Source organism: Megalopta genalis, chromosome 19, assembly GCF_051020955.1.
Source record: "Megalopta genalis isolate 19385.01 chromosome 19, iyMegGena1_principal, whole genome shotgun sequence".
Taxonomy (NCBI): domain Eukaryota; kingdom Metazoa; phylum Arthropoda; class Insecta; order Hymenoptera; family Halictidae; genus Megalopta; species Megalopta genalis.
In genome coordinates, this window is record NC_135031.1 from 2,837,685 (window position 1) to 2,981,863 (window position 144,179).

The 144,179-nt window shown below is 39.3% G+C and overlaps 2 protein-coding genes across 3 annotated transcripts; one reads left to right on the forward strand and one right to left on the reverse strand.

Annotated features, from left to right (window-relative positions):
- Positions 1-635: 635 nt before the first annotated feature.
- LOC143260748 (retina and anterior neural fold homeobox protein 2) lies at positions 636-77,854 on the reverse strand. 2 transcript variants are annotated; one of them, XM_076527304.1, is made up of 5 exons: positions 77,008-77,854; positions 45,380-45,612; positions 1,857-1,954; positions 1,579-1,757; positions 636-930 (listed from the first exon to the last, which is right to left on the reverse strand). In XM_076527304.1, the coding sequence occupies exons 1-5, from the start codon at positions 77,180-77,182 to the stop codon at positions 767-769; spliced, it is 849 nt and encodes a 282-aa protein (XP_076383419.1). In that variant the 5' UTR covers positions 77,183-77,854; the 3' UTR covers positions 636-766. The 2 variants fall into 2 exon arrangements, with proteins under 2 accessions (XP_076383419.1, XP_076383420.1); XM_076527305.1 differs by having other exon boundaries at positions 890-1,028.
- Positions 77,855-114,445: 36,591 nt separating this feature from the next.
- On the forward strand, positions 114,446-122,984 carry LOC143260746 (kynurenine/alpha-aminoadipate aminotransferase, mitochondrial). The gene is made up of 8 exons (XM_076527303.1): positions 114,446-114,756; positions 114,842-115,029; positions 116,761-116,931; positions 118,300-118,560; positions 119,231-119,410; positions 121,258-121,384; positions 121,697-121,905; positions 122,398-122,984. The coding sequence occupies exons 1-8, from the start codon at positions 114,660-114,662 to the stop codon at positions 122,476-122,478; spliced, it is 1,314 nt and encodes a 437-aa protein (XP_076383418.1). The 5' UTR covers positions 114,446-114,659; the 3' UTR covers positions 122,479-122,984.
- The last annotated feature ends 21,195 nt before the right edge of the window (positions 122,985-144,179 follow it).

Sequence of the window (144,179 nt, forward strand, 5' to 3'; positions counted from 1 at the left end):
AATTCTCGAATTCGCCGGAAACTATACTCTAACGCTTCTCTTAACTCAAGAAACGTCAGTGTGATCAGTATCGATAGACTAGTATGAGCGTTCGAAGATAAATCGCGTCCCAAATCCTACTCGGGAAAATCCAATACGTGAGATCATCGATTTCAAACTGTTCTCCAATTAGTCTCTATCTAAACGAAAACACCTGCAGAATATTACACGTACAAATATCTCGCGAACCAATTGTAACAGCTTCGGTATGTTACGCGAATCGTTCTATCGACTTTTAGCAAGCACTCCAGGGTTTTTCGCCAGCGCGCGACGTCGTGGCCCCGGGAGCACGATCGGGAAGTTCGAATCCCCGTCTCCGCGACGGAACCGGCCGGGAACGACGTAACGAATTTGATTTACCAATCGGTCGTGTAATAACCGGGCAGGAGAGCCTGTTTCGATTACCGTTTGGAAACGGTCGCTCGCGATAATAGTCCCTTCCTCGTCGAGGTCCTTGTACTTTTTTTTCTTTCTCCATCGGGCTGGATATCCGATAAACGTCCCACTGGAATAGAAACGATCAGTTCGAGCGGTCCCACCGTCGGATAGGGAGGGGGCCACGGGGGAACTCGTTCGCCGATCCGGTCTGTGACTGGACAGTTTCTTCGGTGCCGAAGGGTCGAAGGTAGAGTGGTTACGCTTCTCGTCACGCCCGCGGCGTCGTCGGGACGCCGGCTACCGTGCGGCCGCACGCTGCGTCTTGCCTTCCTCGGTTGTACGTTAAACTTCAGACCATCTGCAACCCTTTGGTGATACTCTCGACGTGCTCCTTGGCTCGCATTCTCAACGCTTGGATGCTGGTCGTGCGTGGATCGTGGCCAGGAGGACTCGGTGGTGCTGTTGACACGTGGCCGCCGTTCCCTATGCTGGTCATCCCTGCCGTTAGGGTGCCTGTTGGTCAAACGCAGGATCTCCAATCAACGTGTTTTGCGAATACCCATACGGAAGTCGGATTCGTCAGATTGTTGTCGTTATGATCGGACTCGATTCTATTGTGCAAATCACAAAAATGCATTTTATTTCGATTTCTGTTGGAGCGTCAATATATCTACTTAACGTATCGCTATGGGTTGCTTCGATAATCGTATTATTTGAACAGACCGTTTCGAACCAGGCTAAGACATTGCTTGAATAATTTGAACGTGATTGTTTGAGCAATTGTATCGTTTTATTCGGTAAGATTGTGTCAATCCTTCGGTCAACGCTTTCGACGATTCTTGAGACGGACGAAATATTAAATGGATGATTTCGTAAAAAATAAAATCCAGAATCTAATGGTCAAGATATCGATTTTGACTTTGGCCGTCCTCATCGATCAGCGAACCTACGATAAAGTCAATAGAAACTTCGCTACCGAAATGTTCACTTCGCATCCGAGGAATTCTCCGACGGAATAGCGACCGCACGGTTGACTCGCTTCGCCAACGCATTATACGAAACAAAGCTAATCAGGTAGCTGGCTTGTCGAACCAACAGCGGTTCATCGATTCACCGTATCGTTTTTCTCGCGAGGAGATGCCATTAGGAGGTTCGTCTTACCCGGCACGGCGTTTCCAACGGCAGCGACGTTCGGCGGCGACGGCAGTCGTCTCGGAGACGTCAGATAACTGGGATATCCGGAGTGGGGTGCGGCCAGGAAGCCAGGAAGCGCACTCAACAGGCCCGGAGGAGTGAGCCAAGGGTCCCCTGGCAGACCCAGAGCCGGTCCAGCCACGTTTCTACCGAAGAACAGACAGCTTATCATTCATACAATCATCAGATAGGTTTTCGTCGAGAAAGCATCCTCCCGAACGCCTCGTTCCTTTCCCAAGAATTACCTCATGTTGGCAGCGTGATGGTACTCGCTGAGGCCGAGTCTCGCGGCCTCCATCTTCTCCTGTCTGCGCCATTTTGCCCGTCTGTTCTGGAACCACACCTGCAACGAAAACACGGGGCTGCATTATTAAATCATCATCCGCTGCCGGCTGCAGTGTCACCGCGAGATTGCATCCAATATTCCGGACAAAAGAAGTCCCGCGGTAAATAAGAGCAAGCGGAAGCGTCAACACAATCTGGAAATCGCGGTTGAACTCGGGTAAAATTGCCTTCGAGGCGGGGAGAGCAGGCGCGAGGAAAGTCAACGCGAAAATTTTTACGCGCGCGCGGCGAGGAGCGGCGTGGAGGGCTCGAGGGGGAGAGACATCCCCTAACGCCGGGGTAGCTAGAAAATGGAGTTCCTTTGGCCCGGCGCGGAGCGAGGCGGCGCGGCGCGGCGGTGTACAGGGCGAGAAAAGTCGCTGCCAAACCTCCCTCGTCTTCTGTTTCGCCGTCCTTTTCGAGTCTCTCTCCTACGGACTGTCTCTCTCCCTTCTGTCGAGCCTCTCTCCCTTTCTCTCTCTCTCTCTCTCTTTCTCTATCTCTCCTTTTCCCTCTTCCAGCCGGTCGCGCTGGTTTCTTCGGCTCGCTCCCTTTGCCGCGCTCTCGGAGGGTCGCAGAGAAATGTCTCTGGGCGGGGCGGTCCACCCCTGGAGGCAGCGCGGGGCAAGAAAAGGAGGTAAGAAGGGAGCTCGTAGGGTGAGTCCGCGCGGGGACCACCCTTCGACATCAAGAGGGTAACGAGGCTGCGGGGCGAAATCGAAAGTGAGCGACGGAGAGAGGCAAGGAGCTTCAAGGTGGACCCAAGAAAGCCGGGAGCGGCAGCCGCTGACGAGGAGGGATGAAAGGCTCGGTCGGCCATGTTGATTTCTTTATTGTAACATGGCTGCTGTTGGCAGCCGGTTAAAGTCTGTCGCGATAACCATCGGCTGCTGGCTTCTCGCCTTATGAATTATTCAGCGCCGAGGAGACACGCCGATAGGCCCTATCGAGCGTGTCCGCGACGAATCTGCGTGCCCCAAACTGGCGGCGTGGGTCGGAGATGGACCGACGCACCCGTCGATACCAGCGAGGACCATCGCTGCCCATCGCCTACCATCGCCGCTGCCTTTTTTGGCCGTCGAAGAAACGAGGAGTCACGGTCCTGCCGATTGGGTGTCTTTGTGCACTGCTTTGGCATAAGGGAATTCACTTGAATTTTCGATGATTTGCTTTTTCTTTAAGATCGTAGGGGCGTGCGAGCTTCGAATTAGGCTACTTTGCCTCCTGAGACGATAATTGATGGTAATGCCGGATCGATTGTATAGCTAATTTGATCGTGAATAGTTTGTTGAGATCGTTGATCGAATTTTACATAAACAATCTTACGGTTTTGGTTTATTGTTTGCGGAAAGTTACGAGTTCGTATTGCTGTTTCAGATTACAATACTTTTATAGCTTTCGTATGTTTTTTGGAAATAGTGGCATGAATAATTTTGTTAAGATACACTTTTATTTTGTATGTTAGTTTGATCAATTCTGTTTTGATAGCACGGTCACACCTTAAATAAACATATTCAAGTGGAACAGGATCATACAGAAAACACTTCAGTATACTTAGAAATGCAAGATTGGTTAAATTTTTACCGGATGAGTATACGAATACGAATAATTATCTCACGCATTTTATACATGAATAATCAAATTGAGCAGGTGAAATTTAAAACAAACGAAAAACTAAAACAATTTAAGATGATATAGATTATTTTTTACTTATTTGCACGATTTAAGAATACATTAAATATTTGCTTTTTCCCTGTTTGTTGCAATTCATGAAGAAAATATTTGTCCAACTCTCCTTATTTCTCCCTTTAAGAAACTAAATATTTTTGTTGAAGTTTATAATAATTCATCGCACTGTAGTATGAAATTAAAATTTTAACTATTAAATTATTATTATTTTTCAATAATATATGATATCAAAATCAAAGCGAGACGATTATCAATAACGAATGTTCCTCCAGTAAAACTGTTAGAATCTAGTGGTTCTCAATATTTTCTAACTTGCCTGTTCCTCAATAACCCGTTTGTCTAAATTGCACTCCTCATATTTTTTAATTTATATATTAGGTTGGTACAAACGTAATTACAATCTTGAACAACCAATCTTAAATCAGAACATTTAAATATCTTTCAATACATTCCATGAACCCGAATTAAAGTTGTTAATATCTATGCAAGATTTCTAACAAAAAATATGTTCCTTCGCTTATGAAAAATAGTTTATATTCAATTACTTTGTCTTCTTATAGACTGGGATATTGAATACGTTTACGACATTTGAAACGGGATTTATTTAAGTTATAGCATAATATTCATTTAGTTTCCGTGGTTTTCCCATTTGAAAAACATTTCATAAAGTCATTCAACAAAATAGTGCACCATAAGAATTTTATTTCTTTTTTTATTAAGTTTTGGAAACCTCGATTTAGGTTTATTTTTTTACAGAAGCGCCCCACAAGATGGCATTCTTGCCATAACGATTTATTCTGATATCCTCGTGGAGGATCAAATGCACAAAAGTCCTAAAAATTTGTACATCAATTTAACAATTACAATTTGGTTCGTTTTCGGGCATAACTAACTTCATATTTATCGAAAAAATAAACAAAATAAAGGAATGTTTCTCTATGTTCTTTCATTTTGTATATTTTCTAATACAAAAATTTCATGTCTTATTCGATAAATATAAAGTTAATTATTGTCGAAAGCAAACCAAATTCACAGAAATTGGTAACCCCACAGTAACAAGCTCCACTATCCTAATCGTTGACCAAATCCATCAAGCAGATAATTCGTGCCCACAATCCTGGATACAGGATGCATCATATAAACCTAAACCAATCTGATGTCCCGACATGCCGATCTCGAAGCCGGATTCCTCTTCCGTCATTATCACCCGCCGCGGCTCACAACGAAGCATAGAAGCTGTTCCGTCGCGTTCCTTTCCTTCACAGTCTCTCCGTAGCTCTGCGCCTCGTTTTATTATGTAATCTACTCCATAATTTCCCGTTTAACTCCCTGAATTCCCTCGGCTCATCCGTCTATCCGAAACCACCCCCGACCGTGCTGCATAAAACGGTCGGGCAGGGGTGTCGCGTTCGAATAATAAATATAGAGCAAATTGAATGTCCCGGGAAACGAAAGAGGAACGGCCGAAAACCTTGGCAGGAACGAACCGTTCAAACTGGATGACACCGGTGCGACGGATGGTGGAGGCGGGGTAGGACAGCGGGGGGGATTGATATCGAGGCATTCCCGGGCTCATCAGGACGATATTCCGCTCTCGAGGACGAGAAGCAATTTTCTTTCCTGGCTGCGTGGATGAGGCAAGGCCGTGGACAAGATGCCACGTAGAAATGATGGGAAAATAAGCGAATTTCCCTTCGTATCTCTTATATATTCGCTTCTTCTCGTCGCTCACTTCGTCTTCCTCTTTCACCGGGGCCGCGCAACCCTGCCTCCCTCCGAAGAGGAAAGTCGCTGCTGGCCGAGGCGGACGCCCCTCCCCCCTGCTCTCGCGGAAATATAAAGAACAGGGCTAACACGGCTTAACCGTTTTACGTCGTAAATTTATTAGAGTAGGTACTTCCACCTTCTCCATCTTCGAGCCGTCTCCCCGCGTTTCTTCCCTGCCTTCGAGCTTTCTTCCACCTCGACCCACCCTCTCCTCGCCCTTGTCTACCCGCGTCACGCTACTCGGCAATGATATTGCGAAGGTAAACTCGCTTAGACGGTTTAAATGCAAGAAAATTGGAATAAAATGGAAGTAATTCCGGGATTAAAATTGGACGTTCCGCTCGCCTAGCCTGCGTGGAGAAGCGTCGCGCGCATGATCGCCGAGGTCCGAGGGTGAGCTTCGGGAGCTTTGCTGGTCTATAGGTTGCGAAATGTCTTCTGAGATAATGATAATACAGATGACGGGTCTATGTCGCGATTAATTTACTGCGCTGATTGTTTTTCTAGCCGAGGGATGAAACGGACAAAGGCTCATTCGTAAGGTGCCACTAATAGTTATTACGATATTTTTCTTTTGATGTTTTAATTAACAGCTAAAATGGACTGTTGCGTACTTCGTCACAGAAATACTTTAGTATTTTTTACGAGGCCTGCTATTTAAATTTAATACTTCGAACGTTCGCTAGTTTTATTTTTAGATTTTATTAAATATAACACACCATCCTTGTGAAATATCAAAGCAATGGCATTCAACCGAAAATCAAATGCTGGTAATTTTTCAAATGAAATTTTGAAAATATATATTTCTGTAGTATTTTTTACCAGGTGGTATTGAAGAAAATTCTGTATGGATTTTGCAATCCGATAATTTTTTCACACAAAACTTTTTTTGTTACTTAAAAATGAAAGCCGAAAATTAATTTATACATAATTCGATTCTGCGTAAAAAGTACTACAGAAATATATTTTTTCAAAATTTTATTTGGAAAATTACTAGTATATTTGATTTTCAGTCGAATGCCCTCCCTTATAATACAAAAAATGCTATGATTTTATATATGAGCCGTTTATTTTGAAAGTGGCATAAGTCACTTTACCGTAATGAAAAGTGGTGATTTTTTAATGTTTATACGAAATTATTTATACTGAGAAAAATATCAGTATCCTGAGATAACAAAGACAAGTAAATCTTCTCGAAAGTTAGCATCCATATTTTTAAACGTGTTAAAACCCAAACCCTTAAATATATCAACTTAAAAACAAAGTGACTTATGCCACTTTCAAAATAAACGGCTCATATATGAATTCGTACGTGATGTTTATTTTTATATACGTTTCGTCAAATCTTTTTACGAGTTAGCTAGACATCGTAAATGTCACGGGTATGTCGCCGTGGTAGCGAAACTTGTTAAAATATTACGCGATAATTTACATCAATTAGTAACGTACACAAATTACCGGGAAAAAAAACATGAAGAATTATGCGCCTTTCGATTCACGCCGTACGAGCCAGAGAAGCGTAGCATTCGGGAAGCGATGTTGAATCGGGCAAGCATTGTACGGAGCAGCCTGTGCAAATGACAAAGTCAACAAGAGGCCAGTCAAAAATTCCGCGGAAAAATGGGGGAGCAACGATGAATTTTGATTCGCGGCGACGCGACGCGACGGGGGCCGGAGCGATGGCAGCGGCGCCGAATTTTCGATGCGCCGTGTGTCGCGACACGCGGGGAACACATGCTCGGAAACGGTGGCCGCCGAAAACGCGTTCACGCCAAGCCCCGTTACTTTCGACAGAAAACCACTTTGCCGTTGGCGCGCGGCCAGTCGGACCTGGAAAATGTCGGTCCGCGTACGGACGACGGAGCGGGAAACAGAGTGGTCGTTTACAGGGAAATATCGACGTTAATGTCGTACCCGGCGGCTGCGTAACAGCTTTCCGAGATCGGTCCTCCCGTACGGTGACACGCGTTGACGAGTTCTTTCTCTCTCTCTCTCTCTCTCTCTCTCTCTCTCTCTCTCTCTCTTCTTCTCCCTATTTCTCGTTCTCTGTTTGACAGAGGCAACGTATCGCGGGCGAAAATCAGTTTTCCCGTCGTGTCCCGCCATTTCTTTCATCGCCGGCTGCCGCCGCCGCCGCCGCGGCGTCTTCTCACTGCTACGCGCATCGTTCCGGGACGATGATCGCTTTATCCTCGCTCCGACGACGGCTCTTCGGCTCTCAAACTCGGATTAGCGCCGGTAAAAAGGTATTCGGGCCGCTCACGCCACGGCGCGCGCATTGTCGCTTCGCCGCGGTATTAACAGATTTCGGCTATTGTTCGCCGATCAAGGTGGTCCTACGGCCCTTTGAAAGAGTTGCGGACCGGCAGAGGTGTCACTGCGCGTCTCACGCTCCTATGCTCCCGCTTTTTTCTATGAGATCTCCACCGTGATCCACTTGATTCGCGGTGGCGCAACGTGTGCATTGCTAATAGTCGCTCCACGATGCGTGAAGCCAGGAACACACCCCCGGCTCGGTGGTCAAACTTCAGCTTCCCGGTGTTCGAAAAAATGCTTCTCGGATCTTACGAGGTTCTTGTCAGGATTGACCTCGATATGGTGGAAATTATTATCACATAACTTGTGGCAAATTCCACCGCGTGATCTATCGATATGTACAATTGTTATCATTTAATTTGTGGGAAGTTTTACCAGGTTCTCCTTATTTCTTCAACTTGAGGATGATTTCTGGTTCTTTGAAAAAAATTTTTGGTTCTACGTATTGAGCAATGCTGGGCATCAATCGATTAACATTAGTAATTTGATTAAATGATTTATGAAAACGATTAAAGGCATTCATCATCGAAAAGTCACCGATTGAGTTATCGATTCGTGAATGTAATCGTCCAGTCGTTGATTAAAGGCATTAATTGTCGAGAAATCGACGATTGAATAAAACGATTGATGAAATTATCATGTTTATTATTTTATTATATTTTATATATCTACAATTTTATATCGATGGATTATTTAAATCAGAACGAAATTTATCAGACAAGGCATCAATCTCTTAGGGAGATGATAAAGTTATGATAACAGAAAAAGATTACGTTGATAACAAAAATTTCGTATGTTTTTCTTTGTAATACAAAATAAGCAGACTTTGGAAATAAGCGCAAGCCATCTTTCCAAATGCTGTTTCAATGCAGCCATATTTAATAGGATTTTTGTAAAATCCTTACAAAATCCAGCAAAGATATACAGACTTGTTTAAATGTCACTAGACTATATACTTTACGTTCTCAGATTACGACATTATAAATCGGAAGACGGAAACGCGCAATAATCGAAAGATCCAACAAATCGCAACAAAATCAAAATATCAAAATAGGAATTCTCGAGTGCACCTCTGAGTAAACAGACATTTTCATTAATTCACAAAGACCAGAATAAAACGTATTTCAAGCTGAAGTAAAAATGTTATCGAACTTCCGGGATGATTCGACAATAAAATCCGTCGTCCAAGAACAAGCTAATATCCGTGGACTATATAGGAGATAAATAGCCTTTTTTTCCTATTTATAAATAAATAAATGGGATCGAACGATCTTGTCTTCGTTAGTGTCGAGTCCGGGAAAGGTACTGCCAGTTCTTGACGTATAGGAAAGGAGCTAATGGTTATTTTTCCGTCGGGTGTATTACAAGTTTATCAAAGCGCTATATACAGGAAGGAGCGGGGAAAGAAGAGAAGGGAAGAGGGGCGGACACGTTTCGAATATAAGCCTAGATTCCGGTCCAGAGCACCGTGGTATGCATAGAGAAGGGAGATGTTTGGAGAGGGTTGGAGTCTATTATTCACCGTGCTTTTTATACCCCCTCCCCTCCGGCGAGCCCTGGTTCTCCACCCTAGCCCATAGTATTTCCCCTTCCCTCGGGCCCGGGCCTGTCAAACTGTCGTGCAAATTCAATCCTATACAGTCGTTCTCATTTCAATTCGGGTTTCGGAGCGTGCCGAAAGGACAGCGTCTGTGCATCCGCAGTGCGGATACGTTCCGAGGATAATTGACGATGCGGCGTGACTCGTGCAGCGTTCGAGTTAAATCAATTCCGCAGGGCGGAGGCGGGGGTGTGGGTAGTCGGTCGGTATCTAGTTAAACGGACCGAGCTGGTTCGCCGATCGCGTCGACTTTGGTTACGATTTTGATCCTCGACGCGATTTTACAGCCGCGGCCGTCGTTGACAATTATTTTAGCCGAGTTTGTAACTCGGTTTCGATTAAACGCGATTTATTCGAGGTACCCGATTCAATTCGCTGGCGAACTGAAATTTTCGTGCGGAGATTGGAGCCAGTTTATGACGGCGTCGCGATTCCAAGAAAACGAATAATTATTTTAGACGAACTTTTAACTCGTTCACGGTTCAACGCAATTTATTTGCGCGTCTTGGATTCGACTCCTCGACGACGACAGTCTTAAACGGTGAAATTTTGGGATTTACAAAATTGTCGAGAAGGGATGTGCTCGATCTCTTACACGATTTTAGAGTCCTTAGTTATCGTTTGGAATTATGTTAGCCTTTGTAACTTGTTCGATAATAAATCGAAGATAATGAACTCGAACGGTGAGAATGAATGTACTCCATAAGTAACTCTATATATTGTGATTGTAAGTTATGTGAATTCCATAGCGTTTCAAGTCGGACAGACGGATGATTTGAAGATGCAAGTATGTTCGCCGATAGCGTCGTATTTCGTTACCGTTTCGATCCCCGTAGCGATTTTATATTCTCGGTCATTGTTGACAATCGTTTTCGCCAAATTTGTAATTCGTTTTCAATTGACCACAATTTATTTACGGACCCAATCGCTCGGTTGGTGATAATAACCTTGAACGATAAAATGGAACATAATTTCTGATATCGTGTCGTTGCTACTGCAAAAAGATGAGTAGTTTTGATAATACGTACGTAAATTGAACATAGCAATGATTTGAAGATGCGAATTAGTTCGCCAATCGTGCCAGTGTTTTTTTATATAGCTAACGATAATTATTTCAGCTCAGTTTGTAAGTTGTCTCCGATGAGATACAATTTACTTCAGAATCTCGCATTCAATCTACAGTAAAGAGGGGTAATTTCTAACGACCGTAAGGTAATTTTGACAGCGTTCAGAATTCGACAGAGGATGTACAGGGAGGCTGAGCACCACTGGCAGGCTCCTCCAATAAAGCCACCCCTGTCGTTGCGTGTAATCACCCTTAAACACTCCAACGCCCCGTCCTAACCCCGGCGTACAGCGATACAATACTAATGTGCTACAAATAACATCCCAAACACGAGGCGATTTCACTTTTACAATGAGACTAAACGGCTCCGTGCACGCCGAGGATACGCCACGGATCGTTCCGCTGGTACTCGAGAGGATCCTTGCCCGCCGTTCCCGAACAATGAGTTGTTGTGCGTTCTTTTCACGCTGGATCACGATCTTTCTCTGTCACGAAGTCATCGAACGAACCACCTCGATCTTTTCAACGGAGCGCGATCTCGAAACTGCCAGTTGTTTTATTCTTACAATAACTAATCTAAACCAAACATTTCTTACATATGGTTAAGCGTAACTTGATTATATAATGTGTAATATAATATTATATTATATTGATTATATATTATATTAATTATGCAGGGTGCCCCTAAATTATGGTACTTCCGGGAAATGAGGGATTCCTGAGGTGACTTGAAGTAACTTTTTCCGTAGCGAAAATGCAATCAGTGACTTCGTTTACGAGTTATTAACAAAAAACAATGACCAGTGAATGGCGACCTCGCCTGGCGCAAGACGAATCAGTGAAACTGGGCTTCGCGCGCTCGTTGGCTGAGCCGCCTCGCGCCAGTTGAGCTCGCCACTCATTGGTCAGCATTTTTCGCAAATAATTCGTTAACGATGCCTCGGAGAAAATTTTTGTACAGGAAAAAGTTGCTTCGAATGACCTCAGAAATCTCTGATTTCCCGGAAGTACCATAATTTTGGGACACCCTGTATATAAGCGTAACTTGATATAAAGTAATTAGAGTAAATTCTCTCCAATTGTCGCTCAGCTTGTAAACAAAAATGGACAATTTGAGAAGACTATTCGAGCCTTGCGGCTTGTTTTTATCGTCGACAATCGGCGACTACAAAAACAAGCCGCGAAGCTCGAATAGTCGTATCTCTTCTTCCCAAATCGTCCATTTTTGTTTACAAGCTGAAGAACAATTGGAGATAATTTACTGTACTTCGCAATTTTGCGGCCAGAATTTTATTTTTACAATAACGAAATTAAATGAAAAATTATTTGGCAATGTCTTGCTCGAATCTGACGCGAGATGTAGTCGTTTTCGCATTATTATCATCCAGAATAAAATTATTGCCATAAAAGAAACAAATTACTTGAACTGACGAAAAATTTAAAGCTGTTAAACGATAGAGGAAAAATAATATTTACACGAGTTTCAGTGGAACGAGCCATCCGAAAATATTTTAATAAATATAGAAAGAACACTCCATTGAACTCGATATCGTATCTGCTATCACCGTTGATCGTGACATCTGATTTCACGCAAACGAACGACAGAAAAACAGGGAAGATCAGAGGATTTATTTCAGACATCGAATAAGGGAGTTCGAATATACGCTAATTATCGGGAGATTTTAAAAATACCGTTCCAGAATAGTAGGAAGATATTTCCGCAGCCGCCGGATCGCACAATGCTCGGAGCGAAACGTATTTATTTGCGCAGTCTGTCAGTATCCATCGTGCCGCGGGAATAAATACACGATAAATATACGGAATATTCAGGTTATTTAATGATCGAGGATTTATTCGAAGTATCCAAGGTATCGCGCGACGGATATTAATCGCGGGATAAAGAGCCGCGTAATCGTTCGAACTTGGAATTGGCCTAATTCGTGTGGATATTCTATTTCGCGAGTTCTCGCATCATTAATCGAGGTACCTATTTAACGGCGGCATAATGCACAGTGAGTGGGGATGAATGTTATTAATACAGCTCGGCGAAGCCATCCAGAAGACAAAGGATTATTAAATTGCGGGTAATCTAAAGACAGACAGATGGAAGGTGAAGGTAAGCTCTCGTAATTCTTTGAAAAAAGGATCCGTGCGCCAGCGAGAATAATATACTGGCAATTACGTAGAGGATTGAACATGCTCCTTTTTTTCTTCTCCATTCTTTCGTTTCCTCTCTCTCTTTCTCTCTTTCTCTTTCTTTCTCTTTCCTTCTTGCGAGAAGGATTATGAACGATCGACTTTCTCAATGATCGGAGAAACACGGAAGTGTCAAGAACACGAATCGTGCCCTGAAATTCGATCCTTCTTATTAAGACCCTGTCGACGTCGAAGGAAAAGGGGAGTTTAAATCGAACGGAGGATGCAGGGCTCGCTTTTACGAAAGAAATATAATTCCACGGAATTATGAACACGTGCTCGCGATATTGTTTAACGAAAGGCTTACTGTTTGGTTCCGTTAGTCGTATCATGAAATATTATTAGTTTAGACCAGTGGTCGGCAAACTCATTAGTCAACAAAATTTTTTCAATTTGAACTATATAGGTGGGTATATTGTTATTAACTTAATTAGGGTACTCCTAAGAGCTGGCCTTTGCTAAAAATGTTCTGAATCTGATCGAGGTAGGAAGAGCCACAAATCAAGAGGCCAAAGAGCCGCAACTCAAGAGGCCAAAGAGCCGCATGTAGCTCGCGAACCGCGCTTTGTTGACCACTGGCTTAGACAAATTTTTTCATTGCCAAGGTACTACAAATATTATATATTATAATATATTATTTTATAATATATTACTAATATGTTATTATATTTATAATATTATTTATTTGTTATATTAATAATATATTATTAATATATTATTTTATATTATATTATTATTATATACTCGCAGTCGCTTGATTCTCGTGACACATACAGGGTGCCCCAAAAATGTCTCGCAATCCGGAAATGGGGAATTCCTGAGGTCGAAGCAACTTTCTCCTTAGAGAAAATACAATCCGCGGCTTTGTCTGCGAGTTATCAACGAAAAACAGTGATCAATGAGAGGCGAGATCAACAATTACAAAATTCCTTATGGTGAAAACAAGATAGCAATGTCATTTAGTTTCTTAATATGCACATTTTCCAGGAATTAAAAAGTATGCAAATGCCATAGATGCATAAAGATCCGCAGTCTAGATATAACACACGGCATAAAATTCTGGGAATTCACGGGATCCCTTTGCTAAATTGTTTTAATATTCCGTGAAAACGTACGTTGCATTTAATAAAACAGTTTAATCCTCTGTGGCTCGGTGTAATTTTAAAGTCGTATACCTATTTACTATGTTTTTGAGACTAATTACATTTTCAGCCACAATATTGCAAAAATATCTTGTACTGTTGTTCCTTCCTCATATTTGGGATCATGCATCATAGTTTTAAACTGTTACTTCACATATCAAAGAAAATTTATTTTCAAAGTGACGTGCATATAAGAGGACATTGTTCAATTTCCAATAGAACAAATTAATAGGATAATGCCAATATTAAATAAAAATTGAAAGTTACGACGAAATTATGAAAAAATTCTTAACATCGTTGAAATTATTGTGAACGTTTAAATTAAGTTTACGAACAATTTAAATTCCTTTTTAATATCGTTTATTTTCTAATAATTCATTGCATCTTTAATGACATAATTTTACATAGGAAAAGGGTAAGAGAATCTGTAAATATCATAATAATTTGTTTGTTAAACAGTTGGACATCGCCCATAAAATTCGAGTTTAGTACAGTTAATATCTGCGGGCGAGATGATAACGTCTTACTTAAATCTTGACTTTATACCCAACAAGAAACAACTTATGCAAACGAGCTTATTAACAACCTAAACAGACAAAAATCTACAAAATCGGATGCAACGATCGATATTTCCGAACCGACCGGTCAGAGAGTCCATTCCGGAGAGCCGTAATCTTTCAGCGGCCGCTCGTCGGCGGGGTGTTTACGCGAAAATATCGGCAAGCGATCGCAGAGGCGGATTCCGGGGCCAAAGGCCGCGCGGCGGATTAACAATTCCGAGGTCCCGTTCAATTAATCCGGCTCGGGCGGCGCAAGAGGCTCGTTTGATCGAGATATCGCGCTGCCCTTTAACGAGTAACCGATGTCAAACGCAGCCAGAGACGAGCGGCGAAAGGAAAGGGAAGCCTGAAGTCGGTCTCGCCGGGGAATACACCGAATTCGAGATATATCCAGCAGAACTAACTATTAATTTGGTTCCCAGGGTGGTAGTAGACACGAGGCCGGTGGTTGTGGGAGGGGTGGCGGGGGGAGCCGCGCGGGAAGGAGAAGAGGGGCGTCGGAGGCAGGACCAGAAAGCCTTCGGGGCAACAGATTACTGTGCACAGCCTATGGATCCTCTCCCCTTCGCGTTCTACCCCCTGTCCTCGGCCCCCACCGTTGCCCATCTCCTGGTCGAACGTGGCCGACCCGTGAAGTTAATAATCATCAAAAGTCACGGTGTTTGTCGAGGGCGGCCGCCCTTTGTGCGCCCACGCGTGCTCCTGACGCTAATATGACTCCGCCCGGGCTTTATTACGAGTTATTAGAGTTATTACATCGGCGACGGATTTTCACGTGCAGCCACGCTGCTGCAACCGGCTGCAACCGCGTTTCCCTAACATCCCGCTCCGTCGTCCCTCTTTCGTCTTTTTCCGACCGGACCTTTTAATCATCGTTATCGTGCCCGGTATCACCCTGCCGCGTCTCTTCAACGGGCAGTTATTCCTCCCTCGGGGACTACGCCACGGCGGACGATATTTCTGTGACTAGAACGAAAAACGTCGGGAATCACGATTTCGAAAAAGTTAAGTTAACGCGTTAATTAAACTGCGGCACGTAGGAGAAAATTCACGGAAACAAAATCAAGAAGCTCGCAAAAATTATGCGATTTGAAGCACTACTAATGCGAACCATTAGTGATCGGAACTTTAAGCATCAATATCTCGGAAGTGGAAATATGCGTCGCGCGGCGTTCTTCTTTGTGCAACCACGGATTTCTCCGCGCGTTTTGCTCGTTTGGGTTCGTTTAGGTTCGTTTGTATCGCGTTTATATGTTTATTTCACTGTTTTTGAAGGTCGTGCACTCTCGTGCGGAGGCGAAACTTGTTAATTTAGTAAATGTTGGAAATATCATGGCATTTGCCATTGTATCAATGTGTCGTTTGTATCTACACGGTGTCCCAAAATTATAGTATTATACTTCCGGGATTTAAGTAGTTCCTGAAGTCATTTGAAGCAACTTTTTCCTTGGTGCAAATGCAATCAACGGCTTCGTTTACGAGTTATTAAAGAAAAATGCTGACCAATGAGAGGCGAGCTCGGCTGGCTTGCTTACCTCGCGCCAGCTGATCTCATTGGTCAGCGTTTTTCGTTAATAACTCGTAGAAAAAGCTGCAGATTGCATATGCGCTAAGGAAAAAGTTACTCCAAATGATTTCAGAAACCACTTATTTCCCGGAAGTACCATAACTTTGGGACATTTTGTATACAATTATCGACTACATGTATCTCGTTTTTGTTGTTGTCCATGAACAATCGATGAACGTTTGGTGTATATTATAGCATCATCACTTTTTTTTAACTCCTATATTAATGCTCTTATTTGGTACTACTATTGATTATAGTTGCATGATTACATTGTATTGAAACATGAACAGTTACATGAGCAGTTTTCTGAGAATATCTGCGTAACAGATTTTGGCAACGGGATTTATGTGATCATATATTCTTCTCTGGCATTATTTGGTCTACCTTGTGATTTATTTTTCGATTGAAGGAATTTTTAGGATTTTCTTAATATCAATGTTTCTAACGAACCGTGACGCTTTTAAAATTTATTGTAATATTTGCAATTATTGATTTTTGATGTTTTAAATATCTGATTTCGTAGCCATATTCTGGATTTGAGGTTATGTTTGTATGTACTCTACTAATAATTGTAAAATAAAGAGTAAAGTTATCTGTTTATTTCTCACAGTTTTACGTTTTCGATATGTGCTGAAGTCTGCGATCGGTCGATCGTAATTGAATGAGTTATGACGCACACCTCGGCACAGGCTCGAAATAGAAAAAACGGAATTGGCCCAGAAAAACGTTTATTGATCGTATCACTGTGAATGCGCTGGTTGTGGCCACTAAATCATCTCTGAGCGCCTTTGAGATTATCGTTTTTCTAGACTCTGGAATCTAAAGAGCATGAGCTAACTTCGATACGTAATAAATTCAGAGATTTTCACTCAGTGAATCCACTTTCATCTACGAAAAGTGCTGTTGCACTGACTTGTATCATTTATATTCATCTGTACCTGTAATCTATACATTTTAAGAATCTGTACACTATTTTCATTTATCAACTTCGATTTCCCAAAAGTGAGGTAATAGCAAAAATCGTCTTGCAGATTTGTGTTGGACGGTTAAAGAGTGTGCCTCCACTATTTTTTAATCTAAAAATAAAATTATAAATATTGTGTAATCTTTAAAAATTTGAAATCATTTTCAAGTCAGCAAAAGTCATAATCTTAGGTTAAATTCTTCCGTCAATGAAACGAAACAATTTAATAGAAGACAATCGATTTAGTAGTATAGATCATTTTCAAATTATGCAACGAATATGCCAGAGTAATTGCCCCTTGAAATGTGGTCACAAATACTGTATCCATTCTACTCGAATGATGCACGATGCGTCACTTATGCGGGACAAAGATGCAAAAACCTAGATTCTTGTGAGCACAGATTAAGCTCGTAAGTCTGTAGACAGTAAAATTCAAAGAAATATCCCTAAAAGCGTTAGTTGATCATAGGGGTTGTTTTCACCCTTTCGATCTAAACGATTTGTCGATACTGAAACACCTAAAACTCGGCTACAATTGTTCGTTTATAACCAACGATTCGTGGATCCGTAACGAATATCGGTCGAACTAGCGAAGATTTGTCGTCGAGCCGGTCTCTTGAGCGGGTCGCGCGGACATATTGCCCGGTAAATGGCTCCGCGGTGACAAAGGGTGCATTCATCCAAGGCCGATTCCGCGGCTGGCGTCGAAAAAGGGAGTCCGCGGCACAATGAACGCGCGGTGTCAAAATACGAGGGCCATAAGGCTAATTTGCCGAATTTCTGCGTGCCTTATTCACGCGAAACACCCTCGCGATTATGTCGAAAGCGACGCCGGGGTCGCGGGGCCCCGTTGTTTCGACCGCATTCAGACCGAGTCTTTAAAACGAGACCCGGGCTAATGACAGCGGCGGATGAAAGCTCCCGCGGCTTTGATTTCACCGCGATTGGACGTCTAGATTCAGATCCGGGAAGTGGGTCGGATAATTAACTGTGTTCTTAGGGGCGTTTTTTTTTTCTTCTCTTGGAGCTAGTTTCTTATGTGCCGATCAAAGGCGCGTAACGCTGGACGGAACGATGAAGTTTTTACGGTTCTACTTTGCGTGTCCACACCCACAAGTGCAAATTAGTTCTTCTTTCGTTGGTGAGGAATCTATATTTTTCTTAAGCACTCGCATTGCGATTTCTTTCGCAATGTAGATTAGCACTTCTTTGATTTCAATCATTTCCCTGATAGAACGAGGCAATTTTTGGTTTTTGTATAACTTCGATTACTTTCATTCCCAAAATATGATAACAGAAGAATCTGTAGAAGCAATAAATAACGTTTATATTTAGCGTATTATGTAAATCAGTATCACGAGTCCGACTTGGTATAGTGCGAGGGACTAGTATATGCGGATGTGTTCGTCATGTTTTGTGAAGTTACGGAAATACGTAACTTATCCTTTTGCACTTGCATGTGCCGTCTTAAGGGACATAACAAAATATCTGATAATAGAACACTTTCTATGTTAAAAATGATCATTATATGATCTTACGCAAAATTCTATTTACATTAATTATTTGGAATTATTTCCATTATAATGCCAAAGATTAGTTTGTGGTATATGCCGCAGTAACTCGGTGCATGCGTTTACTACTCATTTTCACCGAATAAATAAATGAAAATCGATTTTTAAATCTTTAAGTAATTAAAGACATATCACATGAGGGTTGAAAAGTCTACCCACCCTTGTTTTTATAATTTAACTTTTACGGATGTTATTTGACGACAATAGAAGTGCGTATATATTGCCTACGATTAAAACCAAGTGAAAACACATACTTGTCAATTTTGTCTAATATGCAAGACTTTGTAGTATCGAAAAAAATCCTCAGCCGCGAAAAATGAACAACACGTGAATTATTTGCAAATGAAGAACTGTGGTTAAGTGAGACAAGCTCAAAATATGTATATTTACAACAGAAATGAGAATGGAGTAACGGAGGCGAAATAAGAATACTTTCAGCGTCATTAGCTATCAATCAATACGCTGCAAACAATGAGTTGCAAATTAAATCCGACGCAGGCACTGGTTCAAGTTATTCGCCAGTCTCTTAAATCAAACGTTCAAGTTCAGCTGTTCCAGCATCGGCGAAAAATACATCAAGCTGAGGATTATCTCTTCGAAACTTGGAGTCTGCAATGGGATGTAAACAGAAGATGCGATCTGCGAGTGTCTCGATCGTCAGAATTTGCTCCGAAGAAGCGGAGATTCGTTATCTTTGGAGGGTGGAGGGATCTCCGGAGATGGCAGACGGGGTTGCGATGGATGGATCACGGTATGGGGCGGCGGCAGTTTAGTGTTACTAATCCCTGGCGCGATTTCGAGTGCGCATTCAGAGATCAAGAGGCCGAAGGCGCGCGCGCGCGGTACCTGCTTGGATCCACACCCGGACAGAGCAGAAATCTCGAACTCCTGAAACGGATATATTTTCACGAAGTGACATTCATCCCCCGGTCGGAGAGAGTGGCTCGGCTCTCCCGCCTTTGTAAGGGATCCCCTTCACGGTTGCATTTTGCATCTATGCGCCGGGGACTCTGGGGCCCAGAGCCCGAGGCCCGAGGCCCGAGGCCCGAGACCCGAGGCCCGAGCCTCGCCGAGCTATGCAGCGGCAAGAAATTCGATCTTAAACCACTCCGGAAAAAAGAGACGAGCCAATGGGGGCGAGGAAAGGGGCCCGAGGGGGGCCACGACGACGACGACGACGACGACCAAGGGGCGGAGAGGGAGGGCCCAGCAACCAGTGGAACTGAATACGTTTGTACCTGAGCCCGACAATGGGCTCCGTAATTCGATTACAAGGACCGCGAGCTAATTGTTAATTGCTGGCCTCAGGACCATATGCCGACAAAGGTTTCATAACATTATATGGAATATTAAAACGAGCAGGCACATATGCGTGGATTCCTTGTGCGTGTGCCCTACATGAACGTCCTTCGACGGGATCCTAACGCGACTAACCACCGTCTCGTACCCGTGGAACGTCCTGCGCGTTCGTTGCTTCGTGGGAAAACCTTCCATTTCTACCGTCCCCGAACTGCTAAAGGCTCTTATGGCTCTGAACGCACGTTGCTTTTCGGTGATACATCTTAGCATCCAAGAGGACTCGTCATCGACTTGCAACCGCAAGAGGTCTCACTTCTATAATTCGACTATAATTAGTCGACATTTTTGGTTGACTGAATTATAGTCATACGTGACATTAATAGATTTAACATTACAGTTCTGTGTCATTGATTTAGGCTCACTCAAAATCTTCAATTTTTTCAACATTTTTAGAATTGACGAATCTTTGCATGCAGTGAAGCAATAAAAATCACTGCAATAGAAATCCAGGAATGTATGACTTTTTATCAACTGGTACGTTTATTTGCTGTCCCACATCAATATTTTACGTCAAATCTCAACTTCAACTTTGCTCACCAATGATCCAAATACGATTGAGTTATTTCATATTTCTATTGCACTTTGGTAGATATTTTGCACACATTTCTGATACGTGAAAACGCATTCATATATCCCCTTCACCACTCACCACGCACTTTCAGTACTGAAATACATATAAACATACTCTCAGTCCGCTATCTTTCGTATCCAAGAGTAACAGGAATATATAGCTATTTTAGTTTGAGCAGTCAAAAATAATGAGCAATTTATAACACAGGAGTATAGTTAGAAAACCGAATTTTTACGGGTGGTGCAAATTCGATGGCACGAGACTGTCGAACTACCAAGCTCTAAGTGCATATAACAATGACAAGATTGAATTTCTTTAAACTCCGTATAATTTCTATTATAATATACAGGGTATCCCAAAAACGCCTCGTAATCCGGAAATGGGGGGTTCCTGAGGCCATTCGAAGTAATCTTTTCCTTAGCGAAAATGCAATTCACGGCTTTGTTTACGAGTTATTAGCGAAAAGCCGTGACCAATGAGAAACGAGATCAGCTGAGACGACCGAATCAATGCGCGGAACTGGGCTTCGTGCGCTCATTGGCTGGGCCGCCTTGAGCCAGTCGAGCTCGCCTCTTATTGGTCAGTGTTTTTTTGTTTATAACTCGTAAACAAAGCCACGGATAGCATATTCGCTAAGGGAAAAGTTATTTCAAATGATCTCAGGAACCCCTCCATTTCCAAATTGTGACATTTTTGGGACACCATGTATACTCGAATAAAGAAGCCCACTTATGAGTTCAATATTACCATAACTCTATTTTTTTCGTTTGTTCATCAATAAATACTAAATCCTTTAGAACATGATACTCATTTAAGCTCTTAAACTATGGTTTCTTTTACAGCTTCGTTAATCAACAATCTCTGTCCTTAATGATTTCCCTAATAAAATTAGACAATTTTTGTTTCTTGTGTGTCCTCATTTACCTTCATTTCGATGATAAAGAATCAAATTTTTGAAACGTTTGACAACTTGATGCTTTATATACAGTCTAAAGTCTAAAGCGTACGCTTCAGCTCCTCGAGCATATCGGTGCTGATCTAAGGGCAGCGACTGCGAACTTTTTAGGATTTCCAGACAATCGAAGACATAAGTTTGAATCTAGCCGGCGGGTGGTTCGACAGACGATAAGTTTCAATTGGAAGAAGGGGCACTTCGTGTCCGCAATTAGCAAGATTTAATCATGCTTGCGTGTCAAGAATCGTTCGAGGCTCGGGTTCCACGCATGCGAGTGTTCTTATCGTCTCCGTTCGATCGGCTAAGTAGAAACGAGTCCTCTTCCTGAACTCGTTACCTCCTTCGACTTCGTCGCGATTAATTATCCTTGTAATTGCGCCCGTGCTCCCGGGGACCAGTCTTTTTTCAGCCTGTGGCTCATCCCTACGCTCTGACCCCTGTTCTCGGACGCGGCGTGCACACGGTACCCTCGGTGTTTAACGGCTAATCTGCCAAATGAAGTGTTTTTGTGTTTGAGCACAACACTTCGACTCAATAGAGGAGCAAAACCGCCCTCGGGAAAAGGGTTGCTCTGACATGATTGATGCTCGAGGGGGCTGAGCAAGGGTCTCCGGCAACCCTTTTTAGTCAAGCGCTAAACGGAGTGCTTAATTGAGCCACAGACCTCAGAACCTCGGACAGCTAATCTCCCGGACGTATTTACAGAAAACTGATGGACCTTCGTCTTTCTTGTTACAGGACTTCTTTGCTGCGGTGGAGCGTGTGGGCTGCTGATTTCTGCTATCCCATCACAACCGTTTTCGGCCACCGCGCCGTCTAATGGCTGGTCTCCGTGCCACCAGCACGTGACTTACATTTTAAACATTTCTGTCGTCGTAATTGGTGCCTCATCAACGTCCGCTTGAACCGAGCTTGTTGCCACAGAACCCACAAGTCTTTCATACTTTAGTATCCGAGTAGGTCCTCGGCCTAATAGATTAGCAGCCTAGCTTAATCTCGGATCAAGATTTTTAACACGTTGTAACACTTTATTCGATGTTAACCCTTTTTTCACCCGAGTGGTGATTCTGAGGCACCCACTCAAGATTGTTATATGACATTCTAAAATAATGTTTGCATTATCAAATTTGTTTATTTTTAAAGAACTGTTGAAAATATAGCTGTCACATAGACTCAATCTCATATGCGTAAATTGCACTAATAAGTCATATAAAATGGAAATACTGTAGATCATCCAAAACCATTTTGTATTTGGAGTTAAAATGGCGTCGAGCGCAAAGGGTTAATATTTCTTGTACCCAAAGCTGGGATCATATGCAGTGCGAAACGTGGCAAAACGCTTGTGATGTTTTACGAGATCTATAATTCTTCTCGGTATTTTTGAGTACACAACGAACAGTCTCTATTTCCAAATTCGTCATTATTTGAGGGCGTAAAAATTATTGTTGTGACAACCGCGTTTTCTCATTGTTAGGGGCAAGGGATATTATTTTTTACTAACAAGTACATTGTTTATTAACCAAATATATAATTAAGTTAATGTATAATTAAGTAAATTTATAGTTAAGTTATAACTTTTAATTAAATCAATTTGTAGTTGTTATAATCTATTTGTCTTTTTAACATTTCAGCAAGTGTAGATTACATTTTAATCTTTCAAATCATTGAAAATATAATTTACATCGCTATGACCTGTTTACAAGAACAAAAATTATTTCAATTAGTGTCCATAAAAATTTTACACGATTCAGATCTAAGTCACCTAAGATCGCCTAAGTATGCAGTGTATGCTGATTTATTTTAATTGCAGGTTATTTAATTAATTATAATTAGTTTTAGACTATAAATAACTACCTGACTAAAATACAAACAAAGAAGACAAGATTCGTTAAAAATTTTGTAATTTGATGAAATAAATAATTCAGAAGTGGAAACTGCCTTATGTATTCATTAAATTTTATACGGAAACTGGTAACTCCAGTCGCTCTTCATTTAGGGAATAAAGTCGGCCTTCATGTTCAGCAGTATAAAATTGTACATTTACGTTTTCAGTCGAAATGAGAAACTACAATCTTTAAACACATAGGTATGGGTTGGATGGAGCAAAAACTGTTTGCAATTCGCACAAGCGAATTAGTAAAATTTTCAGAAACGTATGCCATCCTGCTTTCTTTAGACTTTTTAATAAGAAAACATTACCGAGAAAAAACTGTGGAGAGTCTAGTTAAGAAAGTAAAAATCTCACACATTAAGCTTTCGAAGGCGAATAAACATATTCATTTATCAATCTTTTATTAGAAATTATACTCAAATTATCACAAATAACATATATTTTCTATTTAAGTAGTATTTGGGCAGCCTTAGACTCAACCATTATATGATGAAAATGAAATCTAAGTTCTCGACCAAGCGAAATAACAAGGTATTTAGTATAAATAATCGTTGCCACAATTAATGCACGCATTACCATTTCGAGTTTCCTATAGCACATAGCATTCGTTTCTTCGTAAAATTCTGATAACTACGTTCGTCGACTGGAAATTTCCACTGTTACATTTTACCTCTGTAACTTTCTAGTCCCGGTCTCCCGTATGAGAAAACTATTCTAAGTACTTCAGAAAATCTTTGTTAGAATAGGGTTAAGACGAGACTAATAGCCGATGATCTGTAAGGACGGCTGAAAATGAAATAATTCTTCTGTCCAGTAAATCGAAGAAAGACAGTAGGGGAAACATAGAAACGGGAACCCGTGCACCCGGTGTCCCAAAGGAGGGTTAAAGCAACGCCGGGGAAAGGGGTTGGACGGGTGGTAGACGTCGTCAGTTTCTCGGTAACAGACTGTCAAGGCCCTTAAGTCGGCGCAGGGACACGTCCTTCGATCCTGCGGGGTTGCGAGAGCATGCGAAGTGGGTAAAGTCTTGCAGCGCCGTCTAACGAGTATTATAATTACTGTCGCGTAACTCAATATTGCCCCCTCTCCCCCGCCCCTCTTTCATACACACACTCATACATACACACCTCGTGCCCCTCCCCCGCCATGCCGCCCGATATGCTAAACTCCCGCGGAATATAGTGTTAATAGGCGTGGAATGGTGCGGGACAACACCCCGCTTCTATTAATTGCACTTCACCCTAAATGCAAATTGTTCGAAATTGAGCGAGGGCTCCCCGAATATTTGGAAACTCCATTACGTGCCAGTGTTCGTCCTTTCGTTCGCGCCCACACAGACGTTCGCGCACACGCGTCCGCTCGCTTACTCGCTCGAGGACGACGACGACGACGACGACGACGACGACGGGCCACCGAGCCGAAAGGAAACCGAGGAAACTCGCCGGAACGATACAACGGGGGAACGGAAAAAAGGAGCATTCGCCATCGGGAATCGTTTATCCCCGATACCGCCGTTACGGGGGCTGATCGAGGAAAGGAATCGAATCCGAGAGTGATTTCATTATTTTCCGGTGCCTCGAACCTCTTTGATAGCCCGTAGATATTTGCGTTGGGAAATATCGTCGTTAATCAATTTGACGGCTTCCTCCGTCGGGCCTCTGCGTTCTTGCCGTGAAAAGCACAAGTTTGTCCCGAGCCTTTCCTGAGATCGGTTCCATGCTAGAGACAATGAATAACTTCTATAATCATGGAATAATAACACTGTTTGAAGGATGGCAAACAGTCATCGACAAAGACGGTTAATACCTAATTTAATAAAGTTATATTTTCAAGTAAAAATTTGGAACTATCCTTCTTATTTAAAATCCGCTATTACTTAGTTGCCAACCCAATATATTCGAATAAAATGAATTTTGCTAGTACGTGGCGTCTACTATTATATAATGCATTTTAACTTTATAGTTTTGGTTTCATTAATTAAATTACTATGATTTTGTAACAATTTTTTGTTTGTTAAGGTCGACATTATGTACTTAATGTGTTTCAAACTTTCGTAGAATGAAATTATTTTGAAAACTATTAAGCATCGAGATCTAACACAATTATTTTTCCGATATATTCCTAAGAATTTGATAAAAACATTTATATTACATAAATTACAATTTGATATCCAGAAGCAAGTAATAATTTTAGAATGAAGACGATTGTAATCAACAGACTGCAGATTCAAAGCATCTGTAACAAGAATAATGAGAAAGAGAACATATAACAGTGAAAAGATAAATAGACATTTAAGAATGTCGATGCGCTGTCCTCAACTTATTACAATTATAAAAAGAAGAAAGAAGACAATTTTTGTCTCGCATAAAAATTGGCAGCCTTGTAATCAAGTGCAATCAAGAAAAACATTTACCCAAAGGAACTTGACTAATCAAGTTACCGCACCAAACCCTGGAAACTACTGGAGAAGTAAATAACGAGCGTGTAAATTCAAAGTTACCTAACACTATACGTAAACGATACCCGCGCGCAGTAAAACTTGACGCGAGCGACGAATAACAGCGAAACCGTACGACTCTAACCGAAAATAGTGAAATAAACGCCGTCCGTCTGGAACGAGACAGCGAAAGTAGCTAAAACCGTCAGTGACAGCTATAAATATCGTCGACCGTGACGTTGTCCCCGAATTTAGCGGCACCGGCGATCAATCGGGGCTCATCGACTCGCCACATCGCATCTCGACCAAATCCACGATTCCGCGTTCTGATCGGTCCGCGATAAAAGTAGTCTGACTTATTTCATCTTTCGCATTGACACTCGATCTGCTCGAGGCGGGGGCAGCCGCACGCGAGACGCGGGTCGTTTTTCCGGCGGCTTGTCACGTCCCAGGACTGGAAGCGTGTCTGTCCTCGGAAGCGATCCGTCGCGTTATATTTTTTCTCCTTGCCTTGCTCCTCCGTGACGCCCTTCGCGAGCAGCAGGTGTCCCGCTCCCACGATCTTTGCTATTTCCCGCCGCCCCATTTTCTGCCCGCCACCCCCGCCAAACCCCCGTCGACGGGGATCTCGCGCCTAGCGCGAGGCCATTATCTTATTTTCCGCCTGGAAACATCGCACCCACAAGAAAAACGATCCGACGCGGGGGAGGAGGTCCGACGAGAAAGACCATTGGCTGCTCGCGCGGAAGATCAGAGGCGCCAGCGTGTAATAACATTTGTATCCGCGGGAACGTCTTCTTCGAGGCGATATCGAGCTTCGAACGACCTTCATCCCGCTCGAAGAACTTCTGCTTACAGGGTGTCGGCTCGCAGGAATCTGATGTGTCCGGATGGCAGCCGCCATTATTAGGCCGCGGTGCTTTTCAACACGCTCCTCGGGTGGAGATAGGAGCAGCGAGATAGACACCGAGATCAGGGCTTTTATCTTCGACGACAGAATGATTGTTTTGAACGTGGTAGTCTCGTTTCTGTTCTTGGCTACCTTGGAATTCTAGTTTCTTTCTACCATACTTAAGTTCTAAGTTCTAAGTTAAGTTCTAAGAATTTTGCATGGTAAACAAATCTTGTACTTATTTATTTACAAATGGGAAAAAATCCATTGTAACATATTGGTAACAATGTACAGTTAATTGCTCTTAACATTTACTAAATGTATCAGTTGTATCGTAACAGTGGTTAAGTGTGGAGTTTAATCATTTCAGTGTTAACTGAAGTAAAGAAGTATGGTAGAAAGAACATCTACTTTTTATATTATTTTTATTGTTTTTCTTACTATATATGTATGATATGGATGGCGTCCAAATTTATACTTGCATTGTATACGTACTATAGATCGTGCAAAAATTATTATTATATGTGAAATTAAATAATGTGGCTGTTACTCGTATGACGTAAGGATTAAACATCGAAAATATATAAAAATCAATGCATCTTTTTAAACACGCGCCATTAGCACAATAACGGTTTCTATAGTTTGCTTTTCATAAATTGAGTATAATTCTGTGGTACCAATTTTGATACAATAGTGAGAAATACTGTTATTCTTTTCATAAATGTTTGTAAATTTTAGAATGATTTAAAAATTTTGAAATGTAACTAGGGTAAAATTACATTCCATTTTCCAGTATATTTTGAGATGATATCGAATGTTTGACTTCTTTCTATTTATGATACAAAATGTATTTCCGTAAAATCTAATATTACAAATAAAACTGAATTTGTCACTTTAACGAATGGCTTAAAAATACGTGAGATATTACTTTAAAATCTTTCATACAATTAATATGGAAGGATCGAATTTAGGTCACAAAAAGTACCAAAAAGTTTCAGAAAATGCGTAGACCGGGGTTAGAAATTCCGATTTTGAGAAAACATACAAATTGACTAAGAAATAATGCAGTTACTTTTTTAGTTTTCAACTAATTTATTGTTAAATTTATTCTACTTTAAGATTGTCAACTCAAATTTAATATATTGCAATAAGTTTTTCATAGAAATTCTTTTTTTTCTTACTAAGAAATAAATGTTACTTTCTAATAAGATATTTCATTCTCTGATGAAATGAAACACAATTCTATTAATAAAATTTGTTTATTAACTTCGGATTAACAGAAACACACATATACTTTTGAAAGAAAAAAATCTTTGGTATAAACATTGATGTAGTAAAATGAAAATAATAATCTAATATTATGATAATTTAGAATCAATTTTATTTAAGCTTAATAGAAATAACCTCTTAAACGAAAAGAATTAGATATCGTCAAACGACCCGCGTTAGAATCACAGTTCGGACAAATATATGATACAGCATTTACTTTCTTTATACATTTGGTATGAGTCCAGTTCTTGCGCAATATACGCTAAATCCATTCTTCCCTGGGCTGTGATTTACAATATGCATCGCAACACGACAGGAACTATTTGTACATTTGAGGTGGGGTAAGTTGTTACGGTAACAATATGCTCCGAGTCACGAGATCAACTATCTCCAATTGACATGTACGGCATACAAATATTTTGTTTATACATTCAAATATTCTAATAAATGTTATTGCAACATATTCTTAAATGTTATTTGATTTATATGAACAGAACAATGGACGATATTGACGTTAAAAATTGAATTAGACCAAAAAATAGTGACTGCGAAATATTTACTTACCTGGCGAGTGACTATTATTTTGTCTAAATCTACTTCGCTATCGCGGACGCTGCTAAAATGGCTGACGACGTGGCGTGATCGATCCACAATATACTTTCAAAACGATTGAAAGCATAGCGCAATTCTTTTTCATTTGAAATATATTATCATCGGAACAACTTACCCCCGAAACTTTTAGCACCGATCTTACCTACTTCATTCTATACTAATTTCAAAAGCAACGAATATTAAGGTCAACGTTCTTTTTTTTTGTCCAGTGAACAAAAGAGAAAGAGAGCTGAAACAGCTGTTAAAGCGTTCAATTTTGTACGAAACAAAGTTACGATTTTTTACCAAAACTGCCGCTTATGCGAAATACTGTGCGGTGGTTAGATGAAACGAGGATAACGGTCGTTCAGTGGGATATTATCTTGATTTATATATCCGAGATCGATCTAGTCATTTGAACATACCATTAGCCGACCTGGTGCGAGAATTCTCACTGCGTGCCCTTTGCTAAACAGTTTTATTGTGTCACATATGGGTATTAATATTGCGAGCTTATGGTTCTCGGTCTGCTGACCACGAGGGGTGCGGCTAAGGGGACTCTGTCAGCCTGAACCATCGTCGGGGCCTCTGATATATAATTCACTGTGGAACCCATGAAGGAGAAACGATTACTCAAAAGAACAACTGTACTTCTATCTGTATCACGAATCTGCAAATTCTTTCTTGCATTTTGATCCGTCGATACGACAATATTTAACGCTAAACCTACCGAGCCATAATACTAACTAACTTGTGTTGCTTCATAAATATGAAGAAACTGTTTCTTTTTTGCATATATTTATTTTACTTATTTTTTACTTATTTACTTATTTATTTATTTACATATATATTTTATTTACATTTTTATTACAATGTATGCTTCGATTAAGAAATGTATTTAATCGTTTTCTGTGAAAGAGAACCTTATTGTTAAGCAATGATCATTTTACTAGGGATGATACATTGCGAATGGTAAAAATCTTCTTTTAGTTTCCAAAAGGTTGTGGAATATTTCGAAAACATTTCATCGATCTACTCACGAGCAAAAATCTGCAGCATTATACTTGCAATATTTTAATTAGCTGAAACGTTAGCCGGAAATATTTTCCCACATCTGGACTTGTAATTCGTTATTTATAGTTCTTTTCAAGATTTCATAGCATGAGCGCCTCCGTATCGTTTTCGAAACGTTTTCGAAATCGTTACTTCCAAATTGGAACGACTTTTGAACTCAAGTTTTGCGTAGTTAAATGTAAAGAGTGTAAGTGAAAAATAATAATTATGCATATTTACTGTGAAAGCGTAATGGAATAATAAACGTATTTTTTGTTGGCTATGATTTCTGAACTCGAACAGACTTTGTAACGGAGCGCTGTTAGAGAACTGTAAGTATAAGGGCAACGTGTGACGAATTAATTTGTACACCGAACGAGAAGGAGATAAGGAACGAATCGTTCGCAGAGGACAGCTGTTCGTCGAATCGCGCATGATCCACCGGACGCTAATTTCCGCACGTTTTTCCGCATTGCGTGCGCAATTGCGTCGGGAAGCGAGGCGGCGTCGCCGTGCAGAGAAATTCGCGGCAGTAGTCATGGTTACGTGGGTTGATCGGCGGGGGTTGGATAGAGGCAGCGTGCGTGACTAATTTGACACCCCGTAGATATAGGTGCGCTTAACCCAGACAGTCACCTGCGATTCGTGCCGGCCTCGTGTCGGCGCTAACGATCACGATTTCGCTCGCCACCCTACGTACCCCTAATAAAACCAAACTAAACGGCCGGTAAGCGCCGCTGCCACTGAAAAAACCGCTGAAAAACTAACTTCGCTAGTTCTCGATCACTATCCTGCAGTATATTGTCCTTATTATTTAATATACAATCATAGGAAGGCTTGATCTTATCGTAAGTAAGCGATGAAAAATTATGGATGTCCGGGCTGTGATAATTTCGAGGAAAGAAATCGTACAACAATCTAATCGCGAAACTATCACAAGTTTCAAGATTAAAGTTTCTCCTTTACAACGACCTCTTAAAAACTGTTGTGCGATTAATTTTCACAAAATTGTAAAAGTTTAAAGATACGTTAGCACGTGAGTTAAATAGGTAAAAATGTCGATCTTCTGTGTTGATAATTCTCCAGATGTGTAATTATCCGATTAACCGGATAATTCGGAGTGTCGAGGCTCTCTTAACCCTCTATAGCTCACTATAATTTCGAAGTCAGATCCATCAAACGTTTCTCATTTCATTTTTAGTCACAACGTGGTGTTTTGTTCTGTTGTTTTTTCACGAACAGAGAGATTATGCATTTTGCAAATTGTAAATTCATTGTTAATTTACATTCACTGGTTTCGAGTGGCAACAATTATTTTGAACTTGTATAAAAGTGTCGGACTATAGAGGGACAATTAATACTGACAATTATTTCGTGCGTTGATAGCAGAGTTTTAAGATATAAATAAATCGTTATTATCTTCGACGTAGCAAAGCAAGATTAATTTCCACTTGGCAAATCGGTAGAGCTGACTATTAAATATATCGATCGATCATTTACACTTTTGCAGATCGTTTCGGAAGCCCACTTAAGGGTTAACGGATTATTATCGCGCCGAGGGATTTTTCGAGCAACGGCAGCGCAACAAATGCCCGACGCTATGAATCAATGTTGTTTCCGAGTTAATCGTTTTGCGAAATATGATAATAAACTCGGCTCCACGAGTACGGCAAGCTCGGCTGGGTTTCCCTCGGATCCGCGGCGGTTGATTTAGGCGAGAGCTACGAGTAGATTGAATCATTCTATGAAATTCATTATACGATGCGCCAGCGAGCGTGTGATTCAATGTTCTAGAAGTTAGACGTTATGTTGTCGATTCTGATAACTGATGGCTGGCGATGCGAATGAAATATTATCGATATGTAATTATCTCTAGTAGATTGAATATCGCTTAATCAATTGAAACTGAAAAAAATAGCACTGTACCTCGTCGTTGTTAAATAACGCGATTTTAACGAGTGACAGCATAATTTAATAATGGATTAAATATATATATATATAATAATGGATTATATCCCGTGGTCCAGGACGCCTAAGTTATTCATTTCTGATTTCTTTTTTTATTTATTTCGGTACTATTATTAACTACGTTTTTATTCTATGAAGAAGTGATGTTCAGTGTGGATGTATATTATATTAAATGTACCAATATTTATGGTCTAATTAAATTTAACTGTTTAACTATTTCATTAAGTACTGAATACAATTGCAATCAATTATTGTATATACAGTGTATAATTTTTCACAAAAAAAAGCTACAATTATACATAAACCTACTGGAATTTGTTCGTTCCTGCTTCCTTTACACAAACGTATCTTGCGTTGTAACGAAAGCGATCAAATTAAATAAAACTCCTGATCAACCGAGTCGAGAATTTCCAAAATAAAGTTTAGAACACCCTAAACGCATAAAATCTGCTCTATTTATTCGTTATCGTGTCTTTTACGCAAGAGTCTCTTTCCTTACAAAAAAGGTGACGTTGAAATTCCTGTTTGTTTGCCGTGAATTTCCAAAGTAAAATTGAGTACACTTACGAAGAGTGCATGCTAACATGCGGGACGTAACTGTGAGTACAAGGTGTAAGACATAAAGCGCTGTCAGTCCCAAAAACAACGTGATTAAAGTTTCAAGCGAGGTCTGACGGTTCGAGGGGACATATTCGGTAGAACTTCATTAGCGTAGTATGTGTACAAGAGAATAGTCCCAGGTAGAACACTCGTTTCTCTTGCCTTTGTGTTGTGACTTCTACGCCCCAACGTGACATTAACGTAAATAACTTCAAGCATCGCGAGGAAGCTCTTCCCCGGTCCTTTATTTCTTGCAAGATGATTTTCCTGCTCGACGTGACGAACATTCGTCATGCAGCACACGCGTTCGCGTTCAGAGATCAAGCTTCGCTCGAGGATCTATATCGAACACGACTCGAGGCGTGCGAAATATCGAAGAACTGGTGTTTGTCGAAAAAATTCAGATTATTTGAAAAATTCGAATGGCGAGTACTCAAGTGCTCTTAAGATTTCGAGGTACAGTGAATTCTTCCTAATTGACTCTCAGCTTGGAAACAAAAATGGACAATTTAGAAAGTGGACGATTATTCAAGCCTTGCGGCTTGTTTTTATAGTTGTCGATTGTCAACAATTATAAAAGCGAGTATCTCTTCTTTCCAAATTGTCCATTTTTGTTTACTTCGACGTACAAATATATGAAATTATATATTAGATATATTATATATTATTATATCATATTATATAACATAATAATATAATTATAATATGAATAATATATATATATATATAATATATAATAGTATTATATATATTATTATAGCTAATATATATAATTTGCAAGTAACTCGATACTGATTTAATTAACATACCTTATTAAATAAAGCGGTTTCCGATTTAGTTCGCTTCAAAAATTGATTTCTCAGATTTTCGGGTTTTTCAAGTAGCTCGAATTTTTCGCGAACAGTTCGTCGATTTCAAGAGATTGAGGAGCTCGATTCGCCTCAAAAGATCGATCATTACTCGACTCGAATAAATCGCACACCTCTAGTTCGATGGCTGAACGAAACCTTCGTCAAAGAATCGTCTAAACCAATGAAATCGCGTTCAAGACCGCGGTCAACGCTAACAATTCGACGCTGTCGAAAGTATTATACCGGGAGCGCGACACCCGGATTTTCTTTGTAAATGGAACGAAAACAGGGAAGATCGCTTTTAAATTGCGCTCTCAAAAGCTTTCAGAAACGATTGCAGGTTCGATATTAGTTTCACATCCGTTCCACCCTCCGGCCACCGCCGACCCGGCACCGACGAATGTATTTCTCGTCGTAGGCAACTGGTTTGAAATTCCTTCCCCGGGCAGTGGTGTGCGAAAGCCTCGAAAAAAAATTGTAATCGAATTGGAGTATTTTTCCAATTGGCAATCGTCGAACGGCCGAGCGCGCGGAACGATTGTCCATCCGGTTCGCTCTTCCCTCTCTGACCCCTCACTTTCTCTCTCTCTCTCTCTCTCTCTCTCTCTCTCTCTCTCGATTCCAAATTAGTTGGCCTACCGCGAAAAATCAATCTGCCCGCTTTTTTCCGCTGGCTTCGCCGTGCTTCCCGCTGTTGTCGATTCCATTCGCGGTGGTCGCCGGGAAAATGCAGTTCCAACAGGTCCTGCGAGCAGAATGCCGCCGACTTCCTCTTCGTTTCGCTAAATTATACTATTATGCTGTTCCGTTGTGTTTCTGATTCTTTATCATGCTGAGGTGCGTGCTTTTGTTAAATAACGCCTCGAGAAGTTACGTCAAGATCGATTTTCATTAAAAAGTTTAATGATAAAAACAGAGAAATATAAATATTTGGCTAGCCAAAAAATCTGTGACTGTCCGTTTTCTAGTTTAAAGACAGCAGCTTGATTAAATTGCATAGTTTGAATATGCAGTGTGGTGTATTTAAAACATAACCTGAATAACTCATCTGTCTTTAACAATAGAAAAATAGATGCAGCCAATACAAATGTGGTATTTTCTATTATTTCTAATATAGAAATACACATAAGTATGATATTTTGTTAAATTTTTGTTCAAATACTTTAAATAAAACTCTCTTTAGAACAGAAAAGTTAAAAGTCAAGAAATAACAGTTACATCGAAACCAACCGAACGTTTTAACAGTTTCATTCAAGCCCTGGCCATAAACTTGTTGATTAATGAATTCTGATTGCGACTGGTTTTCAGCAATTTCCCGCAGAAAATTCAGGCGCCGCGATCAGCAGGTGTTTCCCGGCGCAGTTAATTCGTTAAGTGTTTCCAACGAAACTCACCCCTGTATCGATTCCCTTCGGGGGCCTAGTCACTCGGCGCAAATCGTCGAATTAGTCGGTTATGCCTTATTCCCCGTTCTTCGGTGAAACTTGGATCGCGTGACGGGAACGTTAAACGCGCAACAATCGTGTGTCCCGACGGTGCATCGAGGGATGGAGGAGTACGCTCGGTTGTCGACCGATAAAAGATTGGAAAGCGGCGAGCTATAGATTAAAGATTTAACGTCCTTTTGAAGCCGTCGTATCGGGCAGAAATATGTACGTTTCATTAAGCTCGTTCCTGTCAATTTCAATATAACTTTTCATGTTCGCGCGGCAGACAAAACGGAAAGGAAATAAATGTTACCGGGCATGAAAAAGGAGTACCATGCCCAAGCCCCGGCCATCGAGGAATTGAAGCGAACATTTAATAATTGACGATTCAGCTTGCTCGCCAGCCCGCAGGATCGAGTTCCCATTACCGGGTTCCATTCACCTTTTCGGCGTCCTTTTACAATACTTAATACCGATTTGAATCCTTCCGCTTCCAATAACGAATCACGAAAATTGCCTTTTAAACCTCATACGCGCCTCGAAAACCGTTGCATAAAATGTCCTGCGATGCTGCTTCACCCGTTTGCGTATCACACGGTGATTCGACAAATTATGTTTTATTTATATTGTCATATTTTGATGCGAATACGACTTGCGAAGCAAACAGAAACAAGTCAAACGGTTTACTGTATCGAAAGAAAGAAAGAAAACATTCACGTATCACATTTTAAATCGTTTTCCGATCTACGTGACAATGTTCTATAGAACGTCTGGAAAATGTATGTTGACAAATTTTTTAAATATTTGGATAATTGTAGAACTTATGGATGTTCGAAGTAAAATGTACATTTTGAAATATCACTTTCGAGTGCAATCGTTTGAATCATTCACAAGCGTTCCAATACTTTGTTATTTCCAAATAATTTTTAATAATTGGAGCGTTTATCACTTTATTAATGCTTTTTTTATATACTGTTAATTCTAATAGCATATTTGTCATCAATTTTTATCTAAACAGAACATTTTTATCGTTTTAATAATGTCTCCTTAAAAACGATAAAAAACTATTAAATTTTTATACTAACCATTTTTTTATACCTACTGTAGTTTTAAAGATAAATAGACAAATAGGGAACCACTTATCTACATGCATGATGGGTGTTTTCATCCTGAAGAAACGAATTTTGGCCGATAATAAAAATAGCTCAAAACTTCTTTTAAGATCCGCAACAAACTTTCATATATTTTATATGAATATTTCTTCATCTGATCGTGAAGGTTTTAATAACAGAACTTATGTGTTTCTTACAAGCTATAGTGTGATGATTTAAGAAAGCGCGCGCGTCCAATTATTTCCAAACATATTAGAAAACATTTGGACAACCTCCATTGTCATTTTTATCACTTAAAATATTATCAAGTATTCCGATGCATATAGTTTCCATACAACGACCGACAACGAATAAAACAATTATAAAAACATACATTGTTTTGCATTTGACAAAAGTGTAAAAATATCCGTTGTTATATTAATAGTTTTTGAAAATGTCATTAACTTTACCATCCTACTTACCTACTATATACACAATCCTAATTTGCGTTTTAATTTATCGCTGAAACAATTATGTTTATCAATCATATTCATGATTCCGATGGAATATTTCCTATCGAGAGTAGATATAATGGTACACAAAAGTGTTTGTACACCATTTAAATCGTAATAACTTTTTTCAAACTCAACTGAACGACTTGAATTTCGTTTAAATGATAGAGGGACTAGTCTACTAGACCTTTTTTTTAATTTGCTATCTCTTGGAATGATAAAAAAATACCGAGATCTATCATTTTTTAAACTTCCGTTATAGACTCAGATAAAAAAGTTAAAAACCGAGAACTCCTTATTTTGTTTTGTCATTCTAAGCAATAGCAAAATTTAAAAAAAAGCGTTTCGATCATCTCCAGTAGATCAGTCCCGCTATCATCTGAACAGAATTCAAGTCACTTAGTCCAGTTTTAAAAAAGTTATTGCGTTTTAAAAGGTGTTCAAACACTTTTATGGGCCACTGTAATTGTAAAGATCGTCAGAACCGCGTCGTATCGTTGGGCATTGTTGATCGTCGCAGCAGGCTTTTTCCTAGAATGGCGGCGCGACGTTACGATAAGCTTAACGAGCTTAATGAGCAATTCGGCGTTTCCATATCGGCGGATGCGTGCAGGACGCGGCCAATAAAACCTCCGCGGGCCGGACGATGATTATCGCGAGAAAACAGCGGCAATCTCCGCAATCAATCCGGGGGTCGCATATGCGGCGTAGGCTTGCTGAAAACCTGGAAAACGCGCTTTCCCGGTCGCAATCGGGCTACGGTGACCGCCGAGCGGAGCCCCTGCCACCGGAACAGCCCGGCTCGTCCAATAAAAGCTCCGTTTTCCCTTCGCTATCAGCCCCTTCCACCCTCCCGCAAAACCATCTCGTCGACCGGCCTAATAAATCCGACAGATAGGATTGGCGTGCGCTATCAATTAAAAATGATGAAACCGAACGTGCGTCCGCCTCCACGTTTCGCAACCGTTCCACCCAGCCGCGTTCTCTCTCTTCGTCTCGTCGCTTCCCGTCTCTCCACCTTCGTCTCTCTCCATTCACTTTTCGCGAGGAACGCCGCTGATTCCTTCGCCTAGTCTGCTCGAGTAATAAGCTTAAGCGATTAGGTATACCTTAAGGGCGCAGCGTTCCCGTCCTCTACCGTTCAACTACACGATACGAAGTCGATGCCGAGGAACGGGAAGAGAGGCTAACGGAGAATCAACCCTCTGCAGAAGATTGAAAAAAGCACAACGGAGGCGGGAACGGGCGCCGGCAGCTTTTAAACGCAATTTAAATTTTTAATTGAGACCCCTCTACAGGGAAAACACTTCCGATTCTGGCCTTCGTCCCTTTCACGCCGTCGCGCCCTCAAACACAGTCTCCCACGCCAGTTCCTATTGCAGCCACCCTTAGAGAGACGCTTCGACGGAGTTTTCGCAATTGGGTGCATCGAGTCAGTTGGTATAATGCTGTATAGGTATTCTGGGACATTGGCTGCTTTACGTTGACAATGGTGCATCTCGAAACATTTTGTTTACATCAGCACTTGCCAATCTTCTTTTTCCGCGTACCAACTGATCGATACGTGATAACCAATAAACGGTTGAAAAATGTGGACAAATAAAAGGAATTCGGATTAATCGAATTCATTTTTTAGAGAAATGAAAAGTATAATGAAGATTATAAGATTTGATGAGATAGTTGAATTTGAATATGGGAAATCAGTGTGTTCGTGTTAGGTTCAATCTGTGTTAATTTTAAACGCGAACCAGGCTCAATATTTAATTTTATTTTATGTCTATTCTTCGTTGCTGTCATCACAGAAAATCCTATTTCGCATAAATATGTAGACGTGAATAGAAGCAAAACCTTTGTCACATGCTGTAGGCATAGAACGACAGTGGAAAATTCAGAATATAGAAAGAAATATTTTAGAATTTATCATAGGTTGAGAATCGCTGATCTACATTGTGTCCAATTTCATCGCTGAAATGGAAAACAGGGGAAACACGGTTATCCAAATTAATTAGAATAATGTTGCAATGTGAAATTGCCTTGAATTGAGCTGTGTTTGGATAATGCAGGAGTCAGGCTACAGTGCTGCGAACAATCGAAGTTCTACTCTATTGATAATTGCACCAATTTTGCGCTAAAAGACAATTATGCTACTATCAGTTAACCCATGTATTTAGTACTTTCAACTATGTAAATATTGAGGAACCTGTTTTCCATTAGATTTTCGAAGTAATATTACCATCAAATGGAAGCAACGAGGTGATTTGCATTTAATTTATAGCTTATTTACAACGCAAGGAAACGCCCGCGAGCATCAGCAAAAATAAATTGTGTTCTTCTCTTATTTTTACTGGCAAGAACGTTCTTAATTAATGGAAGAAATGTGTCCCTGATTTTAAATTGTACGGAATAATTGCTTCGAGTGGAAATAAAACTTTCCAGTTCAGGCTTTAGACTACAGTTTCAGTGAACAGACAATGAGACAACTCGTTGGTTTGTAAAATTCCGATCGGAGACACTGAAATGTCGCTGAAATGTTTCCGTGGTCTACTACAAGTACTTTTTCATGCGAGAATCGGATGGATTTACTCGAAATCTTGCAAAGCTTTTCAAATTTCATTGTTATTCAATTTCAATTGTTCGAACTGACAGATATAAAATATTGGAAACTACATGTCTACAATTTTGTTAATGTCCCAATAGTTTGATTTTCGTAAATGCTTGAAGTTGCTTCGTTTTCGACAAAAAGGGTTTCTCAATTCAAAATACTTTCATTCCAGTAATGAATAAAATTTTCAAAAATCCGTATGCACCGCTTTATAAAATACATTTCTGTTTGCAAATTGATAGAAATTTTTTATTTTGGTTTTTCTGATTCTTCGCAGCAATGACGGCGAGCAATCGACGTTCTAGCAAAGGCGATTTTTTGCAATATATTGACTTAAAAGATAGAAATAGAAAACTAAAAGCCCGTTTCTTGACCCATGGGAAAGCTGGAATTTTTCATTTCACAAGTACGTATGTAAAAAGTATGCAAATCGCAGCTATTTTTTGTCTAACCATATAAAGACTATTCTGCTTGAAAAACATCTACCTTAAACTATTTACAGAATAAAAATCGTCCATTGCTACAGATCATGAATTCTAAAATTTAGTTTACAGTTCTGGTAATGTTTGGAGGTGCTTAGTGTAATTTTTCTGAAATTGTGTGGTATTAACCCTTACCTAAACCGAAGCTAGATTGAAAACGGTCGTAAAAATACGAAACGTGGAGTTTCTGAAAGCGTGGCGTGCTGATGTGACAACAGCTGACGACATGGAATCTTGATATTTGAAATATTATTTACAACTTCCCCTATTGTTAGAATCACTTCCAACTGTCACAGGTGTCCATTATGAGTCAGAATACCGAGAGAAAGTTATTTCTAAAATGATTTCTTTTACAGAGTATACATAATTTTATTCTTAAAAGATATTTATAAGGCCCCTTGAACGAAGAACTTTCGGATGATGTTAATTTTAAATAAAATGTCGATGATTCGATTCATTCACTCTCTCTCTCTCTTTCTCTCACTCTCTCTCTCTCTCTCTCTCTCTCTCTCTCTCTCTCATTCTTACTCTATCTTACCCTACTACTGCTCTGTTTTATTTTTTTCTGTTCTATTCTTTTTTATTGTTTTATTGCACCATTCCTCATTCTTCCAGACTTCTAAAGTTTGATTCGATTTTCTTTTCTGTCTCTAAAGCAATACTTATATCTTTCAATTTTTTTCTCGCGTCTTTTTCTAACCACTGATACCAATTTTCAAAATTATCCACATCTCGCCTAAGCTAAGATCTTTTGACTATCCCGTCTTCCTTCCTTATCATTCTCATAAAACAGCACATCTCAGTGCTAACCCTTAGTGGCCCTATCTTACGACAAACTCGATATTAGCTTCTGCATTAGTGGTTACATATTAGGTAGTTCTAAAAGTAATTTTATATTTCCTCTTTTTAATATCAAGAGTAAATTTTACTTAAGGATGTATTAACCATTTTCATTATTTTTAGTTGCTTTGAAACTCAATTTTCGCACAAGTCTTGTTTTCCATTTAGGAAACAGTCTGATCAATTTTAAAAGAACGAAATTACTTTTCGAACAAACTAATACTTTACTGATTTACTAGGAGATTTACCGAAGATTAAGCGTAGTATTTATGAAGTGTTCTAAATAGGTTGCAAAGGACATAATTGAATAATATAGCATTAGAATATGTGAAAAAAGGCGAAAAACATAAATTTCCATTTTACAAATCTCTGAATTTGCTTACTTCTAGTTTTTTCTGTATTACGTAAAAGCGGATTTTTTCCTCATATTTTCCAGTAGATTATAAAAGGACACAAATTTTAGTCTTTATGCGTGCATACATTTTTAATTAGCGCGTGTTTTAATCGAAAATTATGATTTCAAAACAAGTGGCTCTCGTATTAGACACCTTTACGCTATGTCAAATTCTGAAGTAAATGGGAGGAAATACATCGAACCGCAAAAAAAGAGTTCAGAGCGAACAGTAATCTTTGCAAATGAAGATATTTATCGAAGACCTCTCTCGAGTAGCAGCGTTTTGTCGAGCCGGGAGCCTAGCGATTTATAGAATTTCGCGAGCCGTGGATGGCACGTTAACGTGTCGATAACACCGCCCCTCGATGCCGATCGATTCGCCGATCGTTCCCCGGTTCCCGAGCAATCGAACGGGCGAAGTAAAAACCCGGTGAAAAATCAATTCCGCGCTTCGACAGGCAAAAAAGCAGGTGCTCGTAAAGGCTGCGAGAGCGGGCAGGTTATTATCCGGGCCGCGGTGAACTACGGCGCGACGCGGCGCGGCGGGCCGTGCACCGTACACGCTCGTGGCCCCGGGAGTCTAATCGATGCGTCGTCGCATGCGACTGCGTGCTTTTATCGCTGTCACGCACATAATTAATTTAATTTAGTTGAATACGTCGGGCCAGCGTCAGGCGGCGATTGCTGTTCCGATTGTTTGCACGGAAACGCTACCATTAACCCCCGGACCGCTCGTTGTGCGCGCGCGCTCACGCCCTCGACACTCGCGTCGCGCAGAGAAAAATGGAGGGGGTCGGGGGAGGATAATAAATCGGTCGAACGATCGCGTCACGAATCGCTGAAAATCCCGCTGATTATCCTCCAGAACGATAATTCGTCGTTGATCGAAGATTTCCGCTTCGAGTAAGTTTACGTTTTTCGTCTTTACGTTCTCGGCCCCTTGCACTTATCTTTCTCCGCCGAGGCGATACCGTGCATTTAAGGTAGAAAATTTAATATACCTTTCTAGAGGAGAAATTGCTGATAATTAGAGACGAAATAATTTCAGTCGAGTTTATTATAACACAGTTGATTTTTCTATTGATTCTAATTAGAGTAACTGGATCGTATGTTTTTTTTATTAGAATAGTCCAAGATTAGTAAATCGTGTTATTTGGAAACCGTGTTATCATGATGGATTTGTCGTGTTAGAATGAGACGGTACAGGAGCACTCGGAATTTTTGTAACGTGTTAGAGTAAATTCTCCAGTAAATTCGAATTTGCCTTCAGCTTGTAAACGAAAATGAACAATTTGGGAAGAGAAGATACGATTATTTGAGCCTTGCACCTCGTTTTTATAATTGTTAACAATCAGAAAGTATATAAAAGAGCTGCGAGGCTTGAATAATCGTATCTACTCTTCCCAAGTTGTCCATTTTTATTTAGAAACTGAAGGAAAATTCGGAAGAATTTACTGAAACCGTGTTTTATTGTAAAATACGTTTTTTATTGTAAATATATGTTTTATTGTAAAATACGTTTACTTAATGTAGTCACTCTGCATTGTAAGCGGAATCAAAGAAAGAAGTGGAAATTATGTCCAGATGTATGAAAACGTATCATATATTGCACAGTTCTAATAATAACGACGTATATTTACGCAAATTACCAATTCTATGCACTGCATTTCAAAAATTAAATTGAGGAACGAATCTCTTTTGCTGACGAGTACTAAACTAAAGAGCTAAACTAAATGTGTAAATGCTTTCTGCATTGTGCATTAAGTGCACGAAAATCAGTAATCTGCAGATTATAAACTAGATCTATTGTAACTTTAAATAAACCTCAATGAGTTCTAAATTATGCTATAAATATGAACGATGTGCATTCTGCATAGGCTCCAACATATTGCTCAATATTAGCTCGTGCATAGTAAAATGCATGTAATTAGCTTGCGTACACTCTGTAGAGTATCGAAAGAACAAAAAAGAACGACCCCACTTCTACTTAAGATTTCTAAAGCTCTAGATTGATGAGTTGAGAGCTGATTTCAGCATTTTTAAGGACTTCAAAATTTTTTCCCGGCAATAGACTGCACGGAAAATTACATATTATTCACACGAGAGCTGATAAACGAGATTTTATTGTCTGCTCAGATAGAGGAAATTACAAGTACTAACAAATTTGTAGTGTACACAGTCAATTGTTTCGAATAATACCGTTCGTTAAAAATATATAAAGCCTATAATTTGAATCTCCTCTCACGCAATATGTGTCTCCTTTGTTGTTAATAAATTTCTGCACGAAAATTCATATTTATTCTATATCGCATTAATTGTGATCGCCAAATATAGACAATAGAAATATTGAATTTTACTTCGATTTGAAATAAAGGACTAACCGATATTTTAGAAGATAATGTTCGAAATCTTCATTAAATTTTATCACACTTGAGATGGTAAAATAGAGTAACTATTTTCAACTAGTTACCCAATTTGATTTGAATCCGAATTGTAATTAACCTTCTGCACTACGATTTTTGCACAACTGCGTTTATTAGCACTTTTTCGTTTTTAATAACTCCAGTGATAGAACGAGACAATTATTGTTTCTTGTATGCCTTCATTTATTTTCATTCCTAGATTCTAATAACTAGACTGCAGATTTTATTCATTTATGACAAAAATGAGTCGCTCAGATACAAAACACTAGAAACATTTAAAAATACTGTTGCGTTACTTTCGACTCATTAAAATTACTAAGAAACGAAATCGATGACTATGTAGCTCTTGTATCTTGTAATTATTCCAAACAATTTTTATTTTGCGTATAAATCCACGGTTAAAACGTTCGTCACCTGACTGACTGATTATTATAGTGCAAGAGATTAATGAATTGGAATGAATTGTTATATGTTATTCATTACCAGACTGCGGATTTCATGCATTTATGATAGAAATATGTAGGTGGAATTGGAAACAATGGAGACATTAAAGGTATAATATTTAAGGACATTCCTACATTCTCCTCCATTTATTAAAATCATCAAAGGAAGAAACAGATTTTCAATCAAATCCTGTTCCCTGGAATTTTATTCTATATAAAGACCCGCTGTTTGTTCATTACTTCGCGAAGAAATGCTTACAAGTTAGTGGCAGAAAATGTGAAAAAGATCTCTTAACCCCTTTACATACAATGACGAGACAGGGTTGTCATTCATTTCATGTGCCACTGTAGACTTTGACGAGTCTAACTCGTCAAAAGCTGTTTTCAGCGGACGTTGTGCAGTATATTATTACATTACTTAGTTGCTTCACTCGTGCATCGATTCTGATTTGTTTAAAATGTTCAAGATACCCTACCTTCCCATCTTTTTGACGGTACTAGTAACAAAGTTGCATCCACAAATCAGTAATCCAAATTTCAAAATAAAACATTCTCTTTCCCAGCTTGCACATAACTCTTCGGTTGAGTCAAATGAAATAGTATTTTTCGGACGCATTAAATTCCATTTTATTTGTACGTCAAGAGGTTAATCGAAAGAGTCGAAACCAAAACGTGATTCGCCTCGTGAAAACTGGCTCGCGCCAGCCCCGCGTCAAAGAGTGTAATTCGTGAGTGAAGTTTAAAGAGCTTCGTGGCTCGCCAAGCTTTTTAATAAAGCTTGTCGGTGGTTGGTCGAGCACACGGCTCGATACAAGCCACTGTGCCGGGTTCGTCCTTTTTTTCCTTGTTTTCTTCTGTTTTCTCGTTTCTTCCCGCTCCACATTGTTGCCGGTAATGCGATCGCGGTGTCGTGAGGGTTAACGAGTTAATTCCTCGTTTGTCGCGTGACTCCGTCGCCGGCCGATTATTTAAAAATGTATGAATTTTCGTTGACGCCGCTTTGAACCGGCTTGAAATGTCACGTAGATTAACCGCGCTGCGTTATATAATTATTCTCGGTCTAATCTGTCGTCCGATCTTTGATCACGCGGAGAATTTATATCGGGCCGCTGCAGATCTTCGTGCAATTATTGCGATTACAGATTTTTAGATCATTCACTGTAACGTTCAATTGTACTATTATTGCACTATGATCTTAATTCTTTTGGTAGTTTGTTTCTGGATTGTTTTTTTTATTATCTGTACTATTTTGTTATCATTTACTTCGTGATTCTTACACATGTGTTATCCTATATTAATTTCATAATTAATAAATCGCTTTCATGTATTAAATAACGATAGCAGTTACTATTCATTCTCACACAGATGAAGTATGATAGTCGCAATTGTTTGCGACTGTTCACTCTGTTTCTGTTCGTTGTGATATAACATTATTTTATCCGGTTGTAACATTGCAGATGTGGGTGACAATGCAGTTGGCATATTGAAAGACTTCTTTCTTACACCATTCCGTAAGTCTTGTCGTTCTAAAGCTAATAACAGGCACGAAGGACGACTGCCATTTCGTCAAAATAATTCTGTCCTTCTTTAGTCTCGTTCACAAGATTATTGCAACATTATTAAAGTTAATAATGTTTAAAATTATTCAATAAAATTATTGATTACTTCGAATGTTTTTTAAAGTGTACGTTGATATCGAAATCCTGGCAGTCATTAAAAATGATATATTACAGAAAACGTACAATAACTTGGATAATAGTAAGCATAATGACACAAAAATTATATTATTTGGAAACGTTGCAGCTCTGCCTAAAATCAAATTTTGATTGTAATACAGTTTTTGCTATATGTATGTATGTATATAAAACTGTCTATTCAACTACTTCAACCCAACATCCAGTAACATTCTGAATGACTTTTTAATCAATAGACTATTACAGTACGTTCACACCTTTCTGCACTATACCTACATACATTACAAACACAATGATCGTATAAAAAAAATTCAAAAATACTTCCTAATTAAAGCGAAATTACTGAAAGAGCTCACGAAGAGTTTAACGAAGGTATAAACACGAAGGATTTGAAAAGCTTATCGACGAGATCAAAGAATTAATTTTAGCTCGGTTATATCGTAAAATACAACCCAGCTATTAATAAAACAATGTTTAAGATTGCTTGGAAGAAAAAGTACATAGAGAATGAATTCTAAATCAGCGTCTTTGTCTACAAGTTTGTACAAGCATATCGACTAAACGGACGTGTGTATGAATATTATGACGATAAGAAACGACAAGACTTACGGCATGATCTAACATTTACATCGGAGCCTTGAAATCGTAGCGAGCGACTTACCTGGACTCGCACTTCCGGAAGATTGACTTTCATGGCGAGCTCTTCCCTGGAGTACACGTCCGGATAATGAGACTTCTCGAAGGCCCTCTCGAGCTCGTGCAGCTGGTAGGTGGTGAAGGTCGTCCTGTTTCGGCGATGCTTCTTCTTGCCGCCGTTCCCGTTTAAATCGTCCCCGCAGCCTGTCCCGAGTTCCTCGTCGCTGCCGCCGCCGGTAGAGTTGCAGCTGTTCTCACCTGGAACCCACGGGAGTGGTCAGGTCTCCTCGGAAACGGTCGTTACGGTTAATAGCTACGGTAATGGTGATCGATTTATCCAGTCCAAGCTATTACCTCTATTATGCGCGTATAATGCTACCTATTACAAGTGTTGTAACGCTCGTCAGCCGCGCAAGCGGGCTGGATTTCGCGAGCGCGTCAATTTATCCTGTTCCGTCGCTTCCGACATTCTCCTGACCGGTTCCCCTTGTCTGTTCTTTGTACCAAATAAAATGGGATTAAAACGGCAACATCATCGTTCGTAAGATATACAAAAACTAACGGAATCTGTCCGGGCTGTATACCGTGTAATTTACAGCGTTCGTCATATTTTTCGAATTCTTTCTTATTTATTTCCTACTCCGGCTAACGTACACTCGGTCGAAAAAATCGACGTACACTTTTTAACCTTTGCGTGTACATTCAATATGTCCACAATATTAGTTAACATAATATTATATTCTATTATGCAATATAAGCTTAGTTGTTTAAAATATTGCACATTCTTCTTCACGAAATGTTAATCGACATAAAAGTGTAAAAAGAAGATTTTGCCAAGAATTACTAAACAAAAATTGCTAACAGGAAGATACCCGGTTCTACACGCAAGAATAAAATGAAACAACTATTTTCAAATTGGAGGAATCTAGTTGAATTTTTCTTTTGAGATTTTAGAATGACAAGTTTACTAGACAACTGGTAAAAGAATTTCTGCAGTAATTGCAGTTTGATGAAATAACAAGAAAAACAAGCAAATGGTGATCTTTAACTTTATGTGAGCTTGTAACGAAAATTTAAATATTCCATTTTGTAGTTCACAGTAACTTAGACTACGGAGTTTCCGCATTTGTAATAAAAATTAATAGAACGAATGCAAAATAGACTGAATTTCAAAATACTGTTGTATTACTGTCAACTCTCGTTGAAATGATTCAGACAAGAAATAAATATCTTGAAATAAACGTAAACAATTTTTATTTTCTTTTTTTATGAGCTACAATCAATTAAAAATCGTGGAAATGTTTAAATTTTCGTTACAAGCTCGGATAAGATTAAAAAACCAACCAGTTGTGATGTTTGCAAAACTATGTTCACTCATTTTGTAATAAAATAGTTCTTCTGATTTAAAAAAGTTCAAGTAGTTTAGTACAATTTTAAAAAACTTATTCGTTTTCGAAGGGTGCAGGTAAACTTTTTCTACCGACACGAATCTCTGTCTCTATTTAGAAAGCTAGTTTCAGGATAATTAGAAAGTAAATCTCAGCGAGCGCATGCAGAAGTTAATTATTTGCACACGGTTCTACCAGCATTCAACGGCAGAGAAATTTTCCAATTTTATCCGAGCGAAATTACAGCAGTCTGAAATATTTGCGACTTCGTCCTTTTATTGAAAATCATTATTTATTAACGTTACATGACCGTGAGCGCTCGTTTTAAATAGCCTGGCTAATTTGTAAGAATGCACGGAAGCATTTCAGTAATTCCGGAATTAAAATTCAGCCGGAATTAAACGGAAACGTTTTTATTAGCGATCCATTCGCGCAGGTCATTCAATTTTTAAAGCAACACCGTGGGCCTTTGACGATTATTGATTTACACCGGGTTTGTAATTATTTCCGCCGTTATACGATGCATAATGCAGTGACTGTTGCATGGGCTGTAATTGATCCACGCATCAAATTGCAGTTAACAGAACATTAACAAGTCTTATGCGAATAATTAATTATCGATTCCGTCATGAAATGGAGGTGCGTGTCGCTAAATATATAGCCCTCATTTTTCTCGTTGTTCCATCGTTTCGACGTGTGGCAACGGAAGAAGGTTTGAGTTCGGAAGAATTGGCAGATAAAAATAGACATTACACAAGATCACGTGTCGTTTCGGAAACGGACGACATCAATTATCGTTTTAAAAATGGTGACACCTATCTAACATTCTATTAACGATGGAACATCTTCGCACTTCAATGTCCAAGCGAAGAATCACAATTTCGTGGTGTCTATCTCTACCATTTAAAAATAGCAACGATCTATTTAGAAACTACATTGTTCTTTTTTAAATGAACACGAAATTAGACACGTTTCTTAATTATTCAGTCAGTTTGTACCGCCATATTTGATCAACATTTTCTCTTGACATTTTTCGCTACAATATTCCAAAATAACTGCAATTGTGAGAAATTATAAACTCTGTTCAAACTAATTGCAATTGCGAAAATTTTCGAACTGTGTTCAAATTAATTGAAATTGTGACAATTCTTAAGCCGTGTTCAAAAGAATTGCAATTGTGAGAATCCTAAAATCGTGTTCAAAATATATGTGAAATTAGAATATTTCTTCAAATTCGTTGAAACATTTAAACATTGTAAATACAAGCTACACATCGATATCTGTGATCGCGCAGTTGCGGAGGTAACTTTATTGCTTCTGAGTCAAGGTTCAAAAAATTTTTAAGCGATTTCCAAAGGCTGCAAATTCGCTTGTTTCACTTCTACCAGCCACTCTGAATGTCTCTGGATTTTTCGTTACGCGGGATTCGGCAATTTATCGCTGGAATCAACGTTCCAACAGCATTTGATCGATGTTCAATGTCGCGCCACGGAAATTGAGCGGTGGCCTGCAAAAAGGGAACGCTCTGGTTTTGGTTGTTTTGCGTGGTGTGTCGCGAATCCGCCGATATACAGCCAATTAAACGACTCGGTTTCGTCCGACGAAAATGGAGCAATTTCCAGCTTCGTTTCTTATACGATCGATCGATGTCGGAGAACTTTTCCCGGGAAACAATTCACACCAAGTGGAAAGAACCCTCGCGTTACAACGAGTCAGATTTCGTGTATCATCTGCTAAAATATGATCGTTATGCATTTCTTCTAAATCGATACAAAATTTGATTCTACTGTTATGAAAACATAGAAATAAAAGTAAATGAAGACATACAAGAAACAAAAATTGTTTCGTTCTATAATAATATGAGGGAAATTATTAACCATTCATAACACTTCGTATAATTTTGAAGTCACAAGTACTGATTTATCATTGCGTTTTAATATCATTTCACGTTTAGCTGCAATATGGTAAAAATACTGTGTTCTGTTATTTTTCTTTCATCACCTGTTTCATTAAAAATTATAAAGCTGTTGTTTTATATTTAGAGGTTAATATTTGAGTTATATACATTATTTTGAACTCATACAGTGGCCTAAAAAACTGAATTAGATGATTTGAATTTTTTTTAGATGATAAAGAAACTAATCTACTAGACGATGGCTAAAAAGCTTCTTTATTAATTTTGCTATTATTTGAAAAAAATAGAAACCCTCGTTTTGTATTACAGTTTTTGATTAAAATCGTGATAAAACTACAATTTTTGCGATCTTTAATTTGTTGTAACTCATAACAACGTGAACCGATTTCGATAAAATTTTCAACATGCACATACTATAAGTTATCGAGTTCTACGAAAAATTTTGTTTTTAAATTTTCGTTATAGGCTCAGATAAAAAAGTTAAAAAACGAGTTTTTTTTAATTTTTTTGCCATTCCAAATAATAGTAAAATTAAAAAAGAAACTAGTCCCTCTATCATCTAAAAAAATTCAAATCATTTAGTTCAGTTTTAAAATAGTTATTGCGCTTTAAAAGGTGTACGAACATTTTTTTGGTCCACTGTATTAACAATTCGGGCTACAGAGGAATAAGGACGAAAAAGTGTTAAGCATAGCCGTGAAAGAAATCGAAGTACAAGAAGCTAAGTAAAAAGATCGAAGATATAGTGGTTGTTACTGTTAATTATTTAAGGTTCTTGCGGATTTATTGGGTATCGATAAACAGCTCGCCGCAACATTTCATCGTCGTTATTATACGTAAGTTCTGCCAGGTGACCGCGTAACTTGTACTCCCGATCAACTATTACATGGTCATTTTCCATGTAAATTACGCCACCTTCCCATTATCCGTTCTTATTACAGTGTCCATGATCGTGAACACTGTAATCGGGGAAGAAATTGATTTTGCAGGGACGCGCGAGCAATTGGCGATCGTTCACCCCACTATCGCAGCTAATAAACACTTTCTTCGACCGCCTCACAGATAGTATTATATTTTATTAATACTCTTATAAAATGTAGCTAGTGTGGAGTGAGTCGACGATTTTGTCGGTTGTACGAACCGTCTACTTGAACTAAAAAAGCGCGATCGTCTGAAAGCGTTACTTGGTCTCGGTAACAGTTTCTATTCACCACTTGTCTGCATAGTATCGGCGCGTGACAATTTAATCAACCGAACAATCAACTTTCACCATATTTTAATAAGCGTCTATTCAGTTTCAATTATTCGATCTTTTATTTGAAGACAAATGTTATTGTGGAGAAGCACACGAGAGATAATGAATTTAAGCTCAAGGTGCAGAAAACGATTAACAGATACTAATTGCATTCGTTGATACAGATAAACATAATTTTGTTCGAATAATCATTCGAATACTATTTGGAATATTTTCTACGAATAAAATGGAATTTGTTATTTCAATCAAATATGCCCGACTGTGAATACAAACATTTTATTGGAAAGATCTGATTGTAGTTCGTATGTATGTCTAATAACTAGACCGCATTTATGCATTTATGGCAAACATATATTCGCAAAATAGAAAATCATAAATGAAGAACGCAATGTTACGTCTTTTCTGGCTTATTAAAATTATGAACAAAGAAGATACATATTTATTTTATATTTGTTTCTTACGAGCGACTTGGATCATTTATGGTTCACGTGAAGATTCGCAATCTACTGATAACCGATTCCACGGTTTCCATTATAGCCAGAAGATGGTATTCGAAGCACTGTAAATACGAGGAGAGACAACATTGTTACATCCATCAGAGCGAATTCCTTTCGAGTGGAAGCACGGTATGTTTTCAGTGAGTAAACTATACGCAGCACGGAACGAAGCATGTAAAAGGGCGCGAGTCTAACGCGATTAATTCAAAGCGGAAGGATAATGGAAGACCGTTTTCCGGTGCTGCCGATCCATAACCAAATCCAACAATCGAATCCGGACGAGCACCGAATGATTCTCTTTTCACCGATGGGCCCCGACACCCCGTGGGGTATATATATTCAGGCTCTCATTAACTGCATAATTAACCTTCTCTCGCGTCGCAGCGTAGCGCATTAGATCGAATTGTGGGGGGTAATCGGGTGGCTCAATGGCGGCGGCGTTCCCGTGCACACACGGACAGCTGCGCGCAACGAGCACGTATCCTGGCTGTGCTTGTGTGCGGTATCGGCCCGGTGCTAACCAACAGCCTAATAACCTCGCCTTGCCTCGTGATTGACGCGCCTGTACCGGCTAATTATCAACAACAATCAATAATGGCCCCCGAGAGTGCCAACACCGACGTCCTCCTTCGCTCCGGGGTACGCTCCTTCGCCTCCTCCGGTTTAGCGCACCCACGCTACCAGACACGGTTCCGCACCCTTATTCCTCCGGGTGTTCCCAGCCCCTTCGACGATCCCAGCATGCACAGAGGAACTTCTGTTTCGGGTTCGAACGATCGTCTCGGATTCAAAGGGACGGGGCGGCGTCACCCTCGATCTCAGTGGATCCGGACCCCGCAAGATTGGACCAGTGGTCTTCAATGTCTAGTCACGAGCGACCTTAACCCTTTGCGGTCCAAAGTGTTTCATCCCTTTTTGTTTCAGAATTTACCATGGCATTGGATGTATTATTCGATCTTATTCCCATTTGTGATTTTAGGACCTGTTTATGGCACTCGAGAAATGTTACAGTTGTCCTTACATGCCATGTAATTGTGATATCACGACTTAACTATAATGTGAATCTGCAAAATGTTAGGTTGTTCGGAAAATAATTTCGTTAATAAATAATACATAGAAACCTAATTGCGTCCAAAACAATATACAGTAAATTCTTCCTAATTGAACCTCAACTTGTACACAAAAATGGACAATTTGGACAATTCCTCTCCCAAATTGTCCATTTTTATGTTATGTAATAACTTTATTTTTGTATGGTCAATTAGGGAGAATTTACTATATTGCAATTATACCATATAATAATAAATAGTATCTTGTAATTTTTTATTAATGTTTTTATGCGATGACGAGGTTATATTAATGTTATAAAATTAATATCATGATGTTAGTGTTATTAAGGATATGAAGTTATTTTCGTATCAATGTAAGAAAAATATAGAGGAATTAAGGAGCAGGGCGGCATCTACTAGCACTGGATTGTAGGAGGATATAAAACAAAATGGTCAATACATCATTGAATAAAATTTACTCTAGTCATTAAAAAGCGCTTACATTTTTCCTTCAGAAGACGATATTGCTTTTAGAACAACCTAACACATTAGTGCAGCGTAACTATTAGTACGCAAATGATTAACGCTCTGTAGTTTTCTAATGAAGATTGTTCAAAATTAACGGCAATTTCATTCATGATCCAAGAAATTATTTTATCATATAACCTTTACGTAACGGCTTCATCTCAAATTATTGCTTATTAGAAAATTATCGAACTTCTTTTTGATACAACTCAGTCTTTGAAGAACCCATAGTGTTAAGATGTTAAAATTCATAACCTTTTGTGAAATCTGAAACAAAAGAAATTAATGCGACTCTATTTTTTTTTTAATTGTTGACTTTTTGGAGTTTTCTTGTTAGTTATCGAACCCATGTATTGAAGACCATTAAATTATTAATAGTATGCAAATATTTGTTGCATGTGAAAAGATTTGACTGAAAAAAGCTTAGACATAGTGCAGTTAAAAAGATTTCAAACCGGCGCTATGTACCTAAAGATGTGTTTAGTGAGAACCCCACGATGCAATTAAGTACAGGTTTGTTTTCTACAAAACTGTATTACAAAAATTTCTAAATAAGGAATAATCTGAAACTCTCTCTCTCTCTCTCTCTCTCTCTCTCTCTCTCTCTCTCTTTCTGCGACCCACACTATACGTTGTGTCCCAAAAATGTCTAGTAATACGGAAATGGAGGGTTCCTAAGGTCATTTGGAGTAACTTTTTCCTTAGCGAAAATGCAATCCGCGGCTTTGTTTACGAGGTATTAACTAAAAAAACTGTCCAATAAGAGACGAGCTCGACTGACGCGAAGCGATCCAGCCAACGAGTGCACGAAGCCCAGGTTCAGCTCATTGGCTCGACCGTCTCGCGCCAGCTGATCTCGCCTCTCATTGGTCACGGCTTTTCGCTAATAACTCATAAACAAAGCCGTGGATTGCATTTTCGCTAAGGAAAAAGTTACTTGAAATGATCTCACGACCCCGCCCCTCATTTCCGGATTACGAGACATTTTTGGGATATCCTGTATAATGAATTTAATTTACTATTTCATTTAACATTCACCGTTCCCAGAAAAGTTTCGCAAACTGCGTTATGCAAGACAGATGATATTTGATTTGTTAAACGATTGATCAAGCCTGTACGGAGGGATAGTAGGAAAGATGTGGAAACGAGTTCCAGTTTCGAATCGTTGATCGTTTATTCGAGCCTCGGAACTTTTTGATCAATTACGCGAGATCTAGTTCCTGACACGAACTCCGCCATTTCCGGGTAAAGGTTCCACGTAGTAATTCAATTTCTGACGCGCGTCTATCATCGCGCGCGATGCCAATTGAGGCGGAAGTCTGGATTCGAAACGGCCACGGAATTGTTATCGTTCATGAATGCTACCGATATTCCGGGCAACATATTATCCGAAACTGCTCGTACGTCTCCTATTTTCTCGTGCGAGCGGTTCATTCACTTACAGCCATCGTTGTCATGCCTGAAATATAAACATATTGAAACACGTTGGACCAAAAATAGTATACCATTCTGATCTCTAGGAATTCATTTAATCAACTTCCGTATTCTGATTTGCATACGTCACTGACAACTGTTCGATTTATCCCGTTTTAACAGATGTTCTTTCAGAAATCAGATGTCTTCATTGCGAATACTATTTTTACATTTGTCACATCTCAAGAACTTTATTCCACAGTTCACACATTTTATCGATCGAAATTTTTCGAAGTCAATGGAACTGTTTGCGTCTCGGCTCGGATATTAACCTTTTAGGTACGGCTGAATTCTGCGCATGGCTATTTCTCTGAACGGCAGAGTCCGATGTGTACTGTACAGAGTCTGATACTGTATATACAGGGTGTCCCAAAAATGTCTCGCAATCCGAAAGTGGCGGGTTGCTCAGGCCATTTGAAGCAACTTTTTCCTTTACAAAAGTTTTCTCCAAGGCACGGTTAAAGAGTTATTAACGAAAAACAGTGATCAGAACTGGGCTTCGTGCGCTGGTTGGCTGGGCGGCCTCGCGTTAGCCGTACTCGATTCTTATTGGTCACTGTTTTTCGTTAATAACTCGTTAACGGTCCCTCGGGGAAAATTTTTGTAAAGGAAGAAGTTGCTTCAAATGATCCGAGGAACCCGCCATTTCCAGATTGCGAGACATTTTTGGGACACCCTGTAGACTGTTGTAAATCGATGTGAAGACAAAAGGAGTGTGAAACAATGCATATGAAGACGATTATTTGATTCAAACGATGAGCGAGTGAGCTACTAGAGCAAGCCACTATAGTGGCGCGTCGTGCCTAAAAGGTTAAATATCGTTTGCGGAGCGCAGGTCTACTTTTCCAAAGTAATGTCGCTAAATCAATGATAGAAGTCTCGCTAAACATTCGGGAGCATAGTTCTAGCGCAGTTAGCTTAATTACAATCTGTTAGTAACGAAATCGTCTCGTTGTATAAAACGGAACCTAACCACTGAATCTTAACTTCGATATAAAATTTGAACTACGACATACAACTGTGACAAATAATTGCTACATTTTTTTGTGATCGAACGTACAAAATGACGGTAAGAAAGTGCCGACAGTTAGAGAGCATTTCGGCGACGATAAACACGGAGAATTGGATGCGTTAGGAGTAAAATTAATGTGGGTATATTATATTCGTAGCGGGTTACGTCGATTTGTGTAGGTGCATGTAGAACGTCCGCATAACTGGGCGGTGTAAGCGGGCTCCGGGTGTGTGAGTACGTCTGCGCAATAATTGGTTTCGGTCGGACAGAGTAACCATCGTGATTAAATTCTACGGGGCAGGTGCAGAGTGGTGGTGCGCCGTCGCTGTTGCGTTATATCGAGATCACCGAGTGTATCGCTCCAAGTGGCTCGAGTTTTCGTGGATTAAAGGCGACACCGCGTCGCAAAGTGAAAGTTTTCACGGTGTAATTGGAAATCGGCGTTAATGGCGGAGAACACAGCCGCCTCTCGACTTGACAATGTTAGCCTCGCAAGCAAAACTCGCTAGTGACACCCAGTATACCCTGTTCTCGCTCGCAGACAGCAGAAACTCCAATTCTTAATGTACTACAGTAAATTCTCCCCAATTTTCCTTCAGCTTGTAAACAAAAATGAACAATTTGGGATGTGGAGATACGATCATTCGAGCCTCGCGGCTCATGTTTATAGTTGCCGATTGTCAACAACTATAAAAACGAACTACAAGGCTCGAATAACCGTACCATCTCTTCTCAAATTTGTTTACAAGCTGAAAGAGAAAATTAGGGAGAATTTGCTGTACTCGAATGAGTGACATTTTCTCAAAATTACTGTTCCAATGAAATTCTCCATTCGAATATTCACGATTCGAGTGAAAAATTTCTTCGCCATTTAGTTTGTAAAATATCTTAAGAAATGGGGTTACAGTCCCTAATTTTGGGACTGTTACCACTGCTTTCTCTCTCATACAGGCGAAAATGAATCTCTTACATTAAACAAAATTTGATTATTCTGTTGTCATTAGACTGCGGATGTTTGTGCATATCAAAAATTATCCGGACTAATTACGAAATACAGGAGCTACATAGCCATTAATTTCTTTCCTCAATAGCTTTACATGAGTAACAATATTTGCAATTTCTTCTAACATTTTTATTGTTTTGTATTTGATCTACTCATTTTTATGGTAAATACATAAAATCCAGTCCATCCACAAAAGCAGTCTAGTTATCACAATCTACGAATGAGAGCAACTAATGACAAACGAGAAAGGAAAAGTTTCTCATTTTGTTAGGGAAATTATTAACCTCTTGTTCTTTCACGAGTAAGACTCATAATGTTCATGTTTAGCAATAACCTGTAAGCATGAAGTTCATTCGTTATGGAAATAAAATGAAAATAAAATGACATACTCCAGTCGTCGGCAATAAAGCGTTTAATACATGATAAATATAAATTTTATGTTTCATTTATACTCATTCTAACAAAAATAGGACAATTAACCAGTTACACGTTAATGTTAAGTGAATAAGTAAATATTAGTAATAAAATTGTTCATTATGTAAAATAAAACCTTCTTTTTGATCCAATATTTTAGCAGCGACATTTACTCTGTGTTTGACGAGTATACTCGTCATTGCTTGATTCTCGCAACACAACTAACTAGTTAAATGTCATTGAATAGAAAGTCATTTTATCCTCGGTTCTGGATTCTTGGCACAATAATTATATTTCCTCTATACAAACGTCCTTGCGGAAGTTGACAAAGAAATTAGGTAGTGATTCGAGTGTTTATTTTTAGAGATCTCGGCGGACGAGATTCGATGACGAATGGTAGAATCCTCCGCGGCGGACATTAACACGATTTCATTATCGAGCATAATCGATTCTTTGACTGACTTAATGCCGCGGGGGAAGAATCAAAAAGGGGCCCGTGGCGTTTCGAAATTTATCAGCGATCAGTGTTGGCCCATTAGAGCCGGTGCTCGATCCAGGAGGCCACGATTCCTCTTCGGCCACTTCGTCCATTATACTATCTTTCCGTGTCAATCTCTTAAGTAGCTCGAATGGGGCTAGGACCGCTTTACACCGTCGCGATACCATCGGGTCCCCCGTGAACGCGAAATACCGGCGACAATCTGTTTTCCCGAAATTGAACCGCTTTCGGTGAACGATTACGTCAGTGAGACGTGAAATCCAGGTCCCGACGCGATGGCCTTTCAAAGCGACAACTTTGAGAAGCAATTTTGTTCCTTTGGTTGTTTAGTCCTCGGATGCACAGTGTTGTCGTTTGTCAACGTAACTTGTTGTCTTCGGAGTGGCAAACACTTTGGGCATTCATGAAGAATCCTCGAAGATTTGATACAGATTTTTTAAATTATTTTTCTGTTGTACTTTTACTCGTGGATTGCACAATTTTATTATTCGTAAAGATACAGTGGTGTGCATAAATATAGGCTCAAAGTAACTTTCACGTTGTACCTGATATCTAAACGAAAACTCAACAAGACATATTTATGTATTCGCATTTTTTATTATTTCTAGTACAGAAATATACGAATATGATTTGTTTTTGCTTTTTAAATATCACTAAAAATGTCAAAAGTTACTTTGAGACTATAATTATTGGCAGCATTGTATCTCGAAGACTGTAAATTGCTTCATAATACAGAATACAATGAATAAGGACAGAAGTATGGTGAGACAGAACTAAGATAAGATGTAAATTATCTTTTCATTATTCCTGATGCAAGAGTACGTTGAAATCTAAATGTGAGACGCATCTTTTAATGAAATGGAAATTGCTGCGATCAGCCGCGGATATCGACTGATTTATTAAAATCAGCTGACGACTCAAATGCATGATTCCATTATTAGTAAATGATACACACGAAATACACTCTAAGCTTAATTAAAATTACGACTTTGTGCCTGTCGAAACGATTATAATTTGCATAGAGATGTTATCAAGTTCCTGATTCACCTGGCAAAATATTTGAGTAACAGTCCGCGAAAAGATTGCTCCTTCGATTAAAAGTTAATGGAAGCGATAGAGTGTACGTCTGAAATTTAATATAGATATTTCATGGTACGATTCGTGATGATTAATTTGTTATTTCCTGCCGAAATAATTACACATACACGTTCTCGAGCGTAAACTCGTTTAATGAGGTCTCGTGTTTCGATTACCATTAAACTTATTTATAAACCGGTCGACTGTCGTCACCTGTTTCGTTAACTTCACTGTTCCTTTGCTCGCGGCCCGTTTAATGTATGCACGGCTGACCAGTCAGCTGAATTTGATTTCTGCGGATGGGGAATTGACTGTCCGACGTCCGATCATGGGAGACATAACGAATGAGCCGCGAGGACTTGCCAGAACGAACATCGAACGAGCTCTATCCAGACGGGATACTTAATGATCGAATTGCTGCTGACAATTTTCCAGCTTCTGCAAATTTTGCCGAATAGAAATCATCGAGAACTCATTGTCTGCATGGTACTGAGCTGGTACAGGATAAAGGGATCGTCTGCTAAAACTCTATCCACACTCGCGATCAAGACAAGAAGATAATAATAATATAATTAAAGTGACCGTATTGTTAATATTAATGCAATCTGCAGGTTTATTTGGAAACGATTGTAATTGTTTTTGTACTTTGAAATTGGTAATAATTTAAATTTTATATTGAAATGTATAGTTGACTGCATTTCGATTTCAGCCTCTCCGATCAAGCATTTTGGAAATGCTCCCCGAAATGGACGAAGTTTTGTGCAGACCGGAAAAGATTGTGGGGAAAACCAGCCATCCACACTATCCTTTATCTTCTACTTTTGAACCACCTCTCTCGGTTCCATTGTAAACAGAGGTACCTCGGGAAAGAGAATTTTTAGCGAAACAGGGAAATGGAAACCAGGTTTTTAATTTTATTCACATCCTTTTCGAGTTAGAAGACTTTCATCAGAAGATCTGAGTGATAATTTAAGAAACTATTACAGTTTTCATTCCGCGGAATTGTAGAGCGCGCAAACGTTTTTTGCAAAAAATTATGACCGCTCCGATGTATCAACTCGGCTGAAGAATGTTAAGGACACACACAGCGATGAAGATAACAATACTATTTGCAAGATGTGACAGAATGATATTTAAATAATACAACACGATGTAACGTTTTAAAAGACAACTAACCACTTGCATTCTAATAACGAGTCAGACTCATGTTGAAAACTTTAAACACAATTTATGCATGTTGTTCATTTCCTTTAACTTGGAATAAAATTCTATTCTACGGTTTTCAATTTTCTTTTTTTTTTGTATTATTATAGCCATATAATAATGAATAAGTAAATTGCGGATCTTTATGCATAATAAAAATGGTCTACATCAATTGTATAAAACAATACCTAAATCAAAATGTATCTTTTCTCGTAATGGTTGAAATAAATAGAAAACAATGTAATAATATTCATAAATTCTTTTTCGACGCCTTCATTATTCTGGTATTTCACTTACTCATTTTTTCGTACAATACATAAACTTCGTAATCTAATGACCAGATAAGGGGTTAATACGTTGTAAAGAGTCGCAAGTTTTAATTGAAGATACGCTTGAAGGAGTTACAGATATTTTAAATTTGTTTTTCGACCTCGAATCCTCGCACGAAACGACATGGATCTATGGATATAACTGTATGAGGCAGCGATTTCGATTTCTGTCTCATGACCATGATCCAACCCTTTTCAATAAATTCCTGTTTCCTCTCCGCGACATTGTTCGATGTCGCTCGGTCGTTTATACTTAAGCACGGCTGTCGATTCGAAACTTAATTTCCTTGATCGGCGTGGGAGGACAGGGAGGAACAAGGAGAGGCAAAACGAGAGGAGGAAATAAGAGAAAGAAGAGGGTATGCGCCGTCACACAGAGGGCTTAGCTCGCCGACCAAAGAGGATTACAGAATTTGTCTTCTCGTGGACCGTCACCGGTGCGCGTCTCGCCGTCGCGTCGTGTCCTCTCTTTCTCTCTCCTCTCCCTCTTTCGCTCGCTCCTTCATTCTCTCTCTTTCTCTTTCCATCTCTCTTTCTCTCTCGCTCGTTCTATTCGAGTTTTATTTTCTCTTGTCTCTGGACTTCTTCTGCCCGTCCCACCCCCGAACCCCACCCTCTTCTTTCTCTGTGGTTTTTATCTCCGGAACGAAACGCAATGGCCACTTTGCGCGGCACAAAGTTTCGACGGAAATTTCTTCGTAAAAGCCACTGTCACCTGTCGCGCTCTTTAATCTGACGCACGTATCGATCCACGAGAAGTGTTTCCACCCCGCGGCGCCACCCCACCGCCCCCGCCACACCCGCTCGCCCCCGCATTCAACCAGTGTTTTTATTATACCGGCAGATATACACCCCCGTCCACAAGTATTAGGAAATCTATCGGTTTTATGGAGAAATCTGATGTTTAATCGATATCGTGTAATCTCTGTTGGTTTCCTTTTTTTTTTTAATTTGCCAGTGACAGAAGTATGTTCATAGGCGCGTACCCGTGTTGTTCACATAATTATTTGGCTCGCTGTCCTCTTCAATTATTCTGCACGTATGTGCGTTCTGTAACGATCACCAGGCGAATTTATTTGTGGTTTGTACAAAAGATACTTGTTTGGCGAGTGAAACGTCGACTGCTGCAGTTGGAGTCGCGATCCTTCGCTTTCAAGATGTGTCCGTCGTTTTATGATTGTTCTCTTTAAAGTAATATTTCGAATGTTTCCCTCGGAACGATCCTCAATTGGAATTAGTACCTAATGCGGTGTATTTATAGTGTTGGAACATCTGTACTAAGTAGGAGATTTTGTGAAAAATTAATAGATGCCACAATAACATATATGTTCATAAACAAGCAATATTTGGAAAATATAATTTTGACTTATTTATATACCCCAGTGTAAATCCTAATTTTGATACCGTATTCATTGACTCCTTCAAATCGAATATACATAGTTCACTGGGATTTGATGCAGTTCCATTTGACATTTAATTCTCTAAAATCACACAGCGATTTCAAATCGTAATTCGAAAGCTAAACCACTTTCTGAAACAGTGAAAATGCTTTACACCTTTGTGCACCAAAGACTTTTCAAGATTGACATCGATATGTATACAATTCGAAGCAAAGTATGTAATATAATTGTAGTTCAAAAACTGTAAAATCGTGGTCAGGTGGTGGTGATTAAAATAACATAACACTTGAAAAATGCAGGTGCTTAAAGTTAAACACGCATTATTAGGGGTTCTGTAGATTTCGTGTCGCTTTTATTGGCAGCGTGAAAATTCCGAAACCACGTGCAGAGGTATTGTCGTCGCCTGTTTAGCGGCGTTTGGCCGAATTCAATTTTTCCGCGGCAGCTCGGAGGCTTCCTGCGGAGAGCACGTTTATAAAACACTGGTCGTGCAGCCACGAGCGAAATCCACACAACGGCGATCGACCGTCGCACGATGCAGCCGTAGATATCCCAATAAAGGCTGCACGCCACCGAACAATTAAATTATTAAGTAGTAACGATAACGAGGGGCGGCCGCGTTGATTACTATTATAATGAAGGCGACGCGACGTCGCGAATTATAATCCCGGCGCAAGGAGAAGTCACGGCACACCACACCGTTGCCCCATTCTTTTTCCGCGACGGTTCTCAGACCCCCGCGAAGGAATATGTCGTCCTAACGAGAACGTGGGGAAAATTGAAAGCGCCGAGATTAAAGTTGAAATTGTTTTACAGCGGATTATACCGAGACTCGATGTAAATCTATTATAGCGTCGTGATGGAAGTTAGCTAGCGTTAACCTACCGTCGGAAAAATCAGCTGATAAGAGCCGCGTTACACCGTGAAAAGATATTGTACCTCGAAACGTTCGTTCGTTAACTTCTTTACTGTATGTACCAATTTTTAAGAACAAATACATATTTTATCGTAATGTGTGCAGCTTCTTTCACGAAACGCATTTAACGTTTTTCTAAAATGTTAGAACTCAACAAATTTGACAAATATGATTTGACGTAATTTGACAATTACGATTTGACAAATCGAATCACTCAAAAATGAATTATATTCAAGAATTCATTTAAACAGAATTGGACAAGTTAAATTGGAATTGGACAGTGTTAAATTCTCGAAGTATTTAAACGTGTTTCGAAATAACATTGACGTTTTTTCCGATATATTAGTTAACACTAATTATTCTACACAGCATTAACTGATCACTAGTCTACGGATTTTAATGCAAAATAAAGATTGTCAGCGCGAATTGCAAGAAATAGAAATTAAATGGCAAGTTCTTTCTTTTTTTAATAACGTTAATAAGTTAAAAATAATACATTGACATCTTTCAATTCTTTTAACCATTTTATCATTTTAAATTACAACTACTCAATTTTGACATGAATGCATAAAATCCGCGGTTTACTGATCACAGTAGAACGAATTAAATTATATTCTCCCGTGATTCATTTAGGGTTCGTTATTCCGACACGAAGGACATGCACATCTAGCTCCCAAAGTCACACAAATAATTGAATTATTCAAATAACAAAATGTCAATACACATCTCTCTTCGTTAGCGAAGTTTTCGGTCTATTCGGTTAGATTAAACGTCAGCCAGCGGTTCATTTGATTTCGTCGAGCACGAGTAAGTCGGCTTTACTCGATTTGATAATTTCTAACTTCGATACAGTTCCAATTAACCCGCTCGAGATGATTGCCAGAACGTTGACCCATTTAGAAGGAAATTTTATCCCCGTTGCAAGAACTTGATGACAGCTTAAGAGCCTTTCGTCGAGCGTTCTTAAGACACGCTGCTCTCCCCCTCTCTTTCTTCTTCGCTATCGTCGTCTCATTCTCTCTTCTTCCTTGCTCGCGTTCTTGCCGTAGCTTTGACAATTTAATAATTCGATACCCGTACGTGAATAATCGACGAACCTGATACTCTACTCTCGCCAATCGGGAATCGAGAGATCACGTTCTACGCGCATCTTTTCTATCGGCGTCTCCAACCTCCGTCCACTTTCTTGTTGTTCTTTCAATCTCATCCTCTGAGTCGTCTGTGCTCATCAGGCATCACGAGGAAAATCCTGTTTTCTCGTCGACTGCAAATAATCTGGTTGCATGAATTCCCTCTACTGTGCTAACTGTTACGTGAATGCTCGGATAATGGAATAGTTACAGTAAAGTCTCCTTAATTGACGCTCAGATTGTACACAAAAATGGACAATTTAGGAACAAGAGACACGATTATTCGAGCCTTGCGATCCGTTTTTATAGTTACCGATTGTCAACAACTACAAAACGAGCCGCAAGGTTCGAATATTCATATCTCCTGTCTCCAAATTGTCCATTTTTGTGTACGATTTGGGCGTCAATTAGGGAGAATTTATTGTACTTATAGAACAAATTTCATTTTTATTAATTTGCATAGTAAATTGTTTTGAATATAAGTTGCCTTAGCTTGAGCTAATTACTTGTGAAACGTATTTGAAGAATTCTGTTATCGGAGAACCGGATAATCGAGGTTCTACCGTATTACGATTGATACAATTTAAGGACTGGAAATTCAATTACATTTAGAGAAAATTAATGGTACGATCGCAATAAATATGAGAAGAATTAATGCATTAGTAACACCGTATACTTTATCAGTGAAATTACCGAACTGTGCAAGTTTATGCAAATATAAACTTTCGCAAGTCAAAGCAGTTGACATTAACACGTTAATTGAAGGCAGGGTAACTTGTTTAATAGAATAAGTGTATAAAAGAGTACTTTACACCTCGTAGATCCTAATAAAGATTTGGCTCAGTTAATTAATTACTTTTCAAGCTCGATAAAAAAACTTGTGTCAGTCATATATGACTGACGAGGCACTTAATGTGTTAAATGAAGTTTAAATTCCTTCGTGAACAGCTTTGACAAGGTCAAAGAACTGTGCTACTGTGCAGTGCGACGTGAAAACTTGCGTTTACACATTTTTCAAGGTTTCTATTTATCAGTCGATCTGATTTTTTGAAACGGTTTCGTAATATTTCTCAATGTTTCGAGTTTCAGAAGCTTTTGGGAAGGTACGAGACTTCATCTCGAGAAATCGTTGCGCCCTCGGGGAACTGTTGGCGAGTACAGAGAACATCTGGGAGCAAAGGCTGGAAAGCAGGCCGGGGTAGAACGCCACGCAATAAAACACCCCGCTGTGCACAATGTACCTACTAATAATTTAATTGTTCCCTGGCATGCGATGCTTATTACAATCTCTCCATCGACGCTGCGCAAGCACGAACACGAATTCTCCCGTACACGCGTTTCTGAGCCGGACTCGAGCTGCTCTGTCTACGACAGTCTGTGCACGTCTTCGATCGGGCACAGATTTTCAATGATAATACCGAACTTCACACGAGAATCATTTCTGCCTCCATGGGGAGCCAATTTTAACAAGCTATATCATCGAGGGTAACAGAAACAGTCTCTGCAATGTTGCTGCGAGCTCTTAATTGTCTCAAGGACTGCCATTTTAAAACGATGCAACGCTGGCAACGTCATTTTGTAACAAAAACCAAATTAAAGAATATTCTTGCGTAACTTACGGTAAGTACTATGGAAAACCATGCACTTTTCTATTTATTACACGGTTATTGCAAGTAGTAGCATCGAACTCTTTGATCCAAAAGGTGCAACCCCTTAGTTCTCTCAAACTTGAATTATTTTCTAAGTTAATGATAAATCATAGAAATGTGAAAGTTTGCAAGAAAATTTTTGGAACAAGCTCTGTTATATGTACATACAAACTCAAAATTATTTACAACCAGACCGAGAATTTCCATACACTTTTAAAAATGAAAAGCTTGTTATATGATGTGCAAAAGAATTCGGAAGACAGAAGGAAGTTATAAATTTACAAATTGCTTAAATCTAAATATTCGTATTCGTCGTATTTTTTAATTATTGACGATATACGTATTTTGAAAGTTATCACTGAATGTGCAGACGGAAAAATGGATTCGAAAGTAAGTTTGTACTCATGTACTCAATGAGTTTATTATAAATGATCCATGATTCAATGATACAATAATTCATTTCTTTATTTGAATCTTTTAAAACATTACCGTACGGTTTTTCTATACAAGTAGCACTTCATCCACGAACACTAAAAACACGTCTCGGTGCTGCATTTCCAAGCTTGAATACGCGAGGCAACGAATTAAAAATTTCTATTGTTAACCCTAAAACGCTATCCATGCTTTAAAATATCATATGGCTTTATGGAAATTGCGGGCACCGCAGTAATGAAAAAACTGCACGAACCGTCCCTAATAGTACTTTTGCGAGTAACGTTCTCAAGTCGATACGTGGCATAACACCGATCGCTAATCGTCCAATCACGGGGAACATCGGGCTGCACGAACGCCTCGGCTTCCTGTGTCTCCTCCGGCCCCGTTTAACCCCTCTGTCTGTGCCTGTATGATGTGTCTCATTGGATTCGTCTAGGTATGGAGACCCGTCTGCTATCGATCACGAAACGTTTCGGTATCCGAGCGGCGAAATAGCTTCCCCGACGCCCGGTGTACGATTGATCGACGACACCTGTGCGCCAATTACCACTCGTAGGCTTTGATCCAACGGTAATTCGGTTAAATCGGCGCGGCTCTCGCTTGTTCCCGATCACCTCGCTCCGTCTACGATTCTTCCCGGTTTCCTTGACACTTTTACCAGTGTTCCAAATAAGTCTGCCAAGTTTCGATGCACTGTGCGAACTGTTAGACACAGCCTGTCGCGCTGACAATTTTTAACACTTACTTGTCCATATGAAACTGTAGCATCTATTCATTTAAATCGAATGTAGGATTTCAGATCTTGAGCTAAGACTGGCTAATTTTAGGAGAAAAGATAACCAAGATGAATGAGCGAGTGTTTTGCGCACAATTTTTATTACTTATTGTTATTTGGTAAGTTAGCATACTGATGATAATAATAACGTCGGTCTTATTTACATAAAACTATAGTAAATTACAAGCGTTTACATTGAAACATAAGTGAAACTATTTTATATTTCTTCGTATCACATTTATACGTACGTTTCTCAAAAGAAAATTTATTGTTTTCATAGTCTTCGCTATAAAAGTTAGAATTGCTGATGAGCTTCAAAAAATTCTCGCATTGGCAAGATTTAACAACCGTTTACAGGTTTATGATTTACAAAGGTAAAGGATCGACAGTTTAATAATAGCTACAGTTAATTATGCTTATTGCTAGAAATTCAGATAGCAAAAATAAACCGAAGAGTTGAGTTTCCATCTATATTGATGAACAGTGCAGGATACCTAGAATTTTTGACCCCAAAATTAGCTGTCATCGACAGCGCTTTATTTTCGTCATATTCGAGGTAAATTCTGTCAATCTTTTGTGACAGTGACATGATTATCTTGGCTACCACAAATGGAAAATCAATTTTGAAGTTCGAATATACCAATTTACGAATAACTACCACTTTCGTAAAAAGAAAGGACAATCTATTTAGTTTGAATGAAAAAGCAATATCGAAAACTCCTCAAAAATCTGAAAAATATTTCAGATTCTGATCCGATCAAAAAACCTACATTGTCTGGGAGCAATATTTTTTTGAAACATTTAATGTATATCTGCGGCCACGTTCGTGGTTATCAAACCCTCCAATTCCTCAACTAATAACAACATTCGGAGTAACAACTATCCAGACGACAGCGGAAGATAAAGACTAATTGGTTACATTAATAACTAAGTAGATTCATTAATCTACCAAATTTCTCAATATATTTCATTTTGAGTTCCAAGGAATGGTACTTCGAACGATGGCAATGATGCTGTATGTAAAAAGAGGATAATAAGAGAACGAAGGATTGTAGATCACATTCATCACGTTTGATGTAAGTAGAAAAATGAATTTTTGAGTGAATGAAAATTAATTAGACATAGTAATGTGTTGATGATTGGAAAACGGCATAATATTTTAAAAATTGGACCAAACAACTTCATTTTTTTCTGAGATATTCAAGATAGTTTATTAGTTTACGATACGATGTCTAAAAAATCTGTTTAAAATAAAACGGCCTTTAGAAAGACCTACAAAACGCATCGTTTAAATTTTCGATCTAGGTTCGCATAAAAATATTAAAAAACATGAGTGTTTTATTTTCGTCGACATTCAATTTAAAAAAAAAAACTATTTAGTCATCTCGAACAAATTCAAGTCATTTAGTTCAATTTTAAAAAAGTTAGTTCATTTTAAAAAGTGATCGAACGCTTTGGTAAGCCACTCCTATAGTGACCGATCGAAATCGATCGATGACGACACAGGTCGCCAAATTAATTCGATATTACCAGCTCGTTCCGAATTCTATCGATTTGGCGTATCGCTGTTAGCGAGGCTCGAAAAGCAGTCGAAAAACGGGCTATCCTCGCAATAAATGGGTATGAAATTACACGTAATTGCCCGCGCCTCTTTCCTCCCGCGCGCTGCGCTGCCGTTGTCACGCGATCGAAATTACTCCCCCTAACAAAGCACTTTTACCTGCGGCGTTCCAGAGCGCCGCGACGCCGTTACCTCTACCCCGGCCGCTTTAATTCCGCCATTCCTTTCAGTGGCAGCATTTTTCCTCTATTAACCCTCCGCTCTTCCGCTGTTACTTACGTACGTCACCTCGACGTACACGGTGTCTCACTTGTTAAAATCCACCCAAGAACCCGTTAACACAATTTTGGCAATTAGGCAGAATAATCAAGCCCTCCTGATTTTCATGACTTTCAAACAAGTTACGAGGGTGTAGACCCTCCGGGCAATTTTACTCATTAGAATTGCTTAACCCGACAGGTAAATTATTTTTGGGACACCACTTTTACGTTTTTCCTGTACGTATGCGCGTGCAATGCTATTCATCAATGATTAATTGATAAAGAATTTTTTCAAATATTGAACACGCTCTCGTTAGAAAAATAGATCTTAGGCGACGTAGAAAAAGAAACATGTGCAGACGTACTTTTGTGTAATTGTTTGCGATTTTGCTAATTACACAATTTTTTAATGTATAATGCTTTAAGAGACTAAGCAATGATTAAGTAGACTGTGAATATTATTATTCAAGCACCTTGCAGTTGATGTCTCATAGGTAACAATACCCCAACTATATTACGGGAAAGATTCGCAATTCATACACACACAACACATCGTTATAATTATATTTGTTTATATTTGTCAAAGAAAGAGTAAGCAACCCTCAACCTTTTGCGATTACCGAAGAAAAGTGAATTCTATTGTAAGTACATCTACAGTAAATTCTCCCTAATTGATGCTCAAATTATACATAAAAATGGACAATTTTTCAACATTGTGCACAATTTGAGCCTCAATTAGGGAGAATTTATTGTACTGCACCTACACGTTGCATTTTACAAGCTTTGTTTCAGTTTACCATTAGTACGTAGCATAATAGTTTATTGTTTCATAAGACTGTTACCAAGAAATATCTTTATAGCAATGTTGCAATTTTTCAGCTCCAGACGAATTATAGGTATAAGTATAATATATATTATAATATTATATATAAGTATATTATAATATAATACTAATATTATAGTATAATATAAGTATATTATAATATTATAAGTATATACTTATAATATATACTTATATATACTAATATATACTTATAAGTATAATAAGACGAATTATAATTATATGCATACTTTTGAATCCTTCTCCCATTATCGTTCGTTCGGTGCAGACTTGAAGAAATTGGGTCACGGAACACACTCCGTGGACTAAAAGTACAGTTTTCGTGTAGATCAATGCGGAACAGTAAATAGTAATTGTACTCGGAGACAATTTCCGCGGAGACAGCCCGATTAATCGTGCTCGAATTACGCGGGGATCGGCGAAGGCCGCGCGTGATTAATTGGAAGCGTGCTGAGGAGCAGTTAGTGGCCGCACCGGCCGGAAAATCAGAAAGGATAATTGTGCGAATTACCAAGGAATTGATGCAATTACGACGCGGAGCCGCGGCGGCATTATCGCGCGGCGTTAAGGAAAGTTATTCGTTCGCCGCGCCGGACGGCTCATTATGCGTCGAGGAATTAATGAAATTTCAAAGTACATTAATCCGCGGTCTCGCGTACGAGGTAAGATTGATTGCGGCACACTTAGCGTTACCCCCTGTAGACCCACTTCTGCTACTTTTCAAAGACTCACTCTGTCATCTTCAATCGAAATTCCTTATAACTATGTACTGCGGACCTTCGTGTAAGTTTTCATTTTTACAGATTTCTATAGATTAGAATATTGCTGGTGGGGAAAGTAAAATAGAAGTATTTTAAAATTTGGTAACACGAACACTTTCTTGTATTTTACAATGCTAAGAGTGTCGTAATTACAGAAATCCATTTTTGAGTCTATGACATAGTTAAAAGCTTGGGAGTCATGTTTCATCACCACTCGGGGCATCACAAAATTCTTCTTTGTTCATTGCAGAATTGTATATTCTGTACACTGTTCTGTCATTTTTTAACAGTACAAAATATCTTATTTTATTGGTTTGTTTACCAGAAATCTATTACAGATGGACCATATTAATCGATTAATAGGAAGAATAACAGAAGTAACGATTTTTGGAACAGCTCATAAATCGACGAATTAAATCCTTTAACATACTATATAAAAATGCAAACAAAGAGAAAAGAGGAGTATTATAAAATTCAATTTCCATTTGGAAACATTAGACACAAGCGGATGATATTGTCTATTAGCGCATGCGATTTGCATGCGATGCATTCATTATTCAGTATATTAACGAAGAAATTATGTTGAAAATTTTGACAAAAGGAGGAAGAAGGAATATTGAAGACGCAGTTATTACTGTAGCAGAGGGTTGTTGGAGCAATTAATAAGAAAACATTTACTGAATAATGAGGAGACATATAGACAGTTATTTAGATTGAGTAAAGAACAAGTAAATTTTATCTGAACTCTCATTGGCAGTAATTCTTTGGCCATTTTCATTCGTAAACGTTGAAATTAACTACAACGCGTTTGCGTCCAGTCTGCTGTCGAAGTAGTCGATCGTAGAACGCGTACGCCGGACATTGACGCAACAACTGCGATTTGCTTGTAAGAAAACAAAACATTATTTTCCGTCGCATCAGTATAGGATATCCCTCGCCATGATCTACGATCCATTCTCTCTACGGCTAATTATATTTGTGAAATAATAATCCACGAAATAACGTAGTTGCTAGAAGCGTTAACTAGTTTCTGGTAGGACGGCTTTTTCTACTTGTTGATTGGAAATACGCAGACTACATTTCCCGATGACTGTATTTCCTGAACAGAACGAGTAGCCAAGTGCTGCTGTCGGGCACAATCCGTTTGCCGCAGGAACGATTCAGAAATCCATATTGTTACACGTTAATAGCACGTTGAAAACCAATCAGCTGCATCTACGATCCTCCCCACCCTAATTACGGTGCCCTACAAGCATTCCGGTTATTAAAGACACCAAGAACAGGGCGCGGGCAGCCTGCAAAAGTTCACAACAGCCTTTCACTTTTAATAACTTAATAAATTCTCCCGATGACTCGGTCGCGGCCAGAAGGTTTTCGACAGGGATAACAGATCCGTTTTAAACCTACGAAGGTAGCCGCGCCGGCAACGCGATGGCAGGAGACGAAGAGGAGGAGGAGGAGGAGGAGAAGGAAGATAAGGTGGAAGAAGAGGAGGATGAAAAAGAGGCTGTAGAAGAAAGTAGATGGGGCAGGCGCGATCCATTAGTAGACACGTCAATTCAGCTCTTAAGAAGCGACTGACTTAAAGCCGCTTCCATCTATCTCCTTTTTTTTCGCCCCTCTGCCCACCCGTTCCTCCCTTACCTCCATCATACTTATTAGCGGAGACCGACCTTGCCTTTTACCTTTTCTTCTTTCTCGCGGGACGGTATCATAATTAATGATAATTCGATTAGCGGGACAAGACTGGGCTCCGACTAAGCAACCGTACCTCTTTTTCATTTTATTTCGGGGGAGGGGTCGGCGATCGTGCTTTCTTCTTGTTTCGCGCGGCTACTTGATTTCTCCTTTCAATTTTCTCGCCACGGAGATGGACCGCGCGCTCGTTTCCTGAATTGACCGCCGCCGGGCGGGTTAAGTGTCTCGATTACTCTCGGAAGACATAATTTATCTTTCGCGGTCTTTCTTCGGCGGTGAACACGGTGGAAAATCTCTTTACGAATCTGATGATTCGTCGCATTTTTAATGGGAACACGTCTACGTTGCTAGCACGTGTTCCATCGCACCTAATCAGGCTATAAATTACGTTCAGTATTTAGCGGGGAGTTACGTTGCTTCTCATTTTCGTTCAACTTCAATTGGTACTTCTGAGAGAAAACCTTGCAAATATCATCAGCTGGACTGAGCAAACTTCTCGTTCGAATCGACACATTTCCGTTGTGCTACTTAATGATTAAGTACATTTGTTTAATAAATGTGTAATAATTGCTTCTTAGAACATCGATACATATGTTTGTAACTTCTCTTAAACATTTGGTAAACTTTTTACTACGAATACCGTACTATGAAATAATCGATTTTACAATAATTGTTAAATTGCAGTTTTTATGTATTTATGATAAAATTAACTGGGAAAATTACCGAAAAATTAAAACATTAGGAGAAATTAGGAATATTCTTACGTTCTTCTCAATCTATCGAGATCATCGAAAGAAGACATACATTTTAAAAAACTCTTTTAAAGAAAGATTTTATTTTGCATAAAGAGAGAGAGATCCGCAGTCTAGTAATTATACTCGGTTTTATCTTAGTTTCCGAGATATTCTTTTCGCTACTGAACAACTATTAATTTTGCTTTTAATCACTTTGCTTCTCTTACCTTTCCTTGACTCGCCAGTCGTTTTTAAGGAATAAAATCCAACGAACTCTTGCACAAAATATCGCAAATGTTTCAGTATTAGTATTGATAAGCTTTGAAGCGGAAGGGAATGGTGATCAGTCATAATCGGCATACCGTCAAATTTTTTTTTCCGTGATATCCTCCACGATACGCTAATCGAACTTCATTAATTACTTCGAACAGCGTTGCATCCGGCGTTTGACGATTTCTAATACGACGACAGTGTGCTTTTTGCACGTCCGTCGAATGCTTCGAAATTATTTATATCGCGAGGAATTACATGGTTACTTAGTTGCAGAGTTCTATATGTGTTCACAAATAAACCGAAGGCACCTGCGGACCCGTATCTTCGAAAATCATTACTTGATCTTCCTGTTCTGTAGTAATTAAACTGTGGATTTTATGCATTTATGAAAAGATTGAATAGTTCGAATGGAAAATTATATATATATTATATAAATTATTATATTTAGTTATATATGTGTATATATATTTCAACTTGTTGAAATTATTAAGACAGAAAAAAGAATGTATATGCAGCTCCAACTTCTTGCAACTAATGTAGACAGTTTTTATTTTGCACTATTCTTTTAGTCGATGGGAAAGAAAGTTCTCTTTTGTTAGCTATACAAACAGAAATTGGTGCAAACTTTTACCATGTAGTAGCAAAAATTGAGGGAAACAGTTGCCATTGGTAAAACTAGTTTGTTGTCACTAAAACTACCGAGACGATCAAAATGATCGGTTCCATATTATTTCTTTAAAAAATTTAAATATCATATAGACACTTTCGTCGGCAATTATTGAATATGTCTCTTCGTTCAAGCACACAGATTATAATAAAAATGGCGAGAAGTAAAAATAAATACGGTCTTCCTATTCTTACAAAGCAACACGCGTTGGTAATTCTTAAATGCTTCTAGGTCAGTGTCAAACGTTATTTACAAAGTACATAATTAATTCACACCATGAAATCATTTTTCACTTCCAAAGTGTCTTGCGCGCTTCCAAATGTAAATACAGTTGCTGCACGGATCAACGTCGTTCAAATACATTGACTGCAACGTTCTCGTTTATTTTGTACACCACCGTTTCTGTGTACAATGAGACAGAAGAAGACGACATTCGAGTCCTCTTGCGAATCGATCGAGTCCATCTCCACCTGATCCGCGCGGAAGCACGTCAGTGCCGAACGACCGGTCTATCGAGCATTCCGATCGCGACACGTTAATCGTCTGAGAAAGAAAGGAGGCGAGGAGGCGAGGCCCAAAACGCACGCCAACAGCAGTCGAATAAATCAGAGAGTCACCGATGACGACTCTGTTCGCCGTGCAAAGTTTCGATCTGCGTCCGATCTCTCGCGACCGGCAGATTCAATCCGTCCATAGGAGGCTGGCTCTGAGAGCCGCGAGGTGCAGCATCAGGGACAAACGGTTAAGTGCATTATGCAAAAACGCTTAGTTATCGATCATCGACACCGGCCGCGACCAACGAGATTACACGAAGCTTAATATATCGCAAACAGAGGATCGAGAGCGGACCTTAACCGGACGAGGCGTCGAATCACGCTAATTCCCATCAGTCGGAATGGTTGACGATTTCGCGCGGTGAACCCTGTTCCTCCACGGCCCCCTCTCTCCACCCGATCACTCCTCCCTCTATCCCCGTCGTTCCTCTTCGATCCACTCGACGGCGAACCCTCGAACGTTCCTCTTTTTCCCTTTGCTCTCTTTTCCGTTGCAACGGGGGAGACCGAGGCGAGCCAGCGCCCGTACGAAATTGTTTTGTCGATTTTTACCCTTCCGGCCGAAAGTGTTGCGTCGATAACGGGTGCGGCCGTGCGCGATACTTCCAACAGTGACATCATAAACGACAGTCGGTGGTCGGACCATTCCCGTCGAACCGCTGCGAACAACGGCAACGACGTCGTCCACGACGGTCCGCTCTCGAAATTGAAATTATCGGATATGCGTTTCGACGGGCCGATACAGGCACGCTGGTTTACGTTTCACTTCGTCTATGGAGCCACTAATTAGCGACCGCGCGCGCTAGCATGCCGCCGGCAGCCAGATCGTCGCGATACTAACGATTTTTCAATTACATTCGGAACCGACGCTGCGAATAGTAGTACTACTACGAATGCCGCGCGAGGAAGACCTGCCGAAAACCTGCCCGGAAGTTCGTATGCGAAGTTTTTTAGTCGGCTAATTAGCGTTGTCGGTTCGGTTTCGTACCAGTTTCTTGGTAATTGAAACGGTTCTGCATACTTGCGTAGGCAATCTGCTGCAATTGCATTCCACACTATCGAGTTACTTAAACAGGTGATAGTTCGAGTACCTGCGTGTACAATTTTAATGCGGTCGCTTGTTGTAAATATATTATATTGATTTGATTGTTAGATGAGAATTTGTTTCGACGAACACAGATTATTTGAGACGGTTCGTCAATTTTTAAAGAATCATTTAGGACAGATATATTTTTCAAGTAGACATGTAGATTCATTGAACTTCGTATCAGACTTGGTCATTACTCGAATTTTTTCGAATAAGTGTTTATCTAAGATGATTATCCAAATGAATACTTTTAGTCGAATATTTTATTCATCGTTCGTCATAAATTATGCTATCTATTTAGTCGAATAATTCATTACACAAAGTTTCCGAGGCAACGTTTGAAAAATACTTAATTGGAAAAAGGAATTTGAAATAAATAAATCAATAAACTAAAAAGAAAACACTTTACGTTCTGTCATTTTTACTTTAATCGATTATTTTCCGTATGTATTTCTGTGTACGAATAAATTCTCATTCGAATAAAATCTTATTTGGATACATTGTTATCTAGATAAATTTTATTCGCGACAGTGGCAAATAAAATTTTATTAGTTAGTCTTTATCTCGTATTCGTCATCCGAATAAAATTTTGCCCAGCTCTGCTTCGTATTGCATCAACATTAAACAACCTTTCGGTTTAGATTAATTACTAGGAGCTCTGTGATTAAATCGGACTTTTCTATCATAAGCAAAATTAAATGAATGAAACTGTGAATATAGCTATGTAATGATTGCTTCCATTTTCTTGATTTGCAAACTTGTTGATACATTTCAAAAGATTGAGCGATATGGAGAAATGTTTTTCAGATTTAAAAATTCTTTGTAAAATTGTGCGATCTACTCTCTAAATAAGTAGTAATACCGAAACCCCATTTAACTCCAGCTTTTGTAAATCTAACAATAAGTTTTTGTTTTCAGATTATTCTCTGATGTGTAATTCTATAAATTTGAAGTATTGAAAATAATTTTAAAGCCATCATTCTATAAAATTACAAATTTGCTACGCAATTCAAACAGACGAATAAATCTCTATATTGGCAATTTTTCTCACTTTTTGGTCTGCATAAGTATTTTCAAAGTAATCACAACTTTTACCAATTGGAAAATGTAGTTCGTCGGTGCAAACTCGTAGCTTGCAATTTTATGTACAGTAGAGCCGGAAGCTGATTGCGAAGTAGATTCGTCGTAAATCTCTCTGATAGGATTACGACGACCGAAGCGGATGAAGTGCTAGAACGAAACTGCCTGCTCCGTCTGATAAGTGTTCGTCTATCGTGTTAGTTTATTAAATCTAGTAGATCGAGACGCTTAGCCGTGACTAAATTGTACAACAACTGTTCTCGCGATCTGTATAAGAAATAAAGCGGCTATTGCAGGCGTCGGATTCCCGTGACCCGCGGGACACGAAGTGACCTATTTGATAATTTAACAATTATATTTGTCTCTATAATAATTAGAACTTCAAATATTGATGTTTGAAGTTTAAAAGCATATCGTAATTGTTTGCTCAATAAAATTTATCGCATCAATCGCTAAAATGCTGTTTCAAAATGGACATACCAAAAAAGCATCTATGAACATAGTGTAACCCAAAAAAGCATCTTCTTAATAGTCACATTTTGGTCGATATTGTCCGGCAATTAAAAAAGGCTGTTGACGCCTGGGCCATCGTTCAACTTTAATTTTCTTCTTAGCAAAATTAGTGCACGTATATTTCAAATTCCAACAGCTTATAGACTGCGTTATCACGTACACTGCTTCGGATAAAAGATAAAATTCTTTCGTGATAAGCTTTATAGGATCGCGATGATTGAAATTCGATCAATTCGACGAAACAATATTTCAGCTTCTAAACCGACACGTCCACTTTGTTCCGCTAATTAGATAATCGCAAGGAACTATTTATTATTCCCGGTTGTTCGTGATTATCAATTCCCCGCGGGAGAAGGTAGACCGCGTCGGATATTCAAATCAGATGAAAAATTATACAAACGAGCGCGGCTTAATCTATCAGGAGAAAATGCCCCACGGGAAACTCTCGGCGTGCCCGCCGACGCGACGCGCGATTGTTCCTTGATTTCTAGCGCCGATTTCAAAGCGAGCGGTGCCGAACGCGCTACTAATGCGTTCCCCTAATTAGCGTCGCGCTACGGAATCAGCGAGCAAGATACATTAAGATTTCCACGACCGGATTATCTACAGCGTCATCGCAATTTGCTTTAACTAGCGCGCTATTAATCGCGATCGGGACAATAATGTCGCTAATAACAGGCTCTCCGTTCGTCTCGTATACTTATTGCCCGCGTTAAAGGGAAGAAAAAAAAGCTTTTAAGACCGAAACCACCTCTAACGTTCCAGAGTGTACCAAACAAGTTAGACAATTGCATTATTGTTACTTATTTCCCAGTACATATTTTCAGCAGAAAGTTTGCGGGAATCGACGCCGCGTCAAATCAAAGTTGCCAAGAGAACAGCGGATAACATCGAGACCGGTAATTGGATGAAATGATTGATCGAAGCTGCTTTGTTAATAAGTCTCCTGGGGTAACCTGAGCCGTTTTGGGATTTGGGATCCAGTGGCCTGGATCTAGTAAAGGGGGTTGCAACCGAGACGCGCGAGGCTCGTGCGTGCCCGTCGGACGGAATCCTCCGCCTCGTGCTACATCTTGAAATGTTGCAACATCGAAATGTTTCTAAATAACTCCAATCGGTGGGAACGCTCGAACTTTGCACGTTGATGCGCTTATCTTGAACACAGCATTTTTAAACAAGGTCTGATGCTAAATTCTAAGAAACATCCTAGAACTTCGTTCATCGTTCGTTTTAAATCGACAAACTGTGCTTCATGTATAATTTGATGTTGTAGAGAAATACAATTTCCAGGATAATTAACTCAAATTGTAATCATGTTGCGCACCTTGATATACAAATACAAGTTATGTACACGAATTGTTAACACCCAAGAGAAATTCGCGTTACACTGTAAAAACTACTGCGAGACAAAGCAAAATAAACAGCCAATTAGAGTTAATTGATTATCATAATTGTATACTGGAACACTGTGTCAGAATAAAATCCAGAATGCGGTTGCCTATGAAAAAATAGTCGAACGTGTTACGTTTATCGGTTATCTTTCGAAGATATCATGATAAGTGCATAGGTAATAAAACAATATCTGAAACATTGAAATAATGCAATATAGGTGGTATAGTACGTAGATAAGTATGTGGGTGAGGCAATATTTGTGGATTCGATTGCGAAAAGCAACGTTACCTGCGTTCTCCTGGGTGTCCCGAGCGCTGTCCTCCATTTCTTGGTGACTTCTCTTGTTGTTAGCGAGTCCTAGGATAGCGTCGATGCTGTGTCTGGGGGTGCTGGTGGCGGGTTTCGGCAGGACGATGTCCTGGCTGTTCTGCGATACGTTGTCAACGAGCTGTTGCGAGTCCATCGTCGAAAATCCAAGTCCGACCCTCGATCCGATACTATTTAGGCCACTGATCCCGGCGACGTCAGGATCTTCCGAGCGATCCTTATTCCAACGCACTAATACTCGACCGACGCACGAACCGATTGTCCTGGACACGCGTTCCCAGCCTGTGCAAACATCCTGGGGACGTTACCACGCTACCACGCGGCAGGCGCTTCCGCTGCGAAGTCCTCGCGCCGAATCGAACTAATCGCAGATCAGCCGCGACCGGGTCATCCACGACGATCCTAACGAGTTTCTCTCTGGTTCATGCGACAGTCCAGTTAACACTCGGCTATCAACACTGCCGGGACGTGTCTCATGATTGATCCTCAACGCACAACACCTTGACACTCGATCATCGAACTTAGATCTCGCTCCTTGGACACCAGCGTAAGATCGCACCGAATAATCTGCAGTCTGTCCTGCGTTTGCTGTGCGATCCAGTGCTCTGCTGCCCTTTTTTACACACTATACTCCTGCAGGATCGCTGTACGTTCGATCTGGGCCCACGGGGTCCACGGAGTCCGCTGGGAACGGTCTCCTCGCACGGTCATCGAGCCAGCGATCGCAGTTCGCACTGTCCCAGCGTGGTGATGCGGTGAAAAAGCTGGCAAAATAATCGCCGGCAAGGATCGAGACTGTTGTGCGTGCGTCGTGCCAACGAGGACTACTCGGCTGTCGGCTCGGCGGGGTGGCCTTTGTTGTAGCTACTCGGCGAGGACCGAAAGAGGTGGTCCAGGCGTCGTTGGAGGAGGCGTGGCTTCGCTCGACGAATCAGCGTGGCCGTGATCCGGCCGGCGGACCAATGGGCGCCGGGAGCCGAGAACATGGCGAAACAGTGGTGCTCAATCGCGAGAGGCGCCGGTCAACCCTCCCTTGCGGTCTGATGGTGGGGTTAATTCGCAGGGGTAGAAGAGGTGGCCTCTAGTCGGGCTTCCGTGACACCGGCGGGTACACCGGCTCGGCGGTGCGCGTGTGCGGGTCGCGTTCGTCTGTGTGCGAGCCGGAGGGTTCGGGGTTGCTGTGCGCGCACACGCTAGGAGGGGTAGCTCCGCTGAACAGACGCCGCACACAGACGAACCGGGAGGCACACATGCTCGGCGACCGGCGCGGCTTGATTCTTGCGGCGGATTCTGGCATTCCCTGTAATTGCCAGAAATGAGGTAAAGCTTACCGCTTACGCGGAGCCTCTCCTGCGTTGCTTCTGGATCCGCCGTCTCGCGTGCACCCGCGACTTTGCGCGCGCTACTCGCGGCGCTATACTCCGATCTGCTCTTCTCTACCCAGCTCTACTCCGCTCCGCTATCCTTTGCTATGCCACGCTATACTATGCTCTGCTGTGTTATGCGTGCGCCAAGCCCCCCGGCTCCTGCGCCAGCAATTTTTCGAAGACAGTCGTTCACGGTCGTTAAGCCGTTTAACCCTCGCGCACCACCACCGCACGGCTGCCGCGAGGAGGGGATCGCGACGACTCCTCGCTCGCGGTAATTGCTTCGTCTCGATCCTGTTGCGTCCGTCGCCCGCTCGTATAATCTCGTTGTTCTTCGCCGAATTATGCTCGCTTCCGGGTCCGCGGTTCGTTCCACGCTTTTATGCTAACGAATGCTGTCTAATTGTTGAATAATTGAGGGAGCCAGTGTTGCTCGCGGCTCGGAGGATTATTTGGAATTGGTTTAACCGGTCATGTAAGTCGCGAATAGATGGAGAACCGAGTTAATTGGCGTGGGTTATCGAGCACTCGGCGACCAGCAGTCAAACTTTTTCTCTATACAAAAGTTTAATTTGAATAATACCTATGCAGATTATTTGGAATGTTCGATTCTGAAAGAAATTCGTAAATTACAAATTGACCCTCGAAGAGCGAATGATTTTGACGATTGTACAATTGAAGTTTAAATGATTCTTTTAGGTGATTATTTATCATTTTTTTAACATGTTACTGAGGTATTTTATCGTCGTATTAATTAGCTATTATAAGCAACTGATGTGTGTTCCTTTATGAGAGCACCAAGATTAAATTTATTTATACTTGAATTAAGAAGTTTATTCAATCATTTCTTATGATAAGATCCTCATAATTTCAACAATTTTTGGAATAAAAAATCTGAAACAGGTCATTTTATCCAGCACAGTGGGTTTAGTATTAGGCAGTCTTTAACTTAAATGATGCGTTAGAAGATGACTAATTAAATGTAACTTTTCTATAATCATGTCTACTTTCCATGTTTGAGAGAACAAGGTTGTCAGAATCGCGTAAAAATTCTTGAAAACTGCTCATATCGTGTTCATCTTACACGGTGAAGTAGACAGTAACGTTTTAAAATTATTCCACCCAAGGCCCTCGTAATTCCACACATTTTTCCAGATAGTATCTCCATTGCTAGATAGAATGTGGCTCTATAGTTCGACAAATGTACTTGAAACTGTAAGTAATAAACAAATTTTGTACAAACAGTATTGTGTAATGTTTATTTAAAACATTTGTGAATTAAAGTTGACGACAAAAGGTGCAACAGTAAAATGACGAGAAATAGTCAATGCTTAACCATTCACTGCGGACATTTTTTTGTTACAACAATATTATAATATTTGTTACAACAATACGGGCACGAAGTCTGTCGGACTTTCCCTAAAATATGTTGTTTATAAAACGAATATGATATTAACTTTGACATAAAAATTGAATATGACATATAGTGCGCGTTTTTATTGCAAAACAATTTATAGTTACACATGGGAGAATACTTAAACTTACAAAAAAAAGAAAACGCATTGATAAACGATAATATTTACAGTGCAGTCTGCCATACTCCTCGTCCACAGTTAGGGTTCAGAATGGGAAAGTGGAAACCTGGGCATTGAACGAGTTAATGAAACCTAACGACGTCCACTTGCAAATGTTATTCATGACAGGAGGAAATAACAAATGGGTTTCTGTGAAGACCGAAAAAGTTTGAAGTGGCCGTGTGATCTAAACAGAACCGAGGCCGTTAACGCGGCACGAGGATTATACGTATTTTGCGCGGGTAGTTGAATTACAGTGACGAACGATAGTATTTGCCACAGGCCATTCAGAAAAGTCCAATCATAGCTAACAGCCACCGTTTAGGAGGAGGTCCGGCAAACCCGACGCACTATATCGCGGAGCAATTATAATCGGGACGCGTCCCGGACCAACCGGGAGGCTTTTTCTATAACGGAAGAACGATGAATTCGTCCGCAACGTATAATTTGCCTCGATTTAGTTGGATCGATTTTGAGCAGCTACTGTTTCGCTACAGGCGGATATCTTTTGTGTCGCGGTTTTGTGGGCGTACACTTCCCCCTGGGCTAAAACGCCAAATGGTAACGACGATACGCGGAATCGAATGCGGAATGGGAAACCGGGATTTGTTTTGTGTGTTGGTTTTTCGGTGCGCGAACCGAAAAGAAACAATTTCGAAGCCGGACGCGACATTCCGAACAAGCAGCAACCTCTACTTAGTTGCGTCTCTCTTTGTCGCGAAGCCAATTCCGTGAAGAAAAATGCTCGATCCAAAAAAGAATCGAGATCGAAATCTGTTACCGAGATGTAGATCTCGATCTTCAGTCTCGTAACGTATCGAATTCGTATAGGGTTCTGGGGAATTTTACAGTAGCGAAGAATATTTAAGTTTTTGTGAACTAATATTTATACAGAGTGATCGATTTAGTTTGTTCGTGAAATAAAATCCTAAGGGATACTTCATTAGATTGCGGACTTTTGTGAAAAGTAAAGATTGTCTTCATCAATTAGAAGACGCGGGAGTCAGGTGCAATCCTGTTTCTCTCTTTAATAATTTTAATTTAAGTTGTAATCAACATATCAACGAGAGATATTAGTTTCTTTTAATCTTTTCTTCATTGATGTTTGTTAACATAGGTTTCTTGTATCTCGTGCATCTCCAAATGCAATAAACGCATGAAATCTATAGTTAAGTTATACAGTACCACAAAAGTTAAGAGCGTAATAATACTGTTCATTAAGCCACATGTGTGCGAGATACAGTGCATTCCATTTGCAACAAAGTTTCCACAAATTAAACAAATAATGTAACAAACTCTCAGTTTAAATAAAAATAACGCGATTTCGTTCGGACAGAAATTGTAAAACACCATCGTTGAAACGATGTAAAAAATCGAAATAATATAATACGAAAAAATATATAAATACGAAATAATAAATACGAAAAAATATGTACATGACTAAATAAAATTATTACACAGTTTTAATACCATAACGGTAATGAACATTAGTCACTCTTCGTTCAATATTTCTCCGAGTGGTTTTCAAGAAGATCAAGAAACTCTTTGTACCAATCGAGTACAAAGGAGAGTACGACTTGTTCGGCTTGTCCGCTTAAAGGATTATCATGAAATTAGAAACAGTGTGTACAATCGCGTCAGTCACTGTATGAAAAGAGATTCGAATCACTGTAACTCGACGGTGTACTCATCGGAAGTAATTGTAGACAATGACGGTTTGATACATCCGTGGAACCATCTGCGACAAAGTACTCGATCCGGAATGCAGTAGAGCGACGGGTACGGGCGACGTTACAATGGATCGTCATAAAACCGGGTAGATCCACACGGGAGCTTTTATACGCGATTGTTCCCACGTGTTCCTTGTCTCGCGTCGCATTTACACGCGTTAACAAGGAACGCGCGTCGAACGGCGCCGCTTTCCACTGGCGGCGCAATCTCGGTCACGAGATCTAGCTCGTGGTGCCCAGCACGAGAACAGGGAGAAAAGGCTTTTAGGCCCTGTAGAAATCAGATCAGAAGTTGCATTTAACCGGATCCCACTTACCGCGATAAATATCTGCCCGTAGGATCGGGGGACCGGGCCGAGGAGTTAGATCGACGCGTTTATTCCGTGCCACGGCCCGGTTAGAGGGCAAGGCAGGCACTTAGCTCCAGTTTTAGCTAATTTCCTGAACGCTGATCCTGCGACCGAGCTCAACGGGTCCTCCAGAAGATTCGTCGCCCCCCGAAAAACTCAGGTAGCCGTCACGGTACTACGTTCCAACCTGCTCGACGGATTCGGGGAAGCAGCTGATACATCTCGTGCTTGCTCGATAGATAAGCGGATTTTCTCCGACGTCTTCTCCCGAAAATTTTGCGGTTGCTAGAAAGAACGCCGCATGTCACATGTTTTCACTCTCGAGATATTGTCGCTTAAAGTTCCAATTATTAATTGCTTCATATCGGTAGCGTTTCCATCTCGTTTCATTTTCTGAGCTTGTCAGATTTGTTTTTACGACTTTTTTGTAATAAATACGTAAATCGTACATTCTACAGCACAATTAATGCATAAACAGAAATTTTTTGAAATTGTAACATGCTGCTACGTTTTTACTTACAACCACAGAATTCTTCTTGGCCCGCGATCTCCATTATCGATGGAAACCAGACTAACGTTTTGCTTGATCCTATTGGTTCAAATTTCGCGTCATATTCCCATCGTTTTACGACTCAGGAAAATCTCTGACTAATTAACAAAAGGTCAAAAGCAATAGATAGCTAAACCATCGAAAAAAATTAAAAAGAGAATGAAAGAAATAGCGTAAAACAAGTATCAGTCCCTGCGGTTCTCCAGGAAGGCCTACAGTGTATAAGAGCGTTAGGCTAAGAGACAAAAAGAAGTCATCTGTTTAATTTATTAGTCTTATTGTTAGTATTAAAATAAGTATAACAGAGATACCTATAAATGTAAATGTATATAATGTATTATTCAGGGTGTCCCATAATTATATTTATACCCGGAAAGGGGTGATTCCTGAGGTCATTTGAAGTAACTTTTTCCTGAGCAAAAATGCAATCTGCGGCTTTATTTACGAGTTATTAACGAAAAACACTGGCCAATGAGAGGTGAATAGTACAAAGCGTACAAGCCAACGAGCGATCGAAGCCTAGTTCTCCTCATTGGCTCGCCCGCCTCGCGGCAGCTGATGTCGCCTCTTATTGGTCGCTGTTTTTCGTTAATAACTCGTAAACAAAGCCGCGGATTGCATTTTTGCTTACGAAAAAGTTACATCAAATGACCTCAGGAATCACCCATTTTCAGGTGTTAACATAATTATGGACACCCTGTATAAATGTAAGTCAAAAGTCATGCTAAGCCTTGTAGACGAGAATTATACAATAAATAATAATAATAGTAAATCAAATGTTGTAACAGTGCATTGCTAGCGTTGACCAAATGCATTTAATTGAACGGAATGTCTGTCTTGGTTTTATAGAAGACTTTTATTTTTTAACACCTTACGAATACAGACAAATTTGATATTATGAAATTTGTTTCGAGAAATATGACAGCAATTTTTAATGCCGCCTCAGAAGCTGCACTCGAGTCCAAAGGGTTAAAAACCATCTGCAAATATAGCGGACACTTCCATTGCTCGAAGTAATAAAAAGTGCTTTATCCTCTTTCATACAGATCCCTCGCCGTATAAAAGCAAAAAATGAAGTCGGAAAACGTTTGAAACATCAGCCGCACGTCCCGTGGATCGTATAATATTTCGCTTAGAATTGCTAAAAGAAATCGTATACATAGTCCTATAAGCACCATAGCCAAGATTTCGGTTCTCCCAGAGACCGGCCACGATCCTAACAATTTCGAGAACGGTCAAACAAGACGTCCCATTCTGCCCCCAATAAAGGGAGCAAACTCGAAATTGCCTAAATACTGTACAGCCACTGTGAAATTCGGTTCGTGGGGCCGCCTGCGATCTTCATTGTGGAGCGTCTTGTAGATCAGCGATCGGATCCGATCGGGCGTTCACAATGGCGCGTGTCTCGGCCGTCGAAAAGAGCAACACGAAGGAAACAGTTCGCAAATCGGACATGATTTTCAGAAGCCGGCGGGATAATAAAAGAGAATCGGGAGGGTCCATTCACTCGGACGCGGATCCTCGGCTATGGGCTATGCAGCTGCGCTGTATGTGATCCTTGATCACCGAGATAAGTCTAATTTCGTTGTATCGGCCATTGAGAACGTTTTAGAGCGGCAGGATCCGCTCCAATTTTCCTCGATCCGCTTGCTGGTACGCTTGTCGGCGAGGTGCGAAACCGGGACAGGCGTGAATGAATGGGATCGAAAAGCGTGTCGATATGTTTCGGTCTCGAGAGCTCGAAGAAAAGTTTGTTTGGCCCACGGTAGCCACGGGTGGTGTTGTTTGAGCATTGGCATTGTCGACCGCACAGAATCGCGCGACAGGTTTTGGGAAAACTCGCAGCGGGTCGTCCGAAACCTCTCGAGGACGTTCTTCCAGATTACTGGCGTACAAGCCGCTCTGAAAACTGGCTACGATCCGCCACAAAGGAGCATGATCATTGGTGAGAGTAAACGTGTTACTATTATCGCGAAATTATAGATATCTTATTGGTCGTTAACGATGTATCGACCATATCGTTGATATGCGACGATTTTTTCGTTTCCATTATTATGGAAATGACTGAGGTAAAATGTATCGATTCTAACGAAATCATTTGGGAGGTTAAGTGAGGAGTTCTTTCTATTTTAATATATAGTTAATTTTTGAGCCCTTTCTCTTTGATTATTTTTAACACTTTAACTGCCACGCTAACAAATTCAAAAATTTCATAACATTGAGAATTTTGTTTAAACAAATTATAATTGAGAAATTATAGAAGTTGTATGACATCAAATGCTTTGTCAACGTGTTTAAGTTTTGTGGATCCTGATGCAATTAGGAAAATAATATACATTAGTCTAAAATTTACTTTTCAAATCTAAACAAATAAAAATGATAATAATCGCGACAACTGCTTGCGCTTAGCGTACTCATGGTGGTTGCGCCATACCACCATCTATTACAAGTATTTCGAGATTTTCAAATACTTATTTATGATCATTCTTATTAACATGCTATATTAATAAAACTAAATAACTAGAAAATTAATCAACTAATTGTAAAATTAGTTTTGAAAAGTAAGCTTTTGCTTACCATTCGTGTTGTAGAACACGATGACAAATTGCTTTGCTAATAGTTTTATTGATCACACAGGACACACTGTATGTCTGTACATTTTCACGGTCACAATTAGAGGAAAGTAGAAATGAAACATCGCAGTAAAGAAGGACGCTTAACGCGACGTCTACACTTTTCGCGGAGCAATTAGTTATTCACAAATGTTGCAATTATCGTATCTGAATATGTTCCAACAATTTATGTTCTCAAAATAGTTCCATTAGAGTGTTTTTCTTATCAGTAACAACATTTTACTAGCAGATGCAAACTTTTATAGAAAATAACAATCTATGAAATTATACACTGATGACAGTTTCGCGCATATTAGACTAAAAGTTGAAATAAAAATTTGACACATTCGCGAACTATTGTAAAAGCGTGAAACGGTCGAAATCGGTGGGAAAGTACTACGCCATTCTTAGCCCCAATTCACGAACGCAATTGTATCCGGAGCAGAAAAAGCCGCGAGGCTCCATCAAACCGCGGCGAATCAAATCGGAGAAGATTCGCGCATGCGGCCGGTCACAATGGCGTTTATCAAACTCGGAAAAAAGCCGGCGCTGATATTATTTTCCAATTGGAGTCCGGAACGGTCGGAGATCGGGGGCCCGGCCGGCTGGAAACCCAATTTCGCGTTTCGCAATATCTTCGAAAGCGTGTGACAATCGTGCAATAATCCCGGCTGGCAAAGCGGGAAAACCGGGTCCCCGCGGAAAAAAACATCGGCGATCGAAGGGTCGTTCTTGTTTACGGGGTAATATCAATGACCAAGGGCGTCATCAAAGCGGCGGATCGACAAAGGGACGATAACTTTCCTTTTAAACGGCGGTGCGGAACGGGATTTCGAAATCACCGGTCGACAACGGTTCGCCGACACGCGGCAGCGGCAGCGGCCGCGGTTGCCAGCGTTTCGCGATATCCGGTTGAGAGCCGCTGAGACTGCACATCCAGAGAGCAAATTACCTTCGCAGCCCACAGGACAAAATTGTTCGTCCCTCTCTCGCTCCCGCCGCTGCGTTGGCCTCGTCCTTTCCCTCTTCGCCCTCCACCAGTCCCGGCGTTCCCTCTTTGCGCCGCCGCTCGCTCGCTCGCGCGCCCATCTTCCTCTCTGTCTGCCATTCTACCGATCTCCTACACCTCCCGACCCCCTCGCTCACCCCCGGCCGTGGTACTCCGGCTTAATTAACTGTGTATACACTGCAGTCAACTCCTACCGTTGTCTTGCTCCCGCCAATTGGAGCCCGAGCCGAGTCCTCCGGCTCCACACGCGGCGGAGGCGGCCGACGACGACGACGACGACGACGACGACACACGCCACGGGTATCCCCCGTTTAATTCTCGCGGCATGATTTCATCAAGTCAACCATCTCCGAGCTGTATTCGGCTTACATGCTCGCTCGCTCGCTCGCTCGATCGTGTCGCAAGTTATTCATCTTTCTCTCGCCGCGTCCCTGTCTTCGGCTCCGATTTCCAGTCCCTCCGTCTTTCTCTTTCTCCCGTGTTCCCATTGGGCCGCCTCGACAATATACCATGGCCGAGGCGAACTCATCGAGACATCACCGCGGCTAATTAATTAACCCAACCGCCGCAGAGTGACATATCATTGTCCGATGACGAGGGGCTCCAGTCAAACACGCCCGCTTGGACCTGGATTCGCGATAAACGCGATTGCACCAGGCACCGAAATCAGCTGGCTTTCGCTGGTACGGTCATTGTGGTGCATCAAGGTGGTCCACTGTATTTCATTCTACGGAAGAAATCTATCGGAGAATCGCACTTTGCGGTCAGCGATATTCTCGTTGTCTCTTTGCATTTGTAACTGCTTTTAACCAATTAACTGTTGCAACCTCTTTGAAAAGTATGCACTTAAAATACGTCGCAACATGTAAGCGATGACTAACCAAGCATAGTACTTTGTTCATACTATGTACAGTTTTCTCATAATAATTATTTTGATTTATTTGATACAATTACTAATATGCTTCGGTTTTCGATTCCTTTTACGTATGACCAGTATACTCGACATAGAACAAAATATTTCTGTTTTTCCATGACGAGTACAGTAGTTTCTTCCGGAAATGCCAAATTTCAGATTGCTATGAATTTCTCTGTGTTAGTCCTATGTCTATGTTATTTATTGCTATGTCAATGGTAAGGCTCGACGGAGTTGGTCAAGCATGTGATGCGGCACGCGTCCCGATTTCTTGGAAGCAACACAAAATGATCTGTTGGGTGTAAGTCAGGTGGGAAAAACCACGGAACTGTAAAATACGTGATCAATCTCCGTCGAATCGTAGCTTATGGCTTCCGAATTGCCTTCGAATAGTGGCACGTGACCTCCGAATTGCCTTTGAATCGCGGTAAAAAATTAGAAATAAAAAAGTGGTCATCATTTTTATTCTAGCATTACTATGTATTCATATTAATGTACACCGGGGCATGCTGGTCGTTGCCTTCTTTCTTGCCGACTGTCCCGCGAGGCTCGAAGAATCGTGACTGAGTGTTTGGCGATTACTATTTTCAATTCCAAGCTTCGGGCCTTCTAGGGAGAATTTACTGTGTAGTCGTCAAAGACAGCTAACTACTTAAAATGATTATAATTTAATAATGTTATTAAATTTATATTGAATTTATATTGAAGTTAAATTGTCAGTTATTTTAACACTATGCCGTCCGCGCAGATCTTAGATATGATTCTTTTGTTTGACGCCGGCATAATAGCTTGGAAATTTTAGATTTTAAAAGAAATTTCGAAGATGGCGGTAATATAAATTCCTAAAATTAAGATAAGTCATCCAAGAATTTTCGTACTTAATTCTTAGTTAAATAAGCACAATGCTATAGTTAGTTTGCTGCCTTTTAACACCCAAGAAATATAGTTCAAATGTTATTTCAGTTTTTTAAAATGGCACCAAAGTGGTACTACCGGCATACAACAGATAATTTTTGCATAGCACCAGCGTGGTGCCACCGGACGGCATAGTGTTAACATGCTGAATGTCACGCTAATTTTACATGCTTTGCAGTCCAAAATGCATTTCTTATTATGTGTAATTTAGTGTTATTTAACCGAGTGTGACATATATATCTTATGGCAGTCTTTGCACCATTTTAGTAACGATGTACTCGAATTATGTTTCTAGTAGCCTTGGCTTCGCCCGTAAATAGCAATCCTCATGGCATTCAATGTGTTAATAGAGAAGAAGTGATTCTACAAACGAAGCTATATGAAAGTCCTAAATGAAGACTCCGCTGTAATTAATTCATTTTCAAGTTACTTGAACGATTAACGAACTCTCTGATAATAATAATATACCGTCTAAATTTGATTTTCTTCATAATTTGTCCAAATACAATACTTTTATAAAATACATAATTTAATAAAAAAAAATGTATCGTTCTCAGCCAATTAGCTGTTTCCGAGGAGTATACTCGTCATGAAGAAACGGCAAAAATTCGTATTATTAAAACATAGTAGTCGAACACCCAGTGCAATCAAACTGTAACAAATGGTAACGCTGCAAAAAGTATTCCCGGAGTGCAAGATTCGATGCAATAGAATATGTCGTCGAGTCACATCCTACACCGGACCGCAAAGGGTTGAAATTCAATTCCGAACATTTCGTATTCCTCGTTCGTAAGAAGTTACGATCCATCGGAATAGAAATTCGATCTGCGAAGTGATGTAATCGAATATTCGCGGGTGTTACAGGGAAAACGCCGTCGCCCGCGATGCCTGCCGGGAGAAGCGTTCTGGGAGCGAGGCACCGCGACGTATAAACGACCGGGATTTACCAGGGCACAATGGTCGCGTCGATCTTTCGACAGGGTGTCGCGCAAAACGGCCAAAATCGCGGCGAAAGCTCCGCGACGCGACGCAACGCGACGCGACGCCTGCGTTATCGCCCCCGTTTCATCACTGCGAAGGCGAGACAGAAGAGAGAGCAAGAGAGAGAGAGAGAGAGAGAGAGAGAGAGCAACGGTCGGGCGAAGTGGGAGAGACAACGATTTGGCCTGTACAAAAAGCACAAAATTAAATTTCGGTCCCCTCGCGCACGCAATATACGAGCCTCGGTATATTCCGGCCGGGAAGGGACGCGAGGTCCTCTCCAATGGCGTTTAGCGGTACGTTAACTATCATTCGGTCTCGCCCTGGGGCCAATTCGCTAACCCGTGTTTACCGATGCCCAGGGCGCTGTTAAATAAACTACGGGGACGAGACCCCGGGTCAGACAGTCGTACGCGTCCGGTTAAAAGCGTATCTGCGAGCGGGGATCACCTCGAGGAAACCGGCCGAAATCATTTCGCCTGCAACGTCATCATCGTACTATGTGATACATTTTTATAATTTCAAATGCCGAGAGTTCCACGTATGTGGAACACTGTGTCACAGCGATTTTTTGAAATTTAAATCCTCAGTTTAGAAATGAGCTGTGTATGCATCCAATTTTTCTCAAGTCTAGAGAAAATAGTTTTTTTTTTAACTTAATCTGGAGCACACCTTTCTTGTTAAACTTTTTTAATAGAATTTGTAGATTATTTAAAAATGAATTCTTCGAAAAACAAGGCATCCTGCTGAAATTTGGATTACCCTTCAAGAAAATTGGAAAGTGTGTAACTTATGGAAATAATTCGCAAACTTTATTTATTTTTAGATGTTATAGAATGATCTACTCCTACAGGCTACAATTTTTATTACAGATGATCAGACTGCGAATTTTCATCGAAGATAAAATTTTTTATAATAGTATAATATTCTATAATATTATTATGGCAATATTATCTATAATATTATACCAATTCTATATTAAAAACTTTTTTTGGGGATCTTACTGTTTTATAAAAACGTGAACGTATAAAATCCATAGCCGAGACGTATTGATTCGTCTCGAGAGAAAATATCTTCGTTAGAAGCAATTCAAAATAACCGAACTGCTCTAAAAACGAACAGAATTATAATACATTTAAGTCTGTATCACATGTCGACGCATACTAAACGATAAAACCTATCAACTAAACAATTCAAAACATTGAACATACAATTTCATTATTAAAAAGTTTTGTTTCACTGTTCCCGTAAGGAAAAGTATTGAACTGAAGGTTCGAAATTGCAGAGAACAGAATAAAATAATTTCTCCCTTCCAGAGTAATTTCTCCTCCACCCAGGGTATCAAGTAAAAACATAAACAGGGTTACGCGTTTGTTCCCCGAAGCGTGAACAATTCCATTCGTGCCCCGATCTTCCGTCTCGTTAGGCACAAGCATTAATTCCATCAAAAGCGGACCAATCGAAGGAGAGCGGCGAAGAGAAGAGCACGCTCGCGATTAGACGTTATCAAATTTGAAATCGATTACTCGGTACACTGTTACAAAATCGGATCGCTGCAGATGGACCCAGCTCGCTGCCTGCTGCGTGCATATGTGCAAGATACACGGCAGAAATGCGCGAGGCGTGTGCTGGAAGTTGCGACGTATTTATCCCTGTTGGATACCTTTGTAGCTAACATGGGAGTACCCTTTCGAGCCATGTGTTCCCTTTGCTTGAAAATCTCCTCTTGGCTTCTCCTTCCCCCTGTTTCTCTCTCTCTCTCTCTCTCTCTCTCTCACTCTCTCGCTCGCTCGCTCTCTGACCATTATTACTTGTTGCCAACGGTGATCCGTGCTGGCAATAATTGCGACGGGATTTTCGTCGACGGGTATCATTATGGGATCACCGACCTGGATAACAGGAGCCGCCACCGATACACTTTGACTCTCCACCGCGGATGTTTCGACCCCTAACTTCACGATTTCTTTCGTCAGTGCACGTTCATCCAAGCATTTTTGCTATCGACTATTCATTAAACAATTTGAGTATATGGACATTAGCAGGTTCGAGTGACTAGCGAATTTACTACTCAAAGCATCGTGATTTTTTAAATTTTGTTTAAAAGCATTCCTCGGGGTAAGTAACTGTAAATCTATTCCCATAAGGCAGAACCGTAACCAGTGACATCTAGTTTGTATGTAGTTAAGAATTTCGAATATATTTAACCTAGCATCAGTTAATTACAAAATTGATTTCTAGTAAATTTTCAATATAAATTTACATTATAATTATTTTGTATATATTGATTTTACAAGTGTCTCACACAGTTTGTAAACCATTAAGATTTATATAGATAATTTACATTAAATCATTGTTTGTAAAACCATTGAGATTATGTTTCTGCGAACCCGTTTATTCGACATATTATATATTCGACATATAAGAATAACACATATGTACAAAGACAATGATTAAGAAAATTAAAACTTGATGTTTCATAAGCTAAATAGGATCAACTAGAAAATATTAACACTGGCGATGTAGATTTGATCTATCGGAGTTAGGCATCATCGTATACAATCTCTATAATTTATAAAAACATTGTTAGAACGATTAGAGCATGTTTAAAATTCAAATAGTATGGATGTCACATTCTGATACTGATAATTAGTAATGTAACAGGTTTCTGCAATGCTTCTGTACGAATTTGTTTCCAGTTTGTGCGACACTGTTCTCGCGGCTTAATTTCAGTCTATAGACACTTAGCTTTGCCTATGGCATCAAATCCTTCACAGAGTTTCAAACTGCACTGTTCCGATCTCGAGTTTATCAGTCGAGTTTATCAGATACTTTTGAGTGGCTTTAAGTATCCAATTCGAAAATTCTACATATACATATAGTAGTCTTGTAAGGACGATCCTTTAACTCGCTTAGTTTTATACGAGTTTCCTGTGTCACCTTTATAACCACCATGGGCATAACGCTTTTTTGTCGACACTTAATAGTTAATATTTATAACATTATAATTTTATATATATAATATAATTATTATATATATAAATATAATTTAATTATATATTATTTATATAATTAATTATTTATTATTATTATATATATAAATATAATTTAATTTAGTAATTTGAGATTAAGTAAGCAAATGGCGATTTTCATTCTTTGAGTCAAGAAAAGGAATTAATATAATTGCGAAGCATGTATTCACAGCGGTGTCAAGAAAGTGGAAAACGTTACAACCTTAAAATAAACAATAGATTCAATTGCATTTATAGCATGTACAGTGAAACGAAAAAAAGGATTTCTATTACGTCAAATTAATAGCAGTTTTAAATTAGATTTGCTACAACGAATCTTCGGATCAGAAAGAGAGAATAAGCTGAACAGTAGTTACGTAAACATAAAACTGCATAAAGTCCTCCAGCTTAGTACCAAGAAGCGAAATGTGGCAATCTTTTGTTTGTTTGATTTCTTTGCAATTTTCAAGCAGATATTGCACAAAAGTGATGACATTCGTATCGAAAGGGTTAATTTACGAGTTTCCTACAGGAAAGAAGAAGTGGGTAGCAGCCGATGGGTCCAACATCTATTGATGAAGATTAAACGACTTGCATCTACAATCGGAAGATTTCTTTGCCATTTTCAAGCAGATATTATACTAAAATAATGACGTTCGTCTCGAAAGAATTGGCTCGTGGGTCTCCTACGCGAAAGAACAAGTGGGTTGTAGTCAGACGGTTCTGCATTCATCGATACAGATTAACAGAATGACTGGCACACCAGTAAGCTAAAGAATTTAATAATATCAAAGTATTTTGTTTACTCAAATTAAAGTGTAAAAGCTACGTTCCATGGCATCAATTAAGGTAAAAGTACCTAATATGGAACGCTTTTCAGGGGGCATAAGATTATCGTCGATTTTATTACAACTTAAAAGTGTTATTGTTGAATATTTATTATACTACTCTTCGATTCTTTTAAATAACGTAACAATCTTTGAAATATTTATTTAATATGATTAAAAACTAATACCAGTAACATAGTAAAGTAAAATATTTGAAAGTTTATTTGAAATGCATTAGAATGGGCATTTCAAATGTCCGGTTCCATATTGGGGACACGGAATATGAAACACGTGTGCCAACTGTTCCATATGTCGGGACAATGAAAAAATTGAAGTACACAAGTATGGAACAGTATGTTCTTGGTTCGAAACAGGTGTATTTATAAAGAACAATGTTCAAAAATATGGATACAATTTTTACATCTACTTTCATATGTTTCATCTATATTTTATTGCGTTGTTTGTGCTACTGTTTCGAGAAGGAGTCACAATCGAGCTGCTTCATAATAAGTACTTTTACTTTAATTTTTCAACATCGCCACGCTTTACGAATTCTAATAAAATTAGGAAGATACAATAAATTAGCGTAAAATTTAATGTTCAAAGTTGAGTAAATAATTCAGTCACCCGAACATGGACGACAGAGCGATTACAATGTCAAACTGACTTGCAATTAAAAATCTTCACAGCAGTCTTTGTGCAAACATTTCATCGAAATGGCACCGTTGGCCTCGAATCGTCCCGCGGATTCAATCCGGAGTTTCCTACGCGAAAGAACAAGTGCGTGGCAGCCAGAGGTTTCTGCACGGCCGAAGCGGGCCGTTGATTAAGCAAACTAATAAGAACCGATTCCGGAGTGTTTCTCGGAAACTGCTCGCGGACGGATAGTTTGATCAGCAACACTTCGAGACCGCCCCAAGTGGCACGTTTAAACGAGTTACCGTTATTTCGTCCTGCAATCTCTCGCAATTTCTGCCGAGGGATTCGCTGAAAGTCGCTAATTAGGTTTCCCCGTTTAACGCTCGTACGATACGCGCCGTATTAAAACGGATTTCCGTCCGCCTCGCCGCGGCTCACCTCGGCTCGGCTCGGCGTGGTTGCCGCGTTGCTTTCCGATATAGGACAACGAGTCCGGCGATTGAAAAATCCGTCGGGTAATTAGCATTGTAATTAGCTTTCGCGAGCCCGTTCGAGTCCATGAGAACTGCCGTAACGAGGGTTAATGCGCAATGAAAGCTGTACCGGCATAATTATAGAGCGCAATTATATTCTCATCAAGATGGCTGACGTCACGACCGCCCTCCGTCCCTGCCTCCGTTCCTGCAGCGCGTCGCCGCGCGGCGCGGAGCAGAGCGCAGCTGAGCCGGCGGCGACGGCGGCGTGCTCCGAGCGTAACTTTCCGGATTTATTATTGCGTTTCGGCCGGGGAAACGGTAAGTCGGTTGAAAACGTTCGTTTCGGGGGTGGCGGGATGACGCCTTCCGTTCCATTACGCGCAGCTCCGCGCGAGTCCACGAGGACGAGAAAGCGATTGGCGGCCGAATCCATGGCGCTGATGGGAGAGAGATGCGGCCTCGGCGCGGCGGTAGCGTCGACGACGGCGGCACTTTGATCGGTAACCTCGTTTATGGTGACGCTGGACACAGAATGTAGGAAACACCGATAACACCGGTGACGGAAATATCGACTTTTGAGAGCTGCCGCGAGCATCCCCTCCCCTCGCGCATCAACCCCCGGTGAGCCACCCCTCGATGGTGGGCCTCAGCGAGGGACGCGGAGCGAAGGGAGAAAAAGGGACGGAGGACCGAGTCAGAGCGAGAAAGAGGGAGAGAAAAGGAGAGGGAGGGAGAGAACGAGATTCGAAAAGAGAAGGGTGGCTGGGGAGGGTGAGGACCGAGGGCTCCGCAGAGAGGATCGACGGGTTCGGCGAGCCTCGAGCCTCGAGCGCCCCGGCGAGGGGCGGGGGAGGGGCCGACCGCCCTGGTGGCGGTTGAAAGAACCAATTTTGTCCTAATAGAAAAATCCCCAGCGCCGAACCCAATTTATAAACCCGCAAACATGGCTGGCGGAGGGCGCTCGTCTCGCCTCTTCTTGCCTCGCCACGCCACCGACGAATCCCCGCGTACAACGACGTCGAACATCGGATTTATATAGCCAGGCGGACTCGCGCACACGCGGAAATTCCGTTCGCATAAACGAGCACGGCCACGACGACCCGACGACAGCCCGCGGAGGCGATCACAATGCTGGCTCGCCCGAACCCTCTTTGAACGGCCTCGGGAACGGTAGAACGCGAAAGAAAATTGTCTGCTGGCTTACGCATCGCGAAATTCGATCCCGTGCAACATGGGAGCTCGCGCGCTTGATAAACGAGCCGGATGAACTCCGTTAGCGTGATTTCGTTACTCGGTCTTCGCTCGGATCTCCAGAATTTCACGCTCGCGCCGCACCGCGCCGCCTCGACTTCCTGATACTTTGTCCGCTAATTTTTCCTCCCTGCGAGCCGGTCATTCTCATCGGATTCGTGATTACAGCAAAATAACAACACATCCTTAATCCCTTGACATACAATGACGAGTTGGGGTCGTCATTCATTTTATGTGCCACTATACACTTTCACGAATCTAACTCGTCAAGGGCTGTTTTCGGCAGACGCCGTGCAGTATATTATTAGATTACTCAGCTGCTTTACTCGTGCGTCGATTTTGGTTTATTTACAATGTTCAAGATGCCCCATCCTCCCACCTTCTCGAGAGTACCAATAACAAAGTTGCATGCAGAAATCGGTAATACAAATTTCAAAATAAAACATTCTCTTTCTCAGATTGCACACATAACTGTTCAGTTCAGCCAAATTAAATAGTATTTCTTGGACGCAGCAAATTCCGTTTTATTTGTATGTCAAGGGGTTAAACAACGACAAGTATTTAATGAACTATTTATGTAACGTCACTCGTTGAAGGCACATATAGCAATGCGTCGGATCAATAATCCATATACAATCATCTACGTACATGCCTTTTCATTCGCGTTCGCCAAAGTCTCATAGACACTTAGATAAGACTCCTGGAATGTGAAGGTAAAGTTAGTCAGATTTCATTTTTCAGTACAATTTCACAGACTCTGTTAATTTCATCGTAGCCGTAAAAGTAATGGAAGGAGTGGGAGAAGTGTTCTTGGGGATGAAACCAGAAATTGTGGGGAAATTCAGGAAAACGAGGCTGCGGATTTTTGTAGCACATGTGCATGTATTGTGTACGATGAGTTCACAGAAACTATAATAGTGAGAATGAGGCAAAGTTTCATATGTTCTGTCGTTCTTGTGTTGAGTTTTTCTCGTTAATGAATTTGTAAACATTGTGAATATGAACAAAGTAGTTATGATTTTATCAGCTAGAATCTTATTAATACGCTTTCCAATGTACGTTTTTATTGAAAACGTAATATATTGAAATAACTTACCAACGTCCTCCCTTTACGGCCATTGAAACTAAATGCATAAATCATGTTTCACTTAAACTGCGAAGGTTGTGAATCTTTATCCATGATAAATATAATCTTCTTCGAGTACAACAAACAGGAACTAGATGTGAATTTTCTACGTTCTTAAAAAGTTACAGCGAGTTGAGAATTTAGTAGATATTCTAGGATATCTAGTAGATATTCTCAACTTCTTTTAATATCTCTATTGTTCTAAAGTCCGCGCAATCGAACAGAAATCAAACAAGCGTTTTATTATAACCGAAAAACAAAAATGGATGAATTTTACAAAATTCAATTTCAATATACAAAATTCGACACGACTAAGCCAAAATTTCCAGTCGTCCTTTATACGTAGAAACGATTGTCACAGGAAATGAAACTTCCTTTAACCCCCTAGGCATTAGTGACATTTCTACAGTTAAATTTAAACGTTGCATTTGGACGACAACGGAAGATTTAATCGATGCGACACGAGTATGACAATTTTTCTGTAATCGGAACGCGATATCGACGATGGTCGCGGAAAATTTCCGACGGTCCGAAATCGACGCGCCTCCCCTGTTTTCGGTGTGCTCGCGAAACCATCCCCGTTCCCGCGGTAAACCTCATTAAACTTCTATTCCGGCTTGCCGGTACTTGCCTCAATGGCCGATAATGGGTTGCCCGATGGAAAAATGGCGGCGGCTAATTAGCCACGCTCGGGACGAGCGACGAAGGCTCGAATGAAAGAAAGAAAACGAAACAAAACGTCCTGCAGGAGGGAAAGAGAACAGAAAAAATGGCGTCGGAGGATACTTACGATCGGGTATCGAGGACAATTGTCCTATTAATTGTGCGTTAAGATCTAATTATGTACACCGGTGTTACTTCGCGACTAATTACATACTCCTATTAAATCGAGGTGGGAAAGCCTCAAAATTATAGCGTGGATGTAACATAGCTAAACATTCATAGGAACATCGTCTCTTAATTTGCTTTCACTAATGATTTTCTACGACCTAGGGTAAAAAGAAAATGTGCAAATGTTTGCTTTCATTCGTGTCTACAGTAAATTCTTACCAACTTTCCCTCAACTTGTAAACAAAAATAAACAATTTTGGAAGAGGAGATACGATTATTCGAGCCCGCGGTTCATTTTTACAGTTGCCTATTGTCTACAATTATACAAAATATCGTATCTCCTCTACCCATACTGTCCATTTTTGTTTACATCTGTAGGAAAATTAGTTTTTCATAAAGTAAGCGATGCATACTTTTTCAAAGTAAAACAAACGAGGAAACCATATGAAGATGTATTATCCACGTAGGTATTGTGTCGTGTGATTTTACGTATTAATGATCTTTGGTAGTTGCAAGTAGTTTCAATGCCGTGGTATCTAGAATGAAATATTCGAATATCTGTAATTTATTAGTTTTAAATAAAATTTTCTATATTTGATCGCTCGACAAACTCTATTAAACATGTATCTCGATCACTGGTATGAATAATCGACATCAAATTCTGCGACTGTGTCACGTTGACAAAGGTCTCTGATATCCAATCACGTAAGCCGCGAAGGGAATCGAACGCGTAACAAGTCCATCGAGCGAAACGGAGTAGACTTTTCTCATCTACGGGATCGTCCGCAGTAAACGCGATAAGGAGCAGTAATGGGGCCGGCTTCCGTAACGAGCAACAATCATAATTGTCTCTGGATTGCATCGTCTAGCAATCAGGCGGCCGGTTCCCTTATGTCGCAGCGAAACGAACAATAAATACGATAAATCGTCGTCGCGGAGTGGCTAAACGGCAACGGGGATGAAATTATTCGATTTGGACGGTGCCGGCTCGTAGCTCGAAAGTTATCGAAAGTTCGGGGGATGGATCGGCGGGGCGAGAGTAGGTAAGAGGGTGAGCCGTCGGTCATTTGGCTTGACTTCATAAGTCATTAGAATCAGCCTTGAATCGAGTCGTTTGTCACGGAACACCCGGTACAGAGGGAGACGGAGAAGGACAGTTTTGTCGGCGTATAAACGGTACACCGCGGGGGTTGAACGTGGAACGGGACCGAGACGGGAGTGCGAGAGAGACGGGAGGCACGAGAGGAACAAGTGGAACAGGACCGGGCGCCTAACCAAATTACATCAATCCCATTTCACATCGTTTTGACATGGCAATTGAGTTGAGTCCCGCGCAACTGTTGTGTTTTTGCTCGCGCGGAGAAATATTCGGCCGCGACGGTGGGGACGACTAGGGCAACCGGGGCACATCGCCGCTGTCTGTCGGCTACCCTCCGCGAGAAACGCTCAAGTTTTCACCCCTCCGGTTTCAAGCGGGGCCGCGGAGGGCTCGGTTCGGCGGATGATGGTGGCGAGGGGCAAGTGCCTTAACTTTTCCTTATCGAAAATAAGTCGTTAGCCGGCCTTTCATCTTTAAACGAGTTTTCGCGGTGTGCTGAGTTTTTACCCGGCCCCGACCGCCCCCCACCACCGCCCGGCAACGTTCGCCATATCTGTTCTGTCCCTCGACGATCCCCTCTGTTCGCCCACCCCTCCCCTGTCCGCAGAACCCCAGCCACTTTCGCCCGCGTTTCCTCGGTTTAAGGGATTTTTCAATTTCATCGTGAGAAGCTAATTTAATTTCTGACGACGACCAATGCGCCGCTGGAAACCGGTTATCTGCGACGCTCGCCCGCGGATCACGCTTCTTCCGTTGGAACTGCCGTGAGTTTCCAACTTTTCTTTTGACCAGAAGCTATTGGCGCGATTCTACCCTGATTGCTTTCTCCACGAAATTGGTGTGTAATATGATTTTAATGGTGCCGGGATTTATCGCGCGCGGAGATGATGGGCCGGCTTAAAAACATTGACGATACCGTTGGGAAGATTGTAGTCGAAGGGAATACAGTAAATTCTCCCTAATTGACGCTCAGATTGTGGACAAAAATGAACAATTTGGGTGAAGGAGATACGATTATGAGAATCGATTATTATGCTCGTTTTTGTTGTTACCGATTGTCAACACTATTAAAACGAGCTGCAATACTCGAATAATCGTATCACCTTTCCCCAAATTGTCCATTTTTGTGCGCAATCTGAGCGTCGATTAAGGGGAATTTACCGTGTCTTGTAACTAAGAAGGTGTCTTTTTTCATTTAATTTATTTAATGTCGTATCTACTTAGTAGCAATTAGTTACCACTTGTGAGATAACATTTGTGGGGTTATACGTAGTGTAATATATACAATAGTTTTGCATTACATTTTTACATTATTTTCTTAACCTAGGTTAAATAAGTTACTATATAATTTCGTTAAACAATTTGGATTCTTCTAAGTATGACATAACTTTTGCTGTATGTTTGTAGTTGTCCAAACATTCTTTGATGGTATTGGGCATTTTTACTTTTCTCCTGATATTGTTGTAGACTGGATATTCTATTAGGATGTGTTTAACTGTAAACAGTTAAACTTTGTTACACTTTGTTACAAAGTGATTTATCTGCTTTAGAGAGTACGTACTGATGTGTTACTTTAGTATGCCCAATTCTTAGTCGAGATAGTATAATTTATTTAGGAAGATATTGACGAGGACAATTATTCTACTTTATGGAAGATAATAATGCTAGTTTGAAAATCTTGATAGCTTATTACTAAAAGAAGAACATAAAGGAAATGAAAATTTTGAGATGCAGAAAGTATCAGCACAGTGTTAAAATGAAATGCAATATATCATTAAAATCATATAGGCAACATTGTGTCGAGATTATTACATAGGTACTCAATTTTTAACGATCAATTGCAATTTATAATTTTCCTATTAGGGGAAATAAAAACACTGACTTGTCTAGGAGAATTGTGCTTAGAAAGTGAACAAACCTCTCACACACTCCGGAAACATATTTGGACAAAATATTCTCCCGTATTTTTCACTCATTTTCGTGTTATACGTTAATTTATCTAATTACATTAGGAAATTGCAACACAATTCCAGCGGAATGAAGATCTTCACAGTATCTAACAATAGAAAACGTGGGGAATCCGAGGAGCGTGTGAAGGTTAAGCACAATTCCTTCAGAAACGCGGCCTGTTTCGCCGCAAGGTTCCAGTTCCAAATCATCTTACACAAGCTTAGACTTCAAGAAACCGAATTTGGTTGAACAGCTCCCGATCCCGGCAAAGCTGCACTGTTTAAAACCGTACAATGTCTCGCGGGAAGCGTCTCTAAACACCTCCATTCACCATGGCCGCAGAGTCCTAAACGATTTAGTGAATGGCCTCGGGAACTGTCCTCGCATTGAGAGTTACGACGACGGCCAGCTCGCCAGATAGTTTAGTATCTTATACCCGCCGCAAAACTGGGCCCCTTCACGCCCCGACGTTACCTAATTGGGTGCGCCCCGCGGTCGCGCCATTCTACAGGGTGTCAAAATACCTCTCCGCCTTTGGTAATCATCCGTTCACTCGTGCGCCCCGCTCTCGCAGAGGGAGCCAGAGGGCCTGACCTTCCGCGTTCGTGTCCCCGGGGGTACAAAGAGCGTGTATGCGTGCTTGTATCTCAAAGCGGCCGACCGAATGGAACGCACAATAGAATTGTCGCCACACGTCGTTTCGAGAAGTAAGAGAGCTTTTCTTCGCCTTGTCTCGGGTATAAGCCGTCTCAGAAAGAGACCCTCTAACAGAAGTGCTTTTCCAAGTGTAACAACATGTGTTTACGTATGTTTCTCCTCCCCCCTTTTCGTCGTTCTCCTTTCACCGTGCCTCCCCCTATCCACCACCGGCTAACTCCGTCTCGGTTTCTCACCCTTTGTCGCGTGTTCTTCAACGTTTCCCGGTTTCCCGTTTGTCTCTTCGTCCTTGCACCGTCGATTCTCCCGTTTCACCTTTCCACCGGATACACCCCCCTTCTCTTGCCGCCCTACCCCTGCCGCTACGTCCCAACCTTCCCGCGCCCCTCCTCGTTTCTTTCTCGGTCGTGTACGCGACAATTGCGCGACGAGTTATCCGCGTCGGATGCTCCGGGATCGGAACGACGAAGCCAAAGCGAGGAACGGCAATTTTATCGTGCTCGAGAACCTGGATGCCGGAATCAACCAGTCTCAGTTTCCCTTACAAACGTATCGGTTACAATCCGAGCGCGAACGCTTACCGATCAAGCGGGGGCGGGCGAGACTTCACCGCGCCCTTATACACTTTCTCATCCGTTCGATGTCGTCCCCCCGCATCGGAATCCTCGATCTAACCGCACAAAAATCGAACGTCTGACCACCGCCAATTGCACAAAGAATTTTACCTGTCTCGCATCGACGATGCTTGTTTATCTTCGAGATCTGGAACGGTTTAGTGATTCGCTTAGTTGAATACAGAATTTTCAAATCACAGTTGACAGCTTTTTGCAGTCAGTCTTTAATTGTTGATCAACGTATCTTGCAGACTGAGAATTTTATGATCAATTACAAATAATTTCTATTTAATTCTAATTCTATTTAATTTATATAAATACTTTTACAGCTAACCGTTGCGATCTTTCTGAAAAGTTTGCAAGTTGCTGTAATTATACTGTATAAGTTTGATTTTCTTAATATTTTTTTTAAATGCAACACTTTTATAAAATATACAATTTCATAAAGAACGTCAAAATATATATCCTTCTTTACCGGTTAGCTGATCTTGTCGACAAAACTTGTCGTAAGACTTCGCGTTATGACGAGTATAGTCGTTAAAAACAGCTAACTGGTTAACTATCTTCGTTCAGTGTATTTTATGCTAGTGTCTTCCATTTATTTTGATTCCATGAAAAGTAATATTCGATTATACTGGTCGGTATACCCATTTTGTGTTTCAGAGACTGTTGAAGTTTTTAATTTTTGTATAATTCTTTCGTGAATTAAAATGTAAATCGACAATGGGAGGATCTTTTGTGCAATTGCAGTAAATTCTTCCTAATTTTCCTTCAGCTTATAAACAAAAATGGACAATTTGGGAAGAAGCGATACGATTATTCGAGCCTTGCACTTCGTTTATATAATTCTTGGTAATCGGCAAATATAAGAATGATCCGCGTGCCTCTTACCAAATTGTCCATTTTTGTTTACAAGCTGAAGGTAAATTAGGGAGAATTTACTGTACTATTAAAAAACGTATGTATATGTGCGATGATCGTGCAGTAGAAAACACCGTGGTTTGATTTGTTGCTCGACTAATCTCGAAATTGAATTTAATCGAGAGGATTCGAAGAGCAACGGGTGAAGAGTGAAATCTGATTTGACCTTTCGACGGAACACGCTTTTAGTTCGCGCCTTTTCCAACTTCATCGTGGCTAACGGAATTACACCGAAGGACCGATAATTGCTGATAATTCGGTGAAACTTCGTTAAGACGCTCATCTGGGCTGGGACGAAATCCTTTCATTTGATTATTACTCGATTTCGATAACACGATTATCACGTTTGCGCCTGTGAATCGATTACGTTTCCGTTTTCTCAAGGAGAATCATGAGCGAAGATGAGCACGTGTGGCCGCCGTTGCAATTACGTTGATAATATTCGGTCGATTCGGAGATAATGGAAAATCTACACGAGTTTCGTTAATAACACAATGTATTCGTTGAATGTGTTATATACTTAGTTATTTAATAATATGGTTGTTATTATTGTTTACGAACTGCTGCCGTAGGTAAGCACGCTTCTTTGAACGGCATTGTCTACTGCAATATCATCAGCTGTCTAACTGAAAACAGAACGGGAAATGATAACACAATAGTTTGCAGCTGTGCAACACGCGTTTGTAGCAATTTAATTAAACATACTTTCGCAATGGTTATTTCGAAAATAGTTGACAGAAAATCCCATTATATTCTGCATCCCTTCCATCGATGAACGGGTGTCATAAAACAGAAAACATCCAATTTATTTTTAAGTCATTATAAAAAGTATCTCAATTGCGACTAAATTGGTACCTACAGTAGAATGTAATTTCCCTTCAATTAAAATGCAAAAAGTGCGATAGAAGCAAATTTAATAACGGCTAGTTAAATTCAGCCGAGCTTTACATATTTATATTCGTACCTCTCTTCCCTATCGTTTGTATCGACATTTCGCATTAATATTTTCATGTACCATATTATACAGTTCTGAAAATATTTATTGCTGCAAAATTACGATGCGATCGATGAAATGATTCATACGCAAGTCATTCAATAACAACGTAATAAATCGTACGTTTTTGGAATAAATTAATATGAACATACGAAAATGATACCAGCGCAACGTTAATTTGAGATGACACAACATGTTTAAGTAGAAACATACGTAATAACGTAATTCATTAAATACTTCTAGCAAATATTTCTCGATTCCACCTATATCATATTACGCGTTTGAATATTTTTATTAATATTATCTTCCGCTTTCAACTTATAACTACGTACACAAGATATCGATTACAAAATCGTGTTGAGAGTTAAAGAAAAGCAAATCAAAGGCAAGTGGTGGGAGGCCTAAACCGTGCGTTGCCTATCACTCGTCAGTCAGTCCGACGCCAGAAATACAGTAATTTCTCCCAGAAACGTTCGGAGGTCGGAATTGAAACCGGCAGATCTCAGAATACTAAGTCGCGATTCTTCGAGCCTCGCGGCTCGTTTTTATAGAAACTCGGAGCAGTCGGTAGAAAAAGCAGCGGCCAGCATGCAGATGCACATTAATATAAATACATAGTAATGCTAGTTTAAAGACGATGACTTAATTTTTTTATTTATAATCTTTTTTCCACAATGCGAAGGCAATTCGGAGGTCAAACAGACCATTTCGTGACCATATCGTCGACGTAACAATAAATCATATTGGCGTAGGACTAGCACAGGGAAATTCACAGCAACCCGAAATTTGGCGTTTCCGGGAGAAATGACTGTACTTTGAAGTAGTACGTTGTAATTACCGTTGAAGAAATATAGTTTGTACGGTGAAATTATTGAATCCAAATTTATTCTCACGCAATTCCGTATAAATCAAATTGCTCGAATAGTTCCAATACGATTCGCAGTTTCTTGCAATTTTCGTTCGCTCCGTTTGTTTACACTGATTACCTTCGCGTCGCGATGTAATTAATTTTCCACGAATAGGATCAAACATTTAATATGAAATAAAGTTATCGTTAACGGGACGTCGGCGCGAAAATTCCGTGTTAAATAAACTTGAAACGGCGTGACATTGTGTCGCGCTGCTTCTGGAACGAGCTTCCCCTTGGAACGTCTCCGATTGCATTCTTTATCCTAATTAGGTTTACGAGGATTTGGGTCTCGACCAGCGACCAATTATTGGTAATTGCGTAAAGATGTCACTTGGTAAGCGGATTTCTGGCGGTTTTACAAGCATTGTACTCTTCTAAGCCACACCACGAGGCTGACAAGAGGAAGGGGACCGTTATTTCTCGCTTGCCCCCTCGAAACACGTCGACAATGAGGCAACATGCTTCACCAAACTTCTCTTTCTCTTTTTCTCTCTTTTTCTTTCTGTCTCTGTCTCTCTCTCTCTCTCTCTCTCTCTCTCTTTCTCTTTCTGTCTCTCCCTCTTTCTGTCTCACTCTCTCACTCTCTTTCTTTCTTTTTCCCTCTCATTCTCTCTCTTTCTCTCTCACTCTTTCTCTTTCTCTCTCACTCTCTCTCTCTTTCCCTCTCACTCTCTCTCTTCCTCTTTCACTCTATTTCTCTTTCTATTCCTAGCATTATTCTTTCCAACTTCGTCTATCCTTCCAAAGAACAAGAAACCATTTCTTTTACCATTTTGCAAATTCAGAATTCATTTAGTAGGTACCAACAGCTACAGTTTGATTTTCACTTTGCAGAGGCAAGTAACCCTCGTATATAACGCGGCACTTCTATAACACAGTTTCACTGTAACACGGTTCGAGAATCGGGGAAACCCTTATAGAACAAGGCATCCTAGAACACGGTTTGAAAACTCCCGTACAAGGTTTGATGTTTTTAAGAGCAAAATTCGGAATTAAGGAAATCCCACCACGATACGAAGCGAGATAAGTGAATTAAATTTGTCATCTGAGCGTGTATGTCGTATGAGATTTGTGTGCAGAATATTGAAATTTATTTGATTTTGGAATCTGTTTCGTTTGTGGAATATTAAGTTCATTCTAAAACTCCGTGTTTTAATTTAATATATGCTAATATGTAAAATGTTTTGCTATAAATATACATCTCCTAGTTATATACAAATAAAATAGTATTTTTCTCTAATTTTTGTAACCTAACTCTCTTTTTTGCAGTAACTCCCTTTGTTTGCTATAACACGGACTAGAGCTTTTATTTTAGAAAATCAAATAAGCAAGCAAGGATTGTGACTTTTAAGTGTTAATTTTGTCAGTATGTATCACTCTCTTGTCCTGTATAAAATAACTTCTTTCATCTATCATCCGCTGTTTTAATTCTTCTATGCATTTACTGCCACCATTTTATATATGAAAACTGAAATGAATATATAACAGAAAGTTTTCTCTGTAACTCCATTAATAATGTTCCTAGTTGATAATACAGTTAATTACATTTATATTATTATTTAATCCACTTGCGAAAAATTGTAACATATAGTAGAGACACAATCATAAACCTACCACAACATTCTACACATCTAATTCAGAATAATGTTCAATACATACATATTTATTTAATTTAATGTAATTTAAAATTAATTTAATTTAAATTTTGGTCAAAGCCCGATTTAGTGAAGTTCTGCTTAATTGTATAAACAGCTAAATTGTAAAAACAATTGTAAAGCAGCAGCAATTGTTATATAACAATCATTATTATATAAAATTATTAAAAAAATGAAGTATATATATGTATATATAGTATAAGTATAGTATAAGTATATATATATATATACTTTATTTTTTAAATATTTTTCATTGTTTATTCCCCCTTTTACGATATAAGAAATAAATTGATAAAAATCAACGCGTGGATCATTAAAAAGCCTGCGTGGGTCAGTGTCTGACTCGCGGATCATAGTTTCGCCATCACTGATCTACAGAGTAGGTAAATCTAACTTGTGGCACATTGTTTCGGAGATTTCGCGCGCAGCATTCTGGAATGCCGAAGCCTGCTTGGAAGCCAAAAGCTCGATTTCCCTTTGTTGAAGAGGCCCGAGGAATCCTCCGAGGAATCGGGATCGACCGATAAGAGGCCGGCAGCGTTCCCCAGCGGGAAAATAATGAAATTTGCAGGATAATCGGTAGGCAATTCATAATCGCTGAGTGGTTTCTATTAGGGCTAACGACAGCCGGCACCGGAGGGGCCGCGGAGTCCTCCGAAGGAAGACAATCTCCCTCAGAGGAGATGGGCCTTTTTTCGTTCCCCTTCGCGCGCCTCGGCGTCACCTCCTGATCCTCGTTTCGTTCCACCGCCAATCGCGAGGATCTATTTCCTATCGGCAGAACCGTCCCCGTCTTTTTCACCTCTTTGCCGCTACCTTGGCTACGACGCGATTCCTCCTCCATCTCCTTTCGTCGGCTTCTTGCCCGTTCTCTTTCTACCTTGTCCGATGCTCGGGGATCTCCTTGTCCCGCCCACGCGGTCCATCCATCTGCTTCGCTATCCGCGCACCCATGGCTCGACCCCTCCTCGCCGTTCCGTCTCGCAGTCTCACCTGTGGCGCCCGAGACCGTTCAGGTGGGAAGCAGGCGTAAGCGGAATCGTCGCAGAGTTGATTTTAGGTCGGCTAATGTCGTTTCGCTTTTAATGAACTTCTCCGTTCGTTAAGTACGTTTCTCTATCTCCGTCTCGCCAATCCCGCGCTCCTTCGCTGGAGAAATTGGCCGATTCGGATTTTTCATCCGAGATCCTAATCCAATGGCTCACGGATTCGTTGGAATTTACGAATTCCAAGGATCTTCGCGTCTATCGTTGCCGGAAGCTCGGCGAGTTCGGCGGACGTTTGGAAACGGTAGATTCGAGTTTATTTGACGGCCTTGATCTACGATAACCTAGTAATCTAGCCGGCAGTCGATAAAGCGATGGCTTTGCAACGATTATTTAACTTTTGCTGATTATTGTCAGGGTTTGTTGTGTCTTTGATTTTGGGAAAATAATTTCCTCGAGAGTGTAGATTAGCAAGAATTAAGGGACCGGAAAATTTGTTAATTTGTACATCGTTGGGATTTATTACGGAAATTCGATGTCGTTCGTTCTATTTCGAGATAATTAATGTTTCGATTTGTAATCTGTGCGAAAATATTTGTGCTTACTGTGCCGATATTCCATTCATATTTTTTATCTCGGCGAAAAGGATTTCGAACAGATGACCGATTCTTAAAAATTACGGACTTCCGTTGACTTCGTTCTATCTGTATCGATAAAGCGGTGTTTGATAGCAGCTTAAATTGATAAGTAAATTATGTAAGTACTAGTAACTTATATAAGATGTTTCACATAAAAGTTTGCTCAAGTATTTCTCCGTCTTCGTTGATGCATTTTTAGAATTAATGAAAGATCGAATGAATGGTATAACGTAGGTGGAAGTAATTTATACTGTATTTTATTTTAATATTGAATCATTGCTTTTAAGGAGAGCAATGAGATCTACGCATTATTTCCGGCATTGTTCCAGTAGATATAACAAATTGGAATATATGCATATAGAAATTTCAGAAGCGAAGTTGTTTCAAGGTATAACATATTTAGACAGATATATCTTTGATAATGAATGCTAGAACTGAAAAATGAAATTAGATTCTACTGAATCAGCAATTAAATCAACTCAGTTGAACATTCGAGTTCAAGATGTCATTACCAAAATGCGCAGATGAATTTGAATATCGATTATTTTCACTTGCTACATCATCGTGAATTCTTTCATCACAAATTCCCGAGAAACAGAATTCAATTTCGAAACAAATGTTAAAAGATAAAGCAGAAGTCGCAAATTTTGTCGAGTAATTCATTAATTTGTCAGTAATTCATTCATTTAGTGAATGAGTGTCTGAATGTCTAATATTAAGTGCCAAATATCAATTCCAAAAATTCCCGAAATAACAATCATTTAGTTGATGAAACCAAAACTGGGAAGTGAAAATTTAAACATTCGCTTTGATCAATATACCACAATAAAAATGATTTTCAAAATGTAGATACATAATAAATATTAATATTTTCTTTTCCTTCTAAAAAATTATTAGAATTGAAAAAGTTCTAATCATTATAATTGTGAAGATGACGGTACGGCGAGGGGTTAATCGAATTGTTTACATTTCTTGTAACTGTTTTCAACGCCAGTGAACGTGTCGAATATTAAATCCACATATTACAATTTAAGTGACGCGAATATCGACCTCAAAAATCATTTAACCCTTTGCAGTCGAAGATTTCTTAACTTCAGAACTCTAGACATTACTTTCTCAACCTTGAAAATTTCTATTCTTTCTCGATTTTTATTCTTCGTTTGTACATAAAATGGAACATTTTTTATTTTTTCAACTTAATTTTTTTAATGTCACATCTGCTTAATAGCAATTAGCGACCACTTGTCAGATAACATTTGTAGGGATACATGTTTATACAATAGTTTAGCATTTTTACATTATTTTCTTAATCTAGGCTTCTTAAGTTGTTATATAATTTCGCTAAACAATTAGGTTTCTTTTAAGTATAATGGTATGATATACGCTGGACATTCTAAAATGGAACATTTACTCATGACTCATTTCAACTTTTAGCAACTTATTAAATAGAAGCAAAACCGATGTAAGAATTATTTGTAACTGCGACGGATTATTTAACGAAAGCGAAACTAGGAAGTTACAATTTACTATAATAAAACTCTTTTGTTCGATATATTAAAATAAAAATGAATTTCAAGACTTAAATGAAAGTGAACGCTGACCAACGTCAGTGAACGTGACCAACGTGACACCGAATTCGATACGTAGTATCGTTAATCAAACGTGACGAACAAATTTCTGATCAAACGAACTATGTACTATTGTTAGAAGTTTCCTGCAGATGCAGTTGATGAATCGGGGAACGCGATGACCCGACCCGCGTTCCTATTGTATCTACGTCTTTTGTTCTCTTTAACGAAATCCATCGTGTTCTCGCAATCCCGTTATCACGTTGACGTCTTGCATAGTGTTGTTATCAAACGAAAGCTAAAAACAGTATTGCACTAGACTGACAATATCTGCTCTGTTTGTTTATTATCGTATAATCGTATAGCTACATTGTAGTTGCTTGCGTCACTGAACTCGGAAAATTTGAGCACGCGCGCACTACCAACCGCCCGGCAATGATCGGAACATTTTTCTGTCGAGTCTTGGAAACATGAATAATTTCGCCTTATCTGAATAGATAGAGTTGTATCGTGAGAAATATTCCCTTTTTTTCGTGGTACATTGATAGAACGTATCTTCCTGTTACGGTAGCATTATGTAATTAGTCACGAGTATCGCGAGATAAACTTACAACGGTTTTGGCGATTTCGTACATTCACGCTGTCTGCCATAGTCGCCTGGCACGCGAGCACGATTACAGTAAATTCTTCCCAATTTTCCTCCAGCTTGCAAGCAAAGATGGACAATTTGGAAAGAGGCGGTTCGATCATTCGAGTCTCGCGGCTCATTTTTATAGTTGCCGATTGTCAACAGTCATGAAAACGAGGTACAAGGCTCAAATAATTCCCAAATTGTCCATTTTTGTTTACGGGCCGAAGGGAAATTAGGGAGAATTTACTGTATTTTCCGGCCGCTGCAATCAAGTTCCTTTACGCGTAGATCTCGATTTTCTAATGTTAGATGATAATAGCTGCAAATGAGTAACAATTGTGTTAGTCGAGTGATTCACGTATTCGAACCTGTAAAAACAGGATGTTTTCTGTTCTTTCTTTCTTTTTTTTCTAAAATTCTGTGTTACACTGTGTTTTTCATCGCCTTTGTTCTGCAATCACTATTTTTCTTCAGACATGTGCAACCTATGTTGACGATACAATTCTTTCCAGTTATCTGTTGCTCGATATTCCACCAAAACGGGGAACAAAACTTCTTTCTTTACGAATCGCTTAATTAATTTAATTACTTGTGCTTAGAAAATATATAAGAAGTAGAAGAAGTAGAAGTCAAAGTTTATTTGAAAATACCGAAAGCAGTTCACGTGGAAAGAAATTCATAAGAAAATTCGACCTAAATGTGCATTCATTCAATTCAGAATCTCCTAAAAATGTATCCATATGTTCCAGCATTGTATAGGACATTTAAAAAAAGGTAAAAGCGGTTGTAGAACAGTGAAAATGTTTCATTTAACTTCTTGCACGATTTTGCAATCATTTGCAGTATTATTGCGCCAATCGTAATGCGTAATATCCGAAGAATGTATTTCACCAATATTTGTTATGGTTTTATGTCGCTTTCTTAAAACTTCATCTATTTACTTTATTTACCGACAGCTTTCTAATATTTTGGAAGTTCCAAACCAACAGTTAAAAATTTCTTAAAAGATTGTTCAGAAACTACAATAATTTCATCCATAACCCATCAAATGATGTAGGTTAATATAACACAACAATTTTAAAGATAATTATCATTTAAAAGAAAATTATCGCGCTTTTCTTGGGCGCAATTAAATCTCCGAACAGCCAATTAATAAGCTTCCGGTAAATAAGGTATCGTCGCAGATAAATTTCGGTTAATTTTTTCACAATTGGCCACGCCTGAAAAGCCACGAAACAGGTACGAAAGTACGCGTGCACGCGCGCCAAGAAAATATTGCATTTCACCATCGGCACATTTAATGAAGACGTATAAAATTGACTTTCATGATTACGAACGAACCGAACGATATTATTTTCTCAAGGTGAGATCATCAATACGACGTCGATCTATTTCTAAGTATGTGTCGCGTGTCAGAAAAAAAACGCAGCAGAGTAAATCCTGCCCGTTCGTTGCATCAGATTGATGCTTACGAAATTTCAATCGGCAGATTAGCTTCGTGAAAAAATAAAGAATGTGGCGTGCTCCCGAGATTCTAGTGGAAGGGATGGGTCTACGTATAGTACGTCAGCTGAATGACCGATAGAAGGAAAATGTCGGGCTAGATTAATTAGCGTTCACTCCTCGGCAAGATACAAATGTCACGGTTCATTAAGTTCCCATCGCGGCGGTTACCTTTTCTCACTGATTATAACTAATTATGGTCGCAAGGAATACAGTAAATTCTCTCTAATTGATACTCAGCTTCTGCACAAAAATGGACAATTTGGGAAGCGGAGATACGATTATTCGAGCCTTGCGGCTCATTTTTGTATTAGGGGGACCAGAAAGTAATGTCGTTTCTGCGTATATTTATCTGTTCGAATTTAATGTAAACAAACGACATAACTTTCCGGCCCCCCTAATAGTTACCGATTGTCAGCAGCTATAAAAACGAGCTATAATCGTACCTCCGCTTCCCAAATTGTCCATTTTTGTTTCCAAGCTGAGCGTCAATTAGAGAGAATTTACAGTAATTGCAAAAATAAAAGCTCAGAGAACTCGCTCAGAGTCTTTTGCATGAAATATTCTGTCGATAATAAAATTCCCAATAATCCCGATTAGGATCACCGGAAGGTCGTTTCATATTTTAAACAATTCGAAGGAGGAAAAGTTGTTTGAAAGGCAGGAAAAGATCGTTGGAAATGGCGTCGATTATGACACCGATTACTTCCTCGTTTTTATTATTTTCGCGCGAATTTTTATAGTGAAAGCAAGACGACTTTCCGGTATCAGTAAACGCTATTTACTATATCGGACAAAGCTTGTGAAACCGAAATAAGGATAACTGGAAATTTACGTGGAAAATTGTTAGAATGAAATTTCATAAGAACTTTCGGTCCAATAAATAAAACCGGATCCCGTTGAACGTTGTTTAACGACGTCTCGCCAATTTCGCGCAGAAACCAGAAATGTTTTCCATGTTTTCCGCGAAGTGTCGCGTCAAGGGAAGTTTTTGTCCCCGCGGAGATAAAAGTTTTCGTTCGTGTTACAGGTCGCGAAAACAATCGAAGTAGGATGCGTTTCAGTCTATCGGAGATAAATCCTCGAACAAACGTGCTTCAGATTAATTTCGTAACCAACTATTAACGACGCGAGACGTGCCTAGATAGCGGCTATCAATCGAAGCAAACACGCCTCAAACTTTGACAGGCTCTGATTGCTTCAACCCTCGCGCGTCCCTTTTATCAATGTCACTGATTTGTCTCCGCTTCTAAAAAATAATGTACCCTAGAAATTGTAATTTCGGCTCGGAATTAATAACTTTTGTTTCATGAAATCTGTTACGATACAATTAATTATCAAATTTTATTTAAGCAAACATTTTCAACGTTCTATCATTTTATATTTTCTTTAAGGCGTAATTTATACTACCACGCGAATAAATACGTTCGAGTAGGTGACACAAGAAAATTCATCGAGTGCAAATGGTTAAGAATTTACTTTTTTCGGATAAGATAACTATTAACAAAGCGACAAATTAAAATAGGCAACTGAACACGGGATAGAGTTACTATTACATCACTTTAGCTACTCGAAGTAGTTTCCAAACGGAATGATGTAACTTAAATTCCGCGTTGTTTCAGTCTTTTATGCGTTGTTTAGAAAGTAAGTTTCGCAAATTAAGATGACAATAAGATAAATCGTTAATTGTTAGGTTTTTATGTTACTGTTATTAACACCTTGATTCTTCGACAACGAAGCTAAATAGGTACAGTTACAAATTTTGAAGATCAAGGATTTACATTCAACAGATATCGTTATCTAATTTAAAAATAATTTTTAAATGTTCAAAAAAAGTAACTTTGCATATGGATTAAGAAGATTGCTTAGTTTTCAACAAATTAAATAAAGCTCGAGCTCATGTAAATCTGATTAAGCTAAATCAGAATGGCGATTTCTATGATTAATCCGTAAACGAATGACGAATATCACTGCGATACCTCTCATTTGCGTAACACGTTTTCCTGGGAATTGTACACGGTTCTTCACATGAGAGGCTTAAGACACCATTTTGGATTCAGGAAATTCGGAGGAACGATTGTTGCGAATAAGATGATAAGAGGGATTTACATTTTCACGGAAATACCCAGATTAAATTGCGTCTGACTTTCCTTTAATCGGTACATGCATTACGTATTGAAGACAGTAAATTCTCTCTAATTGACTCTCAGATTGTACATAAAAATGAACAATTTGGGAAAAGGAGATTGCCGACAACTATAAAAACGAGCAGCAAGGCTCGAATAATCGTGCCTCCTCTTCCAAAATTGTCAATTTTTGTGTACAATCTAAGGGTTAATTAGAGAGCATTTACTGTCTTCAGTACGTAATGCATGTACCAATTAAAGGAAAGTCAGTCGCAATTTAGTCCGTAGTTAGTATTTCCGTGAAAATGTAAATCCCTCTTATCATCTTATTCGCAACAATCGTTCCTCCGAATTCCCTGAATCCAAAATGGTGTCTGAAGCCTCTCACGTGAAGAACCGTGTAGAATTCCCAGGAAAACGTGTTACGCAAATGAGAACCGATGGTATCGCAGTGATATTCGTCATTCGTTTACGGATGTAACGATGAATCTTATTACATCATGGTTAATAGATAGTGCAGATTCTTTCGTCAGATCTTCGAAGATCGTTGAATGTCTATCAATCGGTGAAAATCTCGATTTTCTCGACGCTTTCCCGAATTTCGCGATCCCTGTCGAAACTCAACCTTTGACCATCCGAACGTCAGTCCTTGAAAAATTCATTGAAAACATAAGGCTTTAAGATGGACGCCGTTTATCGAGGCGCATTGCTTCACTTTTGTCTCTCCGCGGGTATCTGCGAGCACAGTGTAAACAGCCTTATTTACCTTGCGCCGACGCGTACAATACAATAACATTTTCACTATTTTGTTTGTCGCGTTTCAGCTACATCGCAGATAAAGGAAAATTATCTGACAGGCGACACTAGGCAGCAACTAGTCGTCGGCTAGAGTCTAAGCGTGTGCGAAACCCATGCGTTCATTTTCGACTACGCGAATGCTATCTGACGCAACCAAAGCTATCGCGAAATATAAAAGCCGGTTGAACGCGGGCTTGCCGCCAGTTGAAATAGTAGTGTCGTTCGTATTCCATGAAAAATAATGTTGTGTTGAAACGGTTCATCCTGTCCCGGAACGGGTTCGCAAACTAACAGAGACTAGCTAACAGAACGATTACACGTTATATCGATTTTAGTGGATATTTTCGATAATATCGAACCAGCGTCGCAGACATTTTCGGTCGGTGAACATTAGCCCGGTTTCAATGATGCACAAAAGTAACGATAAACTCGAGATGAATTATTCCATCTTCAAGACCGAGGTCTCCAAACGAAGGAGGTCCGCGACCACCAGGGAATTAAGTAAGCTAGCCTTTCTCTCGGTCCAAGGCGATGATAAACCGATTTGTTGGCAATTTTAAACGTTTCTCCACGGTGATTTTTGTAGCGAAAAGAGCATACTCGGCGGGCAAAGATGTGGTGTCCCTGGCGGAAGGAATGCCGAACGAGGAAACGTTCCCTTTCACCGAAATCGCCATCAAACTGAACGACGGATCCTCGTTCACCCTCGACCAGAGAGAGTTAGCCTCTGCGTTACAGTACATTCCTACGCAAGGCTACCCTCCTCTTCTTCAGGTAATTAATTAATCAATCAACGGCGGTTATATCGTATTAAGAAGCTGTCTACTTTGAACATCTCCCTTTCCCGATTTAGACTGCGGATTCAGACTTAGATTGTACACAAAAATGAACAGTTTGGGAAGAGGAGATACGATTACTCGAAACTTGCGGCTTGGTATTATAATTATTGATAATCGATAACTATAAAAACGCGTCACATAATCGTAATCGTATCTCCTCTTCCCAAATTGTCCATTTTTCTGTGTAATCTTAGCGTCAATTAGGGAGAATTTACTGTAGTTATATCGTTTTTGAATTCGCCAAAGCACAGGGTCCACTAAAATTAAATCATTTGGTTTCATCTTTGTTTTTTATTTTTATTTGCTTAATATTTACAATATATACTGGAAATGTAAACAAAAATACAAAAATACAAAAGACTACCTAACATGATAACAGTATACTTAAATATATGATGTTTAGTGACCACAAGTAGCGAATCTTATCCTGCAAGATAAATTACCTTAGTTGTCCCGATCATCATACAATTTTCTACAATATTTCAGCTGTTACAGTTGAAGATTTGATATCCAGTTTGAAATTAATTCTATATAACTCGTGCAATCGAAATTATTTTTACTTCAGAATTCTACTACTTTCTCGTATCTAAAGTATTTCTGTTCTGTATGAGTTTTTTCATTTCAACTGTATGAGATTGAGCACATTTACTGACACCATATTAAAATTTTTAACAATTTAGCGAACAAAAGCTTTTGGTAGCATAAATACGGTCATTTTTAGCGACGTCCCAAGCCCTTTGTGCATATATCGGCTCAATGTACTTTATATTTAAAAACGGTAAAATGTTAGGTGTTACAATAATAATAATAAAAATTTAGAAGAATTGGCTCGTTAAGAATTAAAAAGTATTTCAATTCATTCAACATTGTTTTCTCGCAACTACGGTTTATGAAATATTAATATTAAGAAATTATTATAATCTATTATATTATCTATATGAAATATTTCTTTGAACGTTGTTTTTTCTCGTAATTTAGAAATATTCGAATTCCTTGGATGCTGTTTTCTCGCAACTGCTAAGAATTAAGAAATATTTTAATTTCTTACACGTTCTCGTGTTGTAATTATGGTCGGTTCAGAATTCAGAAATACAGTAAATTCTCCCTAATTTTCCTTCAGCTTGTAAACAAAAATGGACGATTAGGGAAGCGGAGATACGATTATTTGGGTCTCGCATCTCGTTTTTATAATTGTTAACAATCGACAACTATAAAAATGAACTGCGAGCCTCGAATAATCGTATCCCCACATTGTCCATTTTTGTTTACAAGCTGAAGAAAAATTGGGACGAATTTACTGTATCTCGATTCTTTCAACGCTGTTGTCTCGTAATTATGATTCCTTCAGAATTAAGAAATGTTTCAATTCTTTGAACATTGTCTTCTCGTAACTATAGTTTCGTACTCGCACCTGACGCAGACAGACCGTTCTTGCAGATGGCTCCTTAATTGTTTTCTCGCGTTTCAGACCAAAAAAGAAAAAAACACATGAAGATCTCACGCACAACGCGTGGTCGAGAAACGAATTTCTTCTTTGTCCGTCGCGGAGCGTCGCGTAGTCACGCGTCTCCTCTCGAGTCACTTCAATTTTTCCGTCGTTTTCCCCGCGGCGTAATGCAATTGCCCCCAATATGTTTAACGACGTTGAATATTAAATTGGTTTCAGAGCCTGAGGGAGTTCCAGCGAAGGGCGCACGCACCTCCCTTGTGGGAGAGCCGCGACATTGTGATCGTCTCCGGAGCTCAGGACGGATTAAGCAAAACTCTCGAGGCTATAATCGGACCCGGTGATCCGCTCTTGGTGCACGATCCTTTTTATCCCGGCGTGGAAGTTGTGGTCAGTAATTCATCCTTGTTTCCTATTTTATCGTCCGCCTCGTTCTTCGTTTTATTCGACTATTACTCGGATCGCGACGCCAACCCAAAAATATTCGGTACAGAAAATATCCCAATTTTTGCTGGAGCAGAAAAGACGTTATTTGTCTCTTTCGCCGAATCCGTCTCGATAATATTCGAGTCGCGCCTTGTTTTACGAAAAAAGCGCTCGGTGATTAGAATCGGAAATCGATCGGGTGTCCTGTTATTCAAATGAAACCTTTCCTATAAAATCGTGCCCGTTATTTTTGTCCCAGATTCGGGCGTGCACTTTTCAAATCATTGAATGATTCTGATGAAATGAAAGCGATTGTTTGGAAACAATTGTTTCTGACAGTTCCATATTGTAATCGCAGTAATAATTTGATTTCTGGGTGGTGCCGCGATAAAGTTTCTCCCGAATAAACTTTATGATGGCATGGAAATGATACAAAAATGCTGAAACATCAACGAAGTATAGTTGTCGCTGAAAATAGGACTCGGCTCGATTTCACGTTCTCGATAGTGTACAAAAATTTAAGGTCACGCGACATCCGTAGTCCAGCAGTAACGATAAGAGGTCGTTCGATGGGAATCGGGAAATCACATTCTCGCGACTCGTTCTCATTAGCGGATCAGCGTTGTTGACGACCGCAACTTCGAGGCTAATCGAAACGATATCGTTCGCCGGAAGATACATTTGCGAGAGTAACACGCGCGTATCTCTTTCGGAAAAAAACAATTGTGCTTATCTGTTTTGAATGCGATCGTGTTCACAAAATTAGTCGAATCACCTTATTTCGTATAGGATCGTGACTCGGTGGATCTTCGATCGCATCTTCGGTTGAAGCTTCGTACGAGCGCCTCAAGTACAACGAAGCACGGCAATATGTTAAAAAGACAATTGAGATACATTACAAAGTTAATAGAAATCAACTTAATTCTAAATTAATCTTGGCAATAAATTCAGTCGGTAAACACTAACACTCATTTCTCACAATGTGGAAAATGTGACCACTATGATTCTAAACCATCCGTGTTTAAAAAGCGACTGGAACAGGCGAGAGAAATTAAAATTCAACTAAAATTAAACTATAATTAAAGTGCATCATTTGCCGATCGTTATCTACTCGCCGAGGAACATTTTACCCTTCTGGCTACCGTCTACGCAAACATTACGTAAAATCTGCCGTTATCGGCGAACCACCGCGCCGATAATCAGAATGACACGTTCACCGGATTAAAATGCGGTTTACGTAATCTGAGGTGCACAGTGTCAAAGTTCCCCCGACGACGGTTTCTTCCAGGAGCGATCGGGACGAACTCGGGTGACATCGTTTCTCCATTACAGGTCGCGCCCCATCAGGCGGAGCTGATCGCCATTCCTCAGGATGAACACGGTGTCGTCCCAGAGGTTCTCCGGGAGACGTTGAGGAGCAGGCAACTCGCCGGCAAGAAAATGCCCAAGTTAATGTACATAAATGCTACCGGGACCAATCCCACCGGCGTCGTTATCCCGTTCGAGAGGCGGAAAGAGATCTACAGGATAGCCTGCGACTACAACTTCCTTATCCTCGACGACGATCCTTATCATTTCATGCACTTCGAGGACGTGAGTAATTTCTTCTTAATTATAACTATAGTTTAAAAATAAATAAATTATATAGTTTATTGGAATATAGTTTTCCTACAATTTATTTAACGGATAGTTACTAAACTATTTCCCTCTTTAATTGACGTTTGTTCAAATGATACAGACAGATTTATAGGGATATTAATATTCAAACATCTTCTATAAGAGAAGAACTTTTTAAAAGTGGTCGAAATGACTTACATTTTTTTGGGATGTTCGAGGGACTAGTTTATTAGGCAATGTCTACCAAATATTTTCAAAAAAATTTCAATTGGTTGAAATACAAAATTTATTTATTTATTTTTATTATCTCGGCTTGTAGCTATAACTCACATGCATGACGGAAATTTCATCGAAATCAGTCGAAGGTTTTATGAGCTATAAACAATTAAATTTTTTTATTTTTTTTGTCATTGCATGCAATGACAAAATGTTGAAGATGCATCTTAGTCATTGTACAGTAAACTAGTTCATCTAACATTTAAAAAATATTTAAGTCATTTCCAGTATTAAATAATAATATCAAAAGAACAGCTACTGTTGTTGACGAAATCGTTAACTTTGAAACATACATTTTTAGTAAGAATAAAATAATTTATTGCCAGTAACATGAAAGTGAGAACTGAAATATAATTTTTCGCATCCATAGGAACAACCAAAGTCATTCTTATCACTGGACACAGAGGGTCGTGTGATAAGGTTGGACTCGTTCTCGAAGGTGATCAGCAGCGGAATCAGATTAGGATTCATAACGGCCGCGGCGCCTTTGATCGCGAGTATAGAATTGCATTTGCAGAGCAGTCATTTGCACGCCCCAACGTTGTCACAGGTTGGTAGTTACCGTTTACCTTCAACTTTGACAAATTTTAACTGTTGTGTAAGACAGAATTTCCGATGAAACAAATTCCGTGCTTACAGTTCGGTGTTACTCTTGATTTTACACTATTTTTTAAACCGATTGCCCAGACCTCAGCACGAGGAAGTTTGACAGAACAAGAGAACGGATAGAATAAAGTACGATTAATTAATAATACGCTAACATAATAATACTATTTTTTAAACCGATTGCTCAGACCTCAGCACGAGGAAGTTCGACAGAATAAGAGAACGGATCGAATAAAGTACGATTAATTAATAATACGCCAAATACTAAAAGAAATGAGTAAATATAGTTTTAAATGATTATTGCTGCTTTCATTAAGAGGAACAATGCAAATATCGGCAAAAATCATTTTGTCTGTAAAATCAAAAGACAGCGCCATTCAACGTAGCGGAGAAACGCTCAAACTAGTAGCCAAATGTTATCAACGGTCGAAATAGAGCGATAGAAATAATGGTGTTATTTGGTGTTAAAATTTGGAAACTAACAAAAAGTTCAATTTCGTGCCTAGTCACCTAGGTAACATTGCTGTTTTTTTCCGATCAAATATCTGCTGTAGGTAACAGTTGGATTACAGTTTGAGCCTTTTGCCACTACGTCGAATGGCGCTGCTTCGGAATTTCGGGGGTGGTTTCGGGTTTGCTACCCATGTGAAAACTATTTAAATAAAAACGATGATTAGAAATAATTATAGCAAGCTGTGGCATAAATCCGATGCGCAGAATTGTTAGAGATATTTCGAGATTAGCAACATTGACATTGAGCGATTCAGATATTTACAGTGAAATGATCAACTCAAGGGGAACTATTCATAAATATAATAAATATTCAGTAACTTATTAAAAAAAATTGCCCGAATTTCTTGCACAATGTGGATACAGAAAATTCCTTCGCATATTCCTGATCTGTTTGATTGACGCGAAACTGATAATCCGAATCGGAAATCCCACAAAATCGAACTACGTAGTATCAATCTCTCTATGCGTCACGGTCAGTGATACCACTAAAATTAAAGTAATTGTCAACAAAATTCAATAATGCTGCGTACCAAGCATTGACACCAGCACGTGTCCAATTAAGTACGAACCGAACGATATATTCTCCAAAGTCAATCACGGTTACGAAACTAACGAAGAGCGGTGTCGATGAATGATGTGCATTGATAACGTCGATAAAACGCATATGTCACTGGACGCTTAGTACAGATATTCGCAAGTCTTGTGACGCGATTCGGCCGATCGCGTGGCATAAACATCGCGTTCCCCCTTTTCTGATGAAATATGGCGAATGATCACAGAAGCCAGCACGCTCCGCGTAATTATCGTTCGGCGCGCGTTTGCCGTATCGACGGCGGCGCGTGTCCGCTCTTATCAGGAGTGTAAAGATGTAAACACTCTGACCACAGATTAATAATAATCGTAAGTTCGCACATAAGGGGAGAAAAACTTCTTCACGGTCACTGTTACGGGTCAAACGCGAAAAGAAATCTAGAGTCTATAAAAGCCTGATATTCTCAAAACTTTTAGCACGCGCAAATATCATCAAGTTCATCGATTAAGCGAGCTGTTTTTGTCAACAGATATCTTTATGTATACAAGATATGAATTTTTATAATGACGACTGCAATCTTTGCTAATGGATCTTGTCCTTTTTTTCTTTCGAACGTTAATGAGTAAAGAAATAATTATACATGAAGTACGGACACAGAATTTTGATAAATCAATGTCTTTCGGGAAGACAAGCGTCGTGTAAATGAATTTAAACAGTTTTATAAATCATTGTATTTCTGGTTTCAGGTGATCATGTACAAACTGATGAAAATCTGGGGATACGATAGGCTAATGAAACATTTCGCGAATATAAGGTGTTTCTACAAGCAGCGCAGGGACATGATTGCTACACTCGCTGAGAAGCACTTGAGTGGTACGTAATAATAATAATTTCGATTATTCGATTATTTGAGATATTATTATTCGAGCATCTTAAAGATAATTAAAAAATATTAACGAATACTGTTAAGCTGCAGTGATTTTAATTAATTCCTGATTTGTCTATTGTACCACTCTTGAGTCACGAATAGATCTACCTATTTCGTTGGCCTTTTTTTTTACAAGATAGAGCTCTTTGCAAGTTCCGCACAGGTCTCGAAGTAAAATTACATTCAATTCAGTTAAGGAGAATTTATTGTATTATGTGAAAGACGATGATTTTTATTTTTCATTCCTTGCAATGCAGGTTTGGCAGACTTCACGGTGCCTCAAGGAGGGTTCTTCCTCTGGATCAAAGTACAAGGAATTAAGGATACTTGGAAAATGCTCATGCAACGAGGAGTTAAAAAAGGTGTAATAATGGCACCTGGTGCAGCCTTCATGAAGGACAAAAATGAACCTTGCAATGCTATCAGGGCGAGCTTCGCGAAAGCTTCTTACAAAGAAATGGATCTGGTAAGTCGAAGCTGAGGTTATATTTCTGTAGAATTCGTTTAGAGTCATTCCTTATAATCATTCTTTTTATACTAGAACTACCGAACCAGACAAAATGGATTCCTTTAGACTTATTGAAATTATAGAAACGTTTCTTTTAGAAAATATTTGGACAAACTCCTCTATTCAAGCGTATATGTATTATAACAGAAATCGTACAAAGTCTGAAAAAATCCAATCGTGTAATTGTTATGAACAGACTGCGAATCTGTTATGAATTTATAGCATGTGCAGATTTTAAGAATGCAAGAGAACGTAAATTCACAAGATCTAATTGTATTATTATTTTCTTTTTACAATGAATAAACTTTTAATTCGCGAAGAAGACTTTTCTTTAAATTTAATTTTTGTCGAATAACGTATGACAATGGGAATTCGCATAAAGATCCGCAGTCTAATGGCTACCGTGAAATGTTGACAATATATTAATCTTGTAATATTTTTCATTTTCAGGCGTTGGAAAGGTTGGCTGACCTAATCAGATACGAATTACGGTGTAACTATAACTATATAATTATGAATGATAGTTCGTAAAGTTGACAGTAGTATTAACATTTTCGACGTAGTGTACCTCATATTTTCGATGTTACCGCCGACGAGTAACACTCGCACACGTCGATAAAGTAGTCTGTTCGTAGAATGTATCGTGCATCGGTGAAAGTGGTATCGTTGCGTCGATCGATGATCACTTGCCGACGACTGGTATAGTGATAAGTAGAAACTTGTTTGTAGCATCAATTTCGCACGAAATCTGTGCTCGTCATTTCTCAACTGGACTTACAGAGAACGCTATAGTACCAAAGTTGTTCTTTAATATTTATAATTTATAATTGCGTATTAATCTTTTTTATTATTTAATGCGTGAACGGACCCAAAACAATCGTCACTTTTATTTATCAACTTCTTAAGAAATAATACAAATTTTGTACTTAATTATTATCGATGTATTATACATATTTATCTGCGATTGGCCAAGTATTGCGTAACTATTGGACACTCTGTAAAATTAGCGTTTTGTAAATAAAATTGCGTTGATTATATATCGTGTTTATATTCTCCCTTTATACAGATTCATTTTATCACATTTCTGAAGATACAATTTTTCGACAACTGGATTCCTGAATTCATCCAGGAAAGCGAATTTGCTGTCTTAATCGAGCTATTAAAATTGAGGTATCCTTGCTATTAAGGAAGTCATTTTACAGCGAATGTTTATTTATTAAAATTGATATTAAGATTAAATTAATATATATTAAAATTGAAAAAATTCAGGAACGTAATATAAGTTTAATTAACTGTTTATAAATAAATAAATAAATTATCCAAGATAAGCAAGTAGATTGAAGATTAGGAAAAGCAAATAGAAGACCAGAAAATGTAAGAACGAATTAATAAAGAAGGAAAGGGACAAGAATTAGAAAGATGGGGATAGAAAGACAGAAACTAGACTCTCACTTAACGCTAAACACCTGAAGTATCAATCAATTGAACGAAATTAAATTAATCTTACCAATATAAGCCGGCAGAACCTGTTCTGTCATGAGTAACTTTCTTGACACCTACCCCGTCAATTGTTTCCGACGATCATGTTACTGCATTTTCGGTGAAACCATGTGATTCGCTAAAGTTTACGATTAAACAATTATTTGCTTACCACTTGCCTGAGAATAACAAGTCAACTGACTTCCATAAAGTTCAAATCTTTTTTGATAAATAATTTGTCTTTATACGTAGACTTTTATGCACTTATAATGGATTAAAATTATCTCAAACTCAACACAATAATAAGTTTTTTTATCATTTAATGAATAAGCTGCGGATTTATGACGAAAACGAGCAGATCAAAATGGACGATTCAGAAGCCAATCAGTCTCAGTCCAATTTTCTTCGAAAATGAGTTTTGCAGTGCAAACATATCTTTGTCATGAGGTCTTTTGGGCGGTAAATTAATACAGTCGATTTCTTCATAAAAATAAACAACAAACAGCAACACTTACGTTAATCACGGAATAATTAAACAAAATTGTTCATAGGGACTTGTTCTTTTAAAAAAACATTTTGACATTTCTCTTTTGTTTTGTCTTCTAATTAAGTTCATTTGTATGTCACCTTGTAATAAAAATTGTGCTTTGCATTATTAGTGGCATTGTTATTTATTTACAGTTAATTAGCAAAATCATTATTTACCTGAATTTTGAGGTTAATGGTTTTACACAGATTGGCTTCTGTGCTGTCGAATACAACAGTAACAGCATTCAAAGAAGTGAAAAATCCTGTTGCAATATTTTACAAATTTATTTTCAATTTTTTAATTTATTTTTCAGTCTAGTAGAATATTTTATCTTGACCTTGCAAGAATTGTCAGTGCGTGGAACAAGTTTCTGTTTACTCCAATTCGTGTAGATTATGTTCGAAAAATCGACTGTCATCATTATATTTATTGGGTTTACGTTTTGCCACAGAACAGAAGATTTATACGACTCGGAGGGAAAGTGAGGAAACAAGGAAGGTGTATCGAAGGTAACGTGAGCAATGTCCGCCCTTATCGAGAAAAGGGGCGTAAAGGGAACAGCCGAACGAGGTTAATACACACGTAATGACGGATTTAAGGCGACCAACTTGTATGTTTCCAGTAGCGGGGAGAACGAAGGGATATCCTTCGGGCCCTTCGAAGATATAGTGTATATTAAAAGACGTTTCTGGGGGCCGTTACAGGGGATGCGCGGATGCGGCCGATCATACGAATGGCCACATTTTCAGGAGCGGGATTTCGGCGAGAAACCAGTTCACTTTCGTTTTCCGTCCCGGGGATCATCGAGGTCAGTTCTGCAACTTTACGAGCGGCGATTGACCAACAAATACGGCCGATAACGCGTTCAGAACGTCGTAAACTACTAAATATGAGCGTTCCGAACTTTACCACCTTCGGAAGCACGATTTCTACAACAAATATTTTACTGCATGTGTCAACCAAACTTTTATTTTACCATTTTCCTTGAAAATATCTTATCCAAGTAGCTACGAAATATTTTTAAATATTGCTTTGATATTATTGCTATGATAGTATTGTTACGATTTTCCATATGCTGGAAATGGAGGAATAATGCTCTTGAACACATTTGTTTATTAAGTGAATTATTTTATTTGGAATTAAATATAAATCTAATCGAGAGGATCGTTCTTTCAAGTTTCTCATCGATCTGTTAATCTTCTTCTCGTCGACAATTATTTTTGTCCGGAAACCGCAATATCGATTCGCAAGTCGACTTCTCTTGGTTCTTTCTCAAAATCGATTATGTAATCGTCGTTACGATGTCACACCGTTGTTACAGAAGTTTAAATAAATCAAATTACGAGGGAAACCAAGAGTATGATGTCACACCGTTGTTACAGAGTTTTAAATAAAGCTATCAAATTACGAGGGAATCCAAGGGTAATATTACTTATTAATTAATACTACTTTAGGATTCGAAAGTAGTATTCGAAGTAGTATTCGAAAACGAAGAATGTGCGATATTACAGTGGTTGTTAAACGTATTTATAGGCAACAAATATTAATGCAAGTAGACAGCGCTAGAAATGGTTTAGCTGAATTTCTATTTTTAATGTTAAAGGGGTGGTACTCAAATTAATTGTTAATTAAATATCGGAACGAAGAGTTACCCTTTATATTGTATCAATTCCTCAGAGAATCGACCACCGCTCTCAAGTCGTGTCCCTGCACTTTTAAGAATGTGTTTAAAAAGCAACGATGTTACATTTTATAGTTTCCCATTTTATTCCATCGCTTCAGAATCATCATCAAATTCTTTAATTACTGGCAACAAATTTAAATTGTCAGCTGATTTATATGGAAAAAGAATTTCAAGAACCTAAATAGACTTTACCATTGCTACTTTGACTTCCCTAACATCATTTTTTTAAACTTTGATAGTTTCTAGAAAAGGAAATTTTAACTTCCACTCGATAATCCCAGAAATAAACATTATACATAGTTCTTTTTTAAATTACTGAATTGATGATGTCTGGGTAACACGATTCTTCGTTCACCTTTAAAATCTATTAGCTTTTATCGCAATATATTATGATCGCATAAACCAAATTGCATTGAGATTTCTAAAATCCAAAAGAGTCAAAATAATAGTCGCTATGATAAACTTCGACACTGCAATTTCGATTCTATTAAGCTGTCGCCGTACTTTGACGAATCTGCCTCGCGATGCAGATTTCTAGTAACAACCAAGTATGAATGTTGTTCCCTATTTTATTCTCTTTGTCATCAATATTTCAGCATTCAAGTGAGCATAGGCGAACACGATAAATATTAATTTTCTATTTCGTCTAAAAAATAATTGCGATCGAGAAAGTTCTAATCACTGCAACGGCGAAGATAATGGTACGGCAGGGGGTTAATTAAATTAATTAAACTTCTTCGATCGACATAGTAACATTAATTGCCGAAAATCAATTCCAATAATTTCTGCAACATCAAAGTTACTTAATTAATGAAACCGAAACTAGGAAGTTAAAATTTACCATGGCATAAGTTAGTTTAACATTTTTCTACTCTAAAAATTCTAGTAACATTCAGCTTGTTCAGAAAATCAATTTTAAACGTGTTAACAATTTGGCTTTATCCATGCGCGAGTGATGAAATTATTTGCTCGGATTTGGAAATTAAAAAAAAGACGTAAAGATGTTAGGGAATTAATTGGACGTCACACAACTGAACTGTTCGATTCAAATTCGATTAAACAAAATACTTTAAATTGCGAAATTTTTGAGGTTGTTGGCATGCCAGTCAAACCTTTCGACGAGGAATGTTCAAGGCCGGGGGCCAGGGTTAAGTATTCCACGACGAAGAAACGAGGGTGTTTCGTCAATCATCCCCATCAAACTTTGCTGCGCCCGCGTCGGAGCAGCATCTGTTCATTATCAGTCATTAACCCTTCGGGCCAGGGTCGGAGGGACGGGTGTAGCAGCCCGATATCCTTAATTTTTTATTATCCGTGGTGTAGCATGGTTTCGGGTAGACCGAGAGATGTTCCCCGGTGATATAATGGCCGTTGCGAAAGGCTTTTCCCGCGGCGAAAAACCAAGGTCCCGTAGTGTGCGGCTGTCCGTGGCTAGCTATAGGCGAGGAGGGGTAGCGCGGAGGGATCTATCTTCGCCGGATAGTCCGGGTGGCTGCTTTTCCTCGGGCTGGTATCCACGAGCTTTCTCCACATAGAAACGGCAAAACACAAGACACGACGGCGAGAAGCCGGGAGGAGGCGTGGGAGGAGGAAGAGGCAGAGCGGGACTAGGAGCAGAGCCAGGAGTTGGAGGGAAAGGGCAGCCGAGGTAGCGACGTCACCACGGAAATCAAGAGTAATGCCAACACGAAACTGCACTACCCCTCGCACACCCTTGCCAACCTCTCCTTTCTCGCTCCATTCGTTCCCCGGCGCTCTCCTTTCCTCTTCCTCCGTGCCTGTTCCTCTCAACCCCCTTCTATCCTTCTTTTGCCAGCCGATCCTCGGTCCTGCTTCCACCGGCAACCTCCTCGCTTCCATCTTCCTCGAAGTCACCCTCCCTACCGTCTCCGCTTCCCACCAACCGATCTCACCTACCCCCGGGGAATAGCCCCCTCGCCGTTCCTCGTGCTATATGGACCGCCGGCTGCGAACAGAGGAGCGACAGAAAACGCGGACCGGCTATATACGAGCGGCGAGCTGCGACTAAGGGAACAGCTCCAATCCGAGAATTCCGCTCCTTTCTTCGCCGCGTTTCTTCTCTTTTTCCGCCTCCGACAACCATCCGCCCTCCGCGTCCCACGTCCCACCCGCCGACTGTCCTCGCCAAGATGCGCTTTGTATCGCGCGGGGCAACGCGCGAATCCTTGAAACAAGCCAACGGCAAATGGAACTGGCTCGAGCCGTGAAAATATTGGGCCGCTGTTAGTTGCACGAATTAGTCAGTTTTTGTTGGTACTGCTTCATTTTGGTACTGTATATCTACGATCTACACTTAACTCTGCTTAATTTTCCTTCGGCTCGTGAACAATAATAGGCAATTTGGGAAGAAGAAGTGCGATTATTCGAGCCTGGCGGCTCGTTTTTATAATCGTTCAAAATCAGCCACTATAAAAATATATATACGGGATGTCCTAAAATTATGGTATTTCCGGTAAATGAGGGGTTCCCGAGATCATTTGAAGGAACTTTTACCTCAGCGAAATTTCAATTCGCGGCTTTGTTTACGAGTTATTAACAAACAACGGTGACCAATGAGAGGCGAGATCGGCTGGCGCGAGACGACTGAGCCAATAAGCGGAACTGAGCTTCGTCCGCTAGTTAGCTCGGCCGCCTTGCGTCAGCCGAGCTCGCCTCTCATTGGTCACTGTTTTTTGTTAATAACTCGTGAACGATGCCTCGGAGAAAGTTTTTGTAAAGGAAAAGGGAACTTCGAATGACCTAAGGAATCTATTTCCTGGAAGTACAATAATTTTGGAACACCTTGCATGTCTTCCCAAATTGTCCATTTTTTATTACAAGCAGAAGGAAAATTGGGGAGAATTTGCTGTTCTCTTTATCGAGTGGGTAAGACGATACTGTTACATTTTTTATTGGAAATGGATGAGGTTTTAACCTAGATAAGTCCTTATATGTTCAGAAATACTTTTGTCTTTCTTGAACATCTATTGCAAACGTTTTTAACCTTCAAGTGGTGATCGCTGTTTTAATATCACTAGTGACATGACGTTATCATATCGACTGCTTCTCAATAATGATGACTTGACGTCAAATGGACTGACTATCAATAATAAAGATTTGACGTTAGGTCGTCATTAATTGATATAGAGTCAAACTGACTTCAAATCACCACTATTGATGCGGAGTCAAATTGACTTAGAGTCACTGTTATTTATATGGGGGTCAATTTGTCGTCAGATTACTATTACTGTAATGATACGGAGTCAAGTTTATTTGACCACACTAAGGTTAAAGGTAATTATTACGTCATTAGCAACCGCGACGAATACGCTTATCAGTAGGTTGACATGTACGGTGTAGTTGTATAACAATAAGATGTTATAATTTATTATATACTTCAAAACCGAGACATTTCGTTTAACCTATAATATTTTAATTTTATATAATTTATTATGACTGATTACATTCAAAATTGAATGCATATCTAATATAACCTATTGGCGATTATAAATTAAAAAATTTTAAAACGATGTTTTAAATATAACAGAATTTAGTACCATCAAAATTATTTGAAAAATAGCATAGCTATTTTCAACAGCTTCCATTCAACCTGATACAAGTTATATTTCCAGTATTAATTGTAATAAAAATCTTAGTATTACTTGCGCTTTGATGGTTTTGCTTCGTTGAAGATATAGTAGCGAAGACGCACCGTGAAACCTGTGAATCGAAAATGAGTTTTCGAAGATAGTAGCATGTAAACGCTGATCAGTTAGAACTTGCCGCAACAGCACGAATATTTGGGATAACGTTAAAATAGATAAACACACTGTTAACTTATCGTTCGTTAAAGTTTCATTGCATCGTTCCTAATCATACATCCGGTTGCAGTAGAATTAAAAACACATAAGCATGAAACAATAACTGACAGATCGTTGATTTTCTTTACTTCCTAGAAAACGAAAAAGTCCGTTATTCCGACATTTTAATAATCCCAAATATCTTCTATCGGAGCTCCGTTCGCCATGGGTTTTGTCAATTAATAAATTCCTCTCCGCACTCGTGAATACTTTACAGCATTCGGACATCGAGGTATTTAAGATCAGTTATACCAAATGCCACAATAATTATGCTCGCGGAATAAATGAACGGATTTATACTTGGTTCCTGGACATTAATCGGCGAACCGGAAGTTGTGATAGAGTACCATCTCGTAATCGAATTATCCGGAACAGGAAAATGTATGAATGAAGAAGCCTTTGTTTTTGGCTACCGAATTCAATTTTTTAGCACGCGTAACTCCACAGAGATTTGTGCCAAATTATTCTACCAGAATACGGAAGTGTGCGCATTTATGTTCAGAAAACACAGCGCATTGGACCATTTAAGAATAAATCTGCAGGCGATGCAACTTTCCATTCGAAACGAGATATCGGCCATTCGGAGAATCATATTAATGATTAAATTTATTTCTCCGCATGGATTTTTCGTAATGAGGTTCACACGAAAATACTTTTGAAATATCACAATCCATTAGCATTTCAACGGAATTATTTCTTCAGGCTTGAAAATTAAGTTGAACGCTAATTTATCACATCTTCCTAATTTTATTGGTATCCGCAAAACCTAAAAATGTAATATAATAATATGATAATGTAATAATATAATAATATAATAATATAATAATATAATAATATAATAATATAATAATATAATGATATAATGATATAATAATATAATGATATAATGATATAATAATATAATAATATAATAATATAATAATATAATAATACAATAATATAATAATATAATAATATAGTAATATAATGATATAATAATATAATAATATAATAATATAATAATATAATAATATAATAATATAATAATATAATTGAACTTCTTCATTTTTATTTGATTAAGTAAAATACTTTAGTTTTATGAGATGTTTGAGGTAATTGGTTTGACAGTGAAAGTATTCAAGTGAATACTGCGATCACGATCGACGCTCGTCCTGGATGTAATTCGGTTCCCGAAGGTTGGAAAAGGAGCCCGTGCGGCGGGACAAATAAAAAGGCTTCGCAACACGCATCCGCCTTTTCCGTCGACGTTACGAAAACTAACGACGGAGCCGGATAAGAGATAGCGCCTCCACGGAGAAACAGGTAGCGACTACTCTTTGAGCCTTCCCTTGGATCTTCTTTTCTCCGGCGACCCTTGGAGCGGTGGAATTTTTACGCGTGATATAATGTCTGCGGTAACTTGCCCCTGGATCTCGAGGACGACGCCAAAGGAATAGTCTCGTCGGCCGCTCGATACGAAAAATTAAATTGCTCGGAATATCTCGCTGCGAAAGAATAGCATCTATTTCTGTTCTAATTGAGATTTCGAGAATTCCTTTTCCGCTTTCCATTCGTTTTCACTTTGATAGGAAAACTACGCATTGCGCGAGAAAATACTTCCTACAAATGCACAAATGAGAGCATTTTCCAATTTTTACCCTAATTCAATAATTGTCTGCATTAATTACTGGAAGCAGGAATTTGAAAAAAAATTTGTTTTATGCTACTGATAAAGCATTTCAATCTCTCTACTTTCAAACTTTTACTTGTCAATTTTTATAATGAGTGCATCGAATTTGCAAAACTTGTTTTGCTTTGCTCTTGTTTCATATGCTTCGAGTCATCAAAATTCGTCAAAAAAGATACGTCTAACAATATAAATGGAAAAAATCAAATATTTTACAGAAGATGGATAAAGAAAATGGATGAATTTTTAACCTAAATAAGTCCTCGTGTGTTCAGAAATCCTTTTGTCTTTCTCGAACATCTATTGCAAACGTTATAAGCAATGAAATTAATAAAAATGTCAAACCCTAAATCCAAGCAATAACTTTTACATATAAAAGCATCATATTTTCTCGGACTCAAAAATTTCGCATTGGGATCATTTTAGAAAAGTCGAAAAAATTGCTTCATATAATTGTGAATGAACACTTCCAAAATTACAAGAAAAAGTAACGTTTATCCTACACTTTTCGCATTAGAATTTATATAGCACTTCTATTATACATCTACAGATATCTTGTACATGTGATTTTGTAAAATATCATCGATTTTACTTTGTATTAAACCTTATATTGAATTATAAAGCTAGAACTATGAAAAAATGTTAGAATCGTGTTCAGAAATGTATGAACTCTGAAATGAAACAGCTCGCTTACGATAATATTATTCAGAAGATGAAATAACAATCATTTTAATAAATATTAGGTCTACCGGAAAGTTCTGTCCAATAGTGTCACTTCAAGTTTCAATCCATATGCACATGTTGATTTGAGACATATATGACTATCTCTCTTTATCATTGCATTTACACACATGTACTCTCCTAAATAAACTGAAACAAAGATGTCTCATGTCATTATTAAGTGAGACGCGATCGTGAAAACATGGCTACCGATGGTAATGCCAGACCACATGCTGCTTTGGCGACTCGTCAGAAAATCGCAGAGCTAGGCTGGGAAATTCTGTCACATCCACCATACTCCCCAGACCTAGCACCCTCCGATTATCACTTGTTTCTCTCTTTGCAAAACTTTTTACAGGAAAAAATTTCAAAACTGAAGCTGATGTCAACCAAGCACTAGTTGAGTCCTTCGCCTCTAAAAATAAATCATTTTTTAAAAATGGCATTTACAAGTTACCATCGCGCTGGCAAGAAGTCATAAGTAACGATGGAAAGTATATTCTACAATAAATATTATTAAATGTATGAAAACTGTGTTCTATTTCAATTAAAAAACGGACAGAACTTTCCGATAGATCTAATACATCTTAAGTGTTCATTCACATGACAGGCCAGCCTAACTTAATGCTACAAAAATCTCAATATTTTAAACGAATAAAAGAAATTTTGTATTTGCAATCATCTTGTCATGTGATAGCAAAAATGGCGTCGGGATAGAGTCAGGATAGATTATAGGGGACCATTACAGGGTTAGCGTCCCTTTGAATGTCAATCTTAGAGCGGTAATGTACGTTGAATTGACTTCTAACACTATTGACGATGTATGTATTTACTCCGTAACACTATAATAGTAGTGACTTGACGGCAAGTTGACCCTGTATCAATAATGGCGACTAAAAGTCAAATTAACTATGTAGCAATTAATGGTGACTCGACGTCAAATTGTCTTTGTATCGCCTGTGGTATCACTATTGACATTAACTCAGTTTGACTTCAACACACTATTGCTAATAGAGAGTCTATTTGACATCAAATCACCATAATTGATAGCGAGTCAATTTCACATCACGTCAACATCATTGTTATGGAGTCAATTTGACGACACACGTTAGCGCCAGTAATATTAACCAGTTAGCTGTGGCGCCTCCTTTTCAGAGCGCGCACCTATTGTATGTGTCGCGAGAATCGAGCGATAACGAGTATACTCGTCAAACACAGAGTAAGAGTCGCTGTTAAAATATTGGATCAAGAAGACGGTTTTATTTGATAAAATTAACAATTTTATTACTAATATTTAGTTATTCACTTAACATTAACATACATTACATAAATAATAAACGAAAAACGCAGGAAAAATCAAATACTTATAAAAGTGAAAAATTCAAATTGCTGCTGCAGAGTGGTATTCAGCAAAGCAAGGAACGATAATACATAATGGCACTTTGCACATCGTACACCAATACTGTGATTCTTCTCTAATCTTATTTGTATAACAATGTAAACATCATCGTGTAGGATTGGCCTCAAAATATTCTAAACATCTTGAAATTTCAGAATATGTTTTTGTTTTCACTAAGATTACAATTTAAATAGCCAACGGTCACTACTTTTTACGCACGACGAGTATACTCGTCATGACACAAAATACTGTCACTTCTCCATGACGAGTATACTCGTCAAACACAGCTAACTCGATAAAACAGTAGCGAGCACTTGAAGGTTAAGGTAGACACAGATCCGAATCTTTTCTAAAAGCGAGATCGTCGAATGATTCTATTCTTCTTACCTCTTAGTTTCAGAAACGATGTAAACGCTGGTAATGAGGCTAATGGAAGGGTTAACAGGTCCCAGGGGCTAAGACGTTAGCCCTCGGGTTCACGGCGAGGTTTCACATGTAGTCGAATAACAATTCGCCGCGCTTCCGATCGCAATCGACGAACCTCAGCAGTTCCGGAAAGCGTCGCAGCCCCCGGACAATCCTAATTGCAAATATCCGGGGTGAGTGTACACCACGGTGAAATTCCATAAACCGAGAATCTGTCTGCGCAGCGGCTGATCAGGGGGGGTTGGGGGCCTAATCGGAAAGCCGATCGGGTAGCCCGATCGCGGACCAACGTGGAACTGAACGACGGGAAAACCGTAGTTGGGGACGGGGGCTCGACGCGAGGGGTTCGGATCGGCGAACAATATAGCCCCGCGATTGCCCAGTAAATATCGGGGCGAGGTTATAGCCGGCTCCGCGGCCCGTAAACCAAGACATTAAATTTTATAATATTGCGTCCCGTCCCTCCTCGACGCCGGCCACCCCCCTCGCTGCCGTTCACCTATCCAGCACCCCCTTCGCGCTCGACGGGCGCGCGGCGCCGCGCGCGAGCGCGCTCTTCCTGCTTTTATTGGCTATTTACAGAGGAAATGGCCTCTAAATTAACTACAGACTGCCGGATTGCTACCTCCGCCGAGCGGCACCGTATAACGCCTCGCTGCTTTCGCCCGTTAAGATCAAAATCGAAATGACACCGCGGCGACGATTAATTTTCGCGCGCCAAAATAGAGCCGTGAAACCGAGCGGCTACATTGCCGCACGCCCCTCGGCCAGGAAAACGCCTTGATGCCGGGCATTATCGGGAGTCTTAATTGTGATCGTGATCTGTTGAGCTTGTTGGCAGAAAGTACGGAATATTTAGTGAAGAATGACACGGCGGTGTCTCGAATATCCGGCACTGTGAGGTCAGAATTCTTCATTATTTAAATACGTTTCGTACGTGGTGCGATCTAAGGCAACTAAATAGATACCTTTTTTTAGGTGCTTTGATCCTCCAGGTGTCGATCCTTTACACCGATGAGTCAATAGAGATTTAATTCTTCACTGTAACTAAGTCATTGTTCTATTATTCGAACTTTATGTCAATCTCCTTAGGCTGGTTAATCGAGGATTGGATACATCAGATGCCACTATAGTGAACGAAAAAGGCACAAGAAATTAGAGTCATTTGTTTGTTGATATATGAATAGAAGAGATAAGATTTATTACAGGAATTGTTTTTATATTAATTTTACATCCCGTATGCCTTAACATATTTTGTCTCATTTAAAACGTGTGTACTCATAAAAAACGGATAATAAGGTGTCTTAAAAATGTTCATTTCAATTTGTTATTAAATTATATTTCTTATAAAAGTGTTGTGTTTAAACGAGATTAAAGATTGTTACGACGATGAGATCGATAATTAACATCGGAATTCGTTAGATTGACTAGAAAGATGTGGAAATTTTTAACATCCATCTTACGTCCATTTTAGGTCTGAATGTCGCACGCATTGAAATGAACATCTTTAAGACACCTTATTTCAGACATTAAATACGACGACTTGAAGACGTCCCACATTGGACGTCCTTTTATTAATCTTCCTATTTTTATTTCTGACCTGAAGTTAAACTGACAAAATGGTAAAGACTTAAAATGATGGGAAGATACAAAATTAAAAGTGGCTACAAAGGAATATTTTGGCTAAAGATCTACACGGGAGTTTTTAGTAAAAAGTGGTACAACTTTCAGCCATCATCAGTTTCGCATTTCCCTATTTTAAGTGTCAAAAAATTAATATGATGAAGGTAATGGAAACGGAATCCGGTGAGTTGGCTAGAAAATTTAATAGAAAGTGTCACTTTGAACCCTCATACGTCCCCGATTTGCTCATCTTAATTATTACCTTGGAGTTATTTGCCACGATAGAAAAAAAATCAATATAAAGGTATGGTAGACGATTCAATTTGTAAATTTCTTCTTTAAAACGAGACATAATTACGATTAGGTTATTTACACTGTTTAGTAATAATAATTCAACGTACAGATGGCACTATTTTCTCAGAACCGTTTAAAAATATATTAAACCGACGCTAGGAATGAAGGAAGATTAAAATGCTTTATTAACATTCAACCATTTTCTACTTCTAGAAGCTGATAAAACGATTTTAATTTCTCTCTAACTATTTGGCGAATTGGTATATTTCTTGTAAGCATGAAATTCAAAGTGGGACAAAAATGGAGGACGAAAATGAATGATACGTTTAATTTAACCATCAACTGGCGGCGTACGTCAATTTGACGTCTTATCAGTCTGCACAAAACAAGCTGTAAAAAAATTTGGTCACCATTCGAAGCTTAATTATTTTAAAGATAAATACGAGGCTTGAACAATGCTGTGGGTCATAATTTAAAATACGCATGGGGATTAAATAATTGCTGACGGATCTAGGAAATCTAGTTTTATGATACTTTGTACAGGTCCGCCGCCTAATTATAATATTTAATGACATAATACATGTATCATACGCTTAAATGATTCGCAGATGATTGGTTATTATTATCTTCCATTATCTCGAAACATCGATATAGGGGTGGTTGCGTCGGGACTCCGGATCCCTCACTTAATTGCATAGTGAATTTTTTATTACATGGTTAGAAGAAAATTTACAGGACTTTCGTATTCTCCCGAAAGCGTTGTCAAAGAAACAACTTTTCGGATCGCGAAAATCTTCGCTAGCAAAATAAACCCCATTCTAACTGATCCTGTTTGAAAAATATTTGAATCTCAAGTAACAAAAGGAAGAGACAAATCATAAAAGAAATTTTCTAATTAAACTCTGGTTCGATGTTGTCTGATTCAGCGCAGAGATTGATACAGGTGAGCAAGCAATCACTGTCAGCTACATGCTCGCCCTACGACGACTATAAATTTCAACTGGAAAACTTTTCATCAGGAATATCGAAGCTGACAACACGGCGCCAAATAAATTTCATATCTCAATTAGTTTTGAGGGCACGTGCCGTCACGTGGCCAACGGTGCCCTAACAGACCGTCCCCCTTGCTCCCTCTAGGATCTTCGCCGCCGAAGGCAGGGGCGTAATTCTAACACAAATATATTAAGTGTTGTCTACGCCACGGGTCCGTTTAGTGTGTCTGTTTCATTTAACCTGATAAGAATCTTGCGCTCTAGCGAGAAGCGATTCTAAGTGACAGGACGAGCACCAACAGCAAGGTAGATGAACACGATTTCTATCAATTACTCAGGCATCCCTGTAACGGTATAACTATCCGGGATAATAATCTTAAAAATTATTGCAGTTTAGAAACGGTCTGTTTCTACGAATTCATATTTCTTTTAATGTTGTCTGCGGTAGATCATTTTTACATTAGTTCTCTGTTTATATTTGTAGCGTTGGATTGCGAGCATGCTACGCATTAATTATCCTTCTATTTTATTTATTTTTATTTTTTATTCACAATTTTCAACGAGGCAAGCCCTTTGTGTTACAAAGAAAAAAATATAAAATGACAACTGTCCAGCAGACAGGTAAGAGTAAGGTGGTAACAAATTAACTGGATGAGTACATATTTATTTTAAATTCCTTTTACTCAAAAGTTCCAAATTCCGACTCTCGTGGAATACTACTCGCGAAGAACATCGTTAAACTCGAACAGTAAATTCTCCCTAATTTTCCTTCAGCTTGTAAACAAATACGGACAATTTGAGAAGATAAGATACGATTATTCGAATTGTCCATTTTTGTTTACAAGCTGAAGGAAAATTAGGGAGAATTTAGTGTAGCTGATTGTAATATTGGCACACGCCTAAAGTATGAAAAAGTATTTCGGAACATCGAAATTTTGCTTTCAAAATATTGAGGAACGTTTTATTGCAGAAGGTGTCAATTATTTCTTGAACGTCGCGAAGTGAATACGATCGGCAAACGCAGTTAGGATCGTATGATCCGTAACGTGGCCGCAATCACCGCATTCTCTGCGCAAACACGATCAGAAAAGACATATGTTTGAGCAGTGTAATATATACATAGTTCCTCCTCGGACACATCGACCTACAACATATTAACAGCTTAGCCGGTAAGCCTTTTATATTACATTTTTCCCTCTATGGGGTCTCCTAATCCAATGGGGTAGCCACCCGCCCTATAACACGGGGGCGCACATAGCGAATTTGACCTGAATCGAAGTTTAACTCGGCAAGAGCATCGAACCACAACCTTCGAAATTCTCCCGACCATATTTATCATATACGAACGCTCTATTTATTAATTATTAATTAGGAAAAGATGGTTTATACGTTCCCGTAAACTCTGACGGTCCTGGAACATTTCAGACGCTTTGTATTAAGCTATTAAACAGTCGAACTGATACGTTCTTAATTTGTTGAACTTACAAGCGTGTATTTGTTGAACGAATTTTTCTAATGCAGATTTGTACGTTAATCGTTACGCGTTGGTCGTTATATTTTTTACGGTGTTCGATAACATTGTTGTCACTGACTTCACGTTTTTAGTGTATAGTAATACTTTGGAATCTCGATTATCCGATCCCCCAATATCAAAATTTTCTATCACACAAATATGTTCCATATGTAATCAACTCAATCTAAGGTAACTCATATGCAAAACTATTTCCTGTAGAAATTAATTAAGATTAAGTTTCGCACTAAGTAACTGTTCGATTATCCGAAAATTCATATTGCTCTCATTAGCTCGGATAATCGAAATTCCGCAACTTACTTCCATGTAACGCGGCAATGCGTTACGCGTTGAACTAATTCGTGTCATAAGAAACACTTAGTTCCATATAAACTCGACAAAAGAATTATTTAACACTAGATTTGCGGACTTTATTCTGATTTGCAACGAGTAGTTATATATATCGAAATATATCGAATATATGTAATATATGTATATATGTATATATGTATATATGTAATATATGTAATATATGTATATATGTATATATGTAATATATGTAATATATATCATTACAATCTGAATAATTGTAAATTAAAAAATTAGTGACCCGCCATTTCGACGAGTTCCATAAACATAGTGTTAACAAATTCATTTATAGTTATAATAAGTTATTCAAAAACCGAAAAATAACACTTTTGTAGCGTTGATCGCACATGATCGTTCTAATTTCCCAAAATGACATCGTAACGGCTTCGTTTCAGTTCCAAATTAAATGTTTGTATATTATGTAGATCCATTTAAAAGTATCCAAGAAAATAGAAATCTACAGCAATTTTGTTATTCGTCAATAAGAAAGTATATAAAATTTTTAATATATGTTAAAAATAGGTATCCAGTGATATCGACATAAAGATTCAATTGTGGTGATTGACAAAACGTACAACAGAGTGGCTCTTAACTGTAGCTTTTAAAGTCAGGAATAAAGAGTATATTTAAGAGATATATCTTAAATCCATCACGAATGATGCTTGATAGATAAAAGTACGTGTTAAATATTTTCCAAGATCTATATTTCACAAAAAATTCATCGAAATCGGCGTGTCCATATATTCCCCCATATCAAATTCTGCCCCATATACTGCATTTAAAGCTGTAAAGCTCATCATTATTCATCCACGACGTTGTCTTTTAGTCTAAAATAACGATATACTATTATTATTTTATATTACATTTTTATATATATTATATATTATATATTATTATTATATATTATATATAATATATAATATTATATATTATTATTATATTATTATTATATATTATATATTATTTATTATATATTATTTCTAAAATAACGATATACAATTATGTTTGAAAAGGAAACGATATCGTTAATGTTTGCAAATTTGTCACAATTTAGGGAGGAAAACTGAGGAAGATATATAAAGTCGAAAAATAAGAATCATCTTAGGTAGAACATAATAGAGGAACATAGTATAGAACAAAAGCGGTGTGTTGCTAGTCGCCCGCCTGTCTGATATTATCTATATTCATTTTAAATTTAAACTTATTTTTGGCTTTAAATTACTACTTTTTTTATAACCACTTAACACACCGCCTATAATTTAAAAAAACTGGTATACCACCCCTGGTATAGAACATAATAAACGATAAAATCCATAATAATTTTAGTACAATCAACAATTTGGCATTCATGTCACTGTTGAAACCTAGTCCTGTGTAATTCAATGGGCAGAGTTGCCGGATTCTCGACTCGTTAGAAAAATTCAACCGCAAAAGCTGGTATCCCGGATGGCACCCCCTTCGCGTGATCCTCAGCGGTCTCATGCGTTTCCCATGCACGTCCAAACATCGATGATCCGAGAATCGCTTTTCTAGCGGCAGACGCTTCCTCCGACTTGACTTTGTGAACATTTCACGCCCGGAGCCCCAATTAAGTAGAATGACTGACCCGACTCCGGGCTGCCGCGGATCAATTGTCCGGCGATCTAACCGACCCGCTAGTCGAGACAAACCGGCATAACTTTCACGGCGAAGTTATGTTTGCAGGGCGCACCCTGGCCGGGGTTGGCCTATTGTTTGCCCTGAAACGCACGCAATGCGAAATCATCCCCCGACGCGTGACTTACGTGCCTGTAAAGCCAAACACAGCGGGTGGCGTCGCGTACGAAAGCGTGAGTATTCTTTGAATGGGATCGGGCTGAACTCGGCCTGGCTTGTTTATCGAAGGCGAGTGAAATCTTCGGTCGAAATCGGTGATAACGATGTCCTCGCTTGTCCCGAAACTTGATTCGTAATCGGACAGCGGATTTTTCTGCAAGTTCACACTTTCTTGCTTGTTTCATAAGCATCGGAATGAAGGAGAATTTCGTTTTGATAATAAGGAAGCTCTTTGTAATAAAAGTAAAAGAGGAACGCTACTCGGTTTTGTGAATGACGCATCTGATACATTTGGAGATTAATTAAATGCGTGAAGCTCCGCAATCTACTTGTCACAAATAAAACGAGAAATTTGTTAAACACTGCATAAAATTCACCGCACGCGTGCTGCAAATGCATAAAATTCACGGTAGACTAAAGAAAAGAGAATTTACGTTAACAAACTTTTATGCCAGTTACATCGCAAAAAAGTGTTACCTATAACTTGCGAAACACTGCATCGTTTTAGTTGGAATATGTTCAATAATATATGGAGATAGAAACGTCCATGAGGTATCACAGTCTAGTAATTACTGTTATATTTATAAGCAATTGAATGCATAAGTTGCACATCTTTATTACAGGTTATCTATACTTGGTGAAATACATACAGTAAATTCTCCCCAATTTTCCGTCAGCTTGTAAACAAATAGGAAAGAGGAGATACGATTATTCAAGTCTTGCACTTCATTTTTATAATTATTGACAATCGGCAACTATAAAAATAAAAAACCGCGAGACTCGAATAATCATACCTTCTCTTTCCAAATTGTCCATTTTTGTTTACAAGCTGAAGGAAAATTAGGGAGAATTTATTGTATATCGTTCATTAATTTAGTTCGAATATATCAAATAATCCATGAAGATGAGAACGTCCATAAAGATTTGCATTTTGATAATTCATGTTACATCTAAAAGCAACTGCATTCATAAATTGTGCACGTCTATCCAAGTTTACCCACACTTGGTAAAATATATCGTTGCATCAATGTGGTTTAAATATGTAAATCAATAAATAAAGTTGCGAAAGTGCATATAAAAATTTGCAGTCTAATGGAACAGTGCACCTTTATTAAAGTTTACTTTATACAAACTTGATTTCAAGCTTTGTACACACGATAGAACTCCACTTATCCGCACTCCATTTATTGGAACGAAATTTTGGGCAATGCCCGATGCAGTGAACTTCTGTCGCACTCCTATTATCTGAACTACCGTCGAGCGTTACTACAATTACATAAACACCTAGGGTTTAAATATTCTTACCATCTGAGAAATGAATGAAGTGTTCGGTTAAACCCATTCAACTGAACGCGAACTCCGGTTATATGAATAAAAAGTTAGGTGTAGTGGGGATAATCAGCGGACTCCTATTATATGAACCTGTCCAGTTATATGAGCTGTTTGCCTTACGCCGAGTTCATATACCTAAATTGAGTTCTACCGTATTCGTAAAGAATAATCGATATTTGATTTTCTTCCTGAAAAGAAATACGTTTAATTCGAAAGTTTCTAGTTCTCTGAAATGGGAGGCTATGATTCGGTCTGCGGAATCGGAAGTGGCGTCCGAATAACGTCGGGAACCAGCGGGGCCACGGTTTGCTCGCCTCTCGAGCGGATTAAGGCGAGACACATCAGTATGGGCGATAGAGTCGATTTTAAACTCGTCACAAGTGGATTTAGCACCTTTCCTAGTCTACGCAGCTACCGGCACCGGCGGGACCATGCAAGCAGTTATCCAGCAAGTCGGTATTCTTGATCCCTTTCCGCAGTGAGCTCTGGACTTACTGCTAAAACGTGGGAAGATTTACTTCGAAACTTAAGTCCCGACTAAAGATTTATTACCGGCCTCTCGTATCTTCAAATTCTTGACTACTGCCGCGCACCGTTGCAATGTTCTGCATTTTGATGGACCCCTATACATGCCAGGACATTGAACATGACATTCTTTGCGATGTCTGATCATGGGAATCGAAAGAACACCAGCGATTTTTGTTCAATGTTAAAAATCCATTCTTATACGAAAATATCAAAAGAAAAGTGTAATTATTTGGGTCCCATGAGATTAACACTCTACCAGTCAAATCAATTTTTATTGAAACACCTATTACTTTATTTCTCATCAAATAAAATGACTACGCTGTTTACATTGTTTTGATTGCAGAACAACTTAGCAAGCTATTTAAGAACAGCAAAACTATAGACAATTATCAGACGAGATTCTTGAATTTCGCGCATCACTTACGGAATTAAAAAGATCTTCGTCATGATCTACAAAGTGTAAATACAAAAGTAATCGCTGTATTTGACTTTGTCTTTTCTATTCGTATATTGATAAATAAGTTGTTCTTATTATAAAAGACAAATTCAAAATAATAATCTTAAAACAAATTGTTTGATCTTTCAAATAGGGGTAAGTTGTCGATTCGTCAATAAAATTATTAGCGATATTGGAAAATTGTATTGAAATTGAATAATATTGATTTACTTTTAGTAAAATTAATAGTAGTTAATCGTGTGTTAACGTAAAGCAAGGATTTTAACACTTACAATACGGTAGAATACTCGAGGGACCTCATTCTACACGTCACTTCATCTACAGAATGGCATGTTCTGCTCCAATTCAAGAACTAACTATGTTGAAATCAGTCAATGATACTGACAATATGTTTGCGACTACGGGGTAGCAATACTAAATGACGCAACGGTTGCATCGCCGGCCTCGAATGTATTAAGTAACCTCCGATAGGCAATGTATTCATAATTTCTGTTATTTATGAATTTACTCTGAAATTATTTCTGAATTTATTCTGCGGATCTTTATGCATTTCAGATGTTTCCAGATTCGAGATTATTTTTATCTTTTGTAGCGAGGAATCATTTAATTGAGAAAGGAAATTTTTCTTTAATTCCTCATTTTCATACGTTCTTTTTCTTTCATTCCCTATTTTCACACGTTATTTTACAAAGATCTAATTAAAGAAAAATTTCATCTTTCAACTAAAAGATTCCTCACTACAAAGATAAAAATAATCTCAACTTTATAAAATAGCGTACGAAAATGGGAATTCGCGAATTTTAATTCGTTCTTTTGTGCAAGAAACTGCTCGAATTTCTTCTAGTTTAGCAATCTAGAGTGGATGTTAATTTGAACAATATTGTTCAATACTTATAATAAAAATGAGTAATAGAACTAGCAATGCAAGAGATGAAGTGCATAAGACGCTGAAAGATAATTAACAGAAGACAAACAAAAGAGAAAAGTGAACATTCATTTAAATCTTTCACTTCAGAATTTATCTAAGACGAAGTAAACAATGCGTAGCACCGTTTCCATGTTCCATTAATGACTAAACCATGCTGCGGTCTCCGAAACATTTTCGTCCCAACGCAACCGCGTCCTTTTAAGAATTTGTAATCTTATCAAAAAAATAAATCCAAATTATTGTGAATATATTTCTTTATGTTTTCTCGACGTTATATCTAAATCCTGTTCTTCTAAGGAAATAGAATGCTAATAATAAAAGTAGTTACAATTAAACCTTTCGGAATATTTTGCCTGAAAGTGAACAAGATAATTAGAAGAAATCAATCATCACAGTGAAATATTTCAAAGCTATGACTGATGATAATAAAGAAAGTAAAAGTACACTAAGATGTCATAAATTTACAACATTTATTTGTAAAAGACACTACATCCCCAATATGTGAAAATTACGATAAATAAATAATTTAATTATAAACGCAGCGTCTTTTTTGCAACAAAAGGTATTATAAAAAACATAATAACGTACTATACTTACTTCATCCTTTATGTAAATTACGAA

What these genes read in the sequence shown, in the direction of transcription:
- LOC143260746 (XM_076527303.1), top strand. Translation starts at nt 114,660, where the DNA reads ATGATGCACAAAAGTAACGATAAACTCGAGATGAATTATTCCATCTTC. An exon ending in CGCGACCACCAGGGAATTAA is followed by an intron (nt 114,757 to 114,841) that starts GTAAGCTAGCCT and finishes TGATTTTTGTAG; the next exon opens with CGAAAAGAGCATACTCGGCG. An exon ending in CTTACAAAGAAATGGATCTG is followed by an intron (nt 121,906 to 122,397) that starts GTAAGTCGAAGC and finishes TTTCATTTTCAG; the next exon opens with GCGTTGGAAAGGTTGGCTGA.
- LOC143260748 (XM_076527304.1), bottom strand. Translation starts at nt 77,182, where the DNA reads ATGGACTCGCAACAGCTCGTTGACAACGTATCGCAGAACAGCCAGGAC. An exon ending in TTCCGGAAGTGCGAGTCCAG is followed by an intron (nt 1,955 to 45,379) that starts GTAAGTCGCTCG and finishes TTTTCGTTGCAG; the next exon opens with GTGTGGTTCCAGAACAGACG. An exon ending in CGTTGGAAACGCCGTGCCGG is followed by an intron (nt 931 to 1,578) that starts GTAAGACGAACC and finishes TTTGACCAACAG; the next exon opens with GCACCCTAACGGCAGGGATG.